Source organism: Canis lupus, chromosome 3 (assembly GCF_048164855.1).
Source record: "Canis lupus baileyi chromosome 3, mCanLup2.hap1, whole genome shotgun sequence".
In the NCBI taxonomy this organism is placed as follows: domain Eukaryota; kingdom Metazoa; phylum Chordata; class Mammalia; order Carnivora; family Canidae; genus Canis; species Canis lupus.
The window spans coordinates 69,299,841-69,413,597 of NC_132840.1; the positions used below are offsets into that span (position 1 = coordinate 69,299,841).

Consider the following 113,757-nt stretch of genomic DNA (forward strand, 5'->3'; position numbering starts at 1 on the left):
CTGAGGGGACTCAGTATTTCACCCCAGCTTGGGTTTTAACTCCTTCCACACATCAGCATCCCTCCACTTGGATGCAAGTCTTCTAATTTCTCTGAGCCTCAGTTAGTTTCCTCTCTATAAAATGGGAGCCACAATCCCTACTTGCAGAGTTCTTGGATTTGAAGATAGCATACATGAGGTGCCCGCCTTCTGTGACTGGAAGACAGAAGGCATCCTCTTCATGGTGACTATAATTTTTAGGCCAGAAATTACTGTGAACTCATTATCTGCCTCTTCCCACACTAACCAAAATCTGCTTGTCCCCTAGGCACCCCCATCTCCGTGAAGGTGAGCAGTGACCAGGCTGCCACGTTCGCCTTTCCCTCCCTCCCGTGCCCGGTAGCAAAGACCGAGCTGTGGACTTGCCTTCTCCTCCCTCCGAGGCCCCGAGGCCTGCCCTAGGCCAGGTGGGGTTCCGAGCAGGGCCTACGGCTGCTGTGACAGTGCGGCCTGCCAGGAACGCGTGACCAGGCCCTGCAAGCGCCCGGGGCCGGGCTGCGCTTACATCAGGGGGCTAGGAGCCCTGACGCGGGAAGGGCCTCCAAGCCTCCTGCCATACAGATGCTCCCTGTCACTTGCTATTTGTCCTCAGTTTAGTATCAGGAAAACCTGTTGATTCCAAGGGCTGTACTCATCAACATACTACCAGGTATCCTGGTGGCCCTGGCAAGGGAGCTTGAGCACCAGCTGACCATCACCTCTGGACCATCACCAGCTCCTGGTGTTCCTGCGGCCACCTGGCACCAGTGAAGCGCTGGGCTTCTGTGATCCGAAACCACCTGGGTGACTTTCTTTTTTTTTTTTTTTATGAGACCTCTAATTTGATCTCAATTTCAAAATTGCGGAACGAAGAATGGGTTTTCCCAGGGGGTGTTGTGATTTTGCCCGTGCAGCCAGGATCGGGTTTTTCCAGAGAGGGCCCTCAGGCACCAGCAGAGCAGCAATGGCAGGGACTGGCCATCTGTTCCCGGCCACCCCGGCCTCAGGTCTGCGCCTTTCCAGGCCGAGCTCCGGTCACTGGTGGGTTGAGAGGAGCTGCTCTGCGTGAGCCTGGCGGCCTGCCAGATGTGCCAGTTCAGCTCAGCCCGAGCATCGCTGCCCTGTCACATGTCTATCCCAACTTCCCATTTGCGCTTTTAATCTTCAGCTGCTCCATCTGCTCATTTAGGTCTCTCGCTCCCCCTCGAGCCACAGGTCCGCCCCCGCACACGCAGTCTGCCCGTCTCTGCTGCAGAGAAATGAGTTTCCACATAAAAATGGGGTTAGTTCACACACAGTGGGGACTTAGGCCAGAGCAAAGGCATGCAAGATAGTGAGAAATACTGAAACGCGTGCTGGGGACAAAGGTTTCCAGAATGTTCATGCTGCAAATAACCCAGGGACCATCTAGTCCAGTATCTGCTTTATTGGAATCCATCTGATGTCACTAGCTAAATACAAGGCACGCTCAAAAGTGTCCAGCCCACGCCCCCATCATTTACAAACAAGGAGATCCAGACTCCTCAAAAGGCCGAGGTGTCCTCCCTGCACGAGAACCTCTGAGCCAAGGGTGCAGGGGCTCACAGGAGGCACAGCGGCTGGAGCGCCAGTTTTGGGTCTGGATGCCTGGGCTCAGGGCCCAGCTCCACATGTTAGAACTTCCATGTGTTGCTGGGCCCTGCAGTCACTCTGTCCATAGATGGTAGGGATGGGTTTGAGGGTAAGGATTGAATGAAATATTTCTGGAAGGCTCTCAGCACCGAGCTGAGCACAAAGCAAGCCCGTAGGAAGTAGTAGCCACCGTTGTGGTCATGATTCTGAGTCAGCTGCTTCCACAGGCACCCCCTGATGGCCTGGCCATCATGTGTGCTCTCTTCCAGAGTTCTTAAATATGAGGATCCCATCAGGGTCAGAGGGCTTCATATGTGACTCTGCCCAAAGACAGTGGAGAGAGAACAGAAGTGTTACCTGGGATGTAGACTGGCCCACAGAAGTGGAGGCTGGTGAGGATGGCGGGTGGGAATCTGAGTGGGCCGGGGAGGCGGCAGGGGCGGGCCTGGGGGATGGAGATGAGCATGCGATGGGGACTCTGCACTGCATCCTCAGTTTTGGGGTGCAGGGGGAAGGGGATCAGAAAAAGCCAGGTGTGCTGTGGTATCTCCTTGCTGAGTCCCTTGTCCCCACTCTGTCTTCTGCCCCTCTGCACACTGCAGCCCAAATAATCCTCTCAAACACCACTTTGTTGTGATGTACCTCCCGGTCACCTGCACACAACTACCCACAGGATCAAGGGCAAACCCCCTGCTGGTGTGTGGGGCATGTGTGTCAGGGAGTGTGCATATGGGTGTGGAGATGGTAAGAACATAGCACTTTTTTACTTTTTGGAAGTTTTGCTGATAAAGCACTCTTAATATTTTACTTGAACTACTGTAAGATTTATATGTACTCTGTACAGTGCCTATAAGTAAGAGCTATGATTCATAGGTTTTAGGCATAATTTAAAATAAGCATATCTATTATTACCTCCCCAAAGTTATTTTCTTCCTATAAATAGTATTGGTAAAACCACACACGGCCCATTCACACTCACAGTGATCTCACTGTGCCTTAAAAATTGGCCTGGTGGGCACCTGGGTGGCTCAGGGGTTAAGCATTTGCCTTTGGCTCAGGTCATGATCCTGGGGTCCTGGGATCAAATCCAGCATCAGGCTCCCTGCAAGGAGCCTGCTTCTCCCTCTGCCTATGTCTCTGCCTCTCTCGGTGTCTCTCATGAATAAATAAATAAAATCTTAAAAAACAAACAAACAAAAACGACCTGGTTGTAGGGTCATGCTCTGTCTTGAGCTCAGCTAGCTGATCTTGTGGCTTGCAGTGGGGCTCAGCACCTCACGAAGCCTGAGCCACAATTGCTGAATGGTGGCTCCCCACCAAGTACTCTGTTCCCTCGGGCCAGTTCCCCAGTATTTGTCTGCATATATTCTGTTCATTCCCATCTTCTCGATTCTGCACCCTACCCCACTTAAAACACCTTTCTTTCCTGCTCTTCAAATCCTACCATCCTCGAAGCCCTGTCATCATACAAATGGCAGGTACTTTTTATTAAGTACTCACTAGGTTTCAGATGCTGCCTAAAGAGGTGAGTGCTCATACGATTCCCTCTTTACTGATGAGAACTCTTAAGGATCAAGGGGCTGGCCCAAGATTGCAGGGGTCCCTCTAGGCACACAACCACCCTACTGGGCACAGCCCACACTGCCCGCCTTTCTCCCAGTCTGGCACAGCTGTGCTGCACTTTTTTTTTTTTTTTTAATGTATTTACTTGACAGAGAGTGAAAGAGAGAGAGGACGGAGAGGGAGAGGGAGAAGCAGTCTCCTTGCTGAGGAGGGAGCCTGACGTGGGACTCTATCCCAGGACTCCAGGATCAGGACCTGAGCCAAAGGCAGATGCTCAACCACTGAGCCACCCAAGTGCCCCTGTGTTGCACTTTTAAACACCCTATTCTTATAGAATTATTTTCTGTGTCTTCATGGGTTTTTTTTCTTCTACTGCTAGAATTTAAATTCTAGTTGGAAGACCGGGAAGATGTCTGCTGTGAGAAGTTTTGTGGACAAGCAAAAGAGCATTAGGTGTGTACAGAAGGTGTTTAGTAACCTCACTCTAAAGAAGGCACACCCTTGCGTTTTTGCTTGGCCCTGTCCTCAAGGGCACATGAGTGAGTCACCATGGCGACAGGGACTTCCCTTGGGTCATGGGATTCCCTTGTGGGGCTCCCAAGCTCCTCAGAGAACTGGCCAGGACCACAACTGTCCCTAATAGCAGCCCTAGGACATGGAACACAATGGTCCCCTCTACACTTTCTCTGAGCAAATCTAGGCCAAGAGCCTCACTCGAGGCCCCACCCAGACAGTCCTGGGGTTTCCAGCAGCACCCTCAGCCTGCAGTCTGCCCCTGCCCATGATGACAGCCACCCACAGGGAAAGACTTCTAGCTCCCTCAAAAGGGCTTTCTGCATCTCATCTCCTCTCCTCTCCTCTTCTCAACTTCTTGACTTTCTGGCCCAATCTGCAGCTCACAGAGGTGGCCTGTCCTCCCTGGCTCCCTGAGGGTGAAGGGGAAAGCAAAAGCCTAACTCCTTTAAGGTTTTATCTGAAAGCCCCGCTAATCCATCAGCGGCCAGTTAGGTAACAGCTTAAATCTGCCCCCTGCAAAGGATTACTGTCGCAGCCGATCTGGCGCCACACACTCCCGTGGGCGTGGGACGGTGGGTGGCGGAAGCCAGGGCGCCTTCCCTGTGACAGGCTTGCGTTTCCAGAGCCTGCTACTCCCCCCCCCCAGACGATAGGGAGTCCGGAACCCATCGTTCCTTGAAGGGGCTCCTCAGCCAAGGTCATTTAGACGGCAGCTTGATCCCGAAGAGCTCCTCATTCATTCAACAAATATTTATCAAGCACCTGCTATGTGCCGAGCACTGTGCTAGATAATATAAAACACCTTTGAGTGAACAAGATAATATCCCCTCACCATTTCTATTATAATTATAGCAGAGCAGCAGTGGGCTGAAAAAAAAAAAATCAGATACAGCAGAAACCTCCTCTTGGCCCTAATGTGGTCTTGGCCTCTGATCCATGCACCTGCCATCAGGAATTAGAGAAACATCCGCTGAGGGCAGAGGTTCTCCAAACCCCAGCCCTTGGATTACAGGGATTATCGCTCTAAAGTCAGGGTATGGCGGGGTGCCTGATGTCCTTCAAGCAAAGGGAAGCACTTAGAAATCTCCAGGCTTCTGTGGGTCTGCGATCAGTACTACAGCAGTTTATAAGGGAGGGATCACATCTGATGAAGCAGACCCTCTCCTACGTGGTCTGTATTTCTGGGTCTCTTTCTACCTGACTCAGCTGTGACTTTTCCCCCCAAAGGCAGTTTGGAAATATTTCAGGAGAAATTTAGTGTACCCTGTTGACCCATTCAGCAGAAGGGGATGACCCCCTTTCCTGACCCCGGCCCTGTACCCCGAGCACCAATCAATAATGTCTGACAACTAAAGTGAAACCTGTTCTCATCTTTCCCCTACATGTTTGCTCGGGATATCCTTGTCCCTTAAAGAGCTATCAGTCTGGGGTCCTGCTTGGGCCACACAGCAGAGGCTCTGGATCATTAAAAAAAAGCAATAAAGGAATATGTGCCTTTATTTTTCCAGCTTCTCAGAACTAGTAGAATTATGTGAAATTAGGGTCAGGAATTGGAGTAGAAATAGCATTTTTGAAATAAGGATTTCTAAGTAGCTGGGCTATGTGCTGCTGTAACCACAGTCACTGAGAAAAGAAAAATCACTATCTGCAGGGGTGGCAGGGAAATGTTTCTTGTTCAGCAGTAGGAGGCTAGGAAAGGGTGACCCCAAGAGTTGAGAGCCCTGACATCATTGTTTGAGCACCCAGATCCTGTTGTGCCCAAGGCTACCAGTGACTTCCCAATTATGAGACAATAAATCCCACTTTTGTTACTGCCGGTTTGTGTTGTCACTGTTGTCAGAAGAGCCCTTACCTGTCCCCTAGTCCCTTTTATCCTGCCTAACTTCTACTTACCCTGAAAATACTAGTTGGAATGTTTAGTAGTCCTGCCCTATTTCTCCTAGCTCCTTTCTTTCCACAATTTAATATAGAGACGTATCATACTAGCATGCCTTATCATTTACTTATAAGGACATACTGCTTACTGCTTGCACTCCATCTCTCTTCCTGCTAAAATGTGAAGTCCATGGTTTTATTTATTCTGATCACTAATGTGACCAAGGACCTAGGAAAGTGCTAACACATAACAAGTGCTCAATAAATATTTGTGTGAATGATAACATTTAGCAGGGAAAGACAGTAGGGGACTTGAACCAGGACCAGTGTGGGGTGAAGTCTGGTTATTCTCACCCAGCGGTGGTAATGGTTTGGGTAAAAATACTACAGCAAGTGACAGTTTTCATTTGTTTAGTGCCCAGTATGTGCCAGGCACTGGGATAAGTGCGGGGCACACACAGAAGACAGACACACACACAGTTTCTCCTCTCAGGGAGGTCTGCTCAAGAGAATGGGGGTGGACATACGAAATCAAGTACCATTGGGCCTGGCCTGTAATACAGAGCTAGGGGCTTTTAGCCCAGCAAGAGCCACAGAGGTCAGAGACCCCTCCCTGGAAGGAGTGCTATTCGAGCTGCCCCTTCCTAAGTTGGAAGGAGGACATAGTGAGGATGGGCAGGGGTTGAGTGGGGAGAGGGCAGAAATGAAGGATACTTAGACTACACCAAAGGCTGGGCAGGAAAATGTGCACTGATTTCTCTCCTTTGCTTGTCCAGGCCGCCCTGAAGATGGCTGCACTAGTCCCATATCTATAGTCTCTGCTTCCAGACCACATTCTTCCTTGTGAGGCCAGGTAGTGAGGGGTCTTTTACTCTTGTGTTTCAAGGCATAAAAGACTCAGCCTGCTTTGGCCACCTGCTCCCACATCATCATCATTCAGAGTCACCACCTGGAAATACCCATAGGCTGTGGTCTGAACTAATCCTTGTTTCTATGAAAAGCCAGCACTGGTGCTTCACCCCATCACCACTGGGTGCCTGGGAAGAAGGCATACTCCATTCCAAGTTACTCCTGACTGAATGCTCCCAGGACCACCCATCACTCCTCTTCTGGGACACGCCTGAGTAACTGTTCCAGGAGAGAAAGGATAGCTCAGGGCTGGATGAAAGCCAAAGGGCTCTCCCCTTTCTCAGCCTGAGACCCCATCTGTGACACCCTACGTGCCAAGTTTCCATACTCACATGCAAATGTACCAACAGGTATAGTCCCCTCTTCCTGGTGGAAAAGTCTTTCCGTAGTCCTAGGGACACATTGCTTTCTTTCCAGCCAAAAAAGCAGAGACAAAGATTCATTTCCACTGTGACTAAATAATCCATAAATTACTCTAGAAGCGGAAATTGATTGAGGTAATACAGACCTTTTTATAGGCACAGCTTCCAAAGATATCTTTTAGCCTCGGGCAGAGTCCTGACAGCGTGGTATTGTCAAAGCTCTGTCTTCAGTACCAGCCCACCCATCCTTACGCTTGCCTGAGGGGTTGATGGAGAATGAGAGTGTCAGGGAATACCCACTGATGATTTACGCTCCAGGGGGTCTCCATCCCTCAAACCTGGCCTCAGGGCCCCTGACCCCAGCACAGCATCTGGATGAGCCTCAAGTCTGAGGGTCCGTGTTTTTATTTTTATCAAAGCTCTTAAGGCCGTCTTAACAGTGTTAAAAGCATTTACCTTGGCAAGGAACAAGCCAGATTCAAGTCCTGGGGCATCTAATTACCAACTGCATGACCATTAGGCAAGTAACTTAGCTCCTCTAAGCCTGTAAAAATGGGAGTAATAATATTACTTACCTCAGGGGATTGATTAAATGAGATAATGTAGGTTGATCACTGTGGATGGAGCGGGCACAAAGTGAAGACTCAGTAAACGACAAGTCTTATTGCTTTGGTCCCTCAAGCCTCACCATCTTTTTCTTCTCTTTCATTAGAAAAGCCTTTTGCTAAAAAAAGAAAAAAGAAAAAAAAAAAAGAAAAGAAAAGCCTTTTGCTAGGGGAAAAAAAAACCTATTTATAAAGACATTCACAAAGCACAGTAAATGATCCTAAGGAGTCTGATGGGACGAGGACAGCAGTGATGGGAATCTGAGGGGTTCTCACCAGGGAAAAGGAGTCCTTGGGCAGTCAGGATGCTTAATTCCAGAAGTTTAACTGCCTATAGCTCTCAGCAGCCTGGCTCTGGCCTGTGGGCAGATGTGAAAATGGTAAGTGACTGAGGAACTCACTGGAACTAGAGAAGCCCCTGAAGAGAGGTGGGACGAACTGCCACAAATCAGCCTCTGCCCTTCAAGTTTCACCTTTCCATCCAACCATCAAACCATCCATCCACCCACCCATCCATCCATCCATCCCCCAGCTATTACACGAGCTCTTGACTACATGCCCAGTGCTGAGGAGACAGCAGTGAAAAAGACAGACCACAATTCCTGTCCAGAAGCTCAATTCAGTTAGTCTATTTGAGTTGGGATGTTTTTATTTTTACTTTAAAATTGTGTTCTTCCTCTTACACTGCTGGTGGGAATGTGAACTGGCACCTCCACTCTAGAAAACAGTATGGAGTTTCCTCAAAAAGCTAAAAATAGAGCTATCCTCTGATCCAGCAATTGCACTACTAGGTATTTACCCAAAGATACAAACATAGTGATCATAGGGGGCACCTGCACCCCAGTGCTTATAGCAACAATGTCCACAATAGCCAAACTATGGAAAGAGCCCAGATGTCCACCAACAGATGAATGGATAAAGAAGATGTAATATACTCAGTGGAATATTACCCAGCCATCAAAAAGAATGGAAGCTTGCCATTTGTAAGATGTTGGTGTCACTTTAAAAAAGTTTTAGCCGATCTCATAGGAGTGCAGTTAATATCTTATTGTGGTTTCAACTGGCATTTCCCTAATGCTAACATCTTTTCATGTACTTACTTGCCACTCATGTATCCTCTTCATGAAATGTCTGTTCATGTCTTTCCTCCATTTTTAATTGTAAAGCTTGTTATTTTACTACTGTTGAGTTTGGAGGGTTCTTTACGTATTCTAAAAAACTACTACTTTGTCAAATGTCTGGTTTATAAATATTCTCTCCATCCATACCCTGACTTTTCACCCTCTTTACAGCATCTTTCATACAGTGAAAGGTTTTAACTTTGAAAAAACTCCAATTTATTCACATTTCCTTCATGGATTATGCTTGAAAAAACTCCAATTTTTTCACATTTCCTTCATGGATTATGCTTTTGGTGTTTAGCCAATGAACTTTCTGCCTAGCCCTAGGTCCAGATTTCTCCTATTTTTTTTTTCTGAAGGAGTTATGGTTTTACATTTTATATGAAAGGAAGTCCACAATTCATTTTTGTGTTAATTTTTGGATCATGTGTTTGGTTTGGGTTGGATCTTTAGGAGTTTTCTTTGTTTTTTTTTGTTTGCCTACAGGTGTTCATTTAGGTGTGTGGGGTTTTTTAAAGATTTTATTTACTTATTTGAGAGAGAGAGCGCATAAGCAGGTGGAGGGGCAGAGAGAGAAGTAGATTTCCCACTGAGCACACAGCCCCACACCGGGCTCAATCCCAGGACCCCAGGATCATGACTGGAGCCAAAGGCAGATGCTTAACCGACTTACCCACCCAGGTGTATTTTTAGCTGTATTTTTAAAGATTAATCTTTACAGCAACCTTTTGAAGTGGGTATTATATTATCATCCCATTTTATCATCCCATTTTAGATGGAGAACCCCACAGAGATTTGGTAATGTTGAAGAGGCTCATAAGTGGTGAGGGAAAAGCCAGGGTTTGAAGGCAGGTCTCACTGATTCATAGGCTCTTGCATTGAACCCCTGCTCCTACTGCTGCATTCTATCCCATCCTCTCGGGGACAGCCTTGCTTCCTGGGCAAATGTTCCAGTTCCCTGAATACATTCCTTCATTTTGATTGACCTGGCCCTCACTTCAGCACACAGGGTAGTAGAGTTTGCAGCCTGCCAGAACTTGTCCAGGTGGCCTGGGACATGTTTGCAGGGTGGAGAACAGCAACAGACTGGGAACTTCCCTGTATGCAAAGAGCTTGCCCTTCCAGTTTGGGGAAAGGCTCGTGCTAGTTTTCAGCATCATCCAGAGTGTTGCAGAACTGTTCAATCAGCTTACCGGTCTGGGGGTGGCAGGCGGAATATTTTAGGCTCCCCAAACACACACACACACACACACACACACACACTCACACACACTTCATATAATAATTCCAAGTCCAGAATATAAAATCAATGTGCAGAAATCCAAGTCCAGAAAATTTCCATCCCCCATCTGCCAAAATAAAATCCAGTTAATAGAAGTCAACAGAATGACTTGGCGTCTGGAGGCAAGGTTCCTATGGCCAGAACATGCTTCTCGCCCCCTCCGGTGGGGCAGTGTCATGGTCAGGATAGACCTGCCTCATTCATTGTCCTTCACGAGTAGGAGCTGGCAGCTGAAGGCGGACCTTTCCTCTCCAGCTCTCTCCTCTCCACCCACTGGCTGCAGATGTCCCAGCCAGGCCGGCCCAGGACCTTCTGCGCTCAGACCCCCAGAAGGCAATCAGCAGCTTCTAGGTCTACTTGCTCCTTCCCAGATCCCTGAGTATCAGCCCACTTGATGAGAGACCTAGGAGCTCCTTGCTTCTCTGCCCCTACACTCAGAATTTTTCCAATGACTGCTAAGCTTTGGTCCTGGCCTACAAGGATGAGATAAATGTAGCGGCCCAAGCCAGTCTAATGACTCTAGTTGCTATGAGTATGTGCATGTATTTATTTTGCCAGATTCTTCAGAAGTCTCAGGAGTGCTTGAACCCACTGCTTGGCTGTTTCAACAAGTAGGTCAGCAGTAACACAGCCTGGTCCTGCATGTCCCTCTACTTCCACCCCTGGAAAGAAACTCACAGAGGAGTTTTATTTGGGATCCTGACAGCCTGCCTTGAGCCCTGGGTATCTCCCCCAGAGGGGCAATGCTTCAACATTCCCGTGATGGTCTCTGTGTATGGCCAATAGCAGCTTCTGGCTTCTTGCTCTCACGGAGCCAAGGGGAATTTCCTCAACTGATTTAGGCCATTTGACCCTGGTCATTCCTCCAGTGGCCTCAGCAAATGGTGCTGAAGGGCAGAAATCTGGGCCTGAGGCAAACTTTCTCAAGACCAGCAGGCTGTTTTCCTTCCCAGTCTCCATTCTCATCCACCCAATGGATCTCCTGACCCCCCTGACCATAAGGTCCTCCGTCATCCTCCAGGCTTCCCTGTGGGAGGATCTGAGACTTGTCAGGGGCAAGCAGAGCTGCCCAGGGGACAATGAGTTTTGTCATGCCCTGCCCTGCTCCGGCCAAAGCAAGTCATGAGTCTCCCTGTGACAACGTCTTTGAGGTCCATGTCCGACTCAAGGTGCAGTTTCCATCATATCTATACTCTTCCAGGGATCACGATTCTATTCTCCTATTTGCCCCTATATTCTTAAAAGGCTACCACCCTGCTCCCCCTGTGCCAATGCTTTTCCATAGACACCTAACAGACCTGGCTCTGAATCTCAATTGGCTCTTACTAGCTAGGTGGCTGCTGACTACTTGCTGTCTTAAGGGTAGTCCCCTCATCTATAAACGAGATGTTTTTCTCATAACATTGTTGTGGGTTCAGACAAGATTGTGTCTGTAAAGTATGGATAGTAGGCAAAGTTGATAGTGATCCTGGAACAAAGTTAATGCTCAGTAGTGGCTGTCCTTGGTCCATTTGACTGTTGTCCCTGGGCTCACCTCCAGTTGTTACCCTGCTTGCCAGAACTTATCCTGGGGTTCGCACAGAAACAGCTATGGAAAGAATGAGTTCTCTAGCTTCCACCTGTGGTCTCTACTCACCCGTCACACCCCCACTATTTCCTGGGAGCCTCACAATGGGCATGGCGAGAGGCTCTATAGGTTTGGGCCCGAGGTAAGGCATTTCCTCCAGAGGTGGGATGGTCACTCCAGCCCATCAGCAGCAGATGAGAAGTGACCTACCCTGCCCTGTCCTGTGACAGCTCCTCCAGCAGCACCTGCCCTGGAATGTCCCTGGGGAGACCTGCCTCTCCTCCAGCAGCACCTGCCCTGGAATGTCCCTGGGGAGACCTGCCTCTTCAAGCACTTATAGTTTTCCCTGCTCTATGGGCCTCTCCAGGGAGGGGGCAACTCCATGGACAGAGGACCCGGGGGAACCACCAGGCTCAGCCTTGGAAAGCCTTCCTGTCTTGTATCCCTAGACACGGTGCAAGGTAACTTTGCCTACAGGGAAAACTTCCCATCTGTTCTGCCTCTGCAGGTGCCTCTTCTCCCCTCTCTGCAAGTTTCTGCACTGAGCCCTTGGGCCAGATTCCTCCACAGCCCCGACACTGCCCCGTACTGGTCTCATCTCAGGGACAAGGCCATGGTCATGCTCCCGCTATTCCCTAAGCCTCATCCCTCATCCCTGTCCAACAAGCCACCCCAGTAACTGGGCCAAGGAGTCTACCTTCCCCATGGTCAACCCCAAATCAGGTTCCAGTTCCTCTGAAGGTGGGACAGAGAGTGATGCCAGGAAGGGGAGCTCCCTGCAGATAGGCACCCGACCTCTCACTCTACTCTCCTGCTGACCTTCAGCACACCAAGACTGGTTGACAAAGAGACAAAACAAAAATCCCAACAATAAAGGCAATGTAAAGCCCATCAAGCCAAGAGATTCAGACCAGAAAATCCCCATTGCAACTTTTAAAGTCCATTCTTGCCGCGGAGGGGGTGGGTTCCAGGTCCCCACACCCATCAGCAAAGACCCCTCGCACAGTCCTCAACCCCTCACAGACTCTTGGTACATGTGAGTGAGAATAAATGAATCGACTTCCACTTAGGGCCGGGTGGAAATCCAGTGGAAATCTCTGGCTTCCCCGTTTAGGACACCTCCCTGTCCAGGCACCTCCCCTAGCCCGGAGGGTGACAGCCGGGGTGCAGGAGGAAGGCTGACGCTGAGGAAGGGTGCGGGGTGGGGAGGGGCTCTGAGTCACCTGGACCCCTGGGGACGTACCCTCTGCCCGGGCCAGGCCCCATGGCTGCCTGGGGCCCCAGGGTGCGGGTTAGGGTGTCCCCGCCCTCGCAGGGCAGGCTCGGCCCCTCCCGCATGGAAGGTGGGAGGGCCTGCGCCTCCCCATCCCCTTCCCGTCCCGTCCCCACGGGGCCGCGGAGCAGGAAGGCAGGCAGCGGCTCCGAGCCCTCCCCCGGCCTGGGCCGCAGCCCCGCGGGGAGTCCGGGTCCCCAGGGCGCCGACCCCATGGCCGCGGGCCTGGAGCAGCGCCTGGGCAGCCCCGCCGTCTTCACCCGCGACGACTTCGACGGCCACTGGCACCGGTTGGCCAGCGGCGGCTTCGGCCAGGTGTTCCAGGTGCGACACAGGCTCTGGGGGACCGAGTACGCCGTCAAGTGCTGTCCCTGCGGCCAGCGGGAGGCCACCAGGTACCTGTGGCTGCCCCGGCCCTTGGTGGGGGGGGATCTGGGGGGGGCTTGGGGCTGAGACTCCTCGAGTCTCTAAACTCCGTGGGGGGCCTGAGCAGCCTGCGGCCAGGTGGCCAGGTCAGCTGGTCTCCCTACCTGACGGCCCTTCCCATCTGTGGAATCCGCGGAGGGCAGAGGGGAGCGGGACTGACTTCCAAAGACGCCTTTGTTCCCTCTGGCCTCCCAAACTGGTTGGCCTCCCTCCCTGCTGGGTGTCAGGGCGGGGTGACAGCTGTTGGTGGCCCTCCTCCAGGCCTGGATCCGCCCCTCAGTTCTCAGGGCAGGCAGGGCTGGGCTTGCCCTCGGCCCAGCGATGCTCAGGGACCTGCCGAGAAGCACACTGGCTCTCCCTTCCCGCGGCCCTGGCTGTGGCCCCTGCCCAGCGGGTGTGGCCTGGGGCAGGGCCCGGGTCCGAGACTGCCAGCCTGCTGGCCTGAGAGCCTGTACGGCCGCTCGCCTCTCACACCGGGCCTGCTGGCAAGTCAAGCTGGGAATGCCTGTCTCTGTCCTTGCTTATTTCTGGCTCCTTCCCTACTCATCATGTGCACTGTGGCCCCTCCTGGGAAGCCCTCCTTTTTCTTCTTGCTTCTTCTTTCTCGAAGCTTCCACCCATCTCTGCCTTCCCATTGAGAGGAGCTCCAGTCTCCTTCCCACTGGGTCTGCTTGAAGTGGCTGCATAGTGGCCCCCCAGTACATCCATAAAGGAGACACTTAGGACATGAAGTCTGAGTGTGAGGATTGTGTCATCCTCCCAAAGCTTCTGGGCCATCAATTAGAAGGCCTGGCAAAGGGGCATCTCCTGGTGGCATTTTATGCAGATGTTGTGTTCTCTGGTCACCATGCAAGACCCCAAGACACAGCCTGAGGTCCCACACACTTGAAACAGCCTCCTAGAAAAAATGAGTGGGAAATATCAGAAAGGGAGACAGAACATGAGAGACTCTTAACTCTGGGAAATGAACTAGGGGTGGTGGAAGGGGAGGTGGGCGGGGGGTGGGGGTGACTGGGTGACAGGCACTGAGGGGGGCACTTGATGGGATGAGCACTGGGTGTTATTCTATATGTTGGCAAATTGAACACCAATAAAAAATAAATTTATTAAAAAAAAAAAGAAACAGCCTCCTCTCTAATTCCTGGGCCACCCACCTGCCTCAAGATGTGAGCAAAGTGAGACAACCCACAACTTGACCCTCTTCCTCCTTCCACACCCTCATGCTGGCTTTGCAGTGCAGTCAGATTTTTCTAGGGTTTGTCCACATGGCTTAGACTTTGACGTGAAGGTCGAAAAGAAACAAATGGCATTGGTGAGACTGCATTGTTAGGCATTGACAACTACTTTCCCTTCCTGAGTTCTGGGAACTCTCTGAGGGAAATGGGTCACGGGATTTAATGATAATTAATGCCTGCTGAGTGTGGAGTACTACTCTAGGAGCTTTGTGTGTATTCACTAGATACTCTTTGCACGTCCTCATTCATTCCTTCACTTGATGAATGCTTATTGTTCTTCTACTAAGTGGCAGGCACTATGCTAGACCCTGAGATATATTGATGAGTGCAACAGGTATGGCCCTGCTCTTGGAGCTTCCAGCCTGGGGGGACAGAGACACTTATCAGATAACTCCATGTATAGATGTAAATGCACTGCTGTGAGAAGAGCAACGAGGAGATTTATGGTTCTGTGAGAGCTTATTAATAGAGTTTCACTGGGATCAGGAAAGGCTTCCTTGAGGAGATTGAATGGGAGAGTAAAGGATGAGTGTGAGCATAGTCATTGAAGAATGGAAAGTTTTCCAGGAAGAGGTAGCAGGAAGTTCAAAGGGCCTGTGTTAGAAGGGGCATAGTAAGGGGTGGGGGGTGGCGAAAAACTGTTGTGGCTGGAGTTGAGAGAAGGAGCAGCAGAAAGCCACTAAAGGGTTTGCAACCAGACTGGGGGTGTATGATGAAAAGGAATTGATCGAATTTGCTGGATGGAGGAGGGATTGGAAAGGTAGAGTGGGTGCTGGTCCAGTTAGGGGTTGTCATGTTTAGGCAAAAGGTGATCGAAGTCCAGCCTGGCATGGGATGCTAGAGGAAAAGGAATGGATTATGCAGCATTTAGGAGGTAAACATCGCTTGACTTGATGCTGGGTTGTCTATGGGGGAGGGGGGCAGGGTGAGGAAGAGCAGTATCAAGTTTAAACTTGACTGTTGGTGCCTTGGGTGGCTCAAGGGTTGAGCATCTGCCTTTGGCTCAGGTTGTGATCCCGGAGTCCTGGGATTGAGTCCCACATGGGGCTCCCCGCAGGGAACCTGCTTCTCCCTCTGCCTGTGTCTCTGCCTCTGTGTCTCTCATGAATAAATAAAATCTTGAAAAAAAAAAAAGGGTTAACCTGATGTCTGGCTTGCCGTGAGGAACAAAGGCTCCACTAGGATGTCTGTTCCATGAGAGCCGAGTCTGTGTCTGCTCACTGCTCTGTCCCCAGGGCCCAGCACATCGTTGGTGTCTGTTGAATGACACTGTTGACAATTAACAAAGAGAATGTGAAAGGAGGCATAGGTTTGGAGAAGAAACTCGTGAGATCAGTTTTGTACTGGTTGGGTTTAAGGTGCCCTTTAAACAGCCAAAAAGAATTGTCAAGTAGGTTTCAGGTGAAGGTCTGAGTTAACCATTGTGAAAATTTGTGAGTGTATTATTGTAGGTGGTAACTGGAGCTAAGGCATGGATGACATGCGTTCCCTCTAGGTAGTAAGTAAGCCAAAGTCCTGACCTCGTGGAGTTTATAGTCTAAGGATGGAAGATAGAAAAATAAGTAAGTTATACATAGATAAATAATTTTTATCTGTAGCACTTGCAACCACCTGACATTTTATTGGTTAAGATACCTAAAGAGAGTTGAATTGAGCTCCACAACTCGCAGGCTCCCTGCTCAGCGGGGAGTCTTCTCCCTCTGCCTCCTTTCCCCCTGCTCATGCTCTATCTCTGCCTCTCTCTCTCTTTCTCAAATAAAGAAATAAAATCTTTTTTAAAAATATGTCAAGAGAGTTGAATAATTGGATCTTCCAAGAAAACATTTGATCTGGAAATATTAATTTGTCGGCTGTTTGTGTATGGGAATGGAAGGACAAGGACTGCCAGAGTTGGGGTAGGGTTGCTATTTAATATAGGCGGAAATCCTTACTAATTAGTACCATTGAGTAGAGGATTTGAAGCAAAGGAGTAGCAAGCTTTGTGGCTCTCTTAGAGGCAGAGGGAACAGCAAGTGCAAAGGTCCCGATGTGGGAACATGCTTGACATGGTGGAGGACCGGCAAGAGGCCCTTATGGCAGGAACAGAGTTGGGGAGGGTCAGCAAGCTATGCCGGGGAAAGATCATGCGGAGCTTTGTAGACCAGTGTGAGAAGTTTGGCTTTTACTCTGAATGAGAAGAAAGCCAGCAGAGGGTCTTTAGCAGAGTGGTGACATACTTTGCCTGACATTTTACAAGTATCACTTTGGCCCCTAGGTTGAGGATGGTTGGCAGAGGGGAAGAGAGAAGCAGGGAGGCTAATTAGGAGGCTGGGGTGGAGATGGCGCTGGGTAGAGGTGGTGAGAAGTGGTCAGATTGTTGCTCTATTTTGAGGGTAGAGCTGACAGGATGTGCTGAGGGACTGGTCTCAGGAAGGAGATGATGAGGAGCCAAGGAGCACGTCGGATCTTTGAGGACTGGGAGGATGGAGGCCCCATTCACCGAGAGGGAGGGGCAGGTGGCAAGAGGAGAACCAGGAGCTCTGCTTCAGACACGCTTCGTGCAGGACCTCAGCAGATACTGAGGTCATAAGAGACAGTGCAGAGTGAGACGGGAAGGGCCAGCCTGGGACTGGGCCTGGGCGCTGAGTACAGGACAGGAGGAGAGGGAGGGGTCCTAGAGAATCCTGGCACCTGGCCCAGGGAAGTGAATACTTTAAGAAAAAAAGAGTGCAAGACCTGGCTGGTAAACCAAGACTTGGGAAGTTTGCACCGGCTGTAGCACTGCGGGGGTCTTTGCACACCTTAGGAACAGCTGGTCGGAGAAGCATGGAGACCAGACACCTGATGATGGGGGCTGGTGGGGGGTGGGCATCGGGCACAGTCTGGGTGTCCCCAGGGCAATTATACGAGCTGCTGTCGTTCCCATTTTACAGTTAAGAAACTGAGGCCCAGAGAGCTTCCTTGGCCAGAGTCATGCAGAGAATAAGTGGTAAAACTGCTATTTGAAATCAGGGCAGATCCCTGGCTTTTCCCCCCTCCAAGACAGGGAATCTCAGTTCCCGGGAACTCAAAAGGACCAGAGGAGACAGATGAAGTACCACAGAGGTGAAAGGGAGGTCCCTGGAACGGTGCAGAGGCCAGAGGGGGAGGCTGGGGGGTGGGGGGAAGGGAAGCCACCCTGTCCAGATGTGAGGGTGAGCAGGTGGGGTTTTTCTGGATGTCAGCCGTCTCTGGCTGGCTTCCTAGGGCCGCCCTGCACGCACACTCCCAGCAGCCTCCAACCGACCGCAGAGCCCACACAGCTTTGCAAATGCTGTGCTTTTAAAAATGTCATTTCTCCCTAATCCTCATCCCCACAATCCCCAAACAATCTCAACGACTTGATTTGCATATCTACCTTTCAGGGGGCACACACAGTGAAAGGAGGGAGCCTGTCGGCAAAGGCTTCTTTCCTAAGGCCTTCCCTTAAGTCTTGACTTCTGTTTGGTTTGACAAAGACGCATTGTGCTCTGCATGGCAATGTGCGCCGTGGGGGACCCAGGGTGAATAATCCAGTTCATCCCCAACAGGCAGCCTTGCAGACCTGGCTTCAGGGCAGAGGAGCAGTGTGAGGAAGCGCGGAGCCACAGTAGCTGGCAAAGCTGACCACACAGCAGCCCATACTGCCTGATGGAGGGGGGAGGCTGGAGAGGGGAGGGAGAGGGGGAGTGAAGGGAGAGAGCAAGGGAGAGAGATACCTGGCACATGTAAATGTAAAAGAATATACTAAAATATTAACAGGGATCCCTGGGTGGCGCAGCGGTTTGGCACCTGCCTTTGGCCCAGGGCGCGATCCTGGAGACCTGGGATCAAATCCCGCATCGGGCTCCCTGCATGGAGCCTGCTTCTCCCTCTGCCTGTGTCTCTGCCTCTCTCTCTCTCTCTATCTGTGTGTGTGACTATACTATCATAAATAAGTTTAAAAAAAATAAAAAATAAAAATAAAATAAAATATTAACAGAGGCCAACTCTGGAAGGTTGGATTACTGATGGTCTAATTTTCCTCTTCAGAGCTCTCTGTAGTCCCTTGATTTTCTACAAGGATGTGTATTACTTTCATCACCAAATGGCAATAGATGGGATCTTAAAACAGAAGCATGAGGCGTGATGTAGGTCCTCCAGGGGTCTGCGATCTGGCAGGGGACAAGTGGCAGGGTAAACAGGAGGCCTTTTGTGGCCGCTTCTGTAGAATGGACTCGCTCCTGGGCTTGCATGCTCCTCCCCTTCCTGTCGTGTGGGAACCCCACTCTGCATCTTGTGGGGCCTCCTGCTAGGACTCTCCTTCCTCCTGTAAGCTCCCCACCCCCCCCACCCCCACCCCCCCCCCCCACCCGGGGCTTCTCTGGGTCTCCAGCACTTGGCTCCAGCCTTGCCTGTTGCTCTACCGACCGACCGCTCTTGGAATTAACGGGCCCTCTCCCTCCATCCCTGACCCCCGCGTCTCCACAGTTCCGATGTGGATTGCCTCATTGAAGAAGCCGCCAAAATGGAGAAGATCAAATTTCAGCACATCGTGTCCATCTGCGGGGTGTGCAGGCAGCCCCTGGGCATTGTGATGGAGTTCATGACCAACGGCTCCCTGGAGAAGATGCTGCCCACGCACAGCCTCTCCTGGCAGCTCAAGTTCCGCATCATCCACGAGACCAGCCTGGCCATGAACTTTCTCCACAGCATTAAGCCACCTCTGCTCCACCTGGACCTCAAGCCAAGCAACATCCTCCTGGACAACAACATGCATGTCAAGGTAAAGGTCCCCGTCGAGCTCCCTGCCCTCTTTCCACTCCAGAGTCTCCTGCAGGTGAGCCTCCTGACTGGCCTGCTGGGAGTTTTAAGTAGCTCCCTTCGTAGACAAATACTGAAGGCAGAATCACACCTAAAACAAAGACTGATGAGGGGGATGGCTCAGCGGTTTAGTGCCTGCCTTTGGCCCAGGGCGTGATCCTGGAGTCCAGGGATCCAGTCCCACATCGGGCTCCCTGCATGGAACCTGCTTCTCCCTCTGCCTGTGTCTCTGCCTCTCTCTCTCTCTCTCTGTCTCTCTTTGTCTCTCATGAATAAATAAATACAATCTTTAAGAATAAAAAAACAACAAAAACCGATGAGCAGTGGAGTTCGGTGCATGAGTTTGGGTGTCAGGATGTCTGGAATAACCCTCTTTGGGCCTCAGTCTTCTGTTTCTACTGCGTGTAAAATATTCCCTATCCCTCCCCTTGTTTGCTTTGGGTGAGAATGTGTGTAAATGAGATGATTCCTAGGAAAGGTTATGACGGGCTTCAGTTCTGAAAAATGTGCCACAGGACCTTTGCACATTCTGTGCCTACTGCCAGGAACAGTGCTCCCCTACTCCCTTCTTTATTTTGCAAGTAGTGCTCATCTTTCAGCTTTCTGCTTAAACATTACTCCCTCGGGGAGGTTTTCCCTGGTCTACCCCGATAGGCCCCACTGTATATCCTCATGGTACCTCTGTCTCGTTGTATCGCTAACCCCCACTGTAAGTCTATAGACATTTGTCTGGTATCGAGTCCCGCATGGGGCTCCCCATGGGGAGCCTGCTTCTCCCTCTGCCTATGTCTCTGACTCTCTCTGTGTGACTCACAAATGAATTAAATAAATAAATAAATAAATAAATAAATAAATAAATAAATAAATAAATAAAATCTTAAAAAAAGAAAAAAGCACCACAAGTTAAAAGTTCCTATTATTTCCAGTATACAGATGAGGACATTGAGGGTCTGAGGAGACCAGTAACCAGGTCGCATGTGGCAGAGATGGCAGGGGGGTGCCGGGTTGTCACCCACTACACCCTCCTGGAAGGGGTAGGCTACAGGAAGGTGAGAGTGAAGGCAGATTCTGGAGGCAAGACTATTGCGACTTCCTCCCAGATTTCAGACTTCGGCCTGTCCAAGTGGATGGAACAGTCAACCGGGATGCAGTGCATCCAGAGGTCAGCTCTGCGGGGCACCCTCAGCTACATCCCCCCTGAGATGTTCTTGGAAAGTAACAAACCCCCAGGGCGCAAGTACGATGTGTACAGGTGAGAGGTGGCTGGACTCTGTGCCACATTGCCGGGGCCGGGGGCGAGCTGGTTATCACCACCCTGCCTGACCCCTGCTCCCCCACCCAGTCCCAAGGACACGGCGACAGGGAAGAGGAGGGGTGGAGGGGCACTCTGGTTGGAGAGGCTTTGCCTGGGAGGGTTCGGTCCATGGGGCTCCCGGCTGACCTCGGGGATCTGAGAAGGTGACTGACTCGGGGCATCTGTCCTGTCTTGCAGCTTTGCGATCATCATCTGGGAGCTCCTCACTCAGAAGAAACCATATTCAGGTAGCAGGCGGGGATGGCAGCATGGGGTGGGGTCCTGGAGGGTGCTGTGCGAGGCTGGGGGCTTGTGGGGGCAGGAGAAGTGGCAGCTTTGGGTTGGGGAGCCACGGGAAGGATGCCCCTCCCCCCTTCCTCCCTGCCCTACTTTCTGGAGCTCACCTAACAGTACAGCACATGTCAGCCCAGACCACGCTTCTGCCTCTAATGCCTTTGCTTCCAAAGTATTCTTTCCTGCCTCTCCTGCCCTCACCCCTGCCACCTAGATGCCAGGTACCTAGTGTGCCAGGAAATCTGGATGAGCTCAAGGAATCCAAAGTCAAAGCCTGAAACTAGGCCTTTGGGCAGCACAGGGCTGCAGTGTGGGGTCACGTGGAGGTGGCTGCGGCTGGACCACAGACCCAGCGGCTCACACTGGACCCTCAACTCACACCTGCAACCTAGCTGTTCATTCACCATGCATTGATGTTGCCCCTGCTGTGTGCACCCCGGTGGGGATCCTCGGAGCCCCCCACAGCCTGGCCCAGCCCCTCTGGCTCAGCCTCTCGGCGTGCACACAGCCTGGACCTCCCCTCACAGGCTTCAACATGGTGACTATTGTTGTCCGAGTGGCCGCAGGTATGCGGCCCTCCCTGCAGCCTGTCTCCGATGAGTGGCCAGGCGAGGCCCAGCAGATGGTGAACCTGATGAGGCGCTGTTGGGATCAGGACCCCAAGAAGAGGCCCTGCTTTCCAGGTTCTCCTCGGGTCTGACCTGCCCAAGGGACTGGGCAGCTGGGCGGGGCTGGAGGGCGTAGGAGCCAGGCTGAGGTTAGAGAGGGCTGGAGAGGAGGCGCCTGGAGCCTGGGCCCCTCTGGAGGGCTCTGCGCGGGGCACTGGGGCACAGCCTGCCTCATAGTGCCGAGAAGAGGGCAGCTGATGACTGTGGTGGGCCCCGTCTGTCTGGGTTACCATGCACCCCGTGGGATGTAGAATAGAAAACCCGTACTGGGTGGGTCTGGGCCTGGCTCTCCTGCTTCTGAGTTCCCCGTTAGCTTGGGTCCTTGCAGGGCCACAGCAGCATTTGTAAAATGTTCCCAGACCATGAGATCACGGGCATGGATGGACCTCGAGGGTGCCCACCTCTGTAGCGACTTTGGAAACGCACACATGTGTAATCGTGAGCATTAGTCCTGCCCCCTCACTGATGGAAAAAGACGACCCTCTGAGGGTCAGTGACCTGCTAACTGTGGTCCCACTGAGCTGTGGCGGGGACCCAGCTTTCCTGCCTCCTGGTGTGCATGTACAGTGTATGTGAGCACAGGAATGGATTTGGGGGATGTGGGGAGATGGGGAATGTTAGGATTATCTAAAATGGGGAAGGGACTGGTGGCCAGCCTGTTGCTTCTTTTTCTGTCTCTCCTTCATGGGGCAGACATCACTGTTGAGACAGACATGCTACTGTCCCTGCTCCAGAGTCCTGTGGCAGACCCAGAGAGTGAGGCTCTGGCCAGGAAGGTGTCCTGCAAGCTGTCTCTGCCCCAGCCAGGGGAGGTGAGTGTGTGTGTAGTGGTGGGGTTCTCGGGGGGTCTCCGGGGATCCCCAGGGATGCCTGCATGGGTATGTCCTTCACAAGGTCCCCAACTAAGGCAGCAGCTGGGGGCTGAGAGCCAGCCCACAGTGCGGGCCACACCAGGCAGCCCACCTGGGACAGCTTCTCCTAATTTGCACAGTGGTGGCTGTGACTCAGAGCCCCTGAGAAGGACACACCATTGCTTGCATATGTGGGATTAATCAGAGGCCTGCCTGCGGGCTTTCAGGCCACAGCATCAGCGTCATCATGGTGACGTGATAGTCCCTAACGTGGGAACCAGCCGTGGGCTGGCAGGGGACTCCTGGCCCAACCACAGAGCCGGCCACCCTGCACTCCATGTGGCCCAAGGGGAAGTCGAGGCCCTGGACCACCTCTTTCTGGCAGGGTCTCCCCTGCTCAGGACTTTGCTGCAGATGCAGCTGTTGGCAGGAATGACCCGGGAGGGGCTTCCTAGCACCCACGTGGGACAGGAGTCCCGACAGGTGCTGGAGAGCGCTGGAGAGAGGGCAGGAGTGCGGGAGGGTACAGAGCAGAAGGGCCCGCTGGTCAATCCCCCTTGTCTTCTGATCCCCTCCTGCTCAGGTCAGTGAAGAGGTCAGCCCACAGCTAACAGACAGTGGTGAGTCTGCCGCAGCTGGAACCACAGAACTCACAGCCGAGGGGAAAGTGGAATCAAACCACACCCTTCCCACCTACCCCGCCCCCACCCCGCCCCCTCCTCCCCACTCCGACCCTCTGCCCAGCTTGTCCCAGATCAGAAGTTGGTGTGTCCCTTTCCTGGCACCAGCTCTAGGTTCCAGAAATGCACATGCCCTCAGGGGTCAGGTTTGTGTTCTCAGGAGGCCAGACTCCTCCTTTCCTGGCCCCGGAGGTGGAGCCTTGGCTTGCAACCCTGGCTGCACATTAGAATTACCTGGGGGGTGAAAGCTGTCCGGGTGCCTGGCCCACCTGGACTGATGAAATCAGAATCTCGGGGGGTGGGGGATGGGGGGGCTGTTGGTCTGGGCAGGGATTTCTGTTGTTGCTGCTTGTTTGTTTTGGAAATTGTTGCTTTTAATCATAATAGAGCAGAAGGAAGCCTTAGTGGCTTCAGGAGGAGTTCACACCATAGAGCCTACTTTCTGCTGGCATTGACTTACTTTGTGCCAAGCGCGCCCCTGAAAGCTCTTGCCTGCCCAGGTTGTCCTCACAACGGTAACATGAGGTGGGCATTGTTTGCGGCCCACGTATGGATCAGGCTCTGGAGGCTCAAGGATGCAGGGAATTGGCAAAAGTCAGGTGGTGCTAAGGGTGGAGCCAGGGTTCACTCACAGGCCTCTTTCTGCCCCGTCCTGACAGGAAGGGCTGCCAGGGTCTGTTCTCTAGGACAAGGGGGGCTGTGCAGAGATCTGTGACAGCAGGAAAGGCTGCCCGCCCTCCCACAGTCCCTGGGCCCCGATGGCACTTCCAGGAGGCAGGGGGCTGGACGAGATGACCTCTGGACGGGTCAGAGGTCCTTTTTTCAACCTGCATCTTCCTCCCAGCAGACTTGGGAGACTACCTGAAGCGGGTCCTGCAGCTCTCGGACACTGGGGACCCAGTCTCAAGCGATGAGGGGCTGCGCATCTACGAGAACAAAGTCACCCCCCTCCACCTCCTGGTGGTGCAGGGCAGCGTGGAGCAGGTGAGGCTGCTGCTGGCCCACGGGGTCCACGTGGACTGCCGGACAGCCTGCGGCTACACGCCCCTCCTCATCGCCACCCTGGACCAGCAGCCCGACCTCTGCGCCCTGCTCCTGGAGCGTGGGGCGGACGCCAACCTGGCAGATGAAGAGGGCTGGGCGCCGCTGCACTTTGCGGCCCAGAACGGAGACGACCGTACTGCCCGCCTGCTCCTGGACCACGGCGCCCACGTAGATGCCCAGGAGCACGAGGGGTGGACCCCGCTCCACCTGGCCGCACAGAACAACTTCGAGAATGTGGCACGGCTTCTGGTCTCCCGCCAAGCTGACCCCAACGTGCGCGAGGCGGAGGGCAAGACCCCCCTCCACGTGGCCGCCTACTTTGGCCACATCAGCCTGGTCAAGCTGCTGACAGGCCAGGGCGCTGAGCTGGATGCCCAGCAGAGAAACCTGAGGACACCACTGCACCTGGCAGTGGAGCGAGGCAAAGTGAGGGCCATCCAACACCTGTTGAAGAGTGGGGCGGCTCCCGATGTCCTAGACCAGAGTGGCTACAGCCCACTGCACCTGGCAGCTGCCAGGGGCAAGTATCTTATCTGCAAGATGCTGCTCAGGTATGGGGCCAGCCTCGAGCTGCCGACCCAGCAGGGCTGGACACCCCTACATCTAGCAGCCTACAAGGGCCACTTGGAGATCATCCACCTGCTGGCTGAGAGCCACGCAGACCTGGGGGCTTCTGGAGGCATGAAGTGGACACCCCTGCACCTGGCTGCCCGCCACGGGGAGGAGGTGGTGGTGTTAGCACTGCTGCAGTGTGGAGCTGACCCCAGTGCCGCCGAGCAGTCCGGCTGGACACCCCTCCATCTGGCTGTCCAGAGGGGCGCCTTCCTGAGCGTCATCAACCTCCTGGAGCACCGTGCAGACGTCCATGCCCGTAACAAGGTGGGCTGGACGCCGGCCCACCTGGCCGCCCTCAAGGGCGACGTGTCCATCCTCAAAGTGCTGATCGAAGCCGGTGCCCAGCTGGACATCCGGGATGGGGTGGGCTGCACACCCCTGCAGCTAGCCCTCCAGAACCAGAAGCAGAACATGATCGCCTTCCTAGAGGGCAAGGGGCCCCCACTGGCCACCCTGGGTGGCGCTGAGCCTGCAGCCCAGACCGAAGTTTAAGCAACCAGGGGCCTTCTCACCGGTGAGGAAGAGGGGTTGGTGGAGGTGAAGCTGGGTTCTGGCAAGGCCCCTTCTCCTGTACTTGCCACCTGCCCCTGAGCTCACAGAGACCCTTGCATCCCGGGAGCCTTCCCTGAAGGTGAAGGGAGGCACAGAGAAGGGAAATGCTCCCTCCCTGTGTGACCTGTGTGACCTGGCCCTGATCCCCAGCAAGACAGGACAGCCAGGCACGTGCTTCTTTTCAAAAGGGGCAGGAGCTAAAAGTTGGGAGGAAATTTCCACCCACTCTTTGAAGCCCTGTCTGGTCCCCAGTTGCCACATGGACCGCACTGTCCCAGTGGACCTGGCTCCAGCGCCTGGCTCTCCCATGTGGTTTCGGGGTGAAGGACCGGTGTGCTCCAGGTGCCCATGCATGATCCTCTGTGGACACTCCGCCCTGGCCTCCCCTGCCTCCCCTTCACCGTGTCTAGTTATATGGCCGAGTTTCAAACCCTGATGTCAATAAAACTGTGGACCCGAGTCTCCCCTTTGGAGATGGGCTGACCTGAGGGGCCAGTCGTGTTAGTATGGGATGTGGTGTGTGTGAGTTTGTCCAGCAGGAGGAGGCCGGGGCCAGGGGTGAGGAGTCAGACCGGGATGTGATGCTGAGGGCTGGCTCATTGGGGCTCAGTGTGGAGCTCGCAGGGCAGGGACTTCCTTCCCAGCAGCAGCAGCTCAGAGCTCTCTCCTGGGCCCACACCCTGGCCACCTGTCTGCTGGCCTGTCCTGTCCTACAGGTTGTGGGGCAGGTCGGGGCAGGGCTGGGGCTGCTCACACTAACCTCGTGCGACAGGGCCCAGGCTCTGCCGGGAATGGTCCACCTCAGAGGGGAAGGGGTCGGGGGTTCGAGTGGGGCCTCATGGGCGCCCTAAAGTCCCATCCTGCCCCTCTCCGCCTCTGCACACTGCTGGGGAGGTCCCTCCAGCCATAATCATATTTATGACTCTGTAATAGTCAGAGGAAAGGAATATCTGCCCCAACTAGCAGCCAGCTCGACCCCCAGCCACTTGGCAGGCCCACGTCTGTGCGGCCCCGCTGGGCTGGGTGCGGGACCCCAGTCAGTGCGGGGTGAGGCAGAGCAGAGGGAACCTCTAACCCCACGCGCACGCTGCAGTGTGGCAGCTCCCATCCTGTGGTCGCTGGGCTGTGGCGTCCACCTCCTGGGCCCTGGGCGCTTCGCCCGTCACACCACAGCCTGTGGCCACCACGGAGAGCCCTGGGGGTAGCCCTGAGCTGGGATGTGCCCCAGCACTGAGGCTGTACACGAAGCCTGCCCATCAGAGCCTCCTGGGTGAGCTGTGGGGGGAGAAGGGCTTTTTAGACACTGACCCTACCCTTGACCAGTTAAACCAGGATTGCCCTGGTTATGCTGGAGAGCAGCCAGGCCTGAGAACAACCACCAGGGGGTGCCTCATAGTCTCTCCCTGTGTCCCTCCTTAGCCCCGGGTGACAGGCTTTTCCTCTCTAGGTTGGATGAGTGGGAGCCCCTGGGGGCTGGATGAGTGGGGGCTCTTGGGAGTTAGATGAGTGGGTGCTCCTGGGAGTTAGATGAGTGGGTGCTCCTGGGGGCTGGATGAGTGGGGGCTCCTGGGGATTAGATGAGTGGGGGCTCCTGGGGGTTGGATGAGTGGGGGCTCCTGGGGGCTGGATGAGTGGGGGCTCCTGGGGATTAGATGAGTGGGGGCTCCTGGGGGTTGGATGAGTGGGGGCTCCTGGGGGTTGGATGAGTGGGGGCTCCTGGGGATTAGATGAGTGGGGGATCCTGGGGGTTGGATGAGTGGGGGCTCCTGGGGGCTGGATGAGTGGGGGCTCCTGGGGGCTGGATGAGTGAGGGCTCCTGGGGGTTGGATGAGTGGGTGCTCCTGGGAGTTAGATGAGTGGGGGCTCCTGGGAATTAGATGAGTGGGGGGCTCCTGGGGGCTGGATGAGTGGGGGTTCCTGGGAATTAGATGAGTGGGGGGGTCCTGGGGGCTGAATGAGTGGGGGCTCCTGGGGGCTGAATGGGTGGGGGCTCCTGGGGGCTGGATGAGTGGGGGCTCCTGGGGACTACCGCAGGCAGCACTTGGCAGACTGTTCTGTCCTCCTACTCCCTGCTAGCTTCCTGGTCCGTTCTCCTTGTTCTTCCTGAGACTGGGCCTTAGGCAAAACTGGTAGTTGAAAATACCCCTGGGAGTTGTGTCTTCCCCAGAACATGCTAGAGCAGGAAGGGGGAGCAGGGAGGGCTCCGTGCCGTGTTTGGCCTTCGCCCATTGAGGTCCATGTCAGGGGGGATTCTTCTGCATGCGCCAGAGAAGGGGTGCGAGGCTACATGTTCAAAGCCAAATGAACTCAGCTCAATCCATGGGAATGGCCAGGAGGATGGCACATAGTGTCTGGCCTATCCTCCTGGAAAGAATTTGAGGGAAGACCTTGCAGAAAGGAATTAGAAAAAATAAAAGATGCTTTTGCACCTGTTGCCCTATAAGGGGCAGAGATCCCACAGACATGGGGTCAGGACTATCCCTGGGAATCATTTCAACTTACCAATTTGATGGTCCCAAGGCCAGACTGAGATTCCCAGACAACTGCTTTCTCTACCCTCTTCCTCCAAAAGTTAATAGAAGTAACGGTTTCAGGCCAGCTCTGGCCAACAGCCCTTGCATTGCCTGCCAGCACCTTCTCCCTTTTCAAGCCAACGCAAGGCAGACACAGACACACAGCATCCCCTTGCGACACAGCTGCCTTCTAGAGATTTCTGAGGGATGTTCAGAGTTGGATTTGGGTGAGGCCCTTGAAATTCCCAAGGAGATGGTCTCCACTTGAATTCCAAACCCTGTTTAGGGGAGTTTTTGGGGGTGGTCAAGGATAGGAACTCCCTTGTTTCCTACTGGGCATCTCTACCTGGAGGTCTTACAGACCCCTTCCATTCAGTGTTCCATTCCCTCCCCCTCCACGAATCTGTTCATCATCCTCTCACCCTCATTTTAGTTGAAGTCACCTGAACTCCTCACCCGAGAGTCATTCTAGACCAGGGCTGTCCAACAGGGCATCCCGGGAAGGTGGAGACCTTCTCTGTCTGCAGCCATTCCTAGGATGGCCACCGGCCCCACATGCTGCTGAGTGCCTGACAGGTGGCCGTGCAGCCAAGGGACCAAAGGTCTGATTTCAATCAACTTAAGTAGCCACATGTGCCTAGGAGACCACGCAGTCCCTAAGCTTCCTGCCCCTGCCCCTCATTCGGTCAGTTACCAGGCTGATGGGTCAGTCAGGAAGAGCTTTCCAGAAGGTATGTGTGTGGAAGAAGCATAGGGACACAGCAGAGAAGGGGCAGTGCCTGGGCTAGGCGGAAGGAGCCAGGGCACCAGAGGCTGGGGGTACAGGCAGCCCAAGCGCAGGTGGGGTGGGGGCCCTGATGCCCACCCTGGTTCCAGAACTTGGACCTTGGATGCAATGGAAGGGGCAGCAAGGAGCTGCTGTCACTTTCCGAGCAGAGGGAAGATCAAATCAGAGTGAACACCCTTCAGCTGTGTGCAGGGGGTGCAAGGGGTCCTCTGCTGGGGAGGACTCTGCTCTCCTGAGGCCAAGAGAACAGCGTTTGCTGTTGGGCTGCTCAGGAAACCCAGGTGTGCCAGCTGCAGCTCTGATCCTGTGAAGTCCCCTGCCCCTCCACAGGCCCCAAGGGGACCTCCTCCCTCCCCTTGCCTGACCCCCATCCTTCACCTCAGCTGCAGCACCTGACTCCCACTGCCCCCGAGGCACCAGGGAGGCTGCCTCCCTCTCTCTGCCCTCTTGAGGTCCCCAGGTCTCAGGAGGAAGCCAGGGGCAGGGTTGGGAGAAAGCCACAAGCAAGCTGGGTGGCCGTGCAGCACTTCCTGGGGATTTGGAGCTGCCCTTCCTCCAGCCAGGAGTAAAAGGCCTCTGGGCGCCCCCCACCCCAGTGGGGGCTCTACCCAACAGCACCTGCCCTGCCTCGTTTGTCAAGTGGCGGAGCTGGGATGGGGAGCTGTTCTTACCAGGTACCTTCTCTCCTCTCCCTGTACCTCGTAGCCCCACAAAGCCAGGGTGGAAGCCATCCATTCTAGAGATGCTCTGCCCTCCCTGCGGGCTTCCTGCCTTCTAGACTCCCCAGAACCAGAGTCAGGGCATCTGATGGGCAGGAGAGGACGCTCAGGCACACGGATGACCAGACTGATCTGCACCTACTAAAGCCCCTCTAAGAACTACCCCCCTGCTCTGCACACCGCCCCCTCCTCTTTGCTCCGCAGCCCAAATGGCTCTCAGGCTATTCATAGGCACCCCAGGGCAACATCCTAAAAGACTGGTCCCAAATGCTTTTTTTTTCCCCATCTCTCCCCACTTCTGCAAAATTCTCCTCACCACACTAGCCTCCTCCAGCTGTTCTCGGGGCCGGTCAGGAAACAGGCAGAGCAGACCATGTAAGATGTAGATGTGGAAATCTTGGATTCAGAGGCCAGCCTGCCATCCAGGCAAGCAGCCTCCCTGTAGAGAGGCCTCCTCTATAACGGGGGACCCTACGGACAGAGGCCGGGGTTACAGGGAAGACAGGATCATGTGGGAGCCATTGGCCCCAGACATAGCCTGCATCCTGGGGCCCCGGAGGGCAGTGAGGCAGTACAACCCAGGGCTGGGCCACGCAGCCCCTGGGACAGGGAACGTGTGGGAAGGGAGCCCACACAGGTGGACACACTGCCCCCAAGGCAGGCCAGTCCTCAGTGCCCTGATTGCAGATGACTGACCGCCTCTGTTCTGAAGCCACCAGGGAAGCAGGACAGGCAGTCACTTCTTTCGGGGGCCCCTACCTCCCCACCAGCCCTCCTGCCTGCACCAGTACCCTGCCTACTTGCTCCAGGCCAAGGCACCCACGCCATTGCTGTCACCTACGTGACCCGTGCCCCACACCCAGCTGGCACTCTGCCCCTGGGAATGTGCAGCTTTGATAGTCGTTGCATGATTGTTGGATTAACGCCTGTCACCCTCCGGGCCGTGAGCTCCACAAGTACGGGGATCACATCCACGTTACTCCGGTTTCCTGCCTAGCACCTTGCCAGGGCCTGGAGCACAAGGGTCGCTCAAGAAAGATGCACTGAGGGCATCAACGGCTGGGTGGGTGGGTGGGTGGGTGGGCGGATGAAATGCAGTTCCTCCCGCACCACTCGCCTCCGGGGTCCCAGGCCATCTCCCCAGCCGGTGGCCAGACTCCTCCAGGACCCACTAGGGGAAGAGTAAGGGCCTGAAGCTTTGAAGACTTGTAGTCACACGGGGACACGCGGGAGGCTGTGCCTGGCCCGGTGCTTGTCACCAGGGTGGGGCGGGGGGTGGCGGCTGTTAGACACCACCTGCTCTGAAGGCAGATCATGTATCAATGAAAAATCACTCTCCGGAGAAAGATGGGCACCGAGGTAGAAGCCCAGGGAAGGCAGGGGAGCGAGGGCAGAGGGCCGCAGCCACGTCGGGTCCTCCGGGGGGGAGCGGAGCCTGGCCACCCCCTGGCACCGCACAGTTCCCGGGCCCACACCCATCCCTCTGCCCCTGAAGAGTCGAGGGGGGAGGGGGTGGAGCCGGCCCTCCCCCTGCCCACTCTAGCTGTCAATCTGCTGTCTGGCAGAAAGCCTCGAAGCTTCTGACAGCTGTGGGCAACTTTCCCCGGCCCCGCCTCCCGCCCCTGCCTGCCCTCTTCCCCTTCCTCGCCCTCGCCCTCGGTGCCCTTTCCAAACTGCTAGGGACCTGCCTCCTCTCCCTCGGCCTGCCTGCCTGCTGTCCCTCCTCCCTCCCGCCCTCCCTCCTTCCAAGCATCCTCTCTTTCTCTCTCCTTTGTCATCTCTTCCAGTTCTCACAGCTGAGAAACCTGTGTGACCTCCTAAGATTTCTAATGAGATGAGCTTTCAAGCTTCTGTCCAAGGCAAGATGAGTGTGGGGTGTAGGCTGAGTGTGGGGCGTGTGTCCAGGCGTGCACCTGCGGGTGCGGTGGCTGTGGGTTGGGCGGCAGCAGCCGAGGAGTCCCTGGGGTTTCTGGCCCCCCTGAGTGTCCGCCCCTTCCCCAAGGGGGTGGTCACTGGGTCATAGTGACGCCTCTTGAGCTGGACTAGGCCTGGTTTTGCCCAACTTCTGGGATCTGGGTGCTCCTAGGGACAGAGCCTCTCCCTGGGGCTTGGTGCTGCAGGCAGGTTCAGGGAGAAGATCAAAGTCCATAATTAAGTGTTCAGGGCAAGTTAAGTGCTCCAAACTTTGGTGCTAAAAATATTGTATTTAGCATGCAAATTATGCCCTGACAGCTCCCCAGAGGCTGAGCCCGTGGGTGCCAGCACCTTGTTTGTCATCATCACTGTTATTCGCCAGGTAGTGAGAATATTCCTCCTTCACTGGGTTGACTTAGATTTCATTTTTTTAAAAGCCAGATTTCTGTTTTCAGGGCAGTGCCAACTTGTGGCCCGGAAAGCTTGGAGCAACGACTATGATGGAGGCCAGAGAAGGGAGGCCTACCTGGGCCATGTCACTTGGGGCCTCCCTGCCTCCCCAACCTGCTCCAGAGCAAGGGGGTCCTGATGGGAGACGGAAGTCAGGGCAAGGGGCAGACCAGACCCAGACAGAGCCGGCGCCTGGAAGGCCACCTTTTCCACAGAGCTGTCTCTGCCCTGGTGGGCCGCGAGGGCTAAGGACCCTCAGAGGAGGGGGGAGGTGGCAAGTGGGGACAGCCTGGCTTCCCTGGCAGAGGGACGAGGGGAGCCCTGGGTGCGCTGTGGGATTCCCACTGGGAACGTCCTCCCCTCCCATCCTGGTTGGCAGTTGGGGCTCTGGATCCCCCGGGGGCAGGGCTGATAGTGTTCCTGTCTACTTGGGAGGGAGGCCAGGACCGGATTGGGGGGGAGCGGGGGAGGCAGGCGCACACACATCTTCTCCCGGGTCATCCTCTGAGCAGCGACCTCCCTCCTTCCCCACAGTGTCCACCCTGGCGGCCGTGGTCGGGGTCACCCTTTCTTGGAGGGGGGCTGCAGGAGGCCTCCCCGACTCTGATCCCGGCACAGACACCAGGGCTGTGGCTACACCTTCCGCAGAGGATGAAGGAGGGCGCAGTGCCCTGCCACCCAAGGGGCCTCACATGGGACTCTTGTCAGAGTTTTATTAGTTCGGAGCGTGTGTAGTGATGTTACAGAGTCTGGGGCCCAGGGGCTCCCCGAAGCTGCAGCCTCCCCTCCTCCCTCAGGCCGAGTGGCGGTCAGCAGCTCCCTTGGCCGAGGGCTCATCTAAGGCGGAGACAGTGGAAGGGAAAGGGGACCGGAGAGAGAGGAGGCAAAGGGGGAGAGAGAGTGGTTTTGTGGCAGGAGGCAGCCCCCAGAGGCCCTCCAGCACCCCGACCCAGGCCCCAGATGTGGTCACAAGCCTGCTGTCCCTTCCCGCTCCCAGGCAGGCCCAACAATTGCTACGAGAAGGGATGCAGAGTCTGTCGGGAGACAGCAGGGTGGGTTTGGGGGTGGCTCCTCTCCCCACAGACCTTCCGGGGGCCCTTCAAGACCAGAGTCCCTGCGGTCGGCAGGTATGGAAAGCACGTGGGTGCTGGAGCGAGGTGGGCCGGGGCGGGACCCACTGCTGTGGAAATAGAGGCTCCTGGGGGGCAGGACGGGGAGCAAGTGAAGATTTTTGGCTTGGGCTTCTCTGGGGTTCAGCCTGTGGGTCTGGTATTTACATGGGTCCCCCAGGACTGAAGCTGCCTGGGGCCTTGGCAAGAGCTCTGGCTTCCCCGGGCATGGGCCTCGTGGGGTGTGAACTGTCCATCCCCACCCACCGCCCGCCCCGGCATCGGCCTGTGAAGACCAAGCCAAACCTACCAGAAAGCACGGTCTCTGAGCCCCACCTCTGACCCCGGCAACCCCAGAACCCCACAGAAAGGTCGGAGAAGGCGGCTGCGTCTTTGGTGCCAAGGAGGGAGGGCCCAGAGGTGGGGGGGGCGCTCTGTGAGCTGCCCCTGAGCCAGGGGTCCGGCCCGAGGGCCGGCACCGTGCCTGGCTCCCTAGCACTACCCCGGCAGATGAGGGTGTGCGAGCACGGAGGGGCGCGGAGCCAAGCTAACACTGCAGGACCCGCCGGGGCAAAGAGAAGGCCTGGTCCGCCCTGCGCCCCCTCCCCTGTCCACGGCTCCCCGGAGCTGAGACCCGGCCGGCCTGGGCGGGGAGGCGGGAAGCAGGCTGCTGTGCAGGTGGGCAGCAGGTCAGCAGTGCAGGATCTTCAGGAAGGCCTTGCGGAACTCAATGTTGAAGGTCGTGTAGATGATGGGGTTCACGGCGCTGTTGACATAGCCCAGCCACGTGAAGGCGCTGTACAGGACGGGCGGGATGTTGCACTCACAGTGTATGTTCAGGATGTGGGTGATGAAGAAGGGCAGCCAGCAGATGATGAACACGCCTGGGGGAGAGGGCGGCGGTCAGGCGGGCCCCTGGGGCCAGGGGAGGCTGGGCTGGGAAGGCCCATACTCGGTGGGCACCAAGATTGGGTGCTACGGGCCCTGGCCCAGGAGCACTGCAGGAGGAGTCCCCATCTCAGACTCTAGAGCTGTCCCTGACACCCGTTTGCAGTGAAGGTCACTTTACGTCCCTCAGCCTTACTTTCCTCATCTGCCAAATGGGCATAACACCCACACCTACCCCTCTAGGGAAAGATGAGCTTGAAAACAAATCCATAAGGTTAACATTCTGACACAAGTCAGTAGAAATGGAAATGTTTACTCTACTCTCTGGTCATCTTTGGGAACGTCTTCCTTCACACCTGGAAGTGGAGCGTGTGGTCATTGCAGCGTGGGATGCACGGTTTGAGCCCAAGTGACAAAAGGAAGAGTTAGGTACCCATCTCCCTCAGACTCCCTGGCATCTCTGTGGGGTAGACAGGGAACTGGGGCTCCCATAGGCTCTGTGATGTACACAAGGCCACCCCGCTCATGAGTGACAAAGCCAGCAGAGCGAGACCTGAACTCCAGTTTATCGAGCCCCCCCGCCCCCTCCCATGGCCATGCTCTCGCTCCACCTTCCCCCAGGCCTTGGAGGCCACCACTTGCGTATTCCTGCATCGGGATGCTCTGACCTAGACTGACCCCCCCCCGCCCCCACTGGCTTTGTCTGCCTGACTCAGGACCTGCTGCCCCAGTGGGCCCCTCGGTATGGAGGCATTGTGAGCACAAAGTGCCCCACAAGCACCCTGGGAGTCCCCAGGACCACAGCGAGACCCCATGGACAGAAGCCACAGGCCCGGCTCTCACCCTCAGCCCGGTGACCAAGGATCTGTCCTTTAACCTGCCATGACTCAGTGCATGCATTCACAAAAGCAGGGAGGTAACACCTGTCCCACTCACATCACAGGATTGGTGGGAGGCCCAAGGGGATGGTGAGTGTGGCAGGGTGTCCCATGAGACCTTGGTGCTAGAGGGCAGGGAGAGTCACAGCAGCCCCTCCTGTGCCCACCACCCACGTCAGCCCAGCCTTGTGTTTTGACTCCAGTCCTGGTTTTCTAGGAGACTTTTATTCGAAAGCCTTGGCTGGCTGATGGAGCCACACCCTCCTCCAGAGGGACCCCCCTCCCAGCCCTGTTTCTCTGTTCCCAGCTCTGGTCCCACGGGGCCTTGGTTGAGCTGGGGTGAACTGAATTTCCCACTCCTCAACAACTAAACCACCCTGATAACACTTGGCTGTGTGCACCGCTTTGCCCTTTAGGAAATGCTTTCTTTCACCTTTGTAAACCTTTGACCACAGCAAACAACCCTGAGAGCTAATCTGCTGCTGAGGGGACTTCAGAGAGAGAAAGTGACTTGCTTAGGATCTCGGGGTTCTGGGGGTCACTATGGTATCTCAAGCTCACAGACTCTGAGGTCAGACTCCCTGAGTTTAAATCATAGGTCTTCCTTGATCACGTTATATGCCCACTCCAAACCTCAGTTTCCCCGTCTGTAAAATGAGCATTAATTAGAGAATCTACTTAATGGCCTACGTCAATGGGTGTGGCCTGCAATCTGAGAAAGTGCCCTTCCCGAGGCTCACCGGCCATGGCTAGGAAGGGGATGGCAGGTAAGGGGACCCAGAGTGATGGGTCCTTTCCTCGGTAACGGTGGGACAGAGCTGGGCCGGCCCGACTCACCGAGAACAATGGCGAGCATCTGAGTGGCTTTCTTCTCCTTCTGCTGGGAGAGCTTCCTGCGGCTCATGGTCTTGAGAGAGGTCCGGGTTTTGCCATTGGGCATGGACTGGATCTCAAAGATCTTGGCAATCTTGGGGTGGTCTTTGGCATGCCCATTCTTCTCTGGTTTGGCGGGGCTGTCAGCAGTGCTGTGGAGGCCGTGGTGGGACGGGTCGGGGAGGGTCAGCTGGTGGTGGCTGGGTGGTATGGGACTGTACCGGGTCCTCTCGGGGGGGCTGGTGCTGGACAGCATCTCCATCTCCAGTTCCTGGGCTCGGCGGGCAGCCTCCTGCACGGAGGCAGAGAGCTCTGGGTAAAGCCAGGCAAGTTCTCAGGCATTAGCCACTCAGCCTCACCGGGTGCCCCTGGCCCTCCCCTATCCTCCTTTAGAGACTCCTACAAACATCACGGGTCACTCTGCCAGAGAGACAATGAGGATAATCACCGGGAGGCAGGAATAGTCTGGGACTAGGACCCAGGACCCACGGCAGCCCCTGCCTGCAGGTCATCCCCAGCCCCTGTCCCAGAGCCTCATTAACTCCATAAGCATTTGTGGGAACTTAGTACCACAACACTTTCCTCTCTTGTTAACTGAGCAACACATACCGAGCACCAGCTAAGTGACCGAGCTGGCTGCTGGGAATACATCACTGGTTGATGTTCAGTGCCTCCTTCCAGGAGCTCCTGTTCTAGCTGCATAGAGGGCACCCCTCTTCTCCCTGCAGGGCACCTGCACCCTCACTCACACGTGGGTTCCACATGTTCCTCCTAGACCAATCTGGGTGCCAAAGAGCTAACCCCTGAGTCCCCCATCTTTCCTGCTGGGCTGACCTGGGGACCCTGCTGGCGGTCCACTCACGGGCTTCCAGGTTCTTCCCTGCCTTGGGGTCTCCATCTGAACATCCAAAGTGCAGCTTTGCTGTGTGCCTGGGTGGTGTAACCCTAGCCCAGTCCCGAGTCCCTGTTGGGAACCCATCTCATAAAATGACTCCCTGGGGTCCTGCCCTTGCCCTGCAGGTGGACAGTGGGTGCCCTGCTTCCTGGGGACACCCGACTTGGACTTCGTGTATGGCCCTGTGTGGGCTCCCTGTCCCAGCCAGGGATGAGACCCCTGCTGCTTGAACCCTGATGCTCCCATCGCTGGGCAGAGCCTGGGGTCGGCTGTGATTCTGCGTCTCTGGGCTCCACTTACAGGCTGCACTTCCCCACCAGCCCTGGGGTTACTCGGCTCCCTGCCCTTCCACCCTGCCCCCCATGCCCTGCCTCCAGCCCCAGAAACCGCCTGTAGGAGCCTAGCACAGGCAAGTGGGAAGAATGGCGGATGTGTGGATTTCGGAGTCACATGGGTTTGGGCTCAAATACACATTATCTTACTAACGAAATGTCTTGCCTTGGGTGAGTTACCTTCCCTCTGTGAGCCTGTTTGCTCTTCTTTAAAATTAAAATCAATAAGCCTAATAAGACCTATCTCTCAGGGTCGCTGTGAGGATTTGATGAAATAATAGGAACATGGCGGGTGTTCAATGAATGGTAATAGCCATTCTTCTTATTTTTCTTATCTTATGGCCGAGTCCTCTCTCCGAACCACCTCCTTGTGCTGGGAGTGCCTATCTGTGCCTTGCAGAACTGAGCCGTCTTGCTGCATGCCTGCTTGTGACTTGTGCATGGGGAGTCTGGTCTCTGCTGAAGCTAAGTGGGAGAGCCTGGGAGGTGCTCCTCCCTTTGACCAGCTGGTGAGCTGAGAATCATGGTAGGTGGGTTTCCCTAGGGGCAGAAAGACCTGGCTCTGGGTCCCTGACCTGAGCACTTACCACTCTCCGCCTGTTCACTGGGAAACTCCCATTGGACTTCATGATAACGGTGCAGAGTTTCATGTCCTCAGGGTGAGTGCAGTTGCCCTGTGGAGTGAGCCAGGACACTGGTCATGATGGGCAGGGGCCGGGGACAGACACCCGACATGCAGTAGTCAGGCTGGGCACAGGGGCTCCCAGAAGGGCAGAGTAGGTGGGTATGGGCCAGGGGAGGCAAGAGTGAAGGTTGGTACTATGATGAAAGATCGTGGGCAGGACAAAGGCCAAAGAGGTCCTGGTTTTCTGGGCACGTGCTAGGCATGCTCGTATCCCTCTCACACTGAATCCTCAAGACCACGCTGAGAGGTTGGCATTAGGACTCCCATTTAACAGATGAGAAAACTGAGGCTCAGAGAAGTTAAGTAACTTGCCCTAGGTCACTCAACAAAAAGGTGAGAGTGCCAGGCCTTGAACCTGTGTCTAACCCCAAAACTCTGGTTCCTTCCACGCCCCCACACTGTCTTCCTCAGGGATGACTGAGCAGAGGGGAAAATTCACAAGACATAAGGGAGTGGGGAGAGAATGAAAGAAAGGCAGAGGAGAGGAGGGTGAAAGAGCCAGGGAGGAGGGAGGAGGTGTGCATGGAGGGGAGGACAGGGACCCAGGAGGAGGGAGGAGGTGTGCATGGAGAGGAGGACAGGGAGCTGGGGTTGGGGGGGCGAGAGGGGGTGTGCATTGGAGGGGAGGAGGAGGAGGTGGAAGGTACTGGAGAGGGCGGGAAGCACAGAGCAAGGACAGGGAGAAGAGAGGGGCCACAGCCAGGAAAGGACAAGTGATGGGGAAAGGAGGGTTTCAGACACAGATCTAGCCGACTTCTCCTCCCCCCAGGTGGCATCCGCCTCTGGCCCCCCCCTTCCCGCTCCTAGAGACTCACTCCCTCCGCTGAGGTCTGAGCCTTGGACTGGGCCCTGCCCTGGTGCTGGGAACCCCCTCCCTGGACCCTCACCCACCCACCAGGCCCACCCAGCACAGGCCAGCCCTCTCCGTCCTGGGGGGGTCAGGGAGGGCACTGGAGGGCAGGAGGGATCTGGGGACCTTGAGTGGGGCCTTCAGGTTGGCCCTGAAAGCCCGGCTGCTACGCTTCGTGTTGACCCGCTTGCGGCGCCTGCGGAGGACGATGTAGATCTTGATGTAGACCAGCAGGGTGACGATGAAGGGCACGTAGAAGGAGACGATGGAGGAGTACACCACGAATGCGGGGTTGGCGATTATGCACTCGTTCTGGTCTGGGGGGAGAGCCAGACGGGATGTCAGCAGCCGTGGGGTGTGCAGGCACCACCACCACCGCAGACTGTCCCCTCCTCCTCCGCGGGACCCAGCCCAGCCATGTGACAGAGTACGCCTGGGGGTCTGAGGTCGCCTGGAAATGCTAGATGGAAACGGACCCACGGTGTAAACCGGTGACTGAAAAGTAGACCCTGAGCGAGAAGCCAAGCTGCGTCCAAGCTTTCCCACTCATATTCCCCCCTGACTTCAGCGTTAGTTTTGTCATCCACCGACACCCAAGTGGAGCCGGAGTGTTCAGAAAAAAATAACAAGAAAATTATTTTCAAAGAGTGAACCCTTATTGTAGGCCTTCCTGTGTACTTGGGGGCCGTCTACCACCTCCCAGGTTTAGAACAAGGTAACTCGGTCCCGTTTGCTGAACTCACCTGTGCTCCAGTGCACTGCCAATGCCCTCCTGGTTTACCAGATGTCTGTCCTCTACCCAGGGCCTCTCCAGACAGATCTGAGCATATCAGGCCCTACTCGCGCTCCTTGAAATTCCCACAGAGTCAGATTGCAAGGCTTCCCTGTGTCCTGCCCTGTAACAGTCTCCGAGGTACACCTGCATGGCCTCTATGCCCCGCCAGCAGGCAGGCAGGCACAACCCCTCCTCTGCCTCAGACGCACAGGACAGGCGCCCTGAGCTAGCTCCTGCTCGAGTCTACCTTTCCTGCTTCAGGTAACTCAGGTCTGTGCTGGGCAGGGCCAGCCCTTGGGCTGCAGCCTCCTTACACAAATACCATTGCTGGGGGTGGGGGGTGAGGGTGGTGGATGGGGCCCAGTAGTTGCCACCCATGAGTGTGTACACACACACACACACACACACACACACACACGTACACATGTGGTTTGTGCGGCTGTCTGACTTGCTTCAATTTAATAAACAAAGTTGAAAATGGCCAGACATCCTCCCGAGTCATTATCCCCACTCCTCACCCAACTCTATCAGGCCCAAGCTACTGTTCCTCTCCAGCCCATCCAGGTACAATCAGAGTCAGGCTTGGCCAGGGGGATAGGGCCCGGCCTCAGTCCCTATCTCTGCATCAGGGGCTCAGCTCCCTTGGGGCCCTGTGCACGGGGCCAGCGGAACCCCAGGCAGACAGAGGCAGGACTCACCTGTGTTGTTGAGTCCGAAGAGCAGTGGGCAGGAGATGGTGAAGGACAGGACCCAGACGATGGCGATCATGACAGTGACTCGGCGCTTGGAGCTGTAGCGGGTGTTGTAGAGCATGGGCATGGCCACAGCTGTGTACCTGCGGGGGCGCAGGGCGGGGGACCTTAAGTCTGGGTGCAGGCCCAAGGACCCCTCATTCCACAGCACATATACACCAGAGACACCTTGTGCCTTGGGGAGTGACAGTTGTCACCTCCCTGAGGTCTTCCTGTCAATCTCTCCTGTCTCCTGCCCCAGCTCAGACAGCCAGGGTGCACAGGTGCAGTTTCAAGGGTGCTGTCAGAACTGAGTTTTCTCTTCTCTACCAGCCACTGGGTACCTTTGGTAGCATCTCCATCCGGAGGATGGCCTCTCTTTAGGAGGTCTGTACTGTCCCAGACACATGTGCACCTACACACATGTGCAGATATGCATGAGGAGATATGTGTGCACACTCACACACATATATGCACGCACAAACACATGGGCCCGAGGACACACGGTCAGCCGTACAGTATCAGAGAGATCCTGCCCCTGAAGGAGAGACGGGGAAGCCTGAAAAGTGAATGGCCTGGGTCCCCTTTCCCACCCTAGCTGGGCTCACCTGTCAATGCTGATGGCACACAGGTTCAGGATGCTTGCCGTGCACATCATGACGTCCAGAGTGACAAAGATGTCACAGTGAATCCTGCTGAATTTCCACTCACCTACCACCTGGGGACAAAGCACCATAATGGGTGGACGGCAGAGGGGGAGATGAGCCCAGGCCCTATAGCGGGGCTCTCCTTCCTGGGGCAGATGGGGCCTCAGGCTCGGCAGGCAGCTGTGGGAATCTGTGAGTCTCCAGCTGGGGCCCGGGGGAGAAGTGGGCCAGCGAAGGGGAGTTCGAGGCCCTCGCTCCTGGTCCCCTCTCCTCCTAGACACATAAGGCCACTTTGTGCCAAGGACTGGGCTAGAAGATGAGCACCTTCAACTGAGTCTCTCAACTTTCCGCCTTCATGTGTAAAACAGCCCAGTGATCGGCCTGCAATCCCATGCTACCAATGGGGAAACTGAGCCTCAGAGAGGGGCAGTGACTTGCCCCAGGCCATTTAGCTCAACTTCTGATCCTGCCGGGCCCAGGTTCCTGGGGGAGCTCCCTCAGAGCCAGGGCGCAAACCTGTCTGTTAAGGACAGCTGTGAGGACCAAGGCTCAGAAACCGAGAAGACGGCGCTACTCTTGGTCAGACCTGGAGAGTGAGGGACAGAACACGGGGACTCGAGCTGTGGGAACTGGGGGGGGGTGGCAGGACAGGGGTGCTGTGCCCATATATCCTGTATGATGGGAATGAGGAGGCCCGCTCCCCTCGAAAGCATCCTGCATCCTTCTCCCCCTTGCACACACACACTCCCTCCCCCCTTACACACACCTTCATGCCTCCTGTTCACACACACGGGTGCACACACTCACACGGCAGGCTGGCCCTGGGCAACTGGGGAAGTTCGGGGCACCCTGGGTCTGAGCACAGAGTCGAGACGGGGAGATACATCCGGGCCTTCTCCCAGCAGGAGACAAAGGAGCAGGGCAGTGGCCTCCCAGGGCCTGGGGCCGGGCAGGCCCCACTTCGCCGCACATCACGGCGCGGGCTGGTGCGAACGTGCTCGTTCTCTGCACTGCCCCTTCTTTTCTGCTCCCTGGCATGAAACCAAACGTTGCCACCTAAGCTCCATGACAGGAACTGTGGCCGTTGTTCTCGGGCATGAAGAAACAGCAGCTCGCCCCAACAGGAAGTCACCTTCTCTGGGCTCCCGTGGCCCATACCAGGGCCCATCCCACGTGGCAACACAGGGCTCCCCGAGTTGCAGGTCTGGACGGCGGGGGGGGGGGGTAGGGAGCTTCCCAGTGTAAACAGCACCTCCCATTAGGGCACCGCTGGGAGGGCCCCAGGCCCACCTGGTCCACCCTCCACCTTGAAGCCCTCCTAGACTAGGACCTCAGGGCTGCTTCTATGTCCCCGGGGATCCAGGTCTGAGATACTTGGGCCCTCTTCCTAGTCCTCTTCCCTCTTCCCTGCCTTTCTTCTTTCCCATAGACACTCACGAGCAGTTTACTACGTGCCAGGCTCTGCCCTAGACTCTGGGGTGCAGTGGTGAACAGCACTGGCATAGTCCCTGCCTTTAGGGAGCTCTCATCCCCACCCCCAGAGGCCTTTCTGGAGCTCAGAAGAAGGGAGGGTTTTCCTCCACACTCCTGGGGGCAGCTGACTCAAAGACTCAAGAGAAATTGTTGGCAGCCACCTACACCTACTATGGGCATGTGGGCATCTCACGCTCGCACAAGACAGGGTTGCTGTGCCCGTTCATGGGCGAGGGACCTGAAGCTCAGAGGGCTCCCCCAGCAAGTGTGCAGCAGGGCTGGGATTGAAGCACGGTCTTCAGGTAGCACATCCGATGCTCTCTCATAAACTGTCTTGGGAAGGATCATTTAGCTTGTCAAAAGAGGAGATAATTATGTCAAAATTACTCAATGTACATAAAGCATGAAAGGAGAGATTGTCGTTGCAAAGAGGGACCGACCTGGAGGCAGAGAACAAAGTGGACTTCCCATGATCACCTGGTGATCACCAGGTTTGCTGGTGTGACTCCAGGGCTGTGTCTCTGCACCTTTGGGCACCACTTTACTGACCTCGTTGTTCACATGAAGCTGAGCCCTGCAGGGTGGGCCATGAGCTAGCTCGGCGAAATCCTAATAACTGGCCTCTATTAAGCACTATGTGTCAGGCACTGTCCCAAACATTTCACACTCAGCTCTATGGATGGTGCTAGGCCAACGATAAGGCTTCTACCCCTTGAAAGTTCCAGCCAGTGACACCCCCTCACTCAGCAGCTTTGCACACTTCTTTTCTCAGGCTGGAGTGTAAGCGCCTTGCTCCCTCCTCTGGATAATTCTTCTGAAAGCATCACTTCTTCCTGCAGGACCGCCTTGTCTCCACAGTCACCCCCATCGCGTTCCCACATCCCCTGTGGGGACTGCTCTGTTGTCACCTCCATCAGACTGCACTACAGTGGTCCTATCGGGTCTTCATCGATGGCAGGCAGTGCCCCGAGGATGCCATAGGACAGGGAAGTGCTCAATACCTGTTGAATGAGTAAACAAGTGCGACCTTGGTGTGTTCCCTTCTCAGTCTCATCTACCCCTCTGGAAAAGGCACACAGTCAACCCTCACCTCACAGAGTGGGGAGGCTGAAATGCAGACAAGTGACCCTGGTTCTTTTCTCTCGGGACCTTCTCCAGATGGAAGGTAGTAGAGTTGGGAATTGGAACTGGTCCTCCCACTGCAAACCAGCGTGCTTTCCATATGCTGAGCAGAATAAATCACGCACATCCAGTCCCATGCTAGACATGCACGGGGAGGCCGTCAGACAGGACGTGGATGGATGGAGTCTGGTGGCCCTCACAGGCATGGGAGTCATGGAGGAAGGGGACCCCTGGCCTCTGGCATCTGTAGATTGTATGTCTGTTGTTTGCTTCCTTTGGGTTCTCCCTTAACATCTGTTTTGAGTGTTCCAGCCTGTTTGGGCTGTGCTAAAGGAACCCAGGGGGGTGATGACAGCAACATACGGAGGAGACACAGGGAGCCCCCAGGCAGGGAGACTGGGAGAGATACCACTTTGGACTGGGCTCCCCTCCTCACTTCAGCTTCTCCTTCTAGATGTCTCCTCTGCTCAAGCCTATAGAATTTCATGCTTTCCTTTAAAAATGGAGGAGCCTTCCCTCCCAGCCAGGATTTACCTCCATGGCACAGGTAAATCCCTCTCTCGCCCAGGCGGGAAGGTAAACTGCCCAGTGATGAGTGACCTCGATTCCCAAACTCCACCCCAGAGTCCTAGGCTGAGAAAGGGGCAGGATCCAGGACCCAGACCCCAGCCCCTGCCACATCTGCCTGTCAGCTCTGGAAAGTGTCCACCAGGAGGTGGCTCCACACTTAGGGACGCAGTTAGTGGTTTCTCCCCTTGCTGTGCGATCGGAGCAAAAACAGGCAACCTCTCAAAGCTTCTGTTTCCTCCTCCGTACACTGAGAATAGTCTCAACTCCCAGGATTAACATGAGTGCTGAGTCCGTGTCTTCGAAATGCCTGGCGTGGTGCCTGGACCACAGCGGGGACTAGCTACTCTCTGTTCGGAGATGCAGAGCTGGGCTCTGTCCTGGGCCAGCCCTTGGTGACCTTGCTGAGCAAAGGGCCTGCGGCACAGCCCACACGGAGACCCCTGCCTGTGGATCCCAGACATGGGCTCTAGACCAAATGGGGGATGGGGGGAGGGATAAGGAGCACACACAGCAGCAGCTTCCACTTTTGAAGTGGGAAGAGGGAACAGGAAGCTTCTGGTCTGGAAGCATGAACATCTCCCTTCCTTGAGAATACTCCTCAGTTACTCCCATTTCCAGCATGATCTAATGAACCTACCGGGGCCAAACAGGGTTCCAGCTGGGAATTGCCAGCGGCATGATCTCTCTGACCACCAGGGTCACCACCTGTGAAATTGGTGTTCGTGACATGGTGACCTCGCAGGGCTGCCCTGAGGGCTACACGGGGAAAGCTGGGCATGGAGGACTTGGCAGGAGGTGTGGCCCTTAGCAAGCACTCTCAAGCTGGTAGTTGCGATTGTCAAGGAACAAGCAGCCCATTTTATAAGGAGAAAAACTGAGCCCAGAGTGGAGGAAGAGGCCAGGCCAGCTGAGAAGGCACCGGGCAACTTGTTGGCAGGAACCAGCGCAGAGCCTGGACTCCAGGCCCCCGGGCAGCTCCTTCCAGGCGGGGGTGCAGACCTACCTCCAGGTAGACAACCCAGGGCATGACGAGCGTGGCCACCAGGAGGTCGGCCACAGCAAGGCTGACAATCAGGTAGTTGGTGGTGGTCTGCAGCGCCTTCTCGCGGGACACGGCCATGCACACCAGCACATTGCCGAAGACGATGATGAAGATGAGCAGGGTAAGCAGCATGGCATAGTAGTTGTAGTGGGGCTTGCCGGGCTTTCCTTCGGACCCGTTGAAGGGCCGGCTCCAGTTCTGGCTCTCCAGATCATCATCGTACCAGGACAGGTTCAGTGGATCCATCGGGGCAGCGGGGCCACTGGGTGGCCAGGCTCTGGTCAGGGAAAATGGACACGGGGACACAGGAAGTGAGTAGGAGGACCTCCCAAAGCGTGCTGCCTCCCGTGGAAAGCTCCAGAGCTGAAATCAACCACCGGCAGTTAGTAGACTTCTCCAGCCTCAGGATTTTCAGTTCTGTGTCAAGCAATTTTCTCAAAACATTAGAGCCTGCTGCCACTATTCTACTGGCAAGTTCTTGCAGATGGCAAAACAAATGAGCAAGTATAGTGGTTTTTTTTTAAGTATAATAAAATAAATGAGCTTGAAAAGAGCTGATCACTCATTTATTTATTCAACAAACACTTTGTAAGCACATCCCATGCACCACACAACTGAGACAAGTTAGCGAGGACTTCCAGCTTCTAGAGACACGAGTGGGACTATGCATCCATCCGTTTTTGATTCTATAAATATTACTGAGCATTGCTCTATGTAGTGCTAGAAACACGGGCAGGAACAAAATAGACATGGTTCTCTCGCTCACATTCTAAAAGAAACAACAGCCAGTAAATCAATCAGGCAGTTACACCTCTAAGCAGTGGGCCCTAGGAAATGGAATGCAGTAGAGACACAAAACCTAGTTTAAGAATTGAAAGAAGACTTTCCAGAGGAAGTGAAGTTTGGCAGACACTCGGAGGTGTGTAGGAATTAGCCAGGGGAAGAGCTGAGAGCCCAGGGAAGGGTCTTGACACAAGAAGCAGCATGGCAAATGATAGAGCAAGAGAGCGGGCACCCAGTGGAAGGCTAGAAGAGATTCATCCAGGACAGCTGAAGCCCAGAGGGACTTGGCATGAGCTAAACGGATGGGGGACGGGTGCGGGTGCCACAGCAAGATCCTAGAAAGCCTTACAAGTCATGCTAGATTTGACCCTGAGGGCAGTGGGAACCTTGTGATCAGATATGGCTCCCACACAGAAGGTTCCAACTGCTGTATAGTGGATGGAAGGGTGTGGCTATAGGAGCCCAAGGAGGAGATGATGAGCTTCTGCAAGAAAACCCCGAGGACTTCCTGAAGGTGGTGCCATTTGAGATACATAAAAGGAGCAATCAGCCAGGCCAACGGAGTTTGGGAGACATTGCAACTAGAGAGAGGACAACACAGTACCAGACAACAAACAATTCTGTTTGGCTAAAAACGTAGGGCACGAGGCGGGGAAGGGGATGAAGCTAGAGGACAATTCATAGGCCAGATTGGGTCTCATAACCTGACCGCTCAGGTTCATAGGAAGGACCACTGGGCTGGTGTTTTAGAAAAGTGGCTGCTGCAGTGTAGGGGGACCTAAGGGGGCGGGCAGGCTGTGGCTGTAATTCAGGTAAGAGACGGTGGCGGTCTGAATGAGGGTGGCAGAAACGAGAATGGAGAGGTGTTCAGAATCAGTAGTAACTTGTAAGTCAGTTCCGTGGAATTTGGTCACTGGGTAGATGTGGGATGAGAAAGGCTGGGGGGAAATGGGGAGAGAGGGTGTAGAGGAGACTGCCTTTCTGCCTTGGGCTCTGCAAGGCTGGAGGTGCTGCTCACTGGGAACGGCAAGCAGAGAGCCTGAGCGGCAGACTCGAGATGCATCGGGCATTGATGAGCTTGACAGCCTGTGTTTTGGTTGTGATTGGAACATAATGCACAGATAATACAGCCGGCTTTCCTGCTAACAAAAGTGTTCCTATTTTACATGACGGAATTAAGCTTATCAGTATTTCAAGGCATTCCACACAAAGCATCGTGACTTCCAGGTGCTTTGCTACCTGCAGGGGTTTGAAATCCACTAGTTTATGGGATGAACGTGGTACCGGGTCCAAATCACGGAGGGGGGCACACCAGCTGCCACGGGTCAGAGGGGCCTTCGCAGACGGGTCTGCCCACCTTACACCCTCATCCTTGTCTGATGCACCTGCTCCGCTAGCTCTTAGCAGGAGTGTGGATGGTGTCCCACCCAGCGCCACCAGTCTGGAGTCTCTGGGGAAGGCAAAATGCCTAATTCCACATGGGGTGACGTGAAATGACACCCGTGCAACAGATCTTCCAGCTTGAGGTGGTGAAGTGCGGGTCAGAGTGACACTGCAGACACATCCCTTCCTCTTCCCAGTTGGAGCACAGAGTGGGGGAGCTGCACACGTGCATGGGTCAGGCGACAGGGGCTGCCCCTGCCCTTCAGTTTCTCAGTTAGGATCTAGTGAGCCAGCTGGGCATCAGGCAATGTGCCAGGCATGGCTGGGGGCCTGGAGACCTGGAGGCCTACTTCCCCCAGGGTTCCTGAAGGTTCTTTCTGCGATCTGGCTTCATATACCTGCAGAGGACTTGATAGCTTGCTCCAATACATATACATATCATATAATAGATATATTATCTGGGATCCCTGGGTGGCATAGCGGTTTAGCGCCTGCCTTTGGCCCAGGGCGTGATCCTGGAGACCCAGGATCGAATCCCATGTCGGGCTCCTGGTGCATGGAGCCTGCTTCTCCCTCTGCCTGTGTCTCTGCCTCTCTCTCTCTCACTGTGTGCCTATCATAAGTAAATAAAAATTTTAAAAAAATAGATATATTATCTCATTTATCCTCAAAACAACCTCCAAGGCTTATAATTACTATCCCCACTCAACAAAGGGGAAAAGTCTTTGGAAAACTTCTCTTCTCTTCCCAATGCTTGCCTAGACCCTACACGTCCTTCAAAGCAAGGCTTACACAGAATCCTCCTGCCCTGGATCCATCTGATACATTACAGAAAGAATGAGAAAACCTGGGAAATCCTAAATGCCTTGGAGACCCTATTAATATCTTGGTGCAGGATTTTCTCCCAACCCCCAGAGCCAGCCACAGCCCCTACCATATCCTCAGCACCCTTCCTACCTGGGGCTGATATCGCTCACAAGTAGGGGTTGTCTGTAGGGGCTACCCCTCACACAACACCAAGTGGAGCAGGAATTCAGCAAACCCAGCCCTAGAGATGAGGTACTCTAGCCTGTGAGAGACAAGTATAAGTATATAAGGTATCTCCACCTTTACTAGGTCCAGGGTCTTGGCCAGACTGCTTGGCTTTTTCCAAGTCTCAGTTTTCCAACCTCTAAAATGGGAATAGCAATTACTGTTGTGCAGATGAAGTAAGATGATGCAGGTATGGCCAGCGCAGGTAAACTCCCTAGGATTGTGAACTTCACAAATCAAAAGCAAAGGAATTAAAACAAACAAACAAGCACTCAGGCAACAAGCCCGAGGTTCCTGGAGGTGAAGTGACTATACTATCCCAGTGCAGTCCATTAGGGCCAGCGTTGCCCTGGCATCCTGCTGTTTACACCATGCTACCTCCGATGGCTCATCCTTGGGATGTGGGAGTGGAGATGATGGGAGAAGGGTCCCAGATGCAGCGAACAAGCCCTAGGAGGGAATAAAGGAGAATAAAGGCGAAGTCTATTCCTGAGCCATGTAATACCAATTGCCATATTTCCTAGGCTCTACGATAGAAGTGAATGTAAGATGCGCCATTGTTTTACACACCACTAGGAATGAAAAAAATGCCATTGGACTCCAATACAGCTCCAGGATGGGGCCAACTATCAAAGGTGTTCTGAATTCAGAGACGTTAAAATATGTGAGTGTGGAGCTGGGGGAGGTGTGTGTCTTAGAATGGTTAAAATACAGTGTCCTCCCGGCATCTCTCTGCTGGCACTTTCTTGGGGGAGAAAACCCATCAGTGTCCACCAGGCCCGTCCCAGCTCCAGCCATTCTGGCCTGGTCCTGGCTCCAGAGAAGCCAGGTTAGGTCAGCGCCCGCTCTGTGCCTCCCGGAGGTGGGAAAGGTCTAGCTCAATAGCAGTTGACACACTGGATTTGCCAGGATGGTTCAAGTTTCTTGTTCTTTTTAAAAAAGAAGATGGTTAAATGTATGACTCAAGGAGAATTATTTTTTTAAAGATTTTATTTATTTATTTATTTGAGAGACTGAGTAAGAGAGAGCATGAGCAAAGGAGGAGCAGAGGGAGGGGCTCCCTGCTGAGCAGGGACCTAGAATCATGACCTGAGCTGAAGGCAGAGGCTTAACTGACTGAGCCCCCCCAGGCACCCCTCAGCGGGAATTATTCTTATAAGACTCTTCAGATATGGGGCACCTGGGTGGCTCAGTGGTTGAGTGTCTGCCTTCGGCTCAGGTCATGATCCTGGGGTCCTGGGATCGAATTCCGCATCAGGCTCCCCACAGGGAGCGTGCTTCTCCCTCTGCCTATGTCTCTGCCTCTCTCTCTGTGTCTCTCATGAATTTAAAAAAAAAAGTATTTAAAATAAAAGACTTTTCAGATAAATAAATTTCATATTATTTTTAAAACTTTGTTATCAGAACAAGAATACTGATTTGGGATCATGAAAATATGATCACCTGGCTCACCAACCTCCAGATGCCATCTCCCTTCTCCAGGTGCTTCTGTCTCGTGTAAAAGCTCCAAATCAGTTCCAATTGGTGAGCATTTAGTGGACGCAAAATACATATATAGTCACTGCCATTGCTTAGCCACTGAGTCCTGTCTCCTGAACAGGGATGGATCATCCAACCTTGTTGCTAAGGACTGAACTGTGTGCCTCTAAAATGCATCTGTGGAAGCCACGGCCCCCAAGGTGGTAGTGTTCAGAGATGGGATCTAGATGACATGAGGATAGGATCCTCGTGATGAGATGAGCACCCTTAGAGGAAGAAATATCCGAGCCTGTGAACACATGGCAAGAAGGCAGCTATCTGCAAACCTGGAGGAGAGCTCCCACCAGAACCCCACCAGGCTGGCACCTTGATCTCAGGCTCCCAGCCACCAGAACCATGAGGACATTAATTCCTATTGTTGAAGCCACCCCATCTAGGGTACTTGGTTAAGGCAGCCTGAGCTGACAAAGACCCCTGCAGAAAGAGGGCCTGCCACTCCCCACACCTTCCTCTTCCCTGTGGAGCAAAGGGGTGTATCTGCTGTTCCCCATGCCACCCTCCCCAGCAGACACTGGCAGATGGGCTCCAGGCCTTATAGGCTTTTCTTTCTCAGCTGCCCTGGTGTATGGGAAAGAGGAGGGAGCCAGGAGCTTGAGGAGCTCCCCAGTGTGGGTGGCCTGCAAGCGGGTGGCCTGCAAGCGTCAGGCCATCTAAGAGCCAGAGATCACCTGACCTTCATCCATCTCCAGTACCTTACCCTGCCTCAGCTCAGAAGGGCAACCATCCACTGAAAGACCTTCCAGAATCATCCACTCTGGTGGTCTGAATGCCTTCCACCAAGTTCTCCTTCATATCCAGCCTAGCTCCAGCCTGCTCTGATGGTTGCTGTCTGCAGAGCTTCCCGGTGCAGTGTCTGGAGCAAATCCAAGGTGTGTGGGGTTATGGTGCAAGTGAACAGTGGGTCAGGCTTTTCCAGCCTCAGGGACCTCCCCACTTACCCTTTGGGCTTTATATATGTTGTCATTCCCTGTTGTGCCCTCCTTTGAAAATTAGCTAGCCATCCGGTTGAGGAATGAGGTGAGAGCCCAGGCAGACAGCCAGGGCTGAGTGGTTCCCTGGAGGCCGCCCCTCTCTCCAGTTTGATTTCATCCAGCAGCAAAACCTCGGGGCTCAGGGCCCAGAAGTGGGGTGGGAGGAACCCTTGGCGCAGCATAAACTCTAGCAGCCTGCTTCCCGCGGTGCTGCCTCCCCAGAAAGTTTGGCATTTGAAGGAATCAAATTGTCTAATTAAAATTTAACAATCTCTTATCAGGCTCCATGGCGGGTGAGACACTGCTGTCTTAAACACATCATTTTCCCTCTCTTCTGAAACTTGAAGCATTTCAATGAAAAACGAGGGTGGGGAGGGGAGTACGTGGTATTTGCATCTCAAAAGCAGCTTGGAGGTGCTACAGGAATTGGAGGGGAATTGGGAGGGAGTGGGTAAGGGGCTCCTCCTCGAGACCCAGCAACTCAAGCCACCCCGGGCTCCTCTACAGGAGGGTCCAGACTTGGGGGTAGCACCTCCCCCGTACCTCCTGCAGCTCCAGGAAGTGTGGGATCGGGAGAGGGAGAGGAAGGAGCCCCCAGTCCGTCCTACAGCAGAGGGAAACCAGAAGTCGGTAACTAGTGCCCTCACTTACTGGGCCCTGGGGAGCAGAGGAACTGAGGGAGCCCTAGGAGCCCCGAGGCCAGGCATCTGAAGGGAGAGCCTTCAGGGCCCAGACCTTGGGAAGGCCAGTGTGGAGGGGAAGCCCAGGCATGGGGAAAGAGGAAGGGCAGAGCAACAGATGTTGTCACCTCCAGGGTCACCCTCTCCTCACCCCTGAATCTTCTCTGGCCTCCCAGACATGAAGGGGGAACTGGGTGGTAAGGCTGTGGGTCTGGCTCAGGTGCCAGTAGTCATTCTTAAGAGAAGAAAGAAACACTGGTTGCTTTTGCCCAGTGATGGGGGAGGGCCCAGGTCTACAAATTCCTAGGGCTCCTGCCTGGGATGGGGCACCTATTCCCTCCTGGACTCCCTCCACTGCTCCTGCTTTTCTCCACCCAGAGCCTCAGGGCAGCTGTGGGAAAGCCAGTTTGGGCTATTTAAAGAGACCTAGGCTAGTGGGGAAACCAGCCCTCCGGGGCCAGGAAGGGAGGGTAGGCCACACACAGACACCCCGCACATTGTGCGCCCTCCAGATCTGGTCAGCTTCCTTAGTCCAACCTGGAATTCTGCACAGGCAGCAAGGGAGCAAAGCCCAGGGCCAGGTGGCCCCTTGGTGGCTGGACTTCAATCTGTTAGCTGTGGGGAAAATTATCCAGGTTTCCTTAGAAAGTGTGCCACAGCTTGGATGAACCTCTTCCATTCTGGCTCTCTGGCTGTGCCTGGCACCAGCCAACAGGAGCCAGGAGAGGGGGCTCAGTCCTAAGAACCACTGGTGGGGGACCACCCTGAAGCCGGTATCCCAGGCACCTGCTCCAAGCCTCCCACTGCTCCCTGGAGCTAAACCTGGCCAGGCAGTCCCTTGCCTCCTACCTCACAGCAAAGAGAAGCTGCCATCAGGTGATCACTCAGCTTCCTATCACCAAAGCCACAATGTCACCTGCTCCCACCTTGGGTTCCAGCACCCCAACCCCTAACCAGGCCCAGTCCTTCCACATAGGCTCAAGATCCCAGTGTCCTGGCTGCCCTCCTCTTCCTGGCCACTCTCAGGACAACCCCTTCTCCAGGGAAGCCTCCCTGGGGCTCCAGCTCAGAGCCGTCCTCTTGTGTACTACTCACAGCACATGTCCTCCTGTGCTCTTTGGTGGAGCTTATCACAGGTATAATTAAGTCACTCATCTAATTATTTGTTTAGTATCTATTCTTCTTGCCAGCCTGTGAGCTACACCAGTGTACATCACGCTTATCTTTTTTTTTTTTTTTTTTTTGTTTTGTCTTCTCATTTTCCAGCATGGTGGTAGCGACGGGAGGTAAATGTTTGAGAGGCATCCATGGGAGCTGGTACCTCTGAGTGTGAAGGAACCAGTCCCTGGGTCTTTTCCTGCCCTAGTTGCTGATTCTCCTCTGGGTCCTTCTCAAGGGATACCAGTAGCTTCCTCTGAGATCTCTCTCTCTCTCTCTCTCTCTCTCTGGCCCTCTGGGTCCAGGTCATGGGGTTGGATACCCAGGGGGTTGGGTCCATTCAGGGAATTTTGCAGTTGTGCCATCACTGGGGCACACGGGGTTAAAAGCCATTGAAAGAAAGAGAATGTGTGAAGATGAGTGTAGGTGTATGGGGAGGTGGGGAGGTAAGGTGAATCCTGTGGGACGGGATGCAGAGAGCTGGTGGGGATGGCTTCTGGCTTCGCAGAAGGCCCAGGAGGCCCAGGAGTTCACAGTGTCTAGATTACCACCCCACCATGGGAGTGATGCCCCAGGAGGCCAAGGAGGCTGGAGCCATCTCTCATGCAGCACCCACTAGCAGCCATAAAGCAACCACAGGGAGCACCCCAAGGGGAGCTGAGACAGGGTGGGTCCCAGGGAGAGGCAGGATCACACACGGCTCCTTTGCTCTGAAAGCGGCCCCTGCATGGGGATTTCACCAAGAGCAGAAAGAGACCAGACCTGAGCGTGACCTAGGCCTTTCCACCCCTCAGGCTGTCATCCTGGACACCCTCTGTTTTTCTCCCTCTTCCCAAGGTGCCAGGTGTCCCTGGGAGCGTGGAGTGCCCCAAGAGGCTGGGACAGAGGATGGCTGCAGGGCCCTGAGACCTCACCCAGGCAGGCCCAGGGTCTCCAGTGGGTGGGGTAAGGCAGGGTCTGGAGACCCAGGGAATGCAAGAGGGCGTCTGCCTGACAACCCCATCCCTGTGCATTTTGAAGGCTCCGTAAAAATGTCTCCTCACCAACTGTCAAAGTGTCACAGATTAATTAACTGTTAGCTGGGAGTGACTCAGTGTGGGGAGGGGGTGGGGAGAGAACGCTCCAGTAATGCTAAGCGGGGTGGTGGCGGCACAGTTCCCTGCGTGCGTGTGCTGCCTTTTGATTAAAAATCCTCGCAGCTCAACACTGAGCAAGGGACGGGCGGATCACTGGGGCAGCTCACGTGCCAGCAGAAAATTGGCAGGTGGGAAGCGGGGTGGAGGGCGTGGGGCCCGGGGCCCCCTCCCCAAGGAAGGGGACACAGTGGGGAGAAGGAAGCCTCTAGAACTTGCTCAGATCTAAATTCAAAAGGGAGCCCGCAGGCTGGCACTGGCTACTCACCCCCCCCCCCCTTTCTCTTTCTCTCCCTTTGCAATCCCCTGACCCCATCCCAGGAGGACAAGAATTGGGACGTTGAGCTCAGGTCATGCAAGGAGCCCAGGAGGCAGGTACACTTAGCCCTGCGCACCAGCAGGGGCCGGGAGGGGAGCGAGGGCGGGTCTCAGACCAGCCTCCTTGACCTTTACTTTAATTTCAGGAAAGAATTGAGAAAACATGCTCTTGAAAGCCAAGAGGGAGACAAATCCTGAACCTTATTGCTCTGGAAGGAGGAAAAACAGTCCTTGCTATTTGGCAGAAAATTGCTTTGCTTTATGAAAAGACACCCTTGTTCACGAAAACAAAGAGCGGGTGAACCCAAATAAAAGCCGACATCCCCATCCCACCGCTGGGAACCCTGGGGTCCCATGTCCCCCCACCCCGCCACCACCCTCCCACTCCAGCAGGGGGGCACTGGGGGCTGTGGGGACATTTCTTTTCCGGGAAGCAGAAAGGAACCCTTTCCTAAACGGGGGTGGGGGGCGGAGGGTGCAACGGAGCAACCAGATTTAACTTTACGACTCCTGCCCAAATACCTATTTGGTGTCTGTACCTCAAAGACCAATTGAAAGCAAAACTTCCCGCCAGGGATGCAATTAGCAAAAATCCGGATTGTGGAAAAATACAATAAAAGAAACTTGAAAGCCGAATCGGCCAATTATACTGCGGGGAACTTAACCTGAATCCTGATTCAAAGAAACCAACTTTTTTTTTTTTTTTTTAAAGAAACCAACTTTTAAAGACTCTCAACCTTTCACGAGACCATTGAAAATCTGAAGGGTAGATTTTGACAATATTAAGGAATTACTGGTAACAGTTTTTAGGTGTGGCAGTAGCATTCCGGTCCATTTCCGTAGAGTCCTTGTCCTTAGGGATGCACACTGACCTATTTCCAGATGAAAGTAGACGATGCCTGGGATTTATTTGACAAGAATATAAGGGGGTTATAGATGAGTCAAAATCAGCCATACACTGATCGTGGTGGAAGCTGGGTGACACGCCAGCCTTGGGTCCTGCCTTTCCCAAGGACTGTGGCTCAGCTGGTAGGACGGGAGGTCGTGACAAATGCAACAGCTACCGAGCTCCTATTCCCTGCTCGTCACTGTGTGAAGCACCGTGCATAGTTCATTTCTCTTAATCTGCACCACAGCCCTATGACATGCGACATTATTTCCGTGTCTCGGATGAAGAAACAGGCACAGGGAGGAAAGTAATTAGCCCACCGAACACAGACCCATCTGCCTGCAGAACCCAGACCCTTCCTTGGTCCAGGAGTTGAGTCTGGCTGTGGCGTAGCCCTGACAGTGGAGGGGTAAGGCGTTGGGCTCCAGGGCCAACAGGCACCTACAGGACTGGGGGCCTTTATCTCAGCCACAGACCTGGTTCCTTCAACGGCGTGTCCAGGCTCCCACCCCAGCAGGCTGTTAGGTCTCAGACCGGTGTCTACAGGGCCCCACAGGAACCGCTCACAGTCTTATAAAGAGGGAAGTGGAAGGCCGGGCCACACACAACTTTCCGCAGAGTCCCCAGTGCCCTCCGACAACCGATGTTTTCCAGAAAATGACACTTTGGTTGTCTCCGGGGCATCAGGCGGCTCAGCCCAAGTGAGCTCCGAGGAGGATGGGATGTACTGGATTCCAGGCGGAGCAGCAGAGGAGTGTGGCTGAGCACGGGGGTCAGCCCAGGGGCTGCCTCTTGGGCTCACCCCCTCAGGCCAGGCCAGCCTGACTTCCTCCTGCACCTCCCTCGTGTCCACTTCCATTCCATGGGCTGTGGACCCACCAACAGGGGTGGCATCTTGTCCTGCTCAGGCTCCTGGCACCTCACTCAGAGGGAGGGAGGGAGACAGGGGTACAGCCACAGAGAGACACTTTCCCTGCTGCAGCAAGGGGCTGGGGTCACGGACAGAGCCCCCGACTTCCTCTCCCACATGACAGAAGCGTGCGGGAAGGGCAGCCAAGTGATGGGCAGGGTCCTGGTAGCTGCTGTGTGCCCGCTAGCACCGCACACCCTTCCCCCATCCCATCCCCGTCGCCCGCATTTGAGGCTTTTCCAAGTAGCAGTGACCAGAATATCAAGAAGAATCGCTTCCTTCCATCCCGGGAATTGACAAAGAGGAGTCCATGCAGCCTGTTTTTGTTGGTTTGTTTGTTAATCATACAGACAGATCTGGCTTTCAGTCTCACCCCCAGCACTTGCTAGCATTGTGGCCTTGACAACGCCATCACTCGGGGCCTCAGTCTTCTCATCTGTAAAATGGAAACAGTAACTTCTTCCTCGATGGCATGATTGGGAAATTAACTTAGAAAAAGCACATGGGGATGCCTGGGTGGCTCAGCGGTTGAGCGGCTACCTTCAGCTCGGGGCATGATCCTGGGATCTGGGGTCAAGTTCCACATCGGGCTCCCTGCAAGGAGCCTGCTTCTCCCTCTGCCTGTGTCTCTGCCTCTCTCTGTCTCTCATGAATAAATAAATAAAACCTTAAAAAAGAAAAGAAAAGAAAATGCACATGAAGGGGCCAGTAAGTGGTACATACCCAATAAGTAGCAGCTCATATCATTAAGATGGAGGCTGTGGGCGCCAAAGAGGTGAGGCTGAGTCTTGTGATGGTCGAGGCAACACACCAGGGCTGTGGTAAGGAGCCCTGGGGGATAGAGACCCCAATTTCTCTGTGGCCCCCAACCCTCTGGACAATCCAGAGAGACCCCAGTCATACCGAACATGAAGTTCCCACCAGCCAGCCCTGAGATGTGTGGGTACCTGGCAGGTGACCCTGGGCAAACTCTTCTCAGTCTGTACCATGTGGATTTATAGCAACCTCGACACTTCCCCCTGAATCTTTGAGAAAGAGAAGCCCTACTTGGCCTGTAGCCTTCCTGGTAAATTCTAAGACGGCCACAGCTATAGGATGCCTCAACACTGGTCATCTCATCTAACCGTGGAGATGTCTGAGCTGCAGAAGGATAATCTAGTTCCCTCTGCTGAACCACTTCTCTGATCCTCAATTTAATAATTAACAGTAATTTAATAACGAGAGCAGACATCCCTAATTTCAGCAAGTGGTAGAAGAACCAAAACAATGCTTATGTTTCAGAGGGTCTTACAAATTCTAAAGTCCATTCTTACAAATTCCGAAGTCCTATAAAACTGTCAGCGTATTACGATCACCTCCACGGGGACCTTCCTCTGGCCATTGATCATACCAACATTCTCATTAAAAAGCCCCGGTGCTCGCTACATCCCACTGCTGTTGGCCCGTGTTCTTTGGTAGTTACTTTGCCCCGTCTCTCTGATGCGTCCATGAGGCCTGATGGGCAGAAGCTGTCTCAATCCCGTGCACATCCTTAGCACCTCCTGGGAAGGCTACCAGCTTAATTGGTGTTAATGAGCGTCTGTGGCGCGGATGGGCATTGAGAGCAGCAGTGCTGCTGTGAAGAGCTCTAAACAGGGTGAGACTACTTTCCTTGTGGGGTTATTCTGAAGGTTAAATGAGGTACATCAAGCACAGTCTCTGGCCCAGAGGAGGCCAGCACTCGTTCCAATTCTCTTGAAGACTAGCCTGGAAAAATGCAGAGAATTGAATTTCACTCCTGGAAGAAACCTTAAATCTAATCTCTTCATTTTACAGAATAAAAAACTAAAATGCAGAAAAGTGAAAGGACCCACCCAAGTGCCCACAGCCAGTTGCTTTCATTACCGAGATAGCCGTCAAGGTCTCTAGACAGTCTCCCCTGCTTTCCACGGCTCTCCGCCTGGCTGGTGGATGGGGCTCCGTGACGGCAGGTATTAGCTTTCCCTGTGGTCACAGTCACGTCACCAGCAACCACATCTTCCAAGATACGAAGGCAGCTCAAGGAGAACGATTCTGGGGGCCCTGTGGGTATCCCTCCTGAGTCTCCCCTGAAGTGACCCAACTTGGGTACTCACACCTCTCCCATCCCTGTCCTCGGCAGAGATGTACATGTGCCATCGCCACCCAGCCCACTCACTGCCTGGCCACCGCTGTTCTCGTTCGGCCTGTCCTTACAAGGCTGCTCGGGGCCTGACACTTGCTTTCCCCTGGATATTGGTGAGGCCCTGCGCACCGCGGGTTACATGCTCGTGGATGGTGCACAACATGCAGGGCACCTGCTAGGTTTCTTTATGGGCTGCTGCTGCCTGAGACCATGTTTTTGGAAGGTTTCCTGTCCCTTTCTTCTCCAGGAACCTGAGGCAAGGACTGAGCCTCTGGACTTGTGGCTCAGCAGCCTGATGGGGGCAGTGGTGGAGACAAGAGCAGAGGCCAATAATCCACGGCCAGGGCTTCTCTGCTCCGCAAAGACGGCAGGAGAGCTGCTGGCCAGAGGAGGATGGATGGGCCCAGGGACCCGCTCACCCCCAGCCGTCTATGGATAACTCTGACCAAGAGACCCACCTGTGGGTGGTGGGGTGGAGGGAGGAGAGGAGGGACCCACCCACCGGAGAAGGTGGCTGTTGGGAGCGTCACTAAGGAAATGCCTCTGGCTGGAGCTGCCACCCTGGCTTCCAATCCTGAGAATTTCTGAGGCAGAACATAAACACTTCAGTCTTATCTCGGGACTCCTGGGACACAGATGAGCTAAGTTTTCTGAGCCCGTCATGGCAAACAACATAATGTCGCTAATCAAACTTCCTGTGCGCCCACCCAATTTGATAAATCAGCCTTTTGATGCACTAAGTGAAGATGAATTAGGAGTAATGAGGCTGTGACAGCTCCCTGAGGCTCAGGTTGACGGGGAGCTGTGATGACTGAGGCGGTGGGGGGTGGGGGGAGCTCTTCGCAGGGATCAGCTCGAGCTGCCAGCTTTGTGCAAATAACCCGCCGATGCCAAGGCACCTCGGCTCCCCCCCACACACAAATCCTGTGCTCTCACACACACAGTCACCATCCAAGAAGTGCAAGCTGGTGCGTCTGAGAAACAGAGTTTGCTACCTTCCCACAAGGAGTTACATGCCATAAGCCCCAAGCCAGCAGCTATTTGGGGCTGATTAGAACCTGGAATCAGAAGAAAGAAAGAGAGAGAGTGAGAGAGAAAGAGAGAGAGAAAGAAAGAAAAGAAAGAAAGGAAAGAAAGAAGAGAAAGAAAGAAGAAAGAAAGAAAGAAAGAAAGAAAGAAAGAAAGAAAGAAAGGAAGGAAGGAAGGAAGGAAGGAAGGAAGGAAGGAAGGAAGGAAGGAAGGAAGGAAAAGAAAGAAGAAAGAAAGAAAGAAAGAAAGAAAGAAAGAAAGAAAGAAAGAAAGAAAGAAAGAAAGAAAGAAAGAAAGAAAGAGAACCTAGAATCGATTCATTTTGTTGCATGGGGGAAAGAGGGGCTGACGAGGCAGGCTGGTAAAATCCTTACTGGCAAGGCTGCCTGCCACTTTGCCAAGGTCCCCACCAGCCCAGGCACAGAGACACAGCACTGGTTAACGGATTCCTTCCTTCCTCCCAAGTTGTAAACTGGCAGTCTGTGGGCCACACGGAGCTTGCAGATTCGTTTTCGTTGGGCTCATAGAGCATAGCTGGAAAAATTGCAGTTTATTGCCACTATTTAAAATTTGGAGATCTTATATCAAAATAGATCTCTAGCTTCTCTTATAAAAAGAATCACAAGGCTTGGGAAATAGTGGGTTGGCATTCGTGCAAAGCAACACCAGGCTGGGGTCAAGTAGAGGCAGCCCCCTTTACACGGGGCGCACACCGAGTGAAGAAGGCAGAGGCCCTCCCCGATCAGAGGGAGGCCCAACTCATGGGGAAGGGGCTGTGTCTGTAATCCAAGAATGGAAGAATAGGAAGGAGAAGGAGCCCCATCTCCACCCTGAGCATCCCACTCCCTTCGTTCTCCTCGGGTGCCCCAGGATGCACGGGGCAAAGCCCCAAGCCTTTGGCAGAGGCCCCTTCCTCCTGTCACCACGTCCCGCCCCAGTCAGCTGGGGCCCAGTGCCTTCAAGTTTGCCACAGCCCCCACTGATCCTTATAGCCCTGCACTCAGCTGGTTTCACTCAGTGTACACTGACTGCCAGGCCCCAGAATATATTTAAGCTTGAGTCCCTGTTTTGTAACAGTATCCAGGGTAACAGAGCTGCTAATACGTTGCTGAACTACAAAGGCTGTGTCTGAACAACGCTCTAATATCCTCTTACTTGAGCCTCACCATCCAGGCTGGTGGTGGCAGGAAGATGGGCACTCTGGAGGCTGGGGAGGCTTCTGGAAACACACAGGTAACTTTTGAGCAGAGCAGAGTTGTTTCTAACCCTCCCCAGCCCTGCCTGGAGACTTCAGCCCTCCCTCGGGAGGCCCCTGTCCTACTGTTTCTGAAACACAGCCTCCCTTGGGCTCCTTTCTGCCAGCTGATGTTCAAAGTGACACAGTAAAAACAAATATCTCTCCCCAAAGGTTGCCTTCGCTCTAGCCTTTCTATGATTGATCCTCTAATTATATTTGTCGCCCAGGAAGTGCTAATCTCTTCAGCAACCGGAGTGTACACCACAGGTTGAAACAAAACATCCCGTCTTCCTGGCATGAGATAAAGTGAGGTCTGGAATTTTTTGCATGCACCAGCCTGAGAGGCAGGGCTGCTGGGGACCCGGGAGAGGTGGCCTGCTGCTCTTGGCTGCCTTCCTCACTCTCCAAGATGCCAGACTCCCTGCGGGAAGACCAACTCCCCACCCTTCCTCCTTCCTGGAACAAATATTCCAGGGTTTACTTGGTGGAGGGGAGGCCCAAGGATCCTCCCCTCCAGAACGGACGGTGATGACAATAAATAAGTGGACCCAGCTGCCTCTGGGTCTTTCAGCTTCCATTTAAGAGAACAAGATCTTGAGTTCTTTGAGAGGATGATGCTCCGTGGTCTCTGCCTCTTCCAAATCCCTTACTCACTTATGATCGCTGAGGCCACCTCCTCCAAGAAGTCTTCCATGATTTTCTCCTCAATCTCAGAGCACACAATTTGCACTTGGTGCTTCTCATTTGTCTATCTCTTCCCCTCCCCTGTGCTCTCGTAAGGCAAGGTCTGCGCCTTATTCTTCTTTTGCTCCTTCAGCACCTAGTACTTGCCAGGCATTGCGTGGGAGCCTAACAAAGGACAGCAAGGTGGAGATGAAAGATCACGCACTTTAAAAGCTCTCCAATGTCCTCCACTGCTGGCACGTAGAATTAGCCATCATTCTCCAGTTGCCTTCTCAGGAAGGAGCATTGCTGATGGCCACGGCACAAGCTTGCTCGCTCTAGGGAGACCCGGAGAGCTGTGTGCCCACCAGGCAGTTACATCTGTTGCTAGACCTGCTCATGCTAGCTGTTCTTCTAATTGCCATTCATCTAGTTCACCATTTCATAAACAAAGAAATATGAATTCAAAATCAAAATAGCAATTGCATAGTGACTAAGTAGGATCCATTGCGGAAAGCATTTCATAAAGAAAATTCACTGCAGCACCTTGGTGGCTCAGTGGTTGAGCATCTGCCTTTGGCTCCGGTCGTGATCCCAGGATCCTGGGATCCAGTTCCACATCGGGCCCCCTGTAGGGAGCCTGCTCCTCCCTGTGCCTGTTTCTGCCTCTCTCTCTGTCTCTCATAAATAAATAAATAAAATCTTTAAAACAAAAAAAGAAAAATTGCTAAAAAAAATAAAAAAATCCTGCCTAGTTCTGTGAATGAGATAATTCTAAAAAGTCTGAAAATCTAGGAGTCTACATTTGTATTGTTTTATAAGTTTCAATATCTGCTTTACTTTCTAAAAGTGAAAATACTAGAGGTTGTAGATAAACATTATGGCAACACTTATACAAATAAATGGGGCCAGACTCCCAGCAGTAGACTCTACTCAAAGAAAAGACCCAAGACATCCCCAAAAGTTCGGTTAATGGAAGCACATGAATGTTCCAAGGAAGTGAAATGCTTGAAGTATCATTTTTAAAATCCTCTCATTATGAATTACTTCAACTGGTCACTCAACTGTGATGGACAAGAGGGCCTCCACTGTGTTGCCTGGCCAGTATGTTAGCTTTGTCTCTTTTTATTTTTTTAAAGATTTTATTTATTTATTCATGAGAGAGGAAGAGACACAGGCAGAGGGAGAAACAGGCTCCCTGTGGGAAGCCTGATGCTGGACTTGATCCCAGGACCCTGGGATCACACCCTGAGCCAAAGGCAGATGCTAAACCACTGAGCCACCCAGGCTCCCCCTGTCTGTCTCTTTTTAGTCTTCCTACCAGGAGAACTATGTGGCTTCTGAGAAAATGATATGCCCAAGTCATCCATAACCTGCATGGCTGTGCGTTGCACTCCAGGGGCCACCTGTGAGTGAGGGCTGATGGGTGTCGCTCCCTCATTCAGCATGCTTGCCGAGCCCCTTCCCTATACAGTGCCGATCGGGGACTGGGGATGCGGTGTCGAACCAGGGGCACCCCATCGTTCCTGGGCAGTCCACTAGCTCAATGGAGCAACAAGCCCTACAGCTAAGGCTCAGATGTGAGCACAAGCTGGACGGTGTGAGTCAGAAAGAGGACACACTTTTGCAGAGAGGAGGTGACAGCGGAAATGTGACACACTAAACAAATGAACAGCCTGCCACTCTTGTAGCTGAATGGGATCTTTCATCCCACTGGGCAGAATTTTTGGCAGAAGCAAAGGCTCTGGCCGTCGAGAGAAATGTAAGCAAGTGGAAATGCTTGAAAGCAAGGCTGTACAGCCCTGTGCTGCTCACTCCACCACAAATGTTTAAAACAGGTGTCACGCGTTCTACAAATGCCTGCCCGGTAGTCTTCCAAAGTCTCTAGGTCCTGAAAGACAAGGAAAGACTCTGGAAGTGTCCCAGACTGGAGGAGACCAAGGACACAGGACAACTAAACACAACACAGGATCCTAGATCCTGGACTCTAAAAAGGGCATTAACAGAAAAATTGCCAAAATCAATCTTGCTCTTTAGTTAATAGCACTGGAGCAATGCTACTTTCTAAGTTTTGACAGCTGTACTCTGGCTAGCTAAGATGTTAGCTCCCGGGTGGGGGGAGCCTAAATGAAGGGCAGGCAGGACTCGCTGAACAATTTCGGCACATCTTCGGTAGGTCTAAAATTATCTCCAACGAACATAGGCATCCAGTATGGTCAGGTGGGAGGCACCTCCGGCACACAGGTGCCTGTATGAAGGGGCTGGGCCATGGCTCCCTTCTGCAGGTGACGATGCTGGAACTCCTCCTCCCAGGCAAAAAGGAAGCTCCCCTGGCCACTCATCCAGGAATAGAGCATAGATAGAGCATCAGGTATGTGTCAAGCTTCTGGTGAAGAGGCAGGAGGTGCAGGAGGAGTAGAGGCGGGTTAATATCTGGCCATTGATTAGTGTTTTGTCCTGGTCATTTTAGCCACCCCCTCTGTCCAGGGAACAGTGACCCTCCTTATGTAGGTGTCCTCCTTAATTCTCACAGCATCCCCATTTCTCTGAGAGCTAAAGAGAGGCCCAGCTCGTAGGCGGCGGAAGCAGGACTCCGGCAGCCTGCCAGCCACCAGCCACGGCTCTGGTGCGTTTCTAGGGGCTGAGTCTGTGAGTTCCCGTGAGCCGCCCACTGTCCAGGTCCAGCGGGTTTTCCTCTCCATCTGACCTGCTCTCCTCCTCCTGTGGCTGCCTGGCAGTCCGTGGGGGTCTGCATCAGCCCTGCTGGGACATGCAGACTCCGCTTCATGCCCAGGCACCAAGGGCAAGGTCTTGGGCTCCACCTGCCCACTCCCCGCTTTCTGGGGTCCTTGCTGACGGATCTGACTGCAGTCCCTAGAGCTGCTCCCTGAGCCTGTGGTTGGTGGATCCCACCCCTAACTACCCAGGTATCCTCACCATCCAAGTTTCTCTTACAGTCATTTCTGCTGAGAAGACCAGTCTCCACCCCCCTGGCACAGAGGGTCAGACACAGGGCTGCTGCTGGTGCTAGAGAAAACTGTTTAACAATAACAAAACCAGTAATAGTAACAGTAACAGCAGCTACTGCTTATTGGCCATTCACTGAACACTGCTGTACACTTACATGCACCTTTTTGCTAATTCTTAAAACAATTGTAAAAGGTAAATATTACATGAATAATATTACAATGAGTTTTCACTGCAGATGGAGCAGGCGAGGCTTCGTGGGCAGTAGGCACAGTGGCCATGAAGCCTGGGTGTGCCCCCTTTCGCACGGAGCTGTGAAGCCCCCAAATGCATGACACCTTCAGAGATTTTACCTGCACCACTGCCAAGCCTCACAAGGGTACAGTGACCCCATTGTACAATGCAGGTTGATGCAAGGCCTTGTGAAAACAGGGAAGAACCTGACCCACGTATCATGCTAATACGTGCAGACATTGTGCTAACCGTCCTGGAATAAAGGGCCACCTGTTCCCACCTGTAATTCTGCTGAAGACTCTGTGACCACACAGCTAGTTGATGGCAGATCTGGGGCTCACACTCAGGCCTCTCTGGCTTTGCAAAACCCTCGATTTCTGCCTCCTCCAAAGGCAGGAGCTGCTGGCCTCACCCACTGGTAATGCACCATCGATCCGGAAGAAGCCCTGCCGAGATGTGGAGCTGTGCTGGTACCACTGGGGAACTGGGTGTCTGTGGCAATGACAATGACTCTGTCACCCCAGGCAAGCCATTCTCTCCATGTTTCCAAAGTGGAAGTTCAAAGGGAACCGTGCACACTTCCCCATCTGCCTGCCTGCCTGCTCTGGCTGATGTAACAGAAGCCCTAACTGGCCACCTCTGCTCTCCACTGTAGCCTGGACTTGAGCAGGCCTAGGTCTGGCCCAGGAAGTTGAGGCACAGATGCTGAGCAAGGCGGCTCTGGGGAAGAGCCCTCGGGGCACATGCAAATGCACCCTGCAGCATTTCACAGCCCCTGGAAGTCCAAACCTGTCCCAGTCCTGCTCTACCCTCCAAGGACAGCAGCCCCTACAAACCTGGGGCCTGGGCCGGGGCCTGAGCTGAGGTAGGAGACCCACTCGCACGGCCGTGTTCTGCTCCCCACTGTCCCCGTTGCTGCCACACTGGCAGTCACACAGGCTCTGTGATGCTGTTTTTTAAAATCATAAAATTCCCTCCCACTCCTGCGCTTTCGGGGGCCTGCGCCCTCGGGTTGCCTATCGAATTCGTGACTTCTGGCACATTCCCCGTTGCACGGAATGCCTGGTGTGGGGGGATGGAAGTGGCTGTGAGAACAAGAGAAAGGAAATTTTACCACTTCTCCAGGCTTCCCTTCCACCCTCTGAGGAAAAAAAAAAAAAAAAAGGCAAAAAGACGGCTCACCTTGTTCCGGGCACTCAGAGCTCGTGAGCCTGGCAGCCTTGGGAAAGTTGCCGTTCACCTTGCTTCCAAGCAAGGGCATGTGGGCTCTGAGGGCAATGGGGACAAAGGCAGAGCCCTTGGGGTTGAGTGTGACCCACACCAAGATGCACAGACACAGAGGCTTGTGGAGGAAGAGCTCTGGCCCAGCCCTGCCCCGCATTCACAGCTGTGTGACCTCCAGCAAATCACTTGCCACCTCTGGGCCCTGGTTTCCTCCTCTGATGAGTACATGTGGCTCAGGGACCACCAAGGCTTTGCCCTCCCACGCTGATGATGCACTCTGCAGCCCGGCCCATGCTGAGGGGCCAGTGGAGGAAGGAGGGTGCTCGGAGCACTCAGGGAATCCTCCCCTGTCAGCCTGGGGACAATTGTCTGCTATGGCCACTGCATCTTAGAGCAGGTGTTTATGGTCATGACAAGGGTAAGACCCCATAAAAGGATCCTGAGGCGTCTCTAGAGGTGGGGCCTAGCAGCAGAGTACATGCTCAGAGGACCTTCAGGATGGGAAGTCATCGTCACTATGAGATGGAGCCAGGAGACACAGTTGGTGGGTGAGTCACCAGGGATAACGAGCTTTGAGACAGGAAGACGCAGACGTCTTCTGACACCCTCTCCAAGCCCTGATGAGCCCAGCGTGTGCACCTAACCCCCGAGGTAGCCCAGGGATCTGGCTTCAACCGGGGGTAGCTCAGCCTTGGAGGCACCTGGCTAGTGGCTGTTTCCAGCCCGCACTGCAGCCCAGGAGAGCTGAGGCTGGAGAGCGTGCCCCGTCCTCTGGGGGAACTCCCTGGCTATTCTTGGAAACACAGGGACTCCTGGCACCCCCTCAGAGCTGCTCCCCACTCTAATAAGCCCAGGAGTCCCTGCCACAACATTTTCCCCTTGGAAGGAGTTGGTGTCTCTGTAATTGCAACGTGATGCTCTCTTGGCAGCAGCATTAATCACCCCGCAAGTCCCAGCCGCAGCCAAGAGAGAAGGAACCGGGTGGTGGTGTGGGGGGATGAGGCAGGCAGAACCAGAGGGGCCTGGTGTTGCTAACTGTCCTTACCCATGGGCAAGGGTAAAGCCGCCTGCCCTGTGCCTTCCTCGAGCCCAGTCATGCTTCCCGAGAGACCTGGGCTCAGACCACATTCGGGTTCTCCCGACGTGAGGAGGGCTGACCAGAGGCCCAGTAGCTGTCCCTGGCCACTGCAGAGGAGCTGTGCCCAGCTCGGCCTGCGTCATGAGACAGGCCCACCGGCCTGGAACCCAGGCTCCTCTCCTCCCACCCTCCTCTCTGCCCTTCCTGACCAGTCTGCACCTGCTTTCCAAGCCCACCTCCTGAAGCCACAGCTTTAGGCTCCGTCACGGCCTTGCTCAGAACTCCCTTCAATGACTTCCCTGAAGGATAAAGTCTAGGCTCATTGCCCCTTACCATCAGCCTTCCTAAATTACCCCCGCTGGTCTTTGATGGAGAGCCTACACTCTAGCTAGAGCTGATCGGTCCTGTGGCTTCCCCTACCCCCACCTTTTCACTTGCCTCATCCTCTCTCTTCCCTCATCTTTGAATGTCACCATTTCCCTACCTGCCCTCATTCCCAGCTGTCCAAATCCTACCAACCCTTCATGGGGCAAAGCCTACCTCCTAGAAGAAGCCTTCCCTGACTACAGGAGCTCCTGGGACCTCTTCCCTCAGCACTACCAGAGTTTGACAAGATGACATCCGTAACTAGTTTTCATTATAGAGCTGAGGAGCGTTGGAGGTCTCAGGGGCAGGTGGACAGAAGAGACAGGAAATGTTTCATGTTCACTGGGTGTGGGCATTGGTGCTCTGCAAACGAGCTGTGCTCTGCAGGTGTCCCTCCCAGAGGCACAGATCACAGTGGGCCAAAGCTGGGTTTTCAAAAGCATAACGTTTCTCCCAATGAGCACATACCCATAGTGAGTGCTCAGCGAAACTGGCCACATGAATAAATGCCATGCTAGCAGGGCGACACTGGGACACGGAGCTGCTCCCAGGTGCTGCACCGCGATGGTGTTGGCAGCAGGGAGCTACCCGGAGGCTAGGTGGAGATTTTAAGCTGGAGCAGGAGCTGAAGAAAAGATAGAACTAGACTTAATGTCTGGCAAGTGAATATGCTCCCAGAGGCAGCTGGGGTCTTCCAAAACCTGAAGCCAGAGAGACTACAAAGAGAAGTGAAAAGTCACCCCCACAGTCAGAGTGAGGTGGCTGAGAGCCCAGGAGGAAGCTGGCGTCAGTATTGGTGAGCAGAGACCCAGCCATTCCCAGAGCTCCCGCTCAGGCTGGCACCTGCCCTGCTGGTTGCACTTTTCATACTCACGGTTAGTGAACGGCTCACATTTTCATGTGCGTATCTATCCCCAGCATCGAGCACCACCCCTGGCACCTGGGGGCACTCTCAATAAATGCAGTGCTTGTGGGTGATGGAGTGGGTGGGGCTGGGAAACTGGGGAGAACATGTCCCAGTTACAGGAGGCCCTCGGCCTATTGTTGCCATAAGAGAATGTTCCAGAATTTCCAGTGTTTCAAAACAAGACTAAAATCTGAACTTTAATTTGAAGTCCCCTTATTTTAAAATGTGGGCCACTAAGGCGTCACTATTTGAGCCAAAGCACTTCAGTGGGTCAGACCCAGCTTGCCTCCTGTACTCACATCATCTAAGACACCAAAGCTAAACAAAGGGCCAGCGTTTCAGGACATGTTGCAGTTTTCAAAGGGCTCACAACAGCCTTCTGACCAAGCAGGATGGGGTTGTTACTCTCTAAGAGTTGAAAAACCAGGCCCAGAGAGGCTTATTAATTTCCCCAAGGTCACTCAGCTAGTTAGCAGCCAAGGCAGGATCAGAACTCACATCTCAACACTTTCTCACAGGCTCTTTCCCCACTTCCCACCTTCCTCCAGACCCTAGTGGACAGCAGAGTCAAAGTGGCAGTCAAAATAGCCTGACACACAGAGACTTTGGCATCAACTAGGTGTCCCTATGAGAAATAGACAAGCATCCCCTAGATTGCTCCTCTATCTGCACAAATGGAAGAGTTGTTCTGGGTGGGTGACTTCAAGAAGTCTCACTTGAATGGAGAGTCATGGCCCCTCAATCAGTTCTAAGACTCAAGCCGATTTACAGACTGAGAGGCCTTGAAGGAAGGGGAGGCTGTGTCCCCTTGAGGAAGAACTCTGCCACCCGGCCAAAACTGTATACTCTTCATCTTTCTCCCAGCCTTCCCCAAAAGGATCAACAGCCTTTTACCAGGATGACTCTGCACTGGAGATGGGAAATAATCAGAGTTTTCAGGGATTAGCATACACTGGCTCTGAACTGACATGATTCCAGAGGCCCCACGACATCACCGTAGCCCCCACCAGGGCTAGCCAATGGGGTTTTGAGCTGACGTCCTTCTCACAGTGGGTCCAATGGGTCCCTGAACCCCTCCTGTGGTTGATTCCCCAGCTCTGGAATGCATAATTGGACCAGGCTCCTCAGAAACTGGCAAAAAACCCCTAGCACAGGACCAGCTGGATTCCTTTGAGCTGTTAAGAAAATATATCCAGGGACACCTGGGTGGCTCAGTGGTTGAGCATCTGCCTTTGGCCCGGGGCATGATCCCAGGGTCCCGGGATCGAGTCCCACATCAGGTTCCCTGCGTGGAGCCTGCTTCTCCCTCTGCCTGTGTCTCTGCCTCTCTCTGTGTGTCTCTCATGAATAAATAAATAAAATCTTTAAAAAAAAAGAAAGAAAGAAAGAAAATATATCCAAAACCTGTAAATAAAGCACAAAGCCACCTAAGGCTCATCTGACTCTCTAGGGGAGAGAGCTTTATTTACTGTTTACTATCCTTAAGGGACCCAGCCCTGTGAGAGACGCTGCAGAGAGAAAATTGATAATACACAAGGACTTCCATCCTGTAGGGAAGATAATCCCAAACTTTATGACTTCATTGCCCTGTAAGACATTAATAAGCTTTGTATCAAGTTCAGCAATCTTACCCCAGCTGCTTTCTTTCTTTCACTGATATCTATCAATTTCTCGTATCCTCTTTTGAACCTACTTTGTCATCTCTCTGGTTCCCTCACTAATGACTTCAATAAATCTTTGACATGTAATAGTTTGAGAAAGATGTTTTTAACCTTTTGAAAATTATTACTTTAACAGTGTACATGACTCAAAAAATAAACCTTCACTGGGAGATTCAGCAGTGAGGGTTGGTGGGGGCGGGGGGTCAAGAGGCCAAGTGAACCCCGCTGGCTCCTGGCTTCTCCCGTACCCAGCTCCCCCCCAGACCAGCACACTTGGCTCCTGCCCACCCCACCCGGAGGACAGCCTACACCCTTCCTCCTCTAATGGTGATTCACGGCTTCAGGCTTGGCTGCTGGGGCTGCGCCACTGTCCTCCGTGTGAGGCAGCTGACTCCAGACTATACGTGGGAGACGGGCACTTTCCAAGTAATAGGAAGCTTGACTCCAGGAGTCAGAGAGGAAGACCATGGGAAATGCCAGTGCCAGCCGGGCAGCCTAGAGGCCAGTGGATCTTTTAGGGAAATAACCACAAATAAACAGGAGATGTGATAGCAGCTGCCAAGCACCTCTCCTGTGGTCTCCACGAGATGAGGTGAGCTTGTCCAAAGGCCATCGCTTGCTTTCCACATTGGGGAGCAGAGGGCAAGGCCACTGGGGTGTGTGTGTGGTAGGGGTGTTGGAGGACAGGGTGGGGGGTGTGACATGTGCTGATCCAGGTCAACCCTGGTTCCCCAGAGTTCAACTCAAGCCACACTTCTTCTGGGAGGCTCCCCTGACCACCTGGCATCCCAGTAGCTAGCTGCCCTTCTCTGCACAAGCCTTTGTTGTGTGTCCTACCTCGCTACATTTTATGCTACCTTTTGTACTGGGAATTAGGAGACCTGGGTCTTAATTCTGACTCTGTGTCCTATTAGCTGTGTGACTTTGGGCATCACTGAAACTTCTTGTTCTCTCTCTAAAGCCAGTTTTCTCACCTATAAAATGTGAATAACAACCGCTTTCTCTACTTCATGGGACAGTAAGGATCAAGCCCTTAGATTCACGTCCTGGCTCTGCACATACAATATCAACAATAAGATATTGGGAAATCTACTTAATTGCTCTCTCTCGTTCTACTCCTATTTGAAAGGGGAAAATGCTAATAACAGCACCTACCCCACTGAGTTGTTGCGAAGATGAAATGAGATAATGTGTTGAGTGATTAGTTTGATGCCGGAACAACAGAAGCCCTCAATAAATGCTAACTTTTAATTGAATATGCCTTAGGCTGTAGGATTCTTATCAAATGAGGTTTTATAATCACGATCGACTACTATGTTATTTTCTGAATATTTCAGATGTGTTACTTTTGCCTCCTCGGGTAGATATCAAGCTCATGACATCATTTCACAAATATTTACTGAATACATTCCAAATGCTAGGCAATGTGGACACCGAAATAAGTAGGACATGGTCATTATCTTCCCAGGAATCATAGCTCGGTGGGAGAGAGAGGTACAGAGGTGCTTAAAATGTCACACGACAGATCTAACAGCACATGAGAGGGTCACCTAACCAAGTTGGAGCCTCGAAAGGCAAACCTCTAGGTCACATGCTTTTAAAAAAAAATCCCCTCTCTGTTCTTCTAGGTCCTTATACTCTGTTCCCAAGTCAGGGTTTTATGTATATTTGTTGTATATATTTTATGTATATTTGTTGAATAAACATGGAAAACTGAGGAACCCTCCCTTTATTACCTAGGTCACCCAGAGTCCCTTTGGTGGGGCGAGGAGAGGAGGGGAGTAGCATCACTGAGAACCTGACGTATCTCTGATACCGGGCGGGACACCTTACATAGGGGCCAGTGGTGTGCTAAAACCAGCTGTGTAGACCTCTCTTTCTGACTCTTTAGTCAACGTGGGGTTGGAAGCTTGAAATCAGCCCCAGTTGCAGTATTTATGCAATGAAGTTGGCAAATGCTACCAAACAGCATTATTTTGTCCTTGGATGTCTGGTTGTTAAAATATTTACTAGCACACAGCCATATGGATCTCTCACGATAATCTGTTTTACTGATGAAGAAATGAGGGTTCAGAAAGGTTAAGCAATTCATTCCAAGTCACACCTAGAAGCTAGACTTAGGATTCGAATGTGTCTGACTCCAACACCCTGGAGCTTCCCTCGGCTACTTATGGCTGCCCCTCCCCTGTCAGACCCTAGTGGCCTGGATCAGGAGCAGATTAGTGCATCCTCTGTACCTCATCCTGGCTGGAGGGGAAAGCAGAAAAGCTTCACTGTCCACTCAATCTCCTGGAAAAAAATCAGGACTCCTTGGATGCCAGGCCAACTTCTGTGGGAATCCCACAATATCTGCCCTGTTTATTAGCTGCTTGGGGTCCCCTTGTTCAGCTCCACCAAGAATGAATGAACCTATGGAAAGAGGCTCAACGTCACTAGTTATTAGAAACACAAATCAAGGGGCGCCTGGGTGGTTCAGGGGGTTAAATATCTGCCTTCTGCTCAGGTTGTTATCCCAGGATCTGGAATCGAGTCCAAAGTCAGGGCTCAGTGAGGATTCCGCTCTTCCCTCTCCTTCTGCCTGCTGCATCCCCCTGCCTGTGTGCACTCTCTCTCTTTCTCTGTCAAATAAATAAATAAAATCTTAAAAAAAAATACAAATCAAAACCACAATGAGAGGGGCGCCTGAGTGGCTCAGTGGTTGAGTGTCTCTGCCTTCAGCTCAGGGTGTGATCCTGGAGTCCTGGGATCAAGTCCCACGTGGGGCTCCCTGCATGGAGCCTGCTTCTCCCTCTGCCTGTGTCTCTGCCTCTCTCTGTGTCTCTCATGAATAAATATATAAATAAAATATTTATTAAGAAAACACAATGAGATATCACTTCACACCACAAGGATGGCCACTATTTTAAGAACAGAAAGTAGCAAGTGTTGATGAAGACTTGGAGAAATTGGAATCCTGTGCATCACTGGTGGGAACAGAAAAGGATGGAATCACTGTGGAAAAATATGGAGGTTCCTCACCAAATTAAAAATAGGACTGCCATATAATCCACCTGTCCAACTTCTGGGTTTATATCCAAAAGAATTAAAAGCAGATCTTGGGGTGCCAGGGTGACTCAGTGGTTGAGTGTCTGCCTTCGACTCGGGTGTGATCCCAGGGTCCTGGGATCAAGTCCTGCATCAGACTCCCCACAGGGACTCTGCTTCTCCCTCTGCCTGTGTCTCTGCCTCTCTCTGTCTCTCATGAATAAATAAATAAAATATTTAAAAAGAAATAAAAGCAGATCTCAGAGAAATTTGCACACTCATGCTCGTGGTAACATTATTCACAATAGCCAAGAGGTGAAAGCAACTCAGATGTCCCATCAGTGGGTGAATAGATTTTTTTAAATGTGATCTATACATACAATGGAATATAATTCAGCCTTTAAAAGGAACGACACACCAATAAAAAATAAATTAAAAAAAAAATAAAATAAAATAAAATAAAAAAAAAAAAAAAAAAAAAGGAACGACAGTCTGACACATGCTGCAACATGGATGAACCTCGAGGACACTATGTGAAATGAAATAAGCCAGTCATGAAAAGAAAAGCACTGTATGATTCATTTATATGAGGTGTATCAAGTGGTCAGACTCCCAAGAAACAGGAAGTGGGATGGTGGCTGTCAAGGCTGGCAGCTCAAGGACGAGCGAGGAAGCGGGGAATTAGAGTTTAATTGGTATAGAGTTTCAGTGTTGCAAAAGGAGAAAGTTCTGGAGTGTGTCACACAACAATGTGAATATACTTCACACTATTGAACTGTACACTTAAAAAATGGTTAAGATGGGGGAACACCCGGGTGGCTCAGTCGGTTGAGCGACCGACTCTTCATCTCCACTCCATCTCCACTCAGGTCTTGATCTCAGGGTCCTGAGTTCAGGCCCCACGTTGGGTAAAAAAAATGGTAAATTTTATATGATGTGTTTCTTACCACGATAAAAAAAAGAAAAGGAAATTATGCTGGCTCCACATAGACCCCACCTCCCACTCTTCAAGAAAAGAATGAACAAAGCACGGGGCTCACTGTGGGCCTTCATGGGCATCACCTGAGAGCAGACACCTCCATAGAAGCTGCTGCGCTGGGAGGCCGATCTCGTGTGATCCAACCAGTGCGGGAGGTGACCATCCTCCAAGAGTCTTCCATGAGGAAACTGAGACCCATAAGATGTCAGTAACATGCACCAGCCTCCAGAGCTAATTAGGATGGGGGTAACTAGTTTTATAAGAATTCTAAAAATGAATGCACTCCTTTCCTCTAAGAAAGATGCATTAGTACCTACCGTGGGCACTTTGCTAGGCCCTGGGGGGTGATCTAAACATAACATGCTCCTTCCTGCGAAGCTTACATGTGAGTGGGAGAGGTAGACAGTAGACAGGGAGCCGTGCAAAAGGTCAGAAAGAGCTGCTTTTGCATCCTGACTATGCCATTGCTTGGACCAATCATTCCACCTCTGTGAGGCTCGACTGCATCGGCAAAGTGGAGATAGAATCTCTTCCCTCAGTGGGTCTGGGCGATTGGAGGATCTGCAGGCGCCTGGGTGGCTCAGTGGGTTAAGCATCTGCCTTCAGTTCAGGTCATGAGGTCCTGGGATCGAGCCCTGCATGGGGCTCCCTGCTCAGCAGAGAGCCTGCTTCTCCATTTCCCTTTGCCTGCCTCTCCCACTCCCCCTGCTTGTGCACACTCTCCCTCTCTCTCTCTGACTCTCTATGTCAAATAAGTAAATAAAATCTGTGGAGGACCCATGCCTACCACAGTGGGCTGACCACAGTAGGTTGCCTTATTTGGTGAACATTCATTTGATCATAAGAAGCCACCAGGCAACAGAAAGAAAGGGTGTTCCCACCAATAAAACCAACAACCCTGTGCTGTGTAACGCATCTCGGTGGACTGGGTGTTTCTGTATGTTTCTAGGCAGGAAACTTGAGGATGAATCCACAGGATTGAGAGTCCTTAAGGTTCCACTCAGTTGACAGTTCAACACCTCCTGCCCCTCTGCCAGGCTCAATAATTGAGTCCCCAGGGCCATTCTGGAGTTCCCACCATCACCAGCACCAGGACCACACCACCCAGGAAGTCCCTGGGACAAAAGCCCCATTTGCATCTGATGACAAGGGAGAAGAAGGAAGCTTGGAGTACTGACTTGCAATGAAATCACTTGCCAAGACTTGGATTTGTCTGCTTTTGCAGCTCCTGCCAGAGCTGCCTCTGAGCTCTTTCTGCACTGTAAAAGCCAGGCCCCTGAAACACTTAATTTGGGAATTAGGTGCTGGCCCAGTGGCAGCTCTCCAGGTTGCTGGTTTGAGGCTGCTCCTGGTTCTTCCAAAAGTAGCAGTTCCAAAGGGCTGATGGGCTTTGTCACCTTGGGCCCACTCATTAGAGCCAGGGCCAATTACTGCCCTAGTCCTGGAAGGTGCACAGAACAGCAGCCTCTGCTTCTGGGGCTGCTCACGAGGCTGGGGTGTGTGGGCCAGGACCAAAGCCCTGGGCCCTCCCAGGCCTGGGAGCGGCAGCAGTGGCTGATAGTGAGGAACACGAGACTGCCTTGTAGGGATGACAAGGGCAGAACATGACTTTCTTAGCCTCCCCTTGGGACCCCCAGCTAGCTGGTGATATCACCCAGACCTGCAATTAGAAAAAGAACCTCCTGAACCCATAGCTCAGGTAGTTAAATGGAGTTTAACCAGAGTGTTTAGCCATTTTTATACATAAGCACATGTATCCTGGCAAAACACATACACACACAGTGTTATTTTTTTTTAATTATAAAATGATTTTTCAGGCTTTGGATTTTGACACATGCTTCTCTCTCGGATTCCTTTATTCTGTGTCTTGACTGCCTTCTTCCTGCATGTGTAATCTCTGGCCACGTGGGCAACACAGAATGCCAGGTGTAGGCCTACAAATATCACCAGGAAGAAATGAGAAAAAGGTTGTGTTTACAGCTTCTTGATGTTTGTTAATACGGAAACACAGCCCTTTATGATTTTTATCACCCTTGCGCCAGCACACAGATTTATTGACTCCAAATGTGTCAGCCAAAATTAATGCACTAATTTATTTGAGAGGACACATATCAGTCATGATCTGCACACACACATACACACAAAACTGCTGGTCCATCACAACCTATGTTGTGTGTATACCACCACAAATTAGCACTGATGATTTGTGTGTGTGTGTGTCCACGTGCATATGAATTAGGATTCACTGAAGCCCCAACATTGTGAATAGCACTATAGACAATGTACATAGTCTCCAGTTTTTCCAAGTTCCAAATCTTTGGCATATACCTATTCCTTCACTCATGCATTCCCCCTACAGATATTCAGGATCTCCTGTGTACTTAAACACTAAGAACAGGAAGGTGCCCTAATTGACCTCACATGCTGGGGGCTGAGGGTTGGGGGTTGGGGTGGGGTGGGAAGAACAAAGGAGGAAGTCATTATAGCACATTGTGGCATGCACGGAGTTAAAAGCAAGACAACAGGCCCCAGTGGAGTCACTTACACTAAGCCCCACATCATGAAACCTAGACTTAGTTACAGTTTTGGCTTCTCCCAGAAATGGAATCTTAAACCCCTCAGTCAGAGATCACCTCATTAGCACTAGGGAGTATCTGGCTGATAGACCCTTGCCATCCCCTATAGGAAAGTGACCTGGCCACAACCAATCTGCTCTTTGCTAGTACAACATCCTTGTCCCACTCCCTTCCGCCTAGAAGTCTTTCATTGTGTACATCTCCTTGGAGCCCCTGTCTGTCTGCTAGATGGAATCCTGCCCCATTCATGAATCATTGAATAAAGTCAATAAGATCTTTAAAATATACTCAGTGGCTCAGCTGGCTAAGCAACCAACTCTTGGTTTTGGCTCAAGTCATGATCTTAGGGTCATGAAATCAAACCCCACATTGGGCTGCATGCTCAGCTTGGAGTCTGCCTGAGATTCTCTCTCTCTCCCTCTCTCTGCCCCTCTCCCTGCTTGCATGTGCTTGCTTGCTCTCTCTCAATAAATAAGCTCTTTCAAAAAATTTTAAAAATCGTGGGATCCCTGGGTGGCACAGCGGTTTGGCACCTGCCTTTGGCCCAGGGCACGATCCTGGAGCCCCGGGATCTAGTCCTGTGTCGGGTTCCTGGCATGGAGCCTGCTTCTCCCTCCACCTGTGTCTCTGCCTCTCTCTCTCTCTATGTCTATCATAAATAAATAAATAAATAAATAAATAAATAAATAAATAAATAAATAAATAAATAAATAAATATTTTTAAACATTTTTTAAAAATGAATCAGATGTACACAGTTGAATTTTGTCTCATTAAGACCTGTGATGAAAGTGTAGTCTACAAAGCAGGTCTGTGGGAGCACTTCACGTGGCTCAGCAGCAGCCAAGGGGTAGTCATACCAGACACACCTGGCCTCAAACACCAGCTTTTGTTCTTGCCACTCCTGTGGCCTCAAGTACATTTTCCTAACATCTCTGGTCTTCAGCTTTCTCATCTGTAAAATGAGAATAATAATTCCTACTTTCTATGACTGTCCCAAGCATTGAAGATGATATGTATGAGGCACTAGGCATCGTCAGTATTTTAAAATGGTAGATATAATTCACTTGAGTAAATCAAATACCACTGTAGGCAAAAGCATCTGACTGTAAAATGAACACCTGAATAGATGTGTTTAAAAGCAATGTTTGTGACACTCAGAAGCAGTTCTGGGCGAAGGAGGTAGAATTAGAGAAGCAGTTGGTGGTTGTGGTTTGTCTACACTGAAAGGAGCCTCATCCAACCCAACCCCATATTATAGATATAGGAGCCAGAGGGCAGAAGACATTACATATCCCTAGACCCCCGGTTAGGCTTGACCAAACAGTGGTCAGGCTCCTGTGAGTCCTTCTTTCCAGGAGACCTCATCCTGACGCCTTGCCCAGTTTGAGCAGGGATTCTGTGGAGTCAGGGAAAATCCTCTACCCCTGATTCCTGATCCCCTGGCCGCCCTCAGCAAGAATCCTATTAGGTTGGTTTAGCAAGAACTCCCCCTCCCCTTCATGTCTCCTCTTATACTTTTCCACCCACGAGCCCTCATTGTGCTCATTGGTTATAAACTCCAAGCTGTCTTTGCACACTTGGAGTTGAGACGGACCTCTCTCCCCATTGGGACAGTCTATCACAACAGTCCTGAGGGAAGTCTTCCTTACTGTTCTAACAACTGGCAGAGTCATGTTTTCCCCTTAACAAGGTGATGGAACTGAGGCTAGAACTCAAGACTCCGGACTCTCTAGGCCCCTAGAAAGGCCTGAGTGGGTCTAGTTTACTGAGGGGGGCGGGGGGGGGAAACCAGCCCAGTAAATTGGCAGATGGCTAGATCTCCAAGAAACTGGGCAGAGGGCTCCAAGGAGCAGTGCCCAGGCTGGCAGGTATACACTGGACTCTGGCTCGGACTTCTATTTCTTGGCTTTTGGTGTCCATCTTATTTGGTTTTCCTGGGTATCTGTGTCTGGTGGACTAAAACTCAGAGACTCTGCTTAGAGGCAGCTCAATGTAACGATCTTCATTCAGGATTATTGTGATAGACTATCCCAATGGGAGAGAGACATCTGTTCGACTCTGAGTGTGCAAAGATAGATCGGTGTTCCAGCTCATCTGAAGCAGCCCCAGCTGTTTGCTGAGGACCCTGCCACACCCAGCTGGCACTGGTGCCTCCCCTCCACCCAAGGCCGAGCCAGCCTCATGGAGCTTGTGAGATGCCACAGGCAGACATCCAAGTGGGAGGAAAGAGGTCCTCTGTCTGGTGAAACAGGGAAGGGCAGGAGAGGAGAGCCCTGTGGGGACCCCCAGCTGGGTGGCTTTCCCTGGGCCACAGAGCACCTGGGCTATGCCCCAAGCTGAGCTGTCTGTGGTTTCCACCTAAGGAGATCCCCAAGCTGCTAGCTTCCAGGAGCCCCCTGAGGACAGAGATTCTGAGGACAGAGTTCCTGGCTCCTTTTCCAGACCAAAGAATGTCTAGGGGCCCTCAGCCCCGGCCCCTCCTTGCTGCCAGCCTTTTGTGGGGGTGTTTTCCCAGGCCCTCTGGAGCTCTGCTGCTCAGAAGAGGCACGTGGCTACTGCTGGCTCCCTGTGCTCCTGCCCTCCCCTTATCCCCTCTCCCCTACCAGGACCAAGGATTCCTGGGGCTATGGCATTGCCATGGAGACAGACTGGGGACATGCCACAGAGGGCAGACGGAAGCCAGAGAAACTGGAAGGACCTGGCAGGCCGGCTGCCCCAGGAGCCATACAGGCCCCGAGCCAAGCCCCATATTGAGTCTCTAATTCCCAAAGGTGGACTGAGAGCAGATCCTTAAAAATCCTTCCCTGACCCCCCACCCCAACATGTAACAGTGAGGGGATTCACTTTTCTCTCAGGTCTTACATAAGTACTGAACATCTGGAGGGAATCAGATCATTACTGACCAACGTCCAGATTGGAAAGCCCCAAGAGGCAGGCTTTGGTGGGGTGCAGTCCCACTGGGGGATGCTATAGCAGTTCCAAGGGTTGTCATACTGGCTTCTAAGGTGCCAGGAAGGTGAACTTATGACAAGAAGGTAAATCTGCAAGGCTCCAGGTTCCATGTTTGCAGATGTGTAATCCTTACAAAGGGCCCAGAAAGCTCCCTGGCACCATCATCATCTTCAAGTCCGTAAGGACTGGCCAGTTGGGCAAACCCAGTGATGGGGCTCCCTGGGAGGCTCTGGCTTGTAATCCAGGGCACGTCTCCACTAGCCTCTGTCTGAGATCCTAGCTCTCCTTCTCTGCAGGGAGCTCCCTCAGCTCCCTCCCTCCGCCCCCAGCAAAGCTGAACCCAGGGGTTCCACCCCCACCACATCAGGGAGCTTCTGGGGACACACGCTGTCATGATCAAGCCCTGGCCAGATGCAGGGGTCGCTGACTTTATCCCCATTTGCTAGTGGAGAACAGGGACTCCCAGGGCAGATGGGAGTATAACGAGAGAAGGGCTTACTTTGTGGAAGGTGCACTGAGAGAGTGGAAAGACTTGGAATCTGGACCTGCTCTGTCCCTGGAGACACCTTGTAGACTACTCTTGGCCTGCTGGAGCCTCAATACACTCACTTCTGAAATGAGAACATTAACACATAGGAGACATTGAGTAAATGCTCACAGGATGATTGTTGAGTGAAAACCTCCAAATCCCTGAGTTCCTTAGGACGAGATATTTTATATCTGCATCCAGTCACCGTCCTCCCAGTCCTGAGCCCAGGGCTGCAGGGACCTCCGCTTTCTGGAACTCTGAAGGGATCCCCTTCTTCCCTTCTCTTCCTCTGAACCCCCCTTTACCTTCCCCCTTACTGCCCACTGTTCCAGGAGGCCAGTGAATCCCAGTTAATCCCCAAGTCCCCATCATACTAACTGGTTTCTTTCTTGTCCTTACTTGCCGTCTAACCTGGGAGATGCAGCTTCAGCTAGGTGAGCAGCCAGCTGTCCCAGCGACAGGTGACTGGAAGGGAAATGGTCTTGCCTGGGAAGAGGCAAAGACCGTCTCCACGGACCAGGAACGAGCGAGTCAGGAAGCTCCCTACCATGGGCTGAACTGCGACCTCCCAAATTCATGTCCACCCAGAGCCTCAGATTCTGGTCTTTTTGGAAACAGGTTCCTAGCAAAGGTAGTACTAAGGTAACTACTTAAGGATCTCGATGGAATTCTATCAGGTTACGGGGGCCTTAAATCCAATAGCTGGTTCTGCACAGCAAGAGAAACAGTCCACAAAACTAAAAGACAACCTACAGAATGGGAGAAGATAGTTGCAAATGACCTATCAGATGAAGGGCTAGTTTCCAAGATCTACAAAGAACTTATTAAACTCAACAGCAAAGAAACAAACAATCCAATCATGAAATGGGCAAAAGACATGAAGAGAAATCTCACAGAGGAAGACACAGACATGGCCAACAAGCACATGAGAAAATGCTCCGCATCACTTGCCATCAGGGAAATACAAATCAAAACCACAATGAGATTCCACCTCACACCGGTGAGAATGGGGCAAATTAACAAGGCAGGAAACCACAAATGTTGGAGAGGATGCGGAGAAAAGGGAACCCTCTTGCACTGTTGGTGGGAATGTGAACTGGTGCAGCCACTCTGGAAAACTGTGTGGAGGTTCCTCAAAGAGTTAAAAATAGATCTGCCCTACGACCCAGCAATTGCACTGCTGGGGATTTACCCCAAAGATACAGATGCAGTGAAATGGCAGGACACCTGCACCCCGATGTTTCTAGCAGCAATGTCCACAATAGCCAAACTGTGGAAGGAGCCTCGGTGTCCATCGAAAGATGAATGGATAAAGAAGATGTGGTTTATGTATACAATGGAATATTCCTCAGCCATTAGAAACGACAAATACCCACCATTTGCTTCGACGTGGATGGAACTGGAGGGTATTATGCTGAGTGAAGTAAGTCAATGGGTGAAGGACAAACATTATATGGTCTCATTTATTTGGGGAATATAAAAATTAGTGAAAGGGAATAAAGGGGAAAGGAGAGAAAAATGAGTGGGAAATATCAGAGCAGGAGACAGAACATGAGAGACTCCTAACTCTGGGAAACGAACAGGGGTGGTGGAAAGGGAGGTGGGCAGGGGATGGGATGACTGGGTGACGGGCACTGAGGGGGGCACTTGGCGGGATTAGCACTGGGTGTCATGCTATATGTTGGCAAATTGAACTCCAATAAAAAATTTTTCTTAATTAAAAAATAAAAATAATTCTTTTAAAAAAATCCTATAGCTGGTATCCTTATGAGAAGAGGCGAGGACACAGAGACACACGAAGAGACATGGGTGATGGGGAGACAGGGGCAGAGACTGGAGCCGGGGGACGCCAGGAACCCTGAGAAGGTAGAAGAGGCCAGGCAGAGCCAAGGGCCCTCAGCGGGAACACGGCCCTGTCCCCACCTTGATCTCAGACTTCCCGCCTCCAGAACTACGAGAGAACAACTTCCTGTTGAGATACCCGGTTTGGGATACTTTGTTACTGTGGAAATGATCACATTCCCCAGGCTTCCTGAGCCCTACCACGTTTAAGGGCAGGTGGCTGTGAGCTCTGCAGGGGGCTGCCCACCTTCTGTCTCCCTCTAGAGACCTTCTCCACGCGCTGGGGCCCAGAGAATCCACACAGGCTTGCAGCCATCCTACACCATGCACTTTTCTTATCACATTTGGGAGCCAGGCAAAAGTGCTTACAACGGAAGGCAGTGGTCATTTGATTTCTCCAGGCTACTTGCTCAGGTTTTCCCCCCAGTTCCTTCAGGACATGATGGACCCATTTTTGAGCAAATCTCAGCCTGCTCTGCAAGAGGACCATATTCATGCGTTCATTCGTACATATGTCCACAGACACAACAGTGGCTTATTGACAGCTTACCACCTGCCGAGCACGTGCTCAGTGCAGAACACCGGAACCACCCCTCCTTGCTGCCCCGTGCTAAGTTCTGGCTGGTGACCAAGGAGTCATCAGCCCACCCTATTCTGTTATTATTAATGACAATAACGTAGTGTTGAAAGGGCTTTTGCCCTTTGATACACTGAGTATCCACCTGCCTACGATCTGCTTCTCAGTGAGAAAGGAGAACGTTAAAGGCTCTGCAGCTCCATCCCTCAAAGCTGTGAGCCCCTCAAAATATGTAAGTACGGACTCGGTCCTGCGTTACATTCCACTCATCTGTTTTTCCCAGGAGTAGAGCTGAGTAGTAAGGGCCACCAAATCAGCCATCTGGGACCCAGAAACAGGAAGAAAGGACAAAGGGTAAAAATTAAGGGAACCTTCAAAAAGGCCACCAGAGGCCCAGCAGTGCGGAAGACGCCCTCTCCGGCCGTCAGGCATGACAAGGGGCACTGGCTTGGTGATGTGGGAAGTCAGCGGGACGTTGCTGGCAGGCCCGCCGTCTCAGTGTGGTCTGCGGCGGAACAGCCAGGGGACTCGGGATGCACTGCTTACCTCTCTGTGCACAGATCTCTCATCCACACACCAGGGGTTAGCCTGGGTCCCTAAGGGTCTTTGCAGCCTTGACTTGCTGGGATCTCTCCAGTCTGCGTCAATTGCTGGAGAAACTTTCTAGCCTGACTTAATGCTACAGGGGCCTTCAAGGGTGAGCGCGAGACAGTGCGTCCTCCTGTGTTATTACTGTGTAGGGGGGCGCAGGGCATTCCCCTGATCACACTCCCGCCGTGTGCAGTGCAGTGGGCTGGTACCTGAGCCTCGGGAGGTAAGGGCTTCGCTCCTCCCACGCGAGGAATTTCCTATCTAGTGGGAGAAAAGAGCAGTAAATGGGCAACTATAAATGTTATAATACGGCATGTTAACTCTTACACGTCAGGGCACCTGGGTGGCTCAGCTGGTTGAGCATCTACTTCAGCTCAGGTCATGATCTCAGAGTCCTGGGGTCAAGTCCCACGTTAGGCTCCCTGCACAGCTCTCCCCTGCCCAGCTCTCCCCTGCCCTCTGCCCCTCCACCTGCTTGTGCGCTCGCTCTCTCTCTCTCTCCCTCCATTAAGTAAATAAATAAAATCTTTTGAAAAAAGATTCATGAGAGACACAGAGAGAGGCAGAGACACAGACAGAGGGAGAAGCAGGCTCCTCACAGGGAGCCCGATGAGGGACTTGATCCCTGGATCACTCTCTGAGCCAAAGGCAGATGCTCCACCGCTGAGCCACCCAGGCATCCCTCTTAAAACAAAACAAAACAAAAAAAATATTACACTTCATGTTATGGAAATATAAAGGAGGGCTCCCCAGCCCAGGCTGGTAGGACAGTGTAGGCGGAAAACCAGGGAAGGCTCCCCGGAAGAGGTGATGTGTGTGCTCAGTTTTAAAGGCTGACTAGAAGTTAGCGTCTCAGGCCAAGGGCTGGAGCATTCAGGCAGAGAAAACATCCCCAAAGGCTGGACATGGTACAGTAAGCACACAGGAATGACAGCAGATCCATTTGCTTTTCTCTTCCTTGTAACCACCACCTCTTCATCTCTCATCCACCGCTTCACACCCACTCACCACCCTCTGTTCGGCTTTCCCCTCTCTCTCCCTCCCTCTCTCTCTCTCTCTCTCTCTCTCTCTCTCTCATTCTCTGTAGAGCGAGTGAGGGAGCAGAAGAGAACACCAGTGTGGTGAGACTGGAAAGATGTGTCTCTCGTCAGCCTCACTGACAGCATCGCCACCACAGTCCTTCCCTGTCTCCTTAGCCTTCCTCTGCCCTCCCGTAAGACCCTAGTCCTTTGATGTACGTGCCACCCATCCATAACCCCTCATTCTGCCCGTATCAGGGCCATCCATAGATTCCTGGCCACTTCCCTACTCCACAAAGACTCTGGCACCTCACTCCCTGTCCTGCACTCCAGCCCCTCGTCCTGCCATTGACCTGGGTGGAACCTACTTCCGGAACCTTGGCCTCTCAGCTCCTTGATGCCCTCATCTCCAAGGGCATGCTGTTTCCATGACTGCATCCTGGACCTTGTCATCACCCAGGACCACTCTGCTCCTCTTATACTCAGAAACTGGGTTATCTCCCTTTGTGACCACAATTGTCCCAGCTCGTGCACTCAGTTCCTCCCAGGGTTCCAGTTCTCTGGCCTCATCATCGCCATCAGTTAGTTCTCTGCTTCCAGTCCCACATGCCCCAACCCCCAATATACTGGCTCAGATTTTTGGCCCAATATCCTTAATTGCCTTGCTTCATGGTCCTTAAATCATCCTTGGCTTCTCCCTTCCCCTCATCCTCCACAGCTCATCAATCAGCAAGTTCTTTTGAATTTTAAATAACTTTGCGAATCTCTCCTTTCTGTCTACCCAGCCCCACTTTGGTCCAGACCCCCAGCACACCCGTACTGGACAACCAAAAGCCCTGCTGGCTACCCTTCTTTCGGTCTGGCTTCTGTAGCACCAGCTCTCTCACAGGGCAGCCTCTGTGATTTTTTTTTTTTTAATGCAAATGAAGCTACTTGGGTGATTCTCCTGCTTAAAACCCAACCTGGTTTTTGGCTTCTTCTTGCCCTCAGGACAGAGTCTTCACCAGGCTTTAGAGTTCACAGTCTGGCCCCTGCTATGCCTCTGGCTTCACTGCACTGTCCTCAGCTAAAGCTCCATTCTTCAGTCCTTAGTTTCTTTGGGCTCCTTGGCTACTGCACGTTCCAACCCCAAGTTGGTGACAACAGCATGTGGCAGAAGGGGCCCTGGGACTCTGCCATTCTCTCTTGCTGTTTGACATTGGGTTCTTCCAAAAAACAACACCCAGGGGTCAGGTCCCACCTTGTCTAGTTTCCTCCTCTTGCAATGACGCCTTTCTTCCTTCCAGAAGAGAGATGAAATTTGGAGCATAGCCTGGGAAGGATACTGTGGACATTTCAATGCCTCCTACTAATTATAATGAGAATAACAAAGTGAACTTTTATCAAGAGTTACCATGTGTCAGGTACCAGGCTAAGCACTTTACATGCACGATTTATTTACTTCCCACAAACCCTATGGAGTAAGTGTCACGGTCACCCCTATTTCACGGAAGAAAAACCTGAATCTGAAAGGGTTATAGTAACTTGATTGAGGTCACAGAGCTGGTTACCAGCAGAACACGGGTCTGAGCCTATAGGAGTCTGGCTTCCAAGTTCATCCTCTGAATCACTTTGTTATAATTAATAGCTAGATGGGCAGGGGGTGGGTACCTCATTTTTTAAGAATTGATTTTGGGAAAGGTGGGCTCAAACTGTTACTGCTTTTCAAGGGTGTCAGGTAAATTATGCTTATCTGTACCTTTTAAACTAAGGATCAGCCCTGTTCCCTGAACCCTAAATCCCAGCTTCAAAGCAAACCACCCAGAGCTCCGTCCAAAGACACACTCCAACAACTATTCTATCCTGCTTGTCTTCAGGCCCCCAGGCAGAGCTGGGCCAACACATCTGTATTTCCTTGACAGCTCACCTTGAAGCAGTACCTTCCTCTCTATGTGTGTGTCTGATTGAAGCAGGCTCCAATATTCAATAACCCCTGACTTCCATGCCCTGCAACAACTGTGAACAATTTCTAGGCAAAGGATAATGTACTTGTGGCTGAAGGTAATCAGAGATTGCTGCTTGAGGATGCAAGAGACAGGCATGAAGCATCTTGCTAACCCGCTGACACTGCCAGACACTCTTGCTGGGCTTCAAGAAACTGTGGCCATGGGGAAGTAAGCCATCACTCGTTCACCCACTCGCACTCACTCATGCCACAATTTAAGTAAGTGGCTAGCAAGTGCTCAGCATCCTTTTGGGTTATAATAGGTACTGGGGAAGCATGAAGGAGGCTCTCAGCCTCATGGGGATGACAAGAATCACACAATTGAAAGATTAGCATTGAGCATTCAGACAGCAATATAAGCACAGAGTGTCAGAGTTTTCCGGAGGCAGTAACTCCAGTAATTCCTAGCTCTGCAAGCCTGAGTACATTTTGCTTAGCCTCTCTGAGCCTCAGTGGCCACATCTGCAAAATGGAGGTTGTTAACAGCTGCCTCAGGGGCTTGTTGTAAGGATCAGTAGGGATAGGGCATGAGAAAGTGATTTACAAATGCAAGAGATTACTATTGCCTCATGGGCTTTGAAAATTAAAAGGGAGTTCCAAAGGCAGAGTATTACTAATGCTCCAGAGGGAACAAGACAATTATTAAAAGTGCTTTAAAATGCACACAGACTATATGATCCCCCTCCCTTGAATGCTCTTCCCTCTGGTAGCTGCAAAATCCACTCCCCTCCTCCTTTAAGGCTTTTCTCAGTTGTCACTTTCTCAGTGACATTCCTCCTGACAACCCTACTTAACAATGCAAATGTCCCTCTCACCCCACACCCCAGCATGCCATATCACAGAGCCTTGATCAATTTTTTCTTTTCTCAGCTACTTATTGCCTTCTCACACACTCAGTCATTGACTTTTTATATTTGTTGTGTACCGTCTTTTCACCTTAAACTAGAATGTAAGTTCTGGGAGTGCAGGGATCTTTGTTTTTTTTTGCTAACATATTTGCAACCAACATGAGTGCCTGATACATGGTGGGTTCTCAGTAATTTTAGTTCCATGAAAGAATAAAAAGTGAAATGCATGTGGATAGGCAGCCACCACCAGAAGACATTCAGGGAAGAGTGAGTACAGGAAGACAGACTAGAAATCAGCTGCCAGGTCGGGTTAGGACGAGGGCTGAGAGGCTCCTGACGGCCATGTGTGAAACATGAGCACTTTCAAAATCTCAAAACAAAATCGGGGATGCCCTTGAAGCTCACCAGAGGAGCTTGAGTCCAGTAAGAGGAATCTATCTTCTATGTGGAGAGTGAAGGGACTCCCACATCATTGCAGAAGAAAAGGGTGAATAACTTCACAGAGAATAATTTCAGAGTGTGTATTCATTTTCTATTATGTAATAAATCCTCCCCAAACTCAGTAACTTTGAACAACAAAAATTTATTATCTGAATGGGTTTCTGTGGGTCAGAAATTCAGGCAGCTCAGTTGAGTGGTTCTGGCTCAGGTCTCTCAGAAGGTTGAAATTATTAAGACCTTGGAAGTGAAAAAAAAAAAAAATAGACCTTGGAAGTGGCCACAGTTATTTGAAGGCTTGTCTGGGGAGGAAAGATCTACTTCCAAGATGGCTCGTTCACATGGCTCGTGGTAAGAGGTCTCAGCTGCTTGCCATACAGACCTTTCCATAGGACTGCTTGAGTGTCCTCCTGACATGGCAGGTGGCTTTCCCCAGATGAGTGACTTGAGAAAGAATAAGGTGGAAGTCATGCACCTTTTATGATCATCATCCTCAGAAGTCACAATCTGTCATTTAGGTATTATCCTAGTGGGACACAGGTCTTCCTTCTTTAATTAAATAGGAGGATAGTGCATAAGAACATAAATACCAGGGAGTATTGAGGGCCATCTTGGAGGTTACACAGATGTAACTAAGGCAAAATCCAGAAGGTATGGAGGGCAGCACAAATCTATGGAAAGCAGTCATCACCTCTTACCCTATCCCCAGCTCACCAGAGAAGACTGGCCAAAAGGCAGACTTTGTGCCATTGGTCATCCAGAGCAATCTAGGCCTTCAGTTATATATATATATATATATATATATATATATATATATATATATATATATATATACACTCTCCAAGGAAAACTGTGTATGGAATTATCTTTGTTTCTTAGTGATGCTGATATCCTCTGCTTGGGATCTCAGATGCTAGTTTCTGCTTGTTGATCCTGCCATAAATGAACAGAAGAGCAGATCAGAGTCCAAGGAACAAATGACTATTACCTGACCAGAGGAAGTGACCAGGGAATGGAACACCTGCCATGCCCTTGACAATCTCCTACCTTCCCTAAACAGTAAACCTTCTTTTTTTTTTTTTAAGATTTTATTTATGTTTTCATGAGAGACACACACACACAGAGAGAGGCAGAGACATAGGCAGAGGGAGAAGCAGGCTTCCTGCGGGGAGCATGATGTGGGACTCAATCCCGGGACTCAGGGATCATGACCTGAGCCAAAGGCAGATGCTCAACCACTGAGCCACCCAGGTGTCCCAACAGTAATCCTTTTTAATCAGCCAGAAATAGACACATCAATTAGGAAAGAGTCCTCTCCAGTGAAGGATTCGTAGAAAAGGAAAAGAGCCAAAAAGGGAGTAGCTTTCAGGATTGGAGAGTCCTAGGACAAGAAGCTATAGTGTTACATCCCTTTCTCAGGCAAGACCATCCTTCATCCAAAAAATGGGTAGCTCTTGCTTCTGTCATGAATGACCCCAAAAGATGGACAGCATGTTATTTGCAGCAGCTTTGAGGATCTTAATGTGAGGTTCTTTGGGCTTCTCAACCAGGGTAGAAGAAAGAAAAGTCTCATTGTCCTTATGGATGGCAATTTTCTCCTAATTTTGGATGTTTAATAGGAAGTGGCCTGTGCCAGAGCGCACCATACCATGTTACAATGGCAATCAAGAAGGGTCCAATGGAACAAACTGATGGGTACCAGAGGGGAGGGGGATGGAGGGATGGGCAGAATGGGTGAAGGGAAGTGGGAGATACAGGCTTCCATAATGGAGTGGGTAAGTCATGGGGATAAAGGGCACAACATGGGGAAAATGGTCAATGGTATGGTAATAGCATTGTATGGTGACAGAGGGCAGCTACGCTGTGGTGAGCACAGCATAACCTATGGACCAGCAACTCCAGCTCCTCTTGCTTGAGATGAGTAAGAGCTTCTGGCAGGGGAGTGCCGAAGATTATTGTGCAGATAAGTGGAGAGCATAAGAAAGAAATGTAAGCTTGAATTTTGTGAAAGCTTCAAAAACGTGCTTGATTTCAGAGATGCAAAATCAGGTGCTGAGTGAATGCAAAAGGAAAGCAGCGCAAAATGCTCCCCCTCAAGTTCCCGAATAATAACAATAATTATTATTACAGTTAACATTTATGGAGTGCTTACTTTTGCCAGTGACTCTTTAAAATGTCTTTACATCTACTGCCACAATAACTGCTGCAACCCAACGATCTCGGTATTAACATCCCCACTTACAGATAAGAATCCCGGGCAACAGAGGTCAGCCAGCTGGCCTAAGGTAACACAGCTAGAAAGTATTGCTGTTGGGAGCCAAATCCTGGGAGGCTCACTCCAGAGCCACAGGCTTAACTATGTTGTGTTCTAAGGGCTTAAAGAAGGGACCAAATGCTGGTATGTGGCATTTGTAAAATTCATGGTGAGGTTCACTGACACAGGCTGGAAGTCTTCTAGCTTACTGGGAGGTGAGCCCCGTTACCTGGTCATTTTAGTAGAGCCCTCAGTGCTGATGAACCTTAGGAATTCCAAGATAGTGGGCAGCATAAGAAAGTTCCTTTGTTTTATACCCGAAGAAACTGATGCACAGGGTAAGTGCCCTGCACAGGGACACCCAGGCCTCTATCACCTCTGTCCAGCAGAAAAGCAGGGAGCAGCCCGTCCCTAGGACAGCATTCATGAGTTAGTCCCAGATCCGTGCAGGATCCCAGGCCATCCCCCTCCTCCCCGCTCACCCTAAAATCAAGACGCTTAGTCCTGGAGATGTGACAAGTTTAGATCCTGTGGCAGTGAGAAAGCAACACCAAAGGCCAAAAGGTAGGCAGAAGTCTGAGCTGCAGCCTTTGCAACAGTTCTGCTCACCTCCAAGAGATATGAGGTGACGCATCACAGTTTCAGACTAGCTTCCCTGGGGAAGCGAGCCTTTCCGTGAGTCCGCAGCTTCTCCTGCCCTCCCTCGAGCAAGAAGACCCAGGTGACTCTGCCTCCTTCTGCTCCCGCCCCCTCTCCTCTGTTCCCATTGCTTGCTGAGGTTCATTCCCAGTGCATTTCACTGAAGGAGTGAGACCCAGGCACAGAACAACTTCTCAGACGGTCCTCAACTTTAAGACTCCCAAGAGGTTATTTCACCCATTCTTCTCCTTCTGCTCTCTCCTCCCTTCCTGATCTCACGTGTTAAGGCTGCTGTCACTTCAGTTTATCAAAGAAAGTGCCTTGGTAGCCCTATTCTCCTCCCTTTTATTCTGTATGCCAATTACAGAGGTCAGAGAGGGCCATTGCTTTAGCATCAGACAGTCTGGCTTTGAGTCTCCGCCCTGCATCTTGGCCTTGTGACTCTGTGCAAGCCACTTACCTCTCCACACCCACACCTCTTCCTCTGGGGAAAGAGGGATAACGACATTGCCCATTCCACAGGGTGGTGACAAGATCGAGGAGTTGAAATAAAAAACGCGTGGCAAGCATTCAGCACAGTAGCCTGCACACAGCAAATGCACGATACATGTTAGCTGTTGGGATGATGAGGCCAGCAATGGAGAGACTGGTGAGCAGGACCACTTGTCAAAAGCAGTCTTTCTAAGGAACTTTCCCAGACCAAGGGTTCCCGGGGAATTGCTAGTGATGTTGCTGCCTGGGGTAACAGGAAGGAGAGAAGGCAATTATACAGCGTGTAACAAAAATAATTTCATTTCTAATGCCTTTCCCCTGCTGAGCCACTTAGAATCCAAACAATGACAACAAGGCGGGGGTGGAAATGAGCAGGGCAGGCACGTTCTGAAGGAGCCCAGTGATGGATGGACAGGCCCCAGGACTCACTTTGGCTCGCAGACATCTGCAGGGGAGTGTCCTCGGGGCTGTGGCTGCTGCTCTGTGCCAAGCTGCAGCGCCCTGAAAGGCCTGACTGCCCAGGCTGGCTACAGGCCTATTGATGGGCCCCTGGGGGCTGAGTCTGCTTGTCTTCCCTTCTATCCTCTGTCTGGGAGCAGGCTGACATCACTCAGAGTGCTCCAGGGAGAGCCAGGGGTCCTGTCTCCCTCCCCTACCCATCACTGTAGACAGCAAAGAATTCCCCTGTCTCCTCTTGGGAAACGTGAAAATCCCTGCAGGTGCCATCAGATTACAGCAAATTTGCCCGAACTGCCTCAAGCTGATGTCTTCTACATACGTATTTAACATCAGCCTTTTCCAGGGACCCCCAAAGAGCCAACTTCTCCTCGGCTCCCATCCTCATTCACTGCCCCACACTCCTCCCCCACCCTCCAGGTCCCTGAGTTTGGGACACCGCAGCAACATCTTCTGCCCAGGGAAAGGGGGAGTCCCCAGGCCCCAGGGCGTCATCTCTGGCTCCTCCCTGTACGCTGAAGCCAGCAGGAGCCTCTGCTCCTCTGCAGAGAAACGTTCCCATGTCTCCCAGGGAAAGAGGAGGCTGGCCCTCCCAGGGGACATCCCAGCTGCCCAGGGTGTTGATTTAACCCATTTATCAGATTGAGGTGAAAGGGACAAGAAGAGGGGAAATGTACAGTCCACAAGGGCAAGTCTCTCTCCTTTCTCTGGACCCAAACAAGAACAAACCAAGTGGCTGAGTCTTGTAGTTTTACTCCTCCACCCACACGTACTGACACTATAATCAAGCTATTTTCCACACCTATGCATTTAAATAATACGATTCTATTGTTTAAAAAAATAAGAAAGCAACCTTCGATTACAATGGTGATAGGGACAGTGGAGAGGCAGAGGTGTATTAATGTTGGATTCTAACACAATTAGAGTAATTTAAAAGGCTGGAGATAATATCAGCTTACCACCCAGAACTGGTAAATAAGCAACTTGCTCACCCTTGGTGGCTGCATTTAGTATCCTGGAGAGCTGGAGAGCTTATACATAATCCCAAAGCCAAATCTTGGCACCCTCCCAGGGCCACAAGAGGCCTGAGTGGGGGTGAGGGAGGGGAAATATGGTGCTGGGTTTAGCCAAGAGAGAGGCCATATACAGGGAAAGCTGAAACAAGCTGTGCCCTTCCTGCTGCCTGTGGCTTCCAAGCATTTCCTAGATGCAGGATGCTCTCCTGCTAAGCAGAGCTCCTAGCAGGATGGAGAAGCTTTGGTTGCCAAGCCCAGTCCCAGGAGCTTGGGACTAGAAAGCTTACACCACTCCTTTTTGGGAGCACTTTGGTAACGAGAGAGAGAGAGCGCGCGCGCCATATTTCTGGACTAAGAGAAAACCTGCCTTGTTTAGGGGCGAGGAGCATCCAGAATGACCTCTGAAGAGCCCAAATAATCTGAGGATTGAAAGTCCTGGTAACGATGTCCCAGGGGAAATGACACAGACTAAGCAGCCATGCTAAGTTCTTTCCAAGACCTCAAATCTCAGGTTACTGTCACCCCTGATATATAACCTGACTCTGGGAGATAGGGTTTGGGGTCCCGACATGATAAAATCTCAACTTTGAGTCTCCTCTCCTTTCCTAGTGGCTGAAACACCTTCACTGCTGGAGATTCATAGGTATTAAGCCACAAGGGAGGGAGAAATGGGGGGTTGGCAGGTCAGAAAACATGAGTCACTAGAAAAGACAGAGTTGGCTCAAGAAAGTCTCATTATCCTCCCCACACACACAAACACCCCCCCCCAACACACACATAAACTCTGTGCTATTTTCACAGCCGTGCGTCTTCCTCAACACCAAAATATGACTTTCACTTGCAGGGAAGATGAAGACAGCTCTTTCAAGGCCAAGTCCACACGTCTTTCCCCTTACACATGTTTACTCAGGGACCAGTGGCCTCAGACCAAGCTAGCTTCAGCACGTAAATCCCAGGTGAATATGAGGCCATATTTTTCTTGAAACCCTCAGTTCCCTTTGTTTCCCCTGGTAGGAGGAGGAACAGAGGGTTTCTCTCGAGTTCAAATTCTCCTACACCAGTGCACGTCCTAGACAGAAATAACCCAACCTTTCGGGTAAAGGTAGAAAACTAGCCCACAAGCATCGTTACTGGCCTTATAATCACCCCTACAGGCTTGCTAGCTTATAGAGCACAAGAACTAAATCAATATAGCCAATATGTCACTGTCAGCAGAGCACGAGTGGCTACCAGCCGTGGGGAACATGACGTGCTACTAAGCTGAACTAATCACTCCTTGGCATTTCAGGAGCAGTTGAGTTAGCAGACCACAGCACCTACATAACGAAAGACAATAATTCCCCCAGAAGGGGAGGGTAAGAGGAACACAATGGGTTGGCCCCCAGAGGAGGGCAGTTACTACTTACACAGGTCAACCGAAAGCCATATTGGTGATTATTAGAGGCCAAAAAAAAAATCTGTTTTAGAAATAAGAAAACACCCAGAGGATCCTGGAGGACAGGAGACCGGGCTACATACTTTATTTTGGCAAAGGGATTGAATCTGGAGGTGGTCCCTCCACCAACAGTCCCACACCTGAAGAACTTAATGTAATAAACTGCAGGTGGCAAAAGAGTCAATTATAAAGACCTTAATCACGTTCCCTCTTGTCAAAGAAGTATGAACTTTTATGAGAGATGATTTCTTAACCCATGTACTTATGGATCACCTAGAAATATTGTTAAAGCATACATTCCTGGGTCTCAGCTTGAGATTCTCATTCAGCAGTCCTTCAGAGAAGAACAACAACAACAAAAAAATCCATTTTTAACCAGCTTCCCAGGTGATTCAGAGGCAGGGAGTTCATTAAAACAGAAAACAACCATTAGAGAAATGCTGCTCCGGACCTCTCCGACAAATCAGAATCTCCCATTTTCTTAGCACCTTTCATCCCCAGGCTGTGCAGAGAAGGCAGAAGGAACTCAGAATGTTCTTCACCAGACCAAGGCTGGGGTTACCCTGGCCCTCACTTGGCTGTACGTCTAACCCTCTCAAATGTCTGATTTCAGAGATAGCATCAATCCCAGTCCCTCTCCCCATCAGATATGCCAGAAATCTTGAACGCTAAGTAAAGAAGTCAAAGGCAGGGGGCTGGGACCCAGCAAACCAGCCCACTAGTTCTCTTGCACCTGGTCACATTCACCAAGGCCTCTCTCTCTGCCCGCCCTCATCAAATAGCAGCAATAGAGGGAGACATGAGAAAACTGAATTATTTTTCAAGTGGTCCTAATGCTGCAGGATGAATCGGGGATCAGCAGAACATTTGCATCCCCGGGTGGGGAGAAAAATCACTGATCACCTAGTTCCTGGGAAGGAGTGAGGATTAGCCTGAAAGATTCACATCCCGGTCAAAATCCAGAAACGATAGGATTTTCAGAAGGAACTGGAGAGGGATTCTCAAAGCGTCTTGCACCTCACCAACCTCAGGAGCCCCCAGCACAAAGAGTAGTGGGGTGTCAGGTGGGGCAACGTTACTTGCTCAGATAGCTTCCCTGTGGCTGAAAGCAAGGGCCTGTCCCTACGGAGCTGCAGTGCTGTGACTCGTGTCCATGGCGAAGCCTGTTGTGTAGACGCACACGCACCCTCTTACCTCCGCTCTTCAAGAGGAACCACTCACAGGCCTCCTGCGCAGACAGGGATGGGGACGCGCTGTCTGGCTCTTAGCGCTGCCTCTTGTCTCCGCACACGACCCTCTCGAGGCTCTTGGTCCATTCCAGAGTCGAGCAGTCACCCTCCACGACTGCCCCAACCATCACCCCCATTCCCAGGTGCAGATGGGTCGGAGAGCCCAGCCCCCGTCCCTCCGCGTCGGATCTCAAAGCGAGCGGCGGCGAGGGACGCGGGTTCAGCACCGAGGACAGCGGCACGCCGGGGCGCGGGTGTAGGGGCAGGACCGCCTCCCCCGCCCCGGGCGTCAGTCCTTAAAACTGGAAAGTCTCGGGTCTCACAAACGCCGACTTGCCGGCACCCGCCCCCTCCCTCCGGGGCGGTCGGAAACTCTGGCCGCGCGCCCGGGGGCCCCGGACGCGGGTGCCCGGGGGGCGGTCGTGGGGAGCCGGCGACCCTGCAGAGCCCGGGCCGCGCAGGGCTGGGCGGGGCGCTCGGCGGGGAGGCGAGGGGGCGGCCCAGGGGATGGCCCGACGGAGAGTCCGGGGGAGCGGACCGCAGGCTCGGCCCGGGCAGGCGGCGCCGGGGCGGCCGGACAAACTTGTGGTCCCAGGCGCGCCCTCCCGCGACCTGCCCGGCCCGGCCGCCCGCCCCATCCCGCGCGCTTACCTTCAAGCCATAGGGCGCCCGGGGGCAGAGACGGCGCCGGCTGCTCGAGGCTTCCGGCTCCCGCCGCATCCACGCGCGGCCGCCCCCTGGCAGCCGTCCGGGCCCCGCTCCCCTCGGCGGGTCCCCGGCTCCCGGCCCCGCCGCGCGGTTCAGAGCCCCGGCGGGCAGCCGCTTGGCCGGCTCCGGCCCGCGGGGAGCAGCGGCCCTGCGGGGCGGGGCGGGCGCGGGGACCGGGGACCGGGGACCGGGGATGGGGACCGGGCGCGGAGGCGGCGCGGTGCGCGCGGGAGGCGGCCGGTTCGGGCACTGAGGCCGGACAGCCTCGCGGCGCGGGAGCTCCGGGGCGCGGGAGGGGGGCGGGGCCGCCCGGGCCACGGGGCACCCCGGGCCCCGCCCCCGGGACAGGCTCCGCCCCGCCGCCCTGTGCGCGGGGGTGCGGGCTCGGTGCGCCCAGGCCCGCGGGGGAGGCCGCCAGCCCCGGCTCGGAGGCGCTGGGGGCCGAGGCGGGCACCGAGCGGTCGTCGGCCGCCTGCGCTCGCCGCGCTCCCCCATCGTGAGAGCCCGTGCATCGGGCGGCCGGTGACCAAGCACCGCAGCGTCTGCCTCCCGCTCCCTCTGCGAAGTCCGGGGGTCGGGGTCGGGGTCGGGGGCCCCGCCCATCCAGGGAGCCCTGCAAGGAGGAGTGGTCAGGGCCTCGGCCCCTTTACGGACCTCTGGTCTTGGAACCCTTGGGGGCTTGCTTGACTCTTTCAGGGGAAAACCTGCTTGGAGTTGACCTGAAGCGGAAATTCCAAGGGGGCCTCGGGGGCTCCAGCTCGACGGGAGGGAGGTGCAGTCTTCAGCAATCAGTTTTTGACTGTCCTCCCTCTGCCAAGCTCTGTGTCGGATTCCGGGGTCCCAGAGAGGAGTACAGCTAGGTCCCGGCTCCCCTGTCCCACGAGGCGGTGGAGACGTCCAGGAAACACCTGTGGCTAGCACAGCACCACAGCACCCGCGGCTCAACCAACCGTGGGGCACAATCGAGGGAGACCTCGCGGGGACTGCCCTTGAAGAAGCAATCCCGTCCCCTGGAAGGCAGCGCCCAATCCAGGCAGAGGGAGTCGCATGGACAAAGAACTGGGTGCGCACAGCCCACAATCGGTCCATCTCTGCGGAGGCGAGCCGCTCAGGGCCCCAAGATTAGGTTTGTATTTCTTCCAGTGACGCTCACGATCACAGAAGGGCCTGAGCACCCCTCTCGCCCTTCCAGATTCCACAGAGACCCGGTGCTGGGCCAGTCCCCAATCCGTCCGGGGGCAGACCAGCACCTTTCTCAAATCTCTGGAGGCAACTGCGGAAGGGGAGCAGCTGTAAGTGAGCACATGGTGCCTCTCCCCCTGCTCCCTGCCTTTGGCACTATCTTGTGGATCTGGCCTGGCCCCCATCCACGCAGGTTTGATAGAGAGATATTCCAGCAATCAGGAATCCCAGCATTTCTGAAATTGGCTTTTATTTATTTATTTTTTCCCGAAATAGGCTTTTAAAGCAATGAAACATTGCAGATATCATCGGTGTTTCCCCTCATTTACCCCTAGGCCTTTCTTTCCCAGGTTTAATCCACTTAAGGAAAGAAGTGGTGCCTTCTCACCCAGCACCTCTCTGTCCAGCCAGCCAGGGACAGCTACCCAGTGGACAGCCACCCCTCTCCCGACCAGTCAGAGGACCTGGACTGGTGTCCTGCCTCTGTCACATACCAGTTGTGTGATCTTGGCTACCAAGTAGTTTACTGTCTCTGAGTCTCACTTTCTCCATCCTTAAATTGGGGCTAAGAAGACCATTCTCTCTGGGCAGCATGGAGGACAGTAGACGAGGAAATGTTAGACAAACTGTAATCTGGGCACCCCCCTGGCTGCTCTGGAGTGGAGGGGGATAGCCTTGCTCACTCAGGAGGCAGAAGGGGAGCAGCATGGCCTCCATGGGGGGCACCAACGCAAGGGCACCATCGCTCTGTGCTGCTGCTTTTACCCCAATCTTGCACGGCTGAGTGGATTTCATGCTGGCTGTGAGTGAGACGGATGGATCTTTAGTTTTCAATTAGCAAACGCCTCGCTCTTTAAACAAGCAGCACAGCAAACAGATGCACAGAGTGATTGATGACAGGGAGCATCTGCGGCCAAGCGGCAGGCGGCTTCCTGTAGGCTCCCGCTTCCCAGGCTGCCACGGCCCTCTGGAGGTCATTCGGCGCCTCCCCTGCCTCCCGGCTGAACTGTATCCAGTCCAAGTAGGCCGGGCAGGGGCAGGGTGGCCCTTTGCCTTCTGGCTTTCCTGGAAAGGGGGACACAAGAGCCCTTTTGGCGTTCTCATCTATATGTCCCTGGGCCTCAGTCAGGAAATTTTTCCTGATGTGCTACCTAAATCTTTATCTGTACCTTTCTATTCAAAGTGGTGAGCAAATGGCCCCCACCAATGGGTGTTGGAGGTAGAAGATGGGTTGAGGCAGGTGGTGGTTTTGTTGGTCCAAGGTAAGGAGCAAACAAAGGACTGGGCCAACAGAGAATGAGGAAGATCTAGAACTTTCCCCCGTGCTCCAAGAGCTACCTCTGAGGTAGAGAAGGAGGCCTGGATGGAGCTTGGAAGGAGAGTCCCTTGCTGGCTTCTGTCAAACTCTGATGTACCCAGAGACTGGCACAGCCCCCCTTCTGAAAATTCTGTAGCGAAACCAAGGGAAATGCCATCATAGGGTGGAGGGGGTGCAGTCAGAAGCAGAGCAGAAATGGAGTCACATGGGACTTCATTCATGTCTAAACTCAGGGACCTCGGGAAAGTTCTGAGTATTTCTGATCTTAGGTTTACTCAGCTGTAAAGTGGGGGTAGAGATCCATACTGCAGTATCAGCATGAAGATTCAGCAGGAATGACAACCAATACATGCTGGTGCTCCGTCCATGTTTGCCCATTTTCCCCTCTTACAGAAGACTTCGGCTAGAGAAGCACTGAAGGAAATGCAAACACCCTCTGTGTGATGTTCCAATTCTAGATTTCTTAACCTACTTTGCAGATGAAAACTGAGCCTGTCAGGGCACCTGGGCAGTTCAGTCAGGCAGGCAGTTAAGCGTCTGCCTTCAGCCCAGGTCATGATCCCAGGCAGGGAACCTGCTTCTCCCTCTCCCTCTTGTGCTCTCTGGCTCCCTCTCTCTCTCTGTCAAATAAATAAATAACATCTAAAAAAGAAGGAAGGAAGGAAGGGAGGGAGGAAGGGAGGAAGGAAAGAAAGGAAAGAAAGAAAAGAGAGAGAGGGAGGGAGAGAAAGAAGAAAGAAAGAAAAGAAAGAAAGAAAAAAGAAAGAAAGAAAGAAAGAAAAGAAAAAAGAAAACTGAGCCCCTGTTTTTAAGCTCCAGTAATTTCTTCTTCTCTCATCTTCCCATCTTCTGTCATTTAATTTTTAATCCATTTACAGAGGACTCTGAGAACAATAAGGTGGCAGTCCTTCTGACTCAGAGGAGGTATTGGGCAAAAGGAAAATAAACACACCCTTTTTATACTTTGTTATTTCTCTCCAAGTGCCCAAAGCCTTCGAGAGATGCAGAAGTCTTGGTCACCGATGCTGCAGAGAGTCATGGTTCCAAGTCAAGGCCACCCCAGTGAGGGAGGGTAGGACGCCTGAGGAAGAGGTGGGAAGGAGACACAGGTTTGGGGTACGGTCTCCTACCAAAGCAGAAGAGCAGAGAGTGTTGACCTCTGCATGTGTATTCACCCTTAGAGAATGATCTCCTTCCTGGAAGACTGTTCTGGGCTTGTGCGTGTCTGTGTGAAATAGACATTTGTAGATAATCTTTGCATCCTCCTATTTGGGAACAGTAAAGAATACAGGTGTGACCTACTTTAAGAAAGTCTACTCTATAATTCTTCAGAATTACAAAACAGATATAAATGTAAGCATCTATATTATAAACTTATTTAATTGCTTATCAAGAAGAGGGCATACAAATACACACTTATTTGGGACACCTGGGTAGCGTCTGCCTTCAGCTCGGGATGTGATCCTCAGACTGGAGATCATCAAGTCCCGCATCGGGCTTCCTGCATGGAGCCTGCTTCTCCCTCTGCCTGTCTCTGCCTCTCTCTGTGTGTGTCTCTCATGAATAAATAAATAAAACCTTTAAAAAATACACACTTATTCATACACCCATATTCATAGTAGCATTCACAGGAGCCAAAAGGTAGAAGCAATCTGTGTCCACTGAATGGTGGATGGATAACAAAATGTGGTCTGTACATACAATGGAATAACCTGGCTACAGAGTGCAGCTTTTCAGCACTCAGAGACAAGTCATAATGTAGAAAAGGGGTGTGTTTATTTCTTTTTGCCCCGTACCTCTTCTGACTCAGAAGGATCACCACCATATCATTCTCAGGGGCATTGCAAATGGAGTAAGAACAATCCTGTCTCGTGCAACAAGATGCATGAAACTTGAGGGCGTTACGCTAAGTAAAATGATCCAGTCACACAAGGACAGATAGTGTATGATTCCACATATATATTCCACTTCTAAAGGAGTCAGAGCGGAGGGGTGGTTGCCAGGGGCTGGAGGGGAAGAGGAGTAGGGAGTTTGCATTTAAAAGGCACTAACTTTCAGATTAGGGGGACAAAAGATCGTGCTGGATGGGCTCATACAATGTGAATGTATGTCATGCCACAGAATGACACACTTCCTGATAGTTAACATGGTAAATTATGTGCTGCAATTTTATTACAATAAAAAATGTAGAAACCTTGTGTTTCAGTGGCTACTGTAGTTGCTCTATGTGTGGAAACAAAGCATCTTGGAAATGAGATAGATGGGAAATTGATGGAGCTTAAAACAATCCACTTATATAGAATTTGTGAAGTTGTGTTTGAGGAAACACAACTGGTACTGCCTTGGATTTCTTCAGACTTCTTTTTTTTAAAGATTTTATTTATTTAGTTGACAGAGAGAGAGCACAAGCAGGGGGAGCAGCAGAGGGAGAGGGAGAGGCAGGCTCCTCACTGAGCAGGGAGCCTGATGTGGGGCTCGATCCCAGGACCCTGAGATGACCTGAGCCGAAGGCAGATGCCTAACTGACTGAGCCACCCAGGCACCCCTCTTCAGCTTTTCTGTAGAGGTTAAAGCACTTTGTCATCAGTTGTCTCATTGACCTTCTAGTAAGTAGCCTTGTGATATCGAGAATATCATTACTTCCAGAGAGCCTTGACAGGGTTATTAAACCTCCCCACCTTCCAGAAGGTGGGAGCAGACTATTCAGATGATAGTTTTCCAACAGTTTGCAAATGCGAGAACCATTCCACCACTCGGGGTTTTGAATGGAGTTGTGCAGTTTGGGGAAAGCTTTCAATAGTGAAGGAAAGCTCAACCCAGGCTTTCTGCATTGAGGGTGAGCGAATCAGGAGCCTATTTTTAGTCTCTAAGCCAACCAGCAGCATTTGGGATTCTCTTCCTCACAACCTGCTCCTCTGCATGTGTTTGCTGTGGTGGAGGACTGTACCCAGCTGCTCATGCCCTCTCTGCCTCTGATACAGTCAGGGTACATCAGGAAGGGAACGTGGACATAAGAAGTATACAATCTGGGCAGTTGAAGCAGAAAAGGAATTCAACAAAAATACTGTAACAGCTCACAGAATCACAGGGGAGATTAGAGAGCCAGGCTTGTAAAAGAGACAGGAACAGAAGAGCTTGATGCTATTAGGTCTTTAGCTGAAACCAAGCCTACGCAGCAGTCCAGTGAGCTCAGTTGCTGCAAGTAAACCAGCGCACCAGATGTGGCAGGGCCACTGCTGCTGGCATCAGACCCTGCATCCCCCTGGAGCTCTCTTACGCTGCTTCTGGAAACTGAAAGTTGTGGCTACTGGTGCAGCCTCTAGAATGGATGCTCCACTCTCCCTGCCTCTCTGAGTCATCAGCTCTTGAGTTGAAACCTGGGGCATCTGCCCATCATGGAGCTGACCAAGAACCAACCAGTGAGGGGTCCTCTGGCTTAGGAAAGGACAGAGGCTTACGGAACCAAGCAGCAATAATCCCTGCATCCCAGATCCAAAGGAAGAAAGAAACCAGAGTCCTGTCCATCCCACTTTCTGAATGCCACCCAGATCTGTCCACCCTCTCTGCCACCCACTCTCCACCCTCGCTGCCATCACTCCACTCCAGGTCACCACCATCACCTCAGGCAGATAATGACCAAAGCCTTCTCCCGACCTCCCACCTCCAGCCCATTTTCCACACTGCACAAAGATGCTGTTTCTAACACATAGATCCCATCATGCCTCCCCTGCTTTGAACACCCCAATGTCTTTTCTGTCATCTTTGAGATGAATTCTAATCTTGTTAAAGTAGATTAGAAGTCTTCCATATCTGTCCCCTGCCTCTGTCCCAGCCTCAGCTCAGCCCTCTCAAGTGTATGATCAATGAATGAATAAATGAGTTTGGGAAATGATCTGCTCCAGAGTTTCTCAAAGGTCAGTCCTTGAATTGGATGCCATAGAAAGACCCGGGAAATGAAGAGAGAAAATACAGATTTGATCTACTAAGTCAGAATGTAAGGGCAGGTGTTAGGGTTCTGTATTTCTAAAACACCGACCAGTGGTTCTGAACACCAGCCAGATGGGGAGTCACTAATTTAATCTGTACCCCTCATTTTCATTACATGAGAGCTGAAGCCCAGAGAAGTTTAACACTAAGGGTATAGAAAGCCAGTGTGTTGTTGTAATGAAGCAAGACGTGGAGCCAAGTTAACCTGACACATTTAGTGTTATATATATCATTATTGTGCCACATAATAATTAGGCATAAATAGTGGGTAAGTAATTCAGAAGAAGAACTATTATTACAGTGAAAGAAACCAAGTACTTGGGGTCCACCGGGGAGGATGGGGAAGGGGCCACTGGGAATGATGGGGGTGCCTCTGTGAGGTCTCATAGAGGGTCTCCAGGTCTGTCACCTGGGCTCTGATGGATCTGATGGCAGGTGGGTCTGCCCACAGATTTGGGGAGCCAGCGGGGAGCTGGGTTGCTGGGAAGTGATTCAAGACAAGCCCTTAAAGACTGGAGAAAGACAAAACAGCATCTGGCCCCTTCTTCCAGTGAGGGAGAGATCATGGGAAGAGGGAAGAGAAGCAATTGTAAACCTGGGTCCTTCAGCTGCAGGACCAAACTGAGTGATGGGTTTAAAGAAATGCCTTCTGCCTGCTTTCAAGTAGAAGCATCTTCCTCACACATCAGAATTGTCCATTGTGTTCTAGATACACGTTCCAGGTTCCCGTCCAGGGCCATGCCCACACTGCTCCCTTCATCTGAAATGCCTGACCCCAGATCTACCCTCCTTCCTCGCTGGTCTTCCCAGGCCCGGCTCCACTAGCTGTGCTCTCATCTGGCTTCTCTCTGCCTCTGCCTCTGCCTCTGCCTCTGCCTCTGTCTCCCTCCCCTTCAGGCCCCACCAGTGGTAATGGAGTCCCATTATCACGAGTCCTGAGAGGCTGCATTATCCTTTCTGGTTTCTCTGCACCCTGCCTCCACTTTTGTAACAGTCTTCTTTACTAAACTCTTCTCAAATTACCCCATTTGAGTATGTCATCTGTCTCCTGCAGAGACTCAGGCTGGTAGAGCACCCAAAGTGAAAAACCGGGCTTCGGGGCAGGGGCTGCGGAGAGCAAGATGGGATAAGAGGAGTCAGTCATGGTCAGGAACAAGAACCAGGGGCAGACCCCTCCACAAGACCAAACAGTGCTGCAGGTGTTAGAAAGCTCAGTAGAATAAAAAAGCAGTTCCAACTAATTCCAGTGAATAGCTTCAAGGCGGTAGAAGAATTTGGCTCTATTTTTGGCTGTCCACCATCCAATCCTGCTCCCCCTTTGCGAGAATCACCTATGGGATTAGTGACCATGAGTCTCACCTATAACTTAAAAGAAGGGTCTCTCCTCACCCCACTCCCTGGTAGGCAGGCCTTGAACATGTGACCTGGGCTCAGCCAATTGGATGCTCTCATCTCAACTTTAACCCTGGAGCTGTGACTCTACAGTGAAAGATCTCTAGGGTCCTTTGTGGGGTGGCTGGTGTGCCCCGAGGTGGCTGTACGGATGCTGTGTCTCTTTCCTCTCACCACACCTGCCTTGGTGGCTGCCTGTCTTCTAAGTTTAGTTCTTTGTTCTGGGGAGCCCACCATTGTCCTCTACTCAATTTCCTAACCTACTTAAGCTAGCCAGGATCCATTTCTGTTGACCACACCAAGGACCGTGACACATGACTGTCCTAGAGCTCCCTAAAAGGACTCAGGCGGGATGCCCTGAGCTGAGGTGAGGTTGGCCTCAAGGGTGGGGGTCTTCAGTTTCCAACACCAGCCCACAGTAATCCGCAGCCTAAGGGACTGTACCTTCTGGATCCTGCCAGGTCACTCCTCCTAGCTTACTTTCTCTGGCTGCATTATCCTCCCAAGCTTAGTGTACAGCATTGTAATAACCAGCTCTCCAGCCCTCCCAGACTAGAGTCTCATTGGGAATTGGATGGACACGCTGGAGGCATGGGACCATTCCAGTTTGGCTTGAGCACTGCTCGGTGACCAGACTGTGGCAATCTGGACAGAAATTAGACCTGGATCCGATGTATAGTTGAAAAGCAGCATAACCCAATGCAGAGGGGGAAAGTTTCCTGCCTAGCTAAAGGCTCTCAGGTGTTATTTAAACCTCTTATATGAGGGAAAGTCTCCTTCTATGACTGTACACGGTGAAATTCGGTAGGATGACATCCAGTGGTCTCGATCTAAACACCTATGTACAAATAAAGACTGGAGTTGACTTCAGCTGACTAGTGCTGCCTGACACTGCCTGGCTTTCAGGCTTTACCTCCCTTTGCTCTCCAAACATGGGGCCATTGGACCCCCACTGTTAAGACTCAGTGTCTACTCCCAGTCCTCAGGACCATCCTGAGTGACATAGGAGGGAGGAACAAAGTCTTGGGAAGAAGCACTGCTCAGTGTCAAGGCCTTGGCCTTTGGGAGCTTCAAATCTGGACAGAGAGGATGCAGATGAGATGCACAGTTACACAGTCAAGGGCTGCCTTCAGTGAGAAACTGTTCCTCTCATAGTGGGACAACCCAGCACAGCCAACCGTGAGGTCATCTGACTTAAAAAGTTCTTTCTCAGCTGAGATCATTATGATGCGCTGGACCAATTAGACTGTCACTCTTAGGAATTTTAGCTATACATTCTCTAGAAAGAATTTTTCAATTGGCCCTGGGAGCAGAAACTGATACAGGGGGAGACTGGGGGAGGCAAGGACCATGAGCAACCACAACTAAGTGTCATTTATGAGTAAACTAAATTACAAGTAAGCCAAAGACAGGAGAAGAGTGAGAGGGTTGGTCCCCAGCCCAAGAACCAGATAAATCCAAGGAAGCCGACATGTGGGGTAGAAGACCCTTGAGTGAAGGTGAAAGCTGCTGAAAGTGGCAGCTCTCCCAATCCCTGGAGTTGCTTGGATTTGGCCCGGTCTTCTGATTCTAGTCTCTGCAGAATCCAGCACAACTTCAGTTCTGTTCTACTTGCAAGGCCTGGTTGTTAAACCCTCCTTGAGACCCATGAGACTTGACTGTGGGGTTGAGATTTCTAATTGTCTTCTTTCTGTGTTCTTTATAACACTGCTTCCCTCAACCCAAACACACATGCATGCACTGACTTCAACTCAAGTTGACCCAAGAAAGCCTCCAATCCTTTCCAACAGAAGAGACTCACATAGCCTAAACTGGGTCCTTGTTGCAAACAATGGTTTCCTTCCTTCTCCCTAAGTGCCAGGCCCTCCCGTGGTGCTCAGATCTGGTACTCTGAACAGGGATCCCTGCCTGGCCAACCTCTCCCTCTGGGAGCTCTAGATCTCTTCCACTGCTGTCAACTCAAGGTCAGACCTGAAAGGGGTAAAATAAGACAGCAGGACACTGAGACCCAAGAGGGACAGGCAGCAGTCTACTGACATCTGACAGGAGACTGAAACCCAAGGCTGGAGAAACCCATGAAGTCTACCACTGACTCTTTCCCAATCACCTCCATACCCCTGAGGCATCCCCTCTCTGGCTTCTCCAGCTCCACCACTCACCACCTATCTCTTCCAAGATGGTCATCACCCTTAGGACTCTTGGGACCCAAGCCACTCTAACCCCACCTTCCTTTTTGGTATGGACTGTCCCCCTCTCCTCTCAGATCAACACAGAATAAGTTGGTATTTTGCAAAGAACTAGGAGAAAACCAAACACAGACCAAATGGAAAATAATGAAAAGGCCAAGCAAGACACGTCCTGTTTGTCGAGCACACAGGCTTCATCCCAGGGTTTTTGAAGGCTCACCTCGAGTCACCTTGCTGGTACAGGTTCGGCTACATCTCCAGGGTCGGCTTGGCCCAGGGGCTCTGGGTCATTTCCAGGATTGGCTCCCTTGCCTCTCTACTCCATGGGGTCTCTCCAAACCTGACAGGGCTGCTCTTTAATAGCCATCATTCTTGTTACTGGAGACCCTTGGCGCTAGACCCTAAGCTCCCTCATGTACTCCCTGGGATCCAGGCTATTCTTTCATTGTCTTTCTCCACCAGCGAGTTTTCTAAGACTTGAGAAACCCGCCCTTGCCCCTGATCCAAGTCTAAATGTGCCAATCACCATTTGGGAAGAAAGAAGCAAACACTTCCCAGGGACTCACCCTGCTACAGGCACTGCAGTTTGCACATTGGCATTTCACGTAATCCTCACGACATTCAGATTTCACAGATGGTGAAACAGGCCCTGAAAGTGCTGGAAGAGAGAGAACCAGAACCAAAGCAAGGCCCCCGAAACCCCACACCCAGTGTTTGGTCATGCATGTCCTCACCGAGTCTACACCAGGGATGGCAAAGACGCTTCATCTCACGTACCAGTTCAGATCGACTTTGTGACTGCCTGGAGCATCTAGCGAGGAGGATTATGAAGCCACATCTGTGCTCAGTGGGAGAGAGGATCATGATAAATGAGAGATGTCTGATGTGGGGAGAACTGGAGAGAGTGACAGGCATGTGCCACGGAGTTGCTGCCTGTGATCCAAGCCATTTTTGTGGCAGGTGCCTTTGTGGCCAGAACCTCTCTGCCACGTGGAGGAACATGACTCTTCTTGGGTATTCAAGTCTCAGCTTTGCTCTTGACTCACCATGCGACCTCAGGCAAATCACCGCACCTCTTTGAACCCCAGCTTCCCTGTCAGTAAAATACAGTTGAGCATGTTGCTTACCTCCAAGGCATCAGGAAGTATGAGTTGGCATAATGCGTGTAGAGCCCCGGCACAGCGCCTTACACACCGTGAGCACCTGCCAGATAATGGTAGTAGTGGAAGGTGTTACTGTTGCTGGCCATCACGCTCTCCGGGCAGGAGTGTCCACACGGCTGCATGCACCAGCTCCCCATTTCTACGACCTGCCACGGTAACTAGTGCCCAGCTTGCTCCAAGTCTGAAAAAGCTCCAGCGGGCCCACACTCTCCTTCAAGTGCCATTGGGTCGGTGGCAGTCCGTGCTGGCTCTGTGTTTACCATGAAGTCCCTCCCATTCCTTTCCAGTCCACCGTTGGACATTTCAAATCCTCCATGGGCTCCCCCACCTTGTTACTGTGATTACATGTCCTGATTGTTTCATTAAGTCCCTTTTCATAGAGAGGCGGGTGAATACCTTGTAGAACATGGAAGCTAATTATCATCTTAATTGGAGAGGATGACCTGGTAAATAAAATGTGTAATTTAATTAATTACCAAGGTATGCACGCTAAAGGTTAAGGAGAAATCAAAACCCATAGCCAAAGGTGTTGAAGTTTCTGGACAGAGGATTCCCAGGCTCTGGGACCTGTAGGGGACAGCCTCTGTGGCACAGACCAGAAGAGTAGACCCACTGCCCTTTCCGATCAGGGAGGAGGTAGCTCATGGATTCCGTAGTGGGTTGTTGTTGGTTTGTTTGTTTTTACTTTATTCATTTAATTAAGCATTTCTTAAGGGCCTCGTGCTTTCCTAATGAGTTAGGGCTGCCCATCCTCCAGGGATATCTATTGTTTTTCCAACATGATGAGAGTCCTAGGAACAAATTCTCCTGGATTTGGATGCCCTCTTTCCAGAAACACCTGGTACCTTCTGTTCCCAGCAGACCGACGATGCTTCACATCCACGTCGTTTTTGCCTTGCGTGGGTCTCCCCTCTCTCCTATCTTGGGCTGCCTCTGTGGCAAAGTAATCCCCAGGGTTTCCTGTAGAACCCACTCCAGTGAACAAACTTTCCTATTCCCTTGCATCCGCCGCCATCCGAATGGCTCTTTTTTTTCCAGCTTAATGGAAACTTGGCTCTTTCCCTAATGCTGCTTCCCCTGCAGGCTTCTCCATCAAGCATTGCTATCTTTTCCACAACCCAGAAATGTCTCCATCAGGAGGTGGGGACGTATTCTCTGTGCTCCCGGACACCGCGTGTCCTCCGGGAGCCCATGTCCCTATCCTGCCATCACCCTGTCTTCTCAAGGACCCCACGAGTTCCTGCCTCGCATCCCCCTCCATCTCCAGCTCTGCGATGCTCTAGTCACCTGCCTCCCCCTGCTTCGATGGCTCTGCTGTAGTTGGTGTCTGTCGCCTCCCCTCAACCCTCACGGCCGCAGCCTGGATTTGGTCAGCAGCTGGCATGGCTCCACTGCAAGCATTCACTTGGCCTTGGCCTTCTCCTCTTTGCACCTGTTCCTCACCTACTGCACCCCTTCCTGGCTTTAGCCCCATCAGCAACCCTTGCTGCCGGCATACTCACCCCATCAGGCTCCACTCTTGTCCCCCTTCTGGGTCTAGCCTGGATCCCACGGTTTCTCATCTGAACTTCTCTATGGCCAGTATTTTATTCTCTTGCCATCCTCAGCCCTCAGATTACCCACCTTATCCATTATATCCATATTTCCCCTGCTCCGGGTCATGCCCACCTCACTATGATGTGCTCACAATTCTTTCTGGCCTCCTATCTGCCATGGTGCATGGTACCCTGCCTCTCGATGGTGAGACTGAGATGGGCAGAATTAATAATGTGCCTGTTCCGAGCCAAGGCGTTAAGTACTCATGGGTGTTTCCTTCCTCTTCAGCTCCTGCCAGCACCAGGAGAAGAATGTGCTCTGGCCAGCTCACTGGCCCAAGAGGCTGGGAGCCACACGGAGCAGCCCCGAGTATGCAGCCCTGCAACATGATGTGGAGCCAACCTGCAGACATGTGAATGAGTCAAACAAATGCTCAGTCTTACCGTGAGCCACTGAGATTGGGGGGTGTTTACCATACCGCAGAACTGCAGTGATACTTGACTGAATCAGTCTCCTGTGTCTTAATCTGCTTCTTCCCTTCCAGACCTTTCCGTCAATGTTTAAACATGCTTAAGTCACTCCCATCTAACAAAACCCTCTGTCTCCTGTGTCCTCTTCCAGTGATTGCACCTTCTCAGCTGTACTCTTCTTGGGATTCTCTAAAGAAGTGTCTCTTGTCACTGTCTCCAGGACCCATCTCTTGCTCTTGCTTCATCTTATCATCGTCTGGCTTGTGCCTACACTTCTTTGAATCTGCTTGTCTAGGATTGCCATTTTTTCCAGCAAATACTTACTAAGCACTAAGGTTGCTGTGGGACATTGGGGATATGAGCACGAAAAGGCAGGGATGGGCTCTGTTAGCCTCACGAAGCTCATGGTCCAGGGGCATATGGACAAGAAACCAGACGGTTACAACCCAATACGATAAGAGCTGTCGAGGCATAGAGGGTATACAGGTGGAGGACACGAAACCCAGAGTTGGCGACCAGGGAAGTATCCTTAGAGGACGTGACATCCAATTTGAGAAATAAAGAATGGCAAGACTTAGCCAGGCAAAGGAGGGGAAAGCTTCAACGACTTGGAAAACACACGGTATTTTTAAAGACACAAATCCTGTCAAATCACTGCCTTGCTTAAAGCCTTCAAAAGATCCCCTTTGCATCCATGAAACTTCAGGAGGGCAGGTTCCTGCTCATTTTATTGCCACCAGGCTTGTAGTAGGAATTTGATAAACATTTGGGAATACAAAAGAATTAACTTACAAAACACAAAAGAATTAACAAGACATTCACAGGTGGAACATGAGAAGCACAGAACAGAATGTTACTTGCTGAGTTCCCTGGAAGACTGTTATTGATAATTGAGTGTTATAACAAAACTAGCATTTGGGTAATGTCTAATTTAATGTCAGTTGCATGGTTGGTGCTTCCTAGCTGCTTGTTAAATACATGTGGTGCTTGGTAATTTAAGGGATTTAAATTATAATATTTTATAATCCTTACAACACCTCATTGAAAAAAATACTGAATTTCTTAAAGGTTAAGTAAATTTCCCCAGATCACTCAACCAGTAAGTAGTGAAGTCACACTTGGATCTTAGCACTTTGGGGGTGGGGGGTGCACAGAATCTGTGCTCTTTCCTTGTTACTCAGCAAGTAACATTCTGTTCTGTGCTTCTCATGTTCCACCTGTGAATGTCTTGTTAACGCATTTGTACTTTGTAAGTTAATTCTTTTGTATTACCAAATATTTATCAAATTCCTACTACAAGCCTGCTGGTGGTAAAATGATGGACAGGAGACAGAATGTGTGCTCTTTCCCTGAAGCACAGAGTCCACATACATGTGAAGTGTAGCACGAAGGAGCCCTTCGCACAGGGGACACCCGAGCTGGGCTGTGACAGATCAGTAGCATTTGGATAGAACAAAAGCCGTATGGAGACAAAATTCTTGGTGAGAGGACCAGCAGGAACACAGGAATGGAAAGGGGATGGCACCCTGCTTTCAAGGGACAGAAAGGAGAGGGTCTGCTTACGGCCAGGGCCCTGTGGCTGGGGAAGCACCCTGCCCAAGGCTCAGGTTGAACGGAAAGTGCTGACTCTGAACAGCAGCTCTTTGGCTCTAATAATTTGGCTCTAATAGTTGTGCACCAAGCGGTTGTAGATTACAAGCATCCTGAGCAAAAAAGAAGCATAACTAACACATGGCTTGCTATCAAAGAAGAGAAAGGACATCATATGCTTCTCTGCCCTCAATAGTACAAGGCTCCCTAAGATGCCAGTATATAGCCACAATGCTGGATGTGTCTGTGTGCACATCTGTGTGCACGTCCCACGTTCGTAGGACCAGCAGAAGATGCCTATTCCTAGACAAAGCTGTGTGACTCACTGGAGTGCGGAAGGCCTCGAATAAACTTGTAGTGTAAAGTTATGAGCTTAGGAATCCCTGGGTGGCTCAGCGGTTTAACGCCTGCCTTCAGCCCAAGGCCTGATCCTGGAGGCCCGGGATCGAGTCCCACGTCGGGCTCCGTGCATGGAGCCTGCTTCTCCCTCTGCCTGTGTCTCTGCCTCTCTCTCTCTCTCTCTCTCTCTCTCTCTCTCTCTCATGAATAAATAAATAAAATCTTTAAAAAAAAAAGTTATGAGCTTAACTGCTTGCAGATACTTCAATGGGTACAAAGTTTCAGTAATGCAAGGTGCCTAAGTTCTGGAGACAGACCATATGATACAATGTCTAAAGCTTACAATTCTGTATTGTGAACTTAAAATTCTATTAAGAGGAAAAACGTTTATTAAGAGGGTAGCTCTACTGTTAAGTATTATTACCACATGCAGACTCACACAGAGAGAGACTGCAAGGAGGCACAAGGGAAGTTTGGAGGTGACAGATAAGTCTGTTACCTTGATTGTGAGGGATGGTTTCACGGGTGTATGTGTCTGTCCAAACTCATCGAATTACATACAGCAAATATGGGCAGTATTTGCACGTGTCAATTATACTTTGATGAAGCTATTGTAAAAATAAAATTTGTAAAGCATCCAAAAGGAAACTAGAGAATGTAGCTCTAAGATACAAAGACCAAGAGGAAAGTGGAGCCAGGTTTGGAGATGTTGGTGAGAGGCACTGCCTGGGGCTGGGAATGGCCCTGTGCCTGTGGTGGAAAGTCTGAAAGAGGCTGCGGAGTTAGTTGAATGAAGCCTATAAGCGTTTAAACCTTGTTTCAGTTGAATTTATTCCATCTTCCCCAACTCAATTTTGAATACTTTCTTCATACTTACCAAGGAGACTAGGATTTTCTCTACACTAAATGTTTTATCTAAGCTTACATTTAAGTGATTTTACATCTTCTGGCTTTCCCTTCCTTACCACGCACGCTGGCGGCTCCTGCACTCGGATCCACTTAGTAGGAATGACAGTTGAGCAAAAAGAATGAAATGCACCCACAATCTCAGCACCTGTTGACAAATATTTTTCCCAGAATCTTTGGATGATTTTTAAAATAAAAATAAGGCCATACTATACATGCTATTTATATTCTGATTTTTTTTTTTTGTTTGGCAATATAACATTGAGCATCTGTTTGTGCCAATAAATATTCTTCTGCAGCATCTTTTTATGGCTGTGCAGTGTCCCTTGGTGTTGGTGTCACTGGGAAGCTATTGTTTGACATCTGAGTTTCAGATCTCATAGTCGTGGCTGATGTTTCAGTGAGTCTATGTGCCACCTTGAATTATTTCCTTAGGGTCCCTTGCCTCCCTTTCCAGCCTCCCTGCTTATCAATCCCTCATTCCTACTTCTCTTTCTGGCCAAATTGAACTTCTTTGGATTCCTTCAGCATGCTGTGTTCTCTGCCTCTTGTGCTTTCCTATGGCCTAGAACATTCTTCCTCCACCTGCAGCCCCACACCTCCCTAACCCCGAATCATCTTACCAAGATTGCTTCCTTTTTTTTAAAAAAAGATTTTATTTATTCATGAGGGACACAGAGAGAGAGGCAGAGACACAGGCAGAGGGAGAAGCAGGCTCCCTGCAGGGAGCCCAATGTGGGACTCGATCCAGGAACCCCGGGATCACAACCCAAGCCAAAGGCAGACACTCAACCACTGAGCCACCCAGGTGCCCCTCTGACATTGCTTCTTCAGATTAACTCCTCCCGACACCATATCATCCCATCACAACCATGGCCTGGGACAGCTGTCTTTGTCATGGTGGCTACCACCACCTGGCTTCACTCTGCTAGAGCGGGAATCACATCTGTTTCCCCACCTCTCTCCTTCACCAAGTTGTAATGTCCATAAAGATTGGGATTCAATCTTTCTTGGTAAATGTACCTGGACCATACAATATATGTTATATAATTGGTACTTCATAAAAATCTGTCGAATAAATAAATAAAATGGCTGGGACAAAGGTATGTGCTCATAAGGCTTAGGACACAGATTGCCAAGTGGCTCCCTCAAAAGACCTTCCTAGTCTAATTTTTTTTTATAATGTGTGTGCTCATCTCCTCCACAACCCGGCCTTGCCAAAAATTCTGAGGATAATTTCCCTGCACAGGGCTTTATTTAAGGATCACTGACTGGAATGATGTGCAGTGGGTTATTGAAAAGTCTCAACCCAGTAGTGTATAAACACGAAAGTTATTTTTTTTCCAGTCACTGCTTTCTGCTGTGTTCGGTCAAATCCCTTTCCCCATCATTTAATGATATTTTGGGCAGAAAGTGAATGTTCCTGTCACTTTCAGTTATTAAGAACTCAGGCTAGTCAGTGTAAGACTCCAAAGCCACATCTGATTCAAAGCTCTTCCTCCCCCATGTCCCCAAACGCCAGACAGATGGAGGCCCTGGGGACCCGGAGGTGGAAGGAGCAGCAAGAGGTCTGCCTTCACCTCTGCTCCTTCTCCTTCTTCTGTGTCTGGCTTTCTCAGCCTGGGGGCAGGAAGGGGGGCTGGGGAGGCTTGAGGCCCCTCAGTGAGGCCAAGGGCCAGTGGTGGTGAGAAGGCACCTCCCATCTCAGCCTGGTTCTGGTCCCATGTGAGGCTAGGGGACCCTACTGAAGTGACAGTCTTCATGCGGAAGGTAGCTGGTGGTTTGGATTAAAGCTCAACTCAACCTGGGTCTCCTCCCCTACAAAGACCCACTCAGAGAAAAAGTGGCAAAGTCCCCCTTGATTTGGGACTATGGCCCTCAACCCTTTCTGGATGAAGGCATTCCTCACTTGTCCTAACAACCATCTGGGCAGCCCCCACCTCCTGACCCTCCTCATTCTACACCCCTTTAGGTGGAACCACAGGAAATGTGTGGACTTCCTCTGTATTCTCCAAGGGCTGAGGGGAAAGTGGGATGGGGGTACCTCTAGTCCTTCCTTCCAAAGGCCTCTAGAGCCCCTTCTCCTTCAACTGCCATAGGCCACCTCCATGGTGGCCTCTTATAAAAGTCTCTAGCCCAGGAGTAACCGATGGTCTCTGTGATAACGCATGTCTCCCAGTAGAAAGTAAAAGGAATCATCTCTCACCACAAACACTGTAAGGTTGGCAACTCTGATGCCACCTCCCCACATGGCCTGGTCTTCCCCCTCTGTATGCAAGAGTGCTGGAACAGGGGTCAGGATGGGGGGTGGCTTGAAGGTGGCAGGCTGGTTCCTAAACCTGTGGTTGCAAACCACATTGTCATATTGCCAGGCTGCATTGGCTCTGCTCCTGGGCAGCTCTCTTTAGAATGCAGGGTTCCTCAGTGTCTCTTGTCCACTGCTTTGGCTTGGACCTTAGCCACAATTCTGGGACACCAGACAAATCTCCCTCGTCATCTTGTTGCAGATGTACCAGTCGTGGTCCTCAACAATATTTTTACGATAATTGCAGAAACAGATTACACATGGCTATTTCTTGTAGCAGTGCTAGATAAAAGCTGAAGGCAAGACAAGGCACATTGGAATTAAAGGGAAAAGAGCCACATAAAACAAGATAGATGGAGTCCAGAGCTCTGTGATGTGGGAGTGGGGGAGGGGCCAAAGGGTGGACAACGAGGGAGGAGAGTAGGCGCTCTTATGCCTCCAGGGGCATCTCTGGTCAGGGGACCTTTCGGTCCAGTCTCGTCCGTTGTCAGGGGCAATCAGACATCTCATGCAAAGAAGAGAGTTGGAAATAAAGGGGCCCCAGTGAAACCCTCTCGCCCTACCTCAGTCCTCTCCATGCAAATGTCACATCCAATTGAGCTGATGCTCTGGCTGAAGCCCCTCCTGCACCACTGCTAATGGCCATAATCATCCACGTGGCCACTTCCTGAAGGCTGAGCTATTACAGGCTGACTGGGTAAGTGCTGCAGAGGTAGCCACAGGATGGCTAAGGATTGTTTCCAGCGCCTAGCATCCATGAGAGAAGGAAGCTTGGACAGGGTTTCAATGAATCAATCACAGTGAGAAGGGCCCTCGTCCCTCCAAGCTCTCTGGCATGGTTTGTGGAAATGAGCTCCTCAATATTGCAATTACAGTCAGAGTGTTGGGAGCCTTGGGATTCATTAATCTTGACTTCAGCATCGATTTCTTGTTCAGTAATTAGCTTACCAGAGCCCCTGATGGCATAATCGCCCCATTTACATAATTAAGACATAAATCTTGAGCCTGGATAGTAGTGAGGACACTAAGGACAGTGGACACTGAGGGTGGCAGGTACTTGGCAGCTGGTAGTCCC

At 52.2% G+C, this 113,757-nt stretch overlaps 2 protein-coding genes and 1 long non-coding RNA gene across 7 annotated transcripts; 1 reads left to right on the top strand and 2 right to left on the bottom strand.

Annotated features, from left to right (window-relative positions):
- Positions 1–1,438: 1,438 nt before the first annotated feature.
- On the bottom strand, positions 1,439–13,339 carry LOC140630979 (uncharacterized). Of its 2 annotated transcripts, none has more exons than XR_012028640.1 (6): positions 13,233–13,339; positions 7,736–7,818; positions 7,430–7,578; positions 7,001–7,112; positions 6,825–6,901; positions 1,439–1,949 (listed from the first exon to the last, which is right to left on the bottom strand). It is a non-coding gene; the product is annotated as an uncharacterized lncRNA (long non-coding RNA). The 2 variants fall into 2 exon arrangements; XR_012028641.1 differs by lacking the exon at positions 1,439–1,949 and adding an exon at positions 4,377–4,492.
- On the top strand, positions 12,635–25,668 carry ANKK1 (ankyrin repeat and kinase domain containing 1). 2 transcript variants are annotated; one of them, XM_072822040.1, is made up of 8 exons: positions 12,635–13,097; positions 18,831–19,125; positions 20,264–20,415; positions 20,656–20,705; positions 21,279–21,434; positions 22,113–22,231; positions 22,854–22,890; positions 23,795–25,668. In XM_072822040.1, exons 1-8 carry the CDS (start codon positions 12,694–12,696, stop codon positions 25,099–25,101), a joined length of 2,520 nt encoding a protein of 839 aa, XP_072678141.1. In that variant the 5' UTR covers positions 12,635–12,693; the 3' UTR covers positions 25,102–25,668. The 2 variants fall into 2 exon arrangements, with proteins under 2 accessions (XP_072678141.1, XP_072678142.1); XM_072822041.1 differs by having other exon boundaries at positions 12,637–13,097; positions 23,798–25,668.
- Positions 25,669–32,255: 6,587 nt separating this feature from the next.
- On the bottom strand, positions 32,256–94,380 carry DRD2 (dopamine receptor D2). 3 transcript variants are annotated; one of them, XM_072812420.1, is made up of 8 exons: positions 94,252–94,380; positions 44,376–44,691; positions 40,169–40,278; positions 39,528–39,664; positions 38,181–38,371; positions 37,107–37,193; positions 35,257–35,584; positions 32,256–33,537 (listed from the first exon to the last, which is right to left on the bottom strand). In XM_072812420.1, the coding sequence occupies exons 2-8, from the start codon at positions 44,658–44,660 to the stop codon at positions 33,344–33,346; spliced, it is 1,332 nt and encodes a 443-aa protein (XP_072668521.1). In that variant the 5' UTR covers positions 44,661–44,691; positions 94,252–94,380; the 3' UTR covers positions 32,256–33,343. The 3 variants fall into 3 exon arrangements, with proteins under 3 accessions (XP_072668521.1, XP_072668529.1, XP_072668534.1); XM_072812428.1 differs by lacking the exon at positions 94,252–94,380 and adding an exon at positions 93,566–93,895; XM_072812433.1 differs by lacking the exon at positions 37,107–37,193.
- Between the last annotated feature and the right edge of the window lie 19,377 nt (positions 94,381–113,757).

Bases quoted from the DNA above. Each gene is read 5' to 3' on its own strand.
- ANKK1 (XM_072822040.1), top strand. From the start codon at position 12,694: ATGGCTGCCTGGGGCCCCAGGGTGCGGGTTAGGGTGTCCCCGCCCTCG. The intron at 21,435-22,112 runs GTTCTCCTCGGG...TTCATGGGGCAG, and splicing joins GAAGAGGCCCTGCTTTCCAG to ACATCACTGTTGAGACAGAC. The intron at 22,232-22,853 runs GTGAGTGTGTGT...CCTCCTGCTCAG, and splicing joins CTCTGCCCCAGCCAGGGGAG to GTCAGTGAAGAGGTCAGCCC.
- DRD2 (XM_072812420.1), bottom strand. From the start codon at position 44,660: ATGGATCCACTGAACCTGTCCTGGTACGATGATGATCTGGAGAGCCAG. The intron at 38,372-39,527 runs GTGAGTCCTGCC...CTCTCCCCCCAG, and splicing joins CTTCGGACTCAACAACACAG to ACCAGAACGAGTGCATAATC. The intron at 37,194-38,180 runs GTCCCCAGATCC...CTCACTCCACAG, and splicing joins ACCTGAAGGCCCCACTCAAG to GGCAACTGCACTCACCCTGA.